Genomic DNA, 101,851 nt, shown 5'->3' on the forward strand with positions numbered 1-101,851 from the left:
ACCTGTGTGTTTACTTTTTTGTTCGTCTCCATGAATCTGTCCACATGCGTTCCCAGAACACAAACATCCGGTTATAACGAAGGAGGAGTAACCAGAGGCTCATCTGTAATGACAAGCGCAGGAGGCAGCCTGTGGATCCCCGAGGTCTGAGGTCACAGTGGGCTCACGACACGCCTGGGGCAGTCCCCACCAGCTGAGAAGACAGAACTGAAACCACGGGAGCGCCACGGCCACTTGAGCGAGCATCTCTCACAGTCTTCATGAAGCTTGTCCACGCGGCGTCTCACTTGCCAGACGCGGGGCAGGCAGGCTTCACCCTCCCCTCGCACGCACAGACCCAGGCTCAGAGGCCTTTCCTGGGAGTGAAGATCCCCGGGCAGCAGGGGGGTGGGAATCGGGGTGCACACTTGCCCTCAGTTGGTGGGGGGACGCCCAGGAGGCCCATTGCCAGCCTAGGATGTGCACAAGTTTCAAAGAAGTTACCAAACTAGTTAAAAGACAAATATTTTAATCCAGTTTTCCCATTTTATACTAAAATCATTAATACAGGTCACAAATTGCATTTATTCTAGAAAGCAGTCAGAGTGTGTCCATCTCTGTATAGATCTTAGTAATAAATTTTATTTGGACAAGAGAACTTGTGCACAACAGTCCAAGAGCATGATTACAGACTGCGGCCCTCCCCGGGGGCACGGGAGTATACAGTATGTGAGACAAGTTGCACCTCAGAGCCGATCATGATCAAGTTAAAAACACCTGACATACAGAATAGGTGCTAATAAATTTCCTCCGGGTCATGACCAGCATGAAGAAACCAGGACACAGACGCTCGGCAGACTCTATGAGTATGCACAGCAATATGCTGCATTTAAGAGTCACAATCAGCTCCACGTAGTGTTAGCATTGAGCCCTCAGGAGAAATCCAAAAAATATCTCCTCCCTGTTTATGCACGGCTAAACTAGTCACACTTCGGGCTGGACAGGGCGGCGGCCACAGCCTCCGCAGGGCCCTGCCCTCGTGGACATGGCGAGGCCTGGTGCTGGCAGTCTCGGCCCAGCCCGGCTGGCGGTCTCCGCCTTCTGGCTGCGCTTCCGTCTCGCGGTGGTGAGATCAACCAGAGGGAAGCAAAGGGGCCTCGGCGTCGCATCCCTTCCGAGGAGAACGCTGGGCGATTCAAGTTTCATTCAGTCAGGAAGACGGAAGGATTTAAGGCTTCGGTGACGATTATAATCCTCTGAGAAAAGTGTTTTCCCTTCAAGTCAAGACGAGACAACCGCGTTGACTATACTTTCTCTTGACTCTGAGAATCCCTGGAATCAGTGTAGGCAACTTGCACCTGCAGCCGAGTGTCGCGGGAGGACGGGCCCCGAGGCTGTCCCCGGCCACACGTGGGCGCCAGCGGGACCTCAGTTCCCCGGGAGTGGGAGGCCCCCGGGACCATGCCAACTAGTAGGTGGAGGAGGCTGTGCTCAGGGCGTCTTCGGAGATCCTGGTGCTGGCCGGGTGGGTGCTGGCAAAGTACTTGACGTCACTGTCGCGGTCCATCTGCAGAGCCATGATGGTCTGCTCTACGGCCTCCTGGTGGCAGCTCGCGGAGGTCAGGAAGTGCTCTGGAAACAGGAAATGCAGACAACTGGAGTTAGCTTTGCTGGATGACAGTGATCCAGACTGACTCACGTTCAGTTATATTCACCCGAATATAAGAGAATAAAAAATTTACCTTGTTTTCGTAACAGACTAAATCTTGTGCTATCTAATGGCAGCAATGCTAACAAACATATTAAAACTGGTGCTTGTTACAGCCACTACTTGCCTTAGATAGAGGAAAAACTTTTCCAAATACAAACCATCCACACAAAGAGAACCAGAGTCTTGTGCGACCATTCACAGTGATGAATTACAAAGGAGGAATGGGGAGCAATGTACAGGCCCCTGCCTTCTATTACAAAGTTTGTCTACACAAACCTCTACCTGTCCCCGCTCAGGAATACACAGGTTCAAGGGACATTTATCAGGCGTTTGGGGTGGGGGGGGTGCAACTACAATAAACCCAATGGCCTGAGTCTCGAGGGAGGAGCTTATCATCTGCAGCAAAGCAGACACTAAGGAAGTGCACATCCCCTGCCTCACACACACGCTTCCCGCCCCGACGGCAAGATGGACAGCAGGTGGGTGCTGAAGGCATGGTCCTCGCTGGATACCCAACTGGCCACACTACTGAGTTCAAAGTATGAAGACAGGGTCATGTGGAACAGGAGGGTGAAAATTCAGTGTCCCTCTCCTCGCCCCTGACGCTGTGTCACTTTCCCACGACCCCAGGCCTCCCGCTCAGGCCGCCGGCCCACCTTTCTCCAGCAGAGTCTGTCTCAGCGTCTTCGCGAGCAGCACGCGCACGTTGGGAACCCTGTCGTTTGCCAAGGTGAGCAGGTGGGGCATCAGGTGCACGGCGAACTGGTCCATGGGCAGGCAGTCGTCCTCGATGACGGTCTGGGGACAGAGACCTGCGTCAACTGCTGGCTCTATCGACCAGGCCGGAATGCCAGATGGAGAAGCCCTTCAGAAACCTCTAAAGTGCCTCAGGGTCCCGCGACTACCTTTACACCAATATCCTGGGCACTCAGGAACTTGACGTGACGCCTGGGAGGCCCTGGGAGATGCAGAAAGGAGACCTGGCCGCAGAGGCCTGGCGACACGTTCATCTTCAGAGACCCCGGGACTCCAGGCACCAACGGCCGCTACTGGGAGCTCGGGGGACGGGTGGGGGGCGGGGTGCCCAGATAGCAAAGCCCTGCCCTCAGGGACAGGGCAGGAGTGAAGGGGGCCCTCACCTGGCAGACGAAGACGAAAGCCTGCCGCCCGGACCACCGCGGGCAGCGGCCGAAGCTCTCCACCAGCTCCTGGATGAGGTCTGCCCCGAAGGTGGGCGGTGCCGCCTGATGCAGCTTGCGCACCATCTCGCTGACCTGGGGGGGACACGCAGGTGAGCCACGCCGCTGCCCGATCTCACCGACGCCGCTGCTCCAGGGCCCTAAGGATGTGACCACCTACCAGCTTGTAGGAGATCCAGCGTACGGAGGACACCTTGTCTGCACAGAGGTTTAGGGCGATGGGGCGCAGGTAGTCGTACACGTCCCGGGGGCTGTACAGCTCCAGGAGCAAGATGAGCTGTCTGCAGAGTGATGAGAGAGACAGAAACGCAGTCACAACCCCTCAGCCAGCACGACAGCTGGAGACGGCTGCTTTCCAGCAGCACGCGCCATCCTGGTCAAGCCTGAGAGTGGAACGCACGGCGGGTCAGGTGCAGAGTCAGGTGAGCAATAAAGTGACGAGATGCCCCATCCAAAGGCACGCAGACCTGGGGAGAGCTGCCCTGCAGACCCTGTCCCAGCCTGGCAAAGTAGAGGAGGCTGTGCCCTCAGGAGCAGAAGCCTCGAGCTCCCACTCCATGGAAAGGCAGCAAAGCCTGTCAGCGCCCCCGCCTGGAAGCTGGCCCAGAAGGCCAGGCGGAGCTTCCTGAGCCTAGATGCCTTGCTGATGCCAAGCAAGAGTCTTGTCCTGCTGGAGAGGGGTGGGGAGCACTGCCCAGACAGAGCACAGATCCGGGCAGAGACACGGCCCCAGCGAGGGTGGGGGCTCCGGGGGGCCCAACACACAGGTCTCCCCAGGGGGCAGAGGGCCTCCCTTTGCGCCGCACTGGGCAGCCTCCACCACGTAGGTGGCAATCCCAGCCCAGGGCTGGGAGGGCTCTGGGCAGAGGAGGCCCCCAGCCCCCACCCTCAGCAAAAAGCAACGGCAGCCCACGCTGTGTCAGAGTGCCGCGGGCACGAAGGTTACATGGCGACACTGCCTGACGCGGCGCCCGCAGCCTGGACAGACACCCCGCGTCCACACCAGCGCCAGAGGAAGAGGCCGGGCAGGACAGCGCCCGGGGCAGTGACCCTGGGACGTGCGGAAATAAATGCCCCAACCCCACAGCCAGGCAAAGGTGTCTTCTGGAAATGCAGGTGATGCCCAGCATCCAGAATATTTAATAAAGGCCTCTGACAATTCAACTGCCCAACTGAAAAACAGGCAATGGACTTGAACGAACATCTCTCCAGAGAACAGGTACACGCGGCCAACAGCACGTGAGAAGGTGACCATCACTGATCACTGAGGAAACGCACACCCGGACCGATGGTGCTACTCTACACCAGCTGTGATACCGGCTACGGCTGAAAAAAGGGGGCGGCGTGGGGAAACGCCCCCCTAACCCGGGCACACCCATCGCTGGCGGGGATGCATGAGCCGGCAGCCATTGTGGAAACAGCCATGCAGTTCCTCGATCACATGAACACACAATCACTGGATGATCCAGCACGTCCTCACAAAACTGAAACCACCACCTCTCCACGGGTGTTCACAGCAGCACTGTTCACGCCAGCTAAAAGGCAGAACCCACCCAGGGGAAGGGACTGAAAGGTGGTGTGTTCACGAGAGCGGTGCACACTCGTCACAAGGAAGGTCGTTCCAACAGCTGCCCCGCGATGAGCGTGACGGCGCGCTGTGTGAAGGGGCCACACACGCGCCTGCGGCTCACACGGCGCCCCCAGGAGGAGACGCTCACAAACGCGGACACGGCGGGCCGACGGGCCGCGGGCGGGTGGCCGGGGCGTCCTTCTCGGATGAGGAGATGCTCTAAGCGGGACGGCGGGGACACTGCACCAGCGGCAAAGGTGCTTGTGTGTATTTTATCACAATTTTAAAAAACGAAGGTGACATAGTCTTGAAAAAAAAAATCTGTGAGAACTCACTGCCAGCCAGACCCACATCATAAGCCGCGTGAAAGGAGCTGGACGCCAGACAGAAACAAGGATTCACGCGGTGACGAGGAAGTAAACCCAGGACAGGCAGAGGGGAAGCAACACCCCTCACCCCCGCAAACACCCCGAAGGTCGCTCCGTCTTGAGGACTCACTCGGCCAGCTCGGCTCGGAAGCGCCAGTTTCTACTGTTGTCAGTCACCAAGAACTCCTGAAGCTGATACAGATACTCTCTTCTTTTGTCGATGTGCAGAAGCTGAAGAAACAAAATGAGAACATTCACGAGGACAAGGCAAAGACATGGTTTCCTTCACCCGCTGCTGAACGACTGTAAACCACACGTCCTTCTGGAGGAGGACAGATGTTGTCTGAAGTGTAGGCTTAAGTCCACTTCCCCTGATAACCCCACCCACCTTCAGGAGTCCTCCTCTTCCTCAGTCTTTGCTTCCTGGGTCAGGGCATGACCTCCTTTGACCTCTGCTGCGCCCTCCCCCCCACCCCCCCAACCCCAGGCAAAGTGTTACAGGAACACCCTAGGGCCACCCGAGGCGGCAACCATGCTCCTGCTCACACATCTGTGCCCAGTGGACAGCACTGTAATGGCACACAGTAGGTGCTCATAAACACTTGAGTGAAAAAAATTAATTTATCCCAATAACTGTTCTCTAAATATTTGAAAACAGCTTTATAGTCAATGAGGGGGCAACCTCTAAAAGTTGATGTGTCTATTAGTTGCTCAGTTGTGTCCGACTCTTTGTGAACCCATGGACTGTAGCCCGCCAGGCTCCTCTGTTCATGGGATTCTCCAGGCAAGAATATTGGAGTGGGTTGTCATGCCCTCCTCTAGGGGATCTTCCTGACCCAGGGATCAAACCTGGGTCTCCTGCATTGCAGGCAGATTCTTTACCATCTGAGCCACTAAGGAAGCCCCCAAAGTTGATATAAACAGAAGCAAATAAACTTAGCTGTACATCAAACAGACATGAGTCACAAAGAAAGAGTCTAAGTTTAAAATCAGTATTCTGACTCTCTAGCTTCATGGAATACATTCTAACGACAATGTGCTGAAGAAGTCCTGACCATTATGTGGCTGGTTTCATGTTGGACGACTTATTGGAGCAATTCTGAAACTTTTTCATTTGCTCAATTAAATTAGCAAATGACTTAATATGGTAATGATGCTAAAAAACAGAGCTTTTACCACAAGAAAAGAAAAAGTGTGAAGAAAGCAGAGGAAATGGTATTGGATTGGAAGTGAAGACACCATATAAACTAAATGCCTTTTCAAACCACCTCCCCAAGCTCTTGTCCCCTGAGAACTGAGCTCCAGACACCCAGGCTCCCCAGAAAGGACCAGGGCTGCCGGGGAGATGGGAGAAGCCGGGCCTGAGAGTGAGACGTGCCTGGAAATGAGGGCAGAAAGGACACAGGAGGTGGCTTCAAGGGCTCTCAGATGCCAAATTTACGCTTAAAACAACAGAAATGGATTACATTACACAGAATAAAAAGGTAATTCTGGAGTCCATACTATTAATTAAAAAAAACCCAACTTCCAAAAGGGCAGAGGAAGAGAAGGAAAAGGTTATTTTTACAGGAGATACTAGTAAGTACAGAGTTACAAAAATAGAAAATCAGTATTTTACAATTCACACAGTCACAAGTGATTCAGGGGGGAGCTGGGTACAGACGCACGAGTGCAGAAGCAGCGGGGAGAGATGCTCAGAGTCTGAATGCACTGCCCACCGAGGAGGCACCGACCCATGACCAGGAGTCTGGACTCAGCACCACCGGGGCCCCAGAAGCCCACACCGTGTTACCCCTGAGAGGAGACCCGGGACCCATGCAGAGAGGCTGTGCCCCTGCACGCACCACCTGTGGAACTGAATCTGACTAGGTGACAGTGCTCAGACATTTCAAATTGGGGACATTCGGCAAGACCACCGGCCTGGCCTCTTCAAACAGGCCCAGGCCACTGAAGGTGGGAGTCAGTGAGGCTGGTCTAGATCTAAGGGACTGAAAAGGCACTTCAGTTCAACGTGTGATCCCCACTAGGTTCTGAGTCGAGGGGACAATTCGGGACAGTCTGAGAAACTATGATTATAATTCTCTTGCACCTCAGACTTACAACTACGGTAGCTGCTTAGGACTAAACCATTTATGGTCAGCGCTGCTCCTACTGGAGACCAGGGTTCACATCAGAGGGTGAGGACAAGGGGACCTCTCAGAGTTCCCATACACCACAGAAGGCTGAACATCTATGGGATTTTCTGTGTTCAGTTCAGTAATGTTTGAGAAAAAAATGTACAAACGTTTGTAACCATGATCTAACATCATTTCCAAATGAAATTCAGCGTGATGGTTAAAATAAAACACTAAAGTGACAGCAGCAAAACTGATCAGAGTGGGACTGTTTTCTAAGTCACCTTTTGCCATCAAACTCATGGCTGCATTTCTCACGGAACACATGGGAACCTATCATGTGTGGCAGTGTGGAGTCAAAACTCTAAATTGACAGTGGAAGTCTAGTATCTTAATGTAAAAGAACTTAAAAGTTACCTTCAGAAAGTCGTGCAAGTGCTTCAGGACACCTATCCTGACTTCATCGAGGTCTTTTAAAAATCCATTAAAAATTGGGACCAGGTCTGCAGCTGTGAGCTGGTCTCCCAGGATGACTGCGAGCTCATGGATGGAGAAAGCTAACGTTCTTCGAACCTTCCACTGCAGGAATGAAGACAAGGGCGTCAGTGAGTGGAACACAAAGTCCTGGTGCTTTAACGTCTGGACAGTACACGGATGCTAATGTATATCTGAACAATGTTCTTTACCTCAAGTGAAATCAAAATAAAACAGTAATAATAGATACCCAGTTTAAAATGCTATCAAAAACTGGCAGAATAATGTCAAGTCCCTCGGAGTAGGTATCATTCCCCCCTTCGCTCAGGAAGGAAAACAGTGCTTGTGAGCATGGTGGAGCCGCCTGCGTGCCTTTGGAGCACTGGGGGCCCGACTTCCTGGTGTCCCCGTCCCCCTCCTGACTCCACATGGTCTACCCTGGATTAAAAACCACCTCAAAACGTATTCTTAAAGAACTGGCCATTAGAAATATACAAGATTGGGGAAATATCTTGAAGGCAGCCCTGGAAAAGAACTACTTAACAGGAATGCCCTGCTTTTGTAGGAAACTTTATGTCAAAAACTTCCTCGTGTGGCCTTAATTTAAAAATTCACTTTGTTATTTAGCTTGAAACTTTAGTTGCTGAGAAGCTGTTTAGGACAAGGGATTAATCCCCATTCCCAAACACCAGGATCTCTTCCTGAGACAGAATGCTGTGCCCACAGTGATTGACGTGCGCCCCACGGAGGAGGACGGGGTGCTCGGAGGAGCCCCTCCCCACCTTGGTCAGAGCTGTCCCGTCACTGCCACCACAGCCACAAGAGGCCGGGGAACAAAGGTGGGGAACTGCTCAGTCAGGGTCACCGGCTGTGTGGAGGAAGCATTTCTGATACTGTTTTTGGGGGAAAGGAGGCCCACTTTCTCAAGAACTAATCTGCACATACATTTCAGACAACAGCACCAGCACCTCTGTGAGTTAGGGGCATCGGCAGTTCAAATGGGAGGCAGATTCTAGCAGTTTGGTCCAAAAGAAGGCATGATGTGCGAGTGGAGGGAGGAGCCTGGCCCGCAGGGAGACCCTCTGCGCACCGCCCCCGCCCCGGCCCCCAGGTTTGCCCGGCGGCCCCACACCTGCATGTCCGAGGCCAGCGTCTCGTAGGTCTCGCGCAGGCAGTGCCAGTTCTGGCGGCCGAGTGTCAGTGCCACGCCCGGCAGGCTGTAGGCACAGTGCTTGGCGATCTCGGTGTCCACGGTCTGTGCCCGTGAGGGGTCGGTCATGGACAGGTACTGGTCAAGCAGGGCCTGGGGCACCACGTCCTAAACGAGACAGGTTGAGACTTTGCAGGTTAGGCACGCTTATGTTAAATATCTGGATTTAACGCAGCATCTCATACAGTAGCAAAAAACCTGTCTCCACGTCTCTAATAACTGAAAGAGATAAGAAAACATGCGAAGGGAAATACATGTATCAGTGAATAAAAGTACCTCTAAGAGAAAGACGAGAAACAAGACCTTAAAACAGAGAACGGCTTAGACGATGATAAGAACTGTTCACTAAATTTACAAGACATCAGAAACAAGAGCAGGTGGTTCAGTGCTGGCAGAGATTACAGAGTCTGGAGTGACCCAGAGACCCAGGTGAAATGGGTCTGCTCCCGCGCCATCATCAGCCAGGATCTTAAAACTACCACCACCTCCTCCAGAGGGGAATTTTAGCAATTATCTATGGAAACTTGAAGTGTGCACACCTCTAACAACTTGTATGAATGATTTTGGGTGGTACAGCTTTGCAAGGAGCTACAAGATAAAGGCACAACTGCTGCCTTGGGTGAAAAACCAAGTGGGTGCTGGAGGAGAAAGCTGTGAAGGAAGCTTAATTCTGTACTTTGTAAACCTATTCTCTATTTTTAGAAAATAAAGTGGAAACCCATGGAAGCAATAAGACAGTCTTTATGTACTGGCTTGGAAAAAGCGTGCTTTAAAACACTGTGAATATGGACTCCATTTTTAATCAACAGAACAAACAAAAATCAAGGATGTGCCCCCTTTGGCCCAGGCACCATCATGATGCATGGGCTTCACCTGTAATGTCATAGCACACCTGCACACCCACCACAGCCCTGCCCACATGGGTGGGGGCGGAGGTGGATCTGCGTTCCCGTGCGAAGAGCTCCAAGACATGACGTTTTAAAAAGAAAAGAAAAGAAAGGTACCACCACACCCCAGGGGTCCCACTTGAAGCCTCTGCCTCAGGTCACCCTGTGGCTGACGGCACCTCATGGCGGCTCTGGCCCTGTGTTCACGTTCTCCTCTCTGAAACCCAGCTCCACCTGAGAAGCCACACAACCCAGGCATGAAGACCAGGCATGACAGCCTGGCTGTCTCTGAAAGACAAAGGTGAGCATACATGCGCTCACGTGCCCATAGACACGCTCTGAGCAAACATGAAGGAGGGCGGCTGTGGTCACCCTGGGGGGCAGGGATCATGGTGTGAGAAAGAAAAGGTCTCTGCTTGTCCTCCACTGCTTGAATCTTCTCATCAAAAATATGACACACAAGCACTCCTTTCCAAAACATCATCAGAAGGGCCAAATCTGGGGAGAAATGGGTTGAAAAGTGGAGTGAAAGTAACATGTTTGGGGTCACTGACCTGGACTTTAGCTCTCCTTTCCTCATCAGGGCTGAAACCACTGCTGGTGCCCGAGTCTGAGTCATTGTGAATGTAGTGGAGGGCAGAGTCCATGGTCTGTTGGGAGAAAAGTCACTTAGACAGCCATCCCTGCTCTTACACCATTTAAGCTGCTCACCTTTCACGACCTCCAAAAGACAGGAATGCATATAAAGTCTTCATGCTTTTCAACATTTATAAACAGATATAAGACATCCTAAAAGTTCCCCTGCCTCAAATCAAACTTGCAGAATAGGCTGCTTAAGGTTTAAAAATAAATTCCAGAAGAAATGTAATTGAAAAGCAAATTTAGAAGTAATTTTGAAAAGGCCGAAATATCTAAAATTAGCGATCAATAAAAACAGTAGAGGGTACTACAGTCAACTCTTCTACGGTATGTCGTATGCAGTTTTTCTTCTACTGTTTCTATTCCTGGCTATTTCTAATTTCACAAATATACCTTTTTTTCTTGTCATAGATGACACTGTAGCACGCAGGACACAGGCCGGGGGGCCAGCACAGCCCACACCCACTCCTGGCCTCGAGTCCCGATCTTCGCTCAACACCGTGCTCGCTGCAGGGAGAGGCTGGGCAGAGACCCAGCGACTCGTCAGAAAGACACGGGAGGAGTTCGTCACCCCGACAGAGGGCTCAGCCCCCCGCGGTGAGGGACACCCACAACTGTGCTGTGGTGGGCAGGACGGAGCAACTGCTAACTCCGAGCACCAGCCGTGAGCCTCGGGTGTCACAGAGATGGCACGCGGTGACTTTATGCAGAAGCGGGGGCACCAGGCGGCCGTGATGAGTGCCACGGCTGCCTGAGAACATGTGCCTGCCCCGTGGCACCCTCACCTCCTCACTGATCAAAGGCCCAGCGGTGTCATGGTCAAGCCGGCAGCTGGGGAGCTCATCCTGGGGGGTCCTCCGGGCGGCCTCGCCAGCCTCGTCGCCGGCATCCAGGCTGGAGGCGCGCAGGGCAGCAGCCAAGACGTCCACCTGCGCTGTGGGCCGAAGGACAGGCTGTGAGTGGGGCCGCCACGTGGGACTCCCCCTGCGCGGACGCGGTTGCGGGCTCAACGAGGTGCAGTGTTCTGGGGACACCACCCTCGAGAAGCTGGAAGAGACCGCTATTGTGGTCAATCATTAGTTTTCCAAGGGAAGAAGTAGAAAACTAATACGTTTTCATAAGATTAAAGTGTTTACCCACTACTGTGCATTATTCTGCGTTAGTATGAGAAGAGGCGCTATCTAGTCAATTTCAGGGTCAGTGAACTATGTTTCGGGGACCATGAGCGGGACTGGCTTACTTACTAAGCCACCTTAGCAGGAGAGCAGTCACACAGACCCTGCCAACATAAAACACGGGAATTACAAAGACGTCTGTGGCAGTCACATTTAAACATCTCACATCTTACTCTGGTTTATTTATATTTTCCTCTTTTTTTTTTTTTAAGTGAAATCAGTGACTTGCCCCAAACACAGGAATCCCAAACAAGCACTATCTTGCTCTCAGGAAAGCGAAACAACAGACTGCCAAGCAGCAGTGCTGAAGTCTGGCAACAGCACTGTCTACGACTCTGAGTTACATCATCTGTATAAAAGTCGCTCAAAGCGAAGATAAGCATTCTTCCTCCTCTGCCCCAAATGAGGAATTTAGCCAAAAAATAAAAACAACAAACCATTTTGTTTAGCATTATTCAAATAACAATCCACCTGGATGCTCAAAACATAAGAATTTATGAAGTTTAACTGCAAATTTATTTAGTATAAAGATAAGAAAGTGGGCTCCCGCTCTACTTAAACATGATTAAAAAGCAATCAGCATTTTATTAAGATAGCCTATTACCATGCTACAGCATTTATAAAATTTACTATAAAGTCTCCTACGAGGCACTGGCAGCAGAGACAAAGGAAATGTACAGGATGACGAACTGACTGAACACATTACACTGAGGTGTCTGATCATGAAAGCTTACTCGTGGAATGTATCCCCACTCTTCTGGGAATCTCAGCGACTATCTGTACTAATCCTTTAGTCACTTCTGCTGCCCTTTTAGAATCCTCTGAGTTCCCACAAGGAAATCATCGCAGAATTAAATGAGGCCGACTGTCCAGTCCATGCTCTGGACTGGGCAAGTGCTCTGCCCACCCCCCGCCCCACCCGGCAGACACAGCAGGGGGGTCTGCGTCCCTGACCCCTGGTGACCCCGTCACGGGAAGCCTTTCACAGAGCACGCCCCACACAGGCGGCCTGCTCCGGGGGTGCTCTGCACACGCCTGCTGGTCAGTCAGTTCTCTAACACCTAATAAACATTAATGGGAATATTGAATATGCTACTTTTAATGCTTTTTAAACAAATAAGCTAGAAGTAATCTGTGTAGTTTGCTTTTTGCAAAGAGCTACATGGACATATGAGTTTCAGGATATAACTGTGTTTCCCATCGTGAAACAGGGACTAATACTGTTTGACTTAAAATTTACAGCCTGCAATTGAGATTTTAGTAGCAATGTTATATTACGATTTAATTATTTCTCTACTTCAGTTCTTAAACCTGCTACAATTTAAATATGTCGTGCCATTCTTTCTGTCCGCAATGCTGATGTTTGATAACACATTTATCGACTGAATCAGCCAGCGTCACGTACCGAGCACCCTGTATGGGCCAGGTGCTCTTCCAGGCAGAGACCATAAAGTGACAACAGACGCTAAAGCCCAACAAAGACAACGGCTGACTTCACCTCCACTGATGAAATTTCTCAAGTTTAAATGTAGCTAGACTTCACCTCCACTGATGAAATTTCTCAAGTTTAAATGTAGCTAGATTTCAGGACACTGAAGGTATGGCTCTGCCTGCTTTAAAAGCAGGGATGTGCTAACATTGAGCAAACTGACAGTTTACAAAGTTTAGCTTCTGCCACAAACAGAGAGAGAGAAGGCCACAGAAGTTCTGGAGACTTGCAGTTTGGGGATTTCTCAAAACTGCTTTCTGCTTTAAGGTAACATTCCAGATTGCCCTGATGGTTAGTGCAGTCAGGATCCCTGATGATGCTCTGATGTCACCGGTGTCAGGTGCCCACGCTCAGACCATACACCACCCCCGGCACCCACCCCGGAGTGGGGCAGCCTGAGTCCTCTCCCCACACTCCTGTTTCACCATGTCAGAGCAGCCTGTTATTTTTACACGTCACACACAGCGACCTGCAAGGCTGCCGTTAACAAAGGCAGAACACAGGTGACGCATGTGTAACCCACTGGAACAAGGGCCGAACTGACACATGAAGATGCCAGTGGGACCCTCGCCAATGAGCACCACATCCTGCTCCATAGGAAGACGGGCATCTCATCCCCACTAACAGGTCAGTCCTTCCTACACAGTCCTCCTTCCATAAAACAAAGCACTATCTGCTCATAGGAAGGTACTGAGACCCAGGGCAGACGAGCGGAGGCAGGACTCAAGGTTTACACTGTAGACCAGTGAGTGCGTGTGAACACATCAGAGTGATCCGTGAACCAGCACACTGGAACCTGCTACACTCAGAACAGTGACAAACTCATCTAAAATTTACTTCCTAAAATGCAGACCAATCATACTCAAGATAAGAATGCATGATGACAATGGTTGATAGCAATTTTTAAAAGGTAATCTTTCTGGCAGAAAGAAAATCAGAGAGCGACATTTCATCAGAACAAAGAACCAACTCCCTCCCATACCTTTCACGTCGGGGTCGTCAATGTGCGGCTCCAGGTTTTCTATCATCTCCTCCAGCTCCTTCCTGGTGGCCATGGTGATGCTGGTAGAGCTGGAGGCGGGCACTTCGGGCTCCACGTCCAGCCTCTGTGGGCCAGGCTCGCTCCCGGAGCCCTGCTCCAGCTCCACGTCCAGGTCTATCTCGGGGAGAGGAGTCCTCCAGAAGTGGAAGGAGTTGTACAGCTCCTGGTCCAGGGGAGCTGAGTCCTGTGCACCGGTGCCCGCCTCTGGCCGGGACGCTAACCTGCAGGCGCAGGGCTCCTGCTCCTCTTCGCTGCCAGCCGCGTCTGGGGGAGGCTCCAGGGACAACGGGGGAGGCTCCGGGGACAACCGGCGAGGTGAGGAGCTCTCCGCGGGAGCGCCCAGTTCACCGGGAGCCTGCCTCGGGCTCTCCGCACCGTCTGCCAGCGCGTCTTCCAGGTGGACGCTGCAATCACCCACAGTGGGCCTGGTCTCTACGTCCTCTGGAGCGTCTTCACCCCTGGTCCTTTCATTGCTTCGTTTGGGAAAGAGAGTGAAAGTATCAAGATAATTCCTGAAGAAAACCAATAAAAGATACTACTTAAAGCATTTAGAGTTAAAATTAAAGATTTTTATTTAAAAAATATTAACTTTAAATATTAAACATTAAAGATTACAAATTATCCATACAAATTCAGTAGTTTGTGTATATCACTGATGATGCTTCTTTTTCCATCAGCTGTTCTGTGTTCAGAGATGCAAACATCAATTAAGTCTAGATATTAAACTATTAGGTATTAGTTGGAGGAGATAATATTTAAGAACTCTGTGATGATACAATACCATGCTAATTTCAATAATAAAGAAACTAAAAAGAAACAGCAGGAAAATAAATTCCCATAGGGCATTTCAAGCTAAATACATGTTTTAAATTATCTGATTTTTAGGATTATGGTATTGTCACCATGTTCCAGCGACATACTGACAAGCTGAGAATTAAAACCGCCTTGCCCACACTGAAAAGAAACAAGCCCCTCCATGCAGCATTAGTAAAGATCCTTATTTACTACCTTACAAAATACATTCAAGTCCACTTAAGTGTAAGTACAGTTAATTCTATTTCTTCTGCACTTTCAGCTCTACTCCCAGATGTTTCCCCCAAATGGAGTCATGACCTAATTGGCAGAGAGACAGTACAAGTCACTAAACCTAAAGCTCACTAGTCACTCCATCCATCACCTAGGCTAAGTTTATCCCATAAGTTTATTTGACTCAATCACATTTAACAAATGTGTACTGAGCACCCACTACGAGCCAGGAGGTGACACTGTATTGAGGATCTGTGTGTGAATGAGACTCAGGTCCTGCTCCTGAGGTTGTAATTAGAGGCAAAGAGCAACAGAGCAGGTGACCACCGGCAAAGCAGTGCGAACAGAAGCCGGTCCGTGATCACGGGAGGCGGGGCTGGGAGGAAAGGCTTCCGACGGAACAGCAGGAGTCGTGTCTGAAGAACCAGTCAGCGTCTGCGAGGCTTGAGGGGAGGTGAGCTCAGACAGACGTGCGAAGGAGGAAGCGACACAAGAGGGGCAGCACTTTCAGAAAACAGAAGCGCGAGTGTGAGGGCTCGAGAGGAGACGCTGCGGTCTGCATGGGCCGAGCTGGGACCGACATGCAATTCCAGGTGGTGACGCCCCGGGACAGTGGTCAGACCCTGAGCCAGACCAGACGGGACTCTGGAGGATGAGTGGGGGCTGGGCCTGCGTGTCCGCACGCTGGGCGTGCAGAGTAACCAAGAGTGCGGCGTTCCTCTCGTACAAAAGGGTGTGTGAGGCGCAGGGAGAAAAGTCGGAAGAGATGAAGAACTGGAGATGCAGGAGGCCGATGGAATAGCTGACAAAGCCAGGTCTTTCTCGGGAGGACAAACAGGGGCTGAGAACACAGGCGGGCAGATGAGACAGGTGACGAGACACCTCTTTCTAAGAAACATGACAGGGAGGTGAGGATGGATACAGGCCAGGTGAGGGTGGGGGAAAAGTTAAAGACGCTCCCCTGAAACACAGGCCCTTGAATATACAGAATAACAGACATTACACAGGAGGCTCTCCGGCCTGCGCCCTGGCAGGTGACGGCACCAACTACGAGATAGCTTGGCCACCGTGCGTGGTCTCGGGGGGTCACCCGCTTCCCGGATTAGGTTTTGTCTCATAGGAATGTTTACACTTTTCAGAAACGATTTTCTGGAAACACAGAATGATTATTTTACAAAGTTGTTTTAGATACAAACACTTTAAAAAGTCATCTGAAAACAGACCACAGAGTGATAGCATTTAAAATTCTGGTATTTCTCCTCCGTTCGTATAAACCATAAACTAGGCCGCATGCACACGTGAACTGTGTGAGAGCTGATTCTCACCCTGCATTCGCGCTGCAGGCTCCACGTTCATGCCCCGCTCATCAAGCGAGGGGCTGGCTGCGGTGTCCGCAGCACCCTGGAGGTCCCCATCAGTCCTCCAAACCAGTGCTCCCATGTGCAATGAACATCCTCCATGTGTGCGTGAATTACATAACGTTTTTCCAACCATCTTCTTTATTAAAGATACTTTTTCTTTTAAGAAATGATTGGGATAATTGGTAATATCTGAATTAAATCTAGACGACAGTATTGTATCTAGTTTAAGTTTTCAATTTTGGTAATGAGACTGTGGTTATGTGTTCATGTCTGTGTGTTTTGAGGAAATACACAGTGAAATATTTAAGAAAGGTATGTCATCAAAAAATCATGTCTAAAACTTATCTCAAAGAACTCAGAAAATAATAACCACCATGGTAAAATCTTAACATTTGAATAAATCTAGAAGAAGGGTTTATGGGATTCTCTGTGCTATTTTTACAGTTTTTTTGATATTATGCAAACTAAATTTTAAAAATCAAAGCAACAGGACGTTGCTTGGTAGGGGTGGGGAACAAATGACTGAAACTTCAGAGGTTTCAGTTATCTGAAGTTATCTGTTATCTGAAAAACTTAATAAATTTCCATTTAAAATTCACAAACTGAACCCAATTCAAAGCTAATTAGTTTGGAAAACTATTCCAAGGACCTGAAGCTCCTTTATCACTACCTCATCTCAGCATTAAATTTTAACATTCTCAGCAGGAAAAGCAAAGAGTCACCAGCCAAGTCACTCTATATGCTATGAAAAATTACTAATCTGTCCTGACTTCAAAATCCTGCTACGGTTTTCGAAAGAGAAAAAACACCTTCCCTCACATGAAATTCTGCAAAGTATTAAATTCTGTATGAATACCAGTTGCTTCAAACTGTCAAAAATATAAATTCTCTAAATACACTTTTTCCTGAAGCTGAGTAATAACCAGTGCACCACCAAGCTGCTGAAGATGGTCAGGATTCTGACCATCCTAACAGTCTTGCAAACACCACCATACGTGCAAACGTTGTTCAGAGAAGGGAGGAGAGGGGTTGGCACAGCAAGCAGAGCACCCAGCTCCGCAGAGGTGCCAGAGGTTCAGCCAGAAACGTGTCTTCAACAGCACCCACGTCCCCTTGGCATCTATACTGGCTGACAGTTAACATCCTTAGGGTCCAGGTGAGCTAAGACCCTGGCCTAGGAAAGTGACTGGGGAACTGCTGGTCCCCGAAGTGCATGGGCGTGCTGGGCAACAGCAGACACGGACTCCATGTGCTCACTTAATGGAGACTCAACATCAGTGAAATACTTCCAAATTTAAACCAATAACAATCAATTTTACTTACACAAAGTTAGCTTTACGCTAAACTGACAAAGGCTAGCAAAAATGATTCAGTTACTTAAGGCTTTTGGGATAAAATCCATTACTTTCTTACATTAACTCATTTGAGATTTATCACGTGCCGAGCGCATGCCAGGCCCGGTGATCGTGTGACAACACAAGATAAGCCCAGGCTACCTTGCGGGGGACCTGCAGTCTGTGGATGTCATGTGCAAGCGCAGGATGAGGAGACAGGCCCACATTGACGCTTGTTCTCCAGTGCTCAAGACACACCAGATGCAAACGCTCTGGGTTTCCTCCAAGACACTGAGGTCGTCCCGTCCAGACAGCTCTCTGTTAAATGAGGTGTGGGCAGAACAGGATGGTGTTCTAGACAGGAAGAGGGAGACCCAAAAGAAGGCAGCATGTGCAGACAGCAATGTGATATTAACAGCTGGTTTAGCTAAATGGAAGACGGGGTGCTCATTTCAGATAACGGTGCGAGTGGAAGCACCTTTCTCAACACCTTCAAAGAAGCCTGATCCAGGGTGAGTGAGAGAGAAACGTGGCATTTTATAAACTCAGAGGTTTATAATCAATACATGCTTCAAACAGTGAAAGTGAAAGTGAAGTTGCTCAGTCGTGTCCGACTCTTTGCAACCCCATGGACTGTAGCCTACCAGGCTCCTCAGTCCATGGGATTTTCCAGGCAAGAACACTGGAGTGGGTTGCCATTTCCTTCTCCAGGAGATCTTCCGGACCCAGGGATCGAAACTGGGTCTCCCACAATGTAGGCAGACACTTTACCGTCTGAGCTACCATGGAAACCAAAGAGTAGTAAGTGATATTAAATATCTCCAGGATCAGATAAAACAATACAAACGAAATAAACAGCAGTGGAAATATATTGCCAAAAACTTGCTTTGTAAGACAGCTGCTTGAGAAATCTGAATTCTAGGAAACTGAGAGGACCCTGAGAACAAGAACCAAGTCCGGTGTATCTGGCTATAGTCACTGGTTCACAGTAGGTGCTCAATTAAGTTTTGCAAAATCAACCAATCAACCAACCTTAAAAAGCAAAACTAGATTTAAGGCAGCTCAACAGGTATTTAATAAAAGTGGGCCATCCAGGCAATGGCTCTGAGATGAATAATACATGGAACTACATGATGGCTTTTACAGTATCTAACAGAACTCTTTTTGCAGCCAGGAACTGCCTCCTCCCCCCACCAATGTCATTAATACAAGTCAACAAAGTGTAAAAATACAGTTAAAGTCCAATGCTACAAAAGCACTGACCTGACACTAAGACAGACCTCATTACAATGGAAGAGGAGTTAAGGTTTGTAGCCAAAAGATAACTAACAGTCTTTAAACAGCTCTTCCAACAAGATCCTATAGAGGCAGTCCAGCAAAATCACCAGCCATGTTTGGCCACACAAATGTTTTTGTCAATAAAGTTTTATTGGAACACAGTTAAGCCCACACACCACGGACTGTCTGCAAAGGCAGAGTGAGTAGTTCTGACAGAGACTTAAAAGTATTTACTGCAGGTATTTTACGGGAAGTCTACTCACCCCTGTCCTATACGATTCTCTGTAAATTTACATTATCAATTCCTAGACTCTTTCCAGATTCATAAATAAATAAAATCTATGCAACAGTCTTTATACGATTAGTGCCACTAGCCAAAAGGTCGCTGATGTTAACAGCAAAGAGTAGAGAACCCCCACCGCCCATCATCACTGAAAAACGTCCTGCAGCAACTGTTTTCAAAGAAAGTGACCAACTTTCCTCGCTAGGAAGACAGCTTTACGGTGATTTTTCTTCCTTCACAGAGAACAGTACCTTGGGTTTGTTTGACTATTCGGCAGGACAGGAGGAGAACGGGCAAAAAGGTAAAACAAGGCAGCAGAGAAGAAAGGAAGGAGTGCCAAGTCACAACATCAACAGAGGAAATAGCACAGAACCAAGACCTACAGAAGAAAATGTCCATTAGCATTGTGACAAGGGGGAGGGGTGCCCAGGGAACTCGGCCCAGGGGCACACCTGTCAGAGCCTGTGTGTGTTTCCCGTGCACTAAGTTAGGTCTGGGCTGTTTTCCCCCAAGGATATACTAAAGTAAATCGTAAAAACTAAAACTCAATTTAAAATTAAATGCAAAAAAAAAAATTTTAAGTAAAAATGAGAGGTGTCCTCTTTAAGCTTTAAAATTTGGTTGCCTTATTGTTGTCATTCAATCTCTAAGTCATGTCTGACTCTTTTCAACCCCATGGACTGCAGCACGCCAGGCTCTTCCCTGTCCTTCACCAACTCCCGGAGTTTGTTCAAACTCATGTTCATTGAGTTGGTGATGCCATCCAACCATCTCATCCTGTGTTGTCCCCTTTTCCTCCGGCCTTCAGTCTTTCCCAGCATCGGGGTCTTTTCCAATAAGTCAGCTGTTTGCATCAGGTGGCCTAAGTACTGGAGTTTCAGCTTCAGCATCAGTTGTTTCAATGAATAGTCAGGGTTGATTTCCTTTAATATTGACTGGCTTGATCTCCTTGCTGTCCAAGGGACTCTCAAGAGTCTTCTTCAGCACCACAACTTTAAAGCATCAGTTCTTTGATGCTCAGCCTTCTTTAGGGTTCAACTCTCACATCCATACATGACTACTGGAAAAACCATAGCTCTGACTATACAGACCTTTGTCAGCAAAATGGCGGTCTCTGCTTTTTAATATGCTGTCTAGGTTTATCAAAACTTTTCTTCCAAGGAGCAAGCGTCTTTAAATTTCATGGCTGCAGTCACCACTTGCAGTGATTTTGGAGCCCAATAAAATAAAATCTGCCACTGTTTCCACTTTTTTCCCTTTTATTTGCCATGAAGTGATGAGACCAGATGCCATGATCTTAGTTTTTTGTCTTATTAAATGCTCTTAAAAGTTAATATTCCAGTTAATAAGTACACTGGTGGTGGGTGGATCAGTTGCTAAGTCATGTGATCCCATGATTGTAACCTACCAGACTCCTTGTCTATGGGATTCTCCAGGCGAGAATACTGGAGTGGGTTGCCATTTCCTTCTCCAGAGAATCTTCCTGACCGAGGAATCGAACCCAGGTCTCCTGCATTGCAGGCAGATTCTTTACGGACTGAGCTATAAGGGAAGCCCCAATAAGTACACCAACTTGGGGCTAATCATTAAAATATTTCCCCCTCAATTGACAAATAATTATTATTATGATTACTGACATAATCATTATTCTGCAGAGAGAGAATCAAAGATCCAAAAGAAAATTAGTTGACTAAAGAGGAAAATAATGGTAAGAAACTGACTTTAGAGTAACACATACTCCTAAATTAGGTTTTACTTCTTGAAAAACCAAGCCCTTTAAATTGTATAACCATTACTTTGTATATTCTTTGTGTTAACAGATGGTTTACTAGGTAAATTAATTATTAAATAAGCTTACTCAAAAACTATCGAATCTATCATGACAGCTTTCTATGTGCCTAGCACCAAGTTACATGCATCTTCATCTTCTCATTTCAATACACAATTAACCAAAGAGATGTTTAACAAATGTGTTTAAAATAAGATTCTTAAAAAATATTTACCAATTTTTATAATCAAGAGAAATAATAAACTCTCCAAAAAGAACATAATAAAAGTAGTGAAAATGAAAAAATTGCTCACAAGCAGTAGAACTTGAAAGAAAAGTTTTTAAAGATCTTACCTATTTTTGTCTTCTACTGATATATCTTCTGAGCTTTTGTTTTCTTCTTTAAAATACTGGCCCGAGCTAGACGGATTAGCGAACGTAGATATGAAAGGTCCCAGAGACTGGAAAGCTGCTTGCCGAACCTACGGAAGGAAGAAAGGACAGGAGTAGACCCTGAGTCTGTCCTCAGCTAGGAGATACAATTCTCCCTCAATAATTTTCTCCTTTTTACTTTTAAGTTTTTTAATCTTGGCTTGAATATCCAAACCATGAGGATGTGAATATAAGACCTTACAAAATATTTGCATGGAATAGAAGTTTTGTCCTGTTTAAAGAAAAACAGTTAATATAGTAGTCCATTGTCTACTCCCAGAAGTATCAGCAGTAACATACCTTAAATGAGAAATTATTTAATTATGGGATTAAAATCATATTTACTGTAAAATGCACTGTTTTACAAAAATGATAATTAAACAAAGCCCTACCCAACGTGAAGGATCACTGATCAAATTAATAAAGAGTGCTGACAGTTTAGTCCGTCGAATCTCTTGACATGTGGCACATGAAACAGCCATGAAGCACTCCGCGCAGGCCTTGCGGACGCCCCACACATTGTCCGAGCAGAGCTGGAAAAACCTGGGCAGCTGGGCGAGAGAGGCCCTGATCGTTAGATAGACACACACGGGTCTCAGTTGTTACTTTTACTTCATTTCTCTTTCCCGGCATTTAAAACATTAGCTTAACAAAATTTAGAAGACCCATTTAATATTAGCAATTAGTATCTTTAAATAACGGAGAAGGCAATGGCACCCCACTCCGGTACTCTTGCCTGGAAAATCCCATGGGCAGAGGAGCCTGGTAGGCTGCAGTCCATGGGGTCGCTAAGAGTCAGACACGACTGAGCGACTTTACTTTCACTTTTCACTTTCATGCATCAGAGAAGGAAGTGGTAACCCACTCCAGTGTTCTTGCCTGGAGAATCCCAGGGACGGCGGAGCCTGGTGGGCTGCCATCTATGGGGTCGCACAGAGTCGGACACAACTGAAGCAACTTAGCAGTAGCAAGAGCAACAGCTTAAACAAATCACACCCAGTTCTTTCCACTACTGACTGTGGAAAAGCAAAGACACTCCTGACAAGTACAGCTCAAGAGTTTGTACTTAATTTTAATGACTCTGCATAATAGGTGGTTTCCAAAACTCTTTGAGCACATTAACTTGTACATTAAGCCCTTACATCCCATGAACTAACCATTTAAAAATCACCTGCTATAAATCTAACTGGTCACTAAAATACTCTAGGGTTGCTAAAATGAAAGATTCATATGAATAAATAAGAACTGATTTTTATAGAAATGGGAGTTAAAAAGGGATTGATGGTTCTTAACACATCTGCATTTTAAACAAACTGTCCTTAAACACAACACAATACAAACACCCAGATTACGGAAACTTAAACTGTCTAAGTCATACTATCTTTCCGGAACTATATTAATACAATCTGGGGGCCACTGTATGTATTTCAAACTTCAGGTGCTGCTCTGTGACGCACTGCCTTCTCCTCGGTTCCTGTCGGCAGGCCTTACCAACATCTCCTCAGTAGCTTGCTGGCCGACGACGCTGCAAATATCTCCAAAATTGGCGGCACAGACCTGACAAAGAAAGTGTCATTGACATTTCAAAATATGATAGTGTTCTTTAAAAAAAATCTTTTAAATTCCACAAATCAATACAGTAACCACGAGAAGAATACCACCACTACCATACCTTTCGAACATGAAACATTCTGCAGTCACAGCACATCTCACAAAACCGAGGGAGGATCAAACGTTCCGTGATGTCCTTGCCAACCATGGGGGCCATTTTGCACATTATCTAAAATAAATGAGGACACAGACATACTGAATGCACCTTCAGACTAAGACTTCTGCCAATTTATTAAAAGTATGTAACTTAAGGAACTATAAAATATAACATGACGTCCTTATACATCACAAAAAATTCACCTTATTTGTCCAAGTTGAAGACAGAAAAACATATTAACTACTACCAACAGAATCAACCCAATGATTATTACAGGTACAATAAACCCAGAGAAAATCCTAAAAATTGCATTTTTACCTACAGTTTCAACCTTATTAATCATTTTGCCTAATAAAAATAAACAAAGGAAAAAACGCCTACATTTCCCCGATAAGAGAATAAATGGTGACTGCTCAAAGGAAAGACTATCCACAAGAAGGGTCTGGATGCCGTGCACCTGCACTGCTAAGAAAAGACTGTACAAGCCAGTCCTCACTGTGCAAAGTACCACTGTCTCTGAAACTCGCAAACGGGAAGACCACGTGCTTACTCTGCAAAGCCAGGGCTCCAGGAAGGCATGGACAGAGGTCTGAGATGCACAGGATTTGGATAACACCATTCCAGGCAAAGTGAGGACAGACTATTTGAAAACCAGCTCAACGCATTTGAATACCTTCCCTCCAGAGTTAGAATATAAGGAAATCTGATGGTCTGTCATCATTATATATTACGTCCATCCCCACCCCAGGCAAATACTAGGAGGAAAGGCAACTGACTGGAAAGAAAGGGGACTCTAACATATGTGCATGACCGTGTACAGACCACATCACAAGGAACTGGTACCAAGAAGCCACTGCAACAAACAAGTGAGCTTAGGATGTTTGCAGGACATAGGACAGAATGAAAAAAAAAATGTATTTCTATAAATTAGCAATGAACAAATGAAAATGTATACAAATATTCACAATAATGAAAAACAAACAAACAAACATGAAATTGAACACAATACATACATGATATATTGAAAACTACCAAACACTGAGGAGATGAGGGAAAGGCTTAAACAAATGGCGAGATCTCTGTGCCCACAGACTGTGAGGTCGGCCCATCCCTATCAGACCCACGACCCTCAGAGTGGCAGGGGGCGGGGGGCACACTGACACTCCGCATCCCCTAAAGCAGTGAGGTTTCTTGACTCCAGACTGTTTCCAGGCACCTCCAAGCCCAAGCTAACGATCCAAAGATACATAGCATCACCGATCTGGCATAATTAAATTCTTAGGAAGAATTATTCCCAAAACAGAACTACTGGGAAGACAGGGAATGCAAAACATAACAGAATAAACACAAAGCATTTGTAATAGAATCACACGTTTCTCACTAGCACTAGCCTTTTGTTATAATTACGTTTTACTATTCCTAAATCACATCAAAAATTGTAACACAGCAAGTTAAACTCTGCTCAATATAAATGAATAATTACGCCAAAATCGATTTCCTTTTTCTTGAGAAGTTTGTGAAATTAAAAAAAAAATTTATGATTTAGAACCTGACAGAGGTGATACAACACTATGAATGTACTAAATGCTTCTCAATTGTGAACTTTAACATGATTGATTTTATATTATGTGAACGTCACTTCAATAAAAATGTAATTACTGAAAACTATCTAAATTCATTATTAACTGGTACCGAGGAAATGGCAACCCACTCCAGTATTCTTGCCTGGAGAATCTCATGGATGGAGAAGCCTGGTAGGCTACAATCCACGGGGTTACAAAGAGTCAGACACGACTGAGAGACTTCACTTCAAGGCTATGAGAGTTGGACTGTGAAGAAAGCTGAGCACCAAAAAATTGAGGCTTTTGAACTGTGGTGTTGGAGAAGACTCTTGAGAGTCCCTTGGACTGCATGGAGATCCAACCAGTCCATCCTAAAGGAGATCAGTCCTGGGTGTTCATTGGAAGGACTGATGCTGAGGCGGAAACTCCAATACTTTGGCCACCTCATTCGAAGAGTTGACTCATTGGAAAAGACCCTGATGCTGGGAGAGATTGAGGGCAGGAGGAGAAGGGGACGACAAGAGGATGAGATGGCTGGATGGCATCACCGACTCGATGGACATGAGTTTGAGTAAACTCCAAGAGTTGGTGATGGACAGGGAGGCCTGGCGTGCTGCAATTCATGGGGTCGCAAAGAGTCGGACACAACTGAGTGACAGAACTGACTGAAGTATCTAAAAATAAAATGGAACTTCCAATGAAAGGCACTAGAGAGAAAATATAATTCATCCTACAAAAGATCCAGAAGCACTATTAAATTATTTCTAGTGTAATTTTTTTTCCTATCAACACAAATGCCATTGTATTAGGTTTAAATAGCAAATCCTCACTACCTAAATAATTTAAATTAATTTCCAGATGGATTGATCACTTTTCTATTATAAGAATTCTTATTTTCTGAACTGAGGAATGACAGATGTAAATGATAACATACATGTAATTCAAGCCCAACTTGCAATGTCTCTCAAGTAATCAAACTATTTGCTAACCATGTCCAAAAACCAGAAAACTCACCATATTTGACTTTATTATGTGCAAGACGACTTAATCTGTGTGTTTTTCTAGTAATCATAACTTATATCACATATTCCTCCCTGCAAAGACCATGCCGTCAAGGACGGGAGCGACAGGCAGCATCCCTCTTTTCTTACTGTGCTCTCACAGTGCCTAGAAAAGTGTGCAACAGCACTCAAGGAGCTCAAATGCGTCTTCATTCAATGCAGGTTTTTTAAAAGGATCCTAGCTAACTTTGCCATCTTACTTTTTCCTCTTGATGAGATGAATTCACAGCTGATTCAATATTTTCTTGCCATGCATCCTGGTCTCTCCGAGCCCAGCAAGGACCGTCATCCCAGGAGCTCCACATGGCACAAGCCCCCCAGGAAAGACACCTCTGCCCTTGGAAGCCTGTGTCTGCTCCAAGCCCGGCATTATGCTTCACATTCCTTGACCCGCGGCTACTCTGATACCCAGCACGTACCCACCCTACCCCATGTAACGTGGCGTCGTGTCTAAGTCACCTCCTACGATCACACACCAGTTCAACCCCCTGAACTGAAAAAGTGAGTTCTGCTTACGGCCACGGCTTCTGTCTTCACGTCGTCGTTGCTGTCAGGGGCTGTCAGCTCCACGAGGACGGGGCACACTTTGGTCTCCACATCGAAGCGCTCGATCAGCTCCTGCTCCAGCAGGGCCAGCAAAGCTGCCTGGCTCGTTTTTCTTACCTGGGAAAAACAAACACGTAAACAAGGCCCGTGCACAGTACACGAAACCCCAAGGCATGAAGTTCACAAATCTGCAGACTCCTCATCCAACCAAAGGTTCCCAACCGGCACAACCTTGCAGACAAAAACTGGTGGCTGCTCTGCAAAGACAGAACTCGGCAGACTGTCATCACAGGTCAAGGGGAACAGAAAAGCCATTCCTGGCAAAGAGGTCTCCCAGTGACAAACTTCTGGGGGCCGCCTGGAAGGCTGGCAGGGGAGCAGCAGCCACTGGCGCTGTCTGTTGCGGCACTAAGGCGATCTCCTAGACCCTGCCCCATCTTCTCTGAGGTGTCATTTTGTCATTCGGAGAAACGGAATGACCAGGTCTAAGTGGAAGGAACATTCTAAGGAGACCACCAGACAGCACACATTTCTGCAAGAACGTGGACAGAGTCGTCCTACCTGGTTATTCTGATCTGCGAGATATTGAACCACAATGGGCAGCAAATACTTTGAAAAGGCGTATGGGATTGCTGGCCGGTTTTCTTGGCAGAACAAGGCAATGTGAGGCACCTGCTCCATCAGCTCTGCCCTCACGGTCGGCTCTGTGAAAACAACAGGAAGGTGAGTGGATGCGTCCTCCCCGCACGGGGTTCTTGCCAGGTGGGCAGTCAGGAGAGCCCCAAAGAGAGCCCCCGACTCTCCTCCCGGCATCGTGAGTGCTCAGGGAACGCACTCCACTCCATGATGCTCGTCACAGTCACGGCAAGGACACCCCCTCCCGGCTTCTGTCTTCAGAGCCTGTGGTCAAACCCTGTGAGGACTGGACCTGTCCACCTGAATTCAGGTCAATTGTACACGGCATCACCCACAAACTGCTCTTGGGACAGGCTATAAGGCCTGGCTCCTAACCTGAATGCAGCTAGTGAATGCAGGGTTTATAGTCAGACTTAACTATGACGATAGAGGGTCAGCAAATGCTAAAGGAGACCGACAGATTGAAAATAACAACAACAAAAAAAAATCTGAAAAGACCCAAGTGCATATGGCAAATTTAAATGTGACAGCATTTCAAAAGGACCAACTGTCCCCTAAGTAATGGTAAGAAAGCAAGCTGGTTATATGAGGAAAAAAGGTGAGATTCCTACACTGCTCTCTATACATAAATTCTAGGTGAATCAGAGATCCAAATTTTTTTTTAAAAGATCAAAAGCACTAAAGGACAACATTTTAAGGGATTTTCCTGGTTGTCCAGTGGTTAGGGTTACGCGCTTCCACTGCCGTGGGGCACGGGTTCAATCCCTAATTGGGGAACTAAAATCCTGTAAGCTGTAGGGCAAGGTCAAAAAAGAAAGCTGAATCTTGAGGTGGGAAGCCCTTCAAGGCAAATAAACCCCCCAAAGTAGACCAGCTAAATTCACTTTACAGAGACTTCATTATAGACAACAGATGTATCTAACAGGAGTTCTGTATTTTGAACCATGTATAAAATGTATAAAACATTTTAATGACAAAGGTTCAGAGAGTCAAGGCTATGGTTTTTCCAGTGGTCATGTATGGATGTGAGAGCTGGACTATAAGGAAAGCTGATGCTTCTGAAGAAGAATTGATGCTTCTGAACTGTGGTGTTGGAGAAGACTCTTGAGTGTCCCTTGGACTGCAAGGAGATCCAACCAGTCCATCCTAAAGGAAATCAGTCCTGAATATTCATTGGAAGGACTGATGCTGAAGCTTCAATACTCCGGCCAACTGATGCGAAGAACTGAGTCATTAGAAAAGACCCTGATGCTGGGAAAGATTGAGGGCAGGAGAAGGGGACGACAGAGGATGAGATGGTTGGATGGCGTCACTGACTCAACGGACATGAGTTTGAGCAAACTCTGGGAGATGGTGATGGACAGGGAGGCCTGGCATGCTGCAGTCCATGGGGATCACAAAGAGCCAGACACGACTGAGCAACTGAACAACAACAACAACAACAAAACTTTAAAAAAAAAAACACAGGAGTCTGAGGTGGAGGAAACGTAACATTACAAATATTAAGACCAAAACTTCCTGACATCTGACAGGGAGACTAGAGCCCTCAAACTCAAGGAGGCTGCGATCGCATGGCTCTGACAACCCTCCGGCCCTGGCACTGCTCCCAGACGACTCCTAACAGTCAGAGGAGCTGCCCAGCAGGCCTTCCTGCCAACCCAGCTTCTCAAGTCAACGCTCTTTGCATTACTGTTTCAAATCACAAGCGATGTGAACTCTCAGGCCCAGCGCAGTATAAATCTTTACAATCTAGCCCTCAGGCCCCTCGCTTAAGCCTAGTTTTTCTAAACTGCAGGACTAGTAAACCCACTGCTGACCAAACGGGCCAGTGTCCTAAGCTCCCCAGACCCCTGCACCTCTCCTTTCCTCTCCCTCTGTGTCATCAAACCCAGCTCAGACGCCACCAGCTGCCTGAAGCCAGCCCCAGTCCTCCCTGTTACGGCTTATTGTTACTATGTCGGCTGCATTCACTCAACTGTTAATTTGATGACAGGAATTCTTATTCATCTTGGTAATGGCTCTAACATTCAATCTAGAACCTGGCATAGAGTATGTACTGTTTACACGTATCCAAAGTATAAATGTCAACAGAGATATTTATCAGGAACTCAACAATTTGAGATACATTTTAGAACACATACAAGAGAAGGGAATGGCTATCCACTCCAGTATTCTTGCCTGTGAAATCCCATGAACAGAGGAGCCTGGTGGGCTCCAGTCCTTGGGGTTGCAAAGGGTCGGATACGACTAAGCAACTAACATTTTCACTTTCACGTGTTAAAAAATAGTGCAGTTGGTAAACAGGCAGAAGAAATACAAATTCTGCCTTAAAAAATATCTAAGTCTCTACTAAGAAAGGAATAAATACAATGGAATGCAACAGTGCCAAAGTTTTAAGTTAAGTTGTTTATCTTTGCCAAATCAAAAATAAACTTAAATAAAAATAATAATTGATGACACTCTCCTAAAACCACTTTGGAACAAGCATATACATGAGCAATTACAAAGAACATCATATGAGATAGTAATAGAATATTAGTGAGCTTACTTTTTTTTTCTACAGGAAAATAAAACTATCTAAGGCTGATGTGAGTAGTAAACATATTCCCAAAAAAAGAGACGCTCACCAAAAAATGATCTCATTTAAAATTAAAGGATGAGAATGCTAACATGCCAGAAAGTTTGACAGAAATGGAAAAATAACACATTTCGATAAAGAGATCATGGATTTAAGAAAAAATTTTATTTCTGAATTGTTTCTAAAACCAAATATAGAAATATACTCAAAGCAATATTAGGTTAAAATGGTAAATTTTATGTATGTTTTGCCTCAGTGAAAAGTATTTTTTAAAAACGTAATAAATTGTATTCTAAGTCTCAAAACAAGTTTACCTCTTTCTTAAGCAGACTCTCCTCCTATCTGCACTTTAGAGACAAACTTCAGTTTTACCAGTGATTAACATCTTTTAAGTAAGAATGCATTTTTTGTCAAAAAAGTTTTACAGTTCACTCCGTCCCTTTTTACTTATTCAAAAAAGTTTAAAGTTTTTATTACAATAATAGTTATTACGAATGCACATGATGCAAAACAATGTTCTTAGATTCTTCTGAAAAATTTCCAAAGTCAAACTAAATGGGCCTGGTATATAAAATGTCTGGATCTTTGTAACAGGTTTTTTATTTTTTTACTCATGGGTTAGATAAATTACTTAGGAAATACTTTCAAGAAACCTCATGTTACACTTAAGTTTTTCATTAGTTTTTAGAAACTTAAATTTGATAAAAGAAACCTTCCTCTGCATAAACACACACCTGAATCGTCAGCTAATCTGCTGATTCTTTCCAGGACAGCAATGCACTCTCTCTCATCATCGCACACTTCCCTCAGCGTGTCCAGCAGACTCCGGGCCACCATCTGTCTGCACAGAAGAAGATTATACCATGGTCAGTGGCACCCAACAGCTAGTATTCAGAACTTTAAAAGTCAGAATCCATATGGATTTAAAAAGCTTTTCTTAACACATTTTATAAGTGACAATTTTCTAAGTGACAAATGCTGGTATGGATTTTATTTTAGTTAAGATGAGACTGACCATTTACCAGAATGTTTCACCATTATCTGACAAATTTCTAAGGTCACTGAAAATTTGTCTTAAGTAGCTATTAATACCTTCAATTATCATAAATAGGGGAAAAATATAATTACTTTTCATTATATAAAACGTTATCTTTACATATTTGATTAAACGAAGTTTCATATATCTATACTCAGAAGATGCTAGAAAGACTTTTCCATTTCCCAGCGAAGTCTGATCCAGGTGGTCTGGGGGCTGCAGGTGGAGAAACAGTGCAAATGGGGAGAGTGAGCACTGGTCACTGCCGTGTCCCGTGTCCCGCGCCCCTGACGGTCAGTCACCTGGTCCCCGGCAGGGACACACCGCCCCCTGCTGGAGCAATAGCAGATTCCTCAGTAGCCACCTCACATGACTTTTGCTTAATAGCAAAAAAGTAGTGGGGTTTTTTGGTTGCTTTTTGCCAAAAAGCCAAGAAAGAGTGCATTCTCTTACAGGACGGAGGAGTAACGAGTGTAAAGGCGGCCACAGCTGTGACCAGCAGTGAAGCTGGGTGACTCTCACTGCCGCGGGCACCTGCTTTAAACTGGGTACTTCTGTTAACTGAAATTCGTGCAATAAAAGACACCCTCCCGCCTCCCCCAGCGGAGAGCACATGCACATACCTGTTAAATACGTTCTCACTCGCAGCATACTTGTCCAGTCTCCCCAGCGGCGTCAGCATGTCATCTTGTGAGACAAAGTCCAGGGCTGAAGGTACAACAATCACATCAGACTCTGAGCTGCAGTCATCCACACCAACTATCAGAGACATGAGAACACTCCTCATACACTGCGCACGGAGAGGCGCCCGGGCCTCCCAGGCAGCACAGGTCAACCCGCCCTTCGCTGCGTCTAGAGGACAGCGAGCCACAGGAGAAGCCGGGTCGGAGGCCACGGATGCCAAGGGGCTTCCTCTCCTCCTCTGATGGGTGCGTGCTACCTGCCCCGAGACGCACGGGGGTCAGAGGCCGCAGATGCTCAGGCGTGTGACCACCGAACAGAGTGACCAGAAAAGAGGCATCCCCAGACCTGAGAACCCACACGTTCAACCAGGACACTGACGACGTGTAAGTAAGTGAAGTGCCAGACCCCGACAGAGTTAATTCTGCCAGGCAGTCAGGGAACTCACACTACACAGAGAGAAAAAAGACGAGAATTACAGCAGCCTTCACATCAGGAAGAACACAAGCCAGAGACAGCAGAGCGGCGTCTTTAAGGGATTGAAAGAGAAGAAGCCAGCCTACACCTCTAGACCGAGTAAACAGAAATCGCTCCGATATCTTTGAAATTCACGTCTCTTGAACATAAAGGTGAAATAAACTTTTTCTGACATACAAAAGCTGACATCACTAGCAGCAAACTTTCAAGAAATACTGGAAGTCCTTCAAGCAAAAAGAAAATTACACCAGATGGAAATCTGAGCCTACACAAAGGAATGAAGACGATCAGAAATGGTGAATATGTGGGCAAACACAAATGCCTCTTCTTATTGAGGGAAAAACAACAACAACAACATTCTTTAAAGATAATTGTTTAAGGCAAAACTATGCACTATAAAATAGAGAAAAAATACACTGTGAAGTTTATAATACGTGTGGAAGTAAAACATGACTGTGCGTACTCAGTTGCTAGATAGTGTTCAACTCTTTTGTGACCCCATGGACTGTAGCCCACCAGGTTCCTCTGTCCACAGAATTTTCCAGGCAAGAATACTGGAGTGGGTTGCCATTTCCTCCTCCAGGGGATCGTCCCGACCCAGGGGCTGAATCCATGTCTCCTGCATCTGTAGCACTGGCAGGCAGATTCTTTACCACTGAGCCACCTGGGAAGTCCAAAACATAAGATTACAACAGCACAAAGGCAGAAAAAGAGTGAGATATATTGTATACATATACATGAAGACTGACGGTAATGAGTCACAGGATCACACTAATTATAAACTCTGCGGCAGCTATTAACACCAAAAATACCCACCGGAAACATATAGTAAGTAAGCCAATAAAGGCCATTAAATGGAATCATAGAAAATACTCAGACCAAAAGAAGGCAGAAAAAGAGGATGAAAGGAAGAAAAAAATACATGGGACAAACAGGAAATAGCAATATGAGAGGAAAATCGAACCATATCAGTAATCACAGTGAGTGCACACACTCTAAACACCCCCAATTATAGGGCAGAGATTGTCAAGCTGGACTAAAAATAATACCAAACATGAAAAGAATTTCTTACATACAGAAAGATTTTACCAGGTTATTCTGATCTACGAGTTACAGCAAAGTACCTCCTGCATTATGAATCAGTTGTCAAGCCACCCAGACACTATCATTTGGCCTGTTTCCTCCTCTAGGATTGTTGGCTGCCATGACCTGGAAGGTGCCTTTATGCAGGCTCTAGAATTCTATGACTATGACCAAATTGTTTCATCAGTTGCACATTTGTCAATCTTAAAGATAAACATGAACAATGTGGGTTCTGGTCCCTAAAAAGGCAGGGGCTGATGGGAAGAGTGCCAAAACAGTGAGAGTGGGTCACGCGTGGCTGTGTTTAGGACAAGCCTGGAGCGCTCACCCTAAAAGGCAGACCCTCCACGTCTCATATTCAGACCCTGATCGTGCAGGTGTGGAGTGAGGCCCAGGACCGATCATTTTTAATAAATACCCCCAACAAGCTTAAACGCAGATTGTTGAACAGCTATATTTGAGAAACGCCGAGAGGATAACAAATCATATTCTGCCTCCACTTGTGTTTCTGTCTATCTTCACATCGTGGCTGGGCAGACGTACGGTCCCCAGCGCTGCAGCCTCCTGTCAGCACTGCTGGACGCCCCCTGCATGAACACCCTCTTCAGGGTCAGGGCTTCCTCATCAACTCCTGACTGGACTAAGTGGCTCTGCATCTCCTCTATGGAGGCAGCAAGGATCTAATTACTGTGGCTACAGACTGCATACTTAAGTCTTTACCTAGCCATCCTGCAAATGCCTGCCACAGGCGATGAGTAGGAGAAACACACAAATAATCAATAAAGCTTTCACCACTAAAAAAGAAAAATCCTACAGCATAAATGATGGTACAGTCAATAACATCCTCAGATAAAAAAGACAACGCAGAGCGTGAACAAAGTTATAGTGCTACAAGGACTGTGTATAGCTTATGCAAAGCAGTACATTAATTTTAAATAGATAATGGTGGATTAAAGATGCAAATTACAATCCTTAGGAGCCCTGGCTCAGACAGTAAAGAGTGCCTTCAATGCAGGAAACCTGGGTTTGATCCCTAGGTCAGGAAGATACCCTGGAGAAAGGAATGGCTACCCACTCCCATATTCTTGCCTGAAGAATTCCAGGGACACAGGAACTTAGTGGGCTACAGCCCACGGGGTCGCAAATGGTCAGACATAACGGCACGACTGATACTTCCAATTCCAATGTGAGACATGCAAGAAAGGATGGCCAAAAAGCCAACTGGGAACTAAAATAGAATGCTAAAAAATACTCAGTTAATAACCCCAAAGAAACTCACAAAAGGAGCAACAGAGAAAAAAAGAGATGCAGAGAAATATGCAATCAGATCAATAATTACATTACTTATAAACTGACTAAACATTATAAGTCAAAAGGTAGAGAATCACAAACTAGTAACAAGGTGACAACTACAGGTCTTACTCAACTATAGTCTATCGGAAATGTATTTTTAAAGTCCGGAAATGTATTTTTAAAGTCCAAATTTCAACCCATGGGTTGAAAAGAAAGGGATTGAGAAAAAAAGACATAAAACATGATAGCACAAGAAAGGCAGAGTGGCTATTTTATCATCAGACAAGACAGACAAGGAGCATCTCAGGAGAGGAGGAGGACCTTTCATCACCTGACCTGTGTGCTCCAAGGCTGCCCCTCCTTTCTGGATCACTTACTTGATTCTGGATTCTTGGACATTACACAGTAATAGCCCCTTACAGTGCTCACTGCTTTAAACATCCAACTTCCTCCACTGATGAAGTGAAAAAATCATGTTGGCTTTTAATGTCATTTGAAACTTTGAAATGACTGAAAAGCAATGAAAACAATGATCACTCTGAAATGTTTTTTCAAATTGTATCTATACTCCCCAAATCCCAAGGCTCCTCTTCCCCTGTAAACCCATCCTGGGTAGCTGAAAGGGGACCAACATGGAAAGCAAAAGTGAAGATGCCCTGAATGATCAACATGAGACAGAACTCCTACACTTGTGCAGCAAACCTTCATTTCTCAAAATTTAATACTTAATTATAAAACAAAAGCTTCCATGAAGAAGCTACACGATACAAGTGTCAACAAAAACTTATGTTTCTTAGTGAATTCTAACAGAATTCCTTGTGGGAAAAGAAACCTATCCTTAAGGGTTAGTGCATCTTGTCTCAAGTCAGAGTCAACAGATCCTTCTAGTTCAAATCAGACCAGAATCAAATGTGTTACAGTGTAAATAAAGAGAATACCCAGAAAACCGGGACAAGAGAAAGAAGCACTAAGACAAGGGCGTTCATCTTGTTACGTATAAAAGTGAACCCCTCCCCGTGTGTGAAACTACGGGGCCCACAGCAGACGTGGCCGTCCACTCGCCTGCGGGTCAGGAAGGCTCCGCCTGCTCTGGCCCCGCTTGGACACCGACAGAAACCCAGAACCACAGGAACCAACACCCCAACTTCCAGCTGTTTCAAATTCAAGGAAAACGACATCTCAAAACGTAAAAATGTAAAAGCTGGACCCATTTGAAATGTTAAAGATGATCAGTCCCTACATGTTTACGGTGACAGTAATGTGACAAGGACAAAGGCGCTTTAAGATTAAGACAAATCTGAGTCCAAATCTCAGGTCCGGCTCCTCGTGAACTCTGCATGTGAACTTGTGCAGGTCATTCATTAACTTGGCTGTGTTTCCTCACACAAACGTGTGTTTGTTGTCAAGATTTTCAGACACAGAAAGATAACATCTATCATGCATTTAACACAGTATCAAGCTAGGACATCAATATTCCCTCAAACCTACAATTCACGTGTTTCTGAGACAACCTCAGCATGGTTTCCCTGAGTTTTAAATGTCTTCCCCCCTCTCATTCAACCAGTAAGCAGGACGCTGTCTCCTGTTTACTGTGAGTGTCAGGCACTCAACAGAGAACAGAGACACAAAACCTAGACAGTGTGTACACACACAAGTGTCTATGCACACAGGTGTATATATGGGCATGCACAAAAACATGCTACTAAGAGTACACACACAACGTGTTCTTCACATTACACTGCCAGGTGTGCCCGGAGAGCAAGAGAAGGCCTCACAGTCCAGACAGTCCTGGGGGGACACGGGGTGCCCCACAGGACAGAGGGTGGGAGAGTGTACTCTTAGTAGCATGTTTTTGTGCATGCCCATATATACACCTGTGTGCATAGACACTTGTGTGTGTACACACTGTCTAGGTTTTGTGTCTCTGTTCTCTGTTGAGTGCCTGACACTCACAGTAAACAGGAGACAGCGTCCTGCTTACTGGTTGAATGAGAGGGGGGAAGACATTTAAAGTCAAGGAAAACCAAGTCACATCCAGACAGAGGAGAGCTTCAGCGCACAGGGCTCACACAGACGTGAGCTGGGAGGAAGAGGAGGGCCCAGACCATCCTGGCCTTCTGCATTTCAAAGGGTCACATTATTACCTTTTGCAAAATCTTCCTACCTGGCTGGAAAAACCCGCCTTTGAGATTTTCTAGGCAACAGCAGTTAAATTCAACCATTACCTCCTTTGAGCAGTGGACATACTTATTCAACTATATGAATAAGTGGTTTAAATGTGATTTTAAACGATCAATTGTTAATTAAAACCATCTTTTTCATTAGGAAAGCAGCAGAGCCCGTCATGTCTCTCCCAAGTGCAGGGTGTTCTGAGAGCACCAGAGCCTAAAGACAAAGCAAATCCCTGCTGGAAGGCTGGCGTTGGATGATTGGTTGGGGCACCATTGGCTGTTCACTGGAGTGGGCATCTTTGCCTAGCTGGGAGTCAGGAAGCTTGCTGGGGATCATCGGGTTTTTTGGCAACAGTTACAAAGGGGCTCAGCCAGCTTGAAGGTGACCTTGCTTCTGGGCTCCAATTCTGTGGCCTTGGTGCGAGGCCTCCCACCTGCGGCCTGGGGGCAGGACTCAACATCCCTCATCCAGACGGCCTCCTCTCTAGTTCTTGGATTCTCTGGGAGTATGTACTCCATCTGGAGTGTTTCCCACCTTTCTAGACCATCCTTGCTTGCTTCTTTTACAACCTGTTGTGTAGGTGGTTTCTCTCCCTCGACTCTGTCCTCATACGGACGCTATTCACACACACGCCTCTCCTCCCCTGGAGAACCTGCAGCTTCAACCGCACTCGCAATGCAGAAGACCCCAACGTTCTCCTGCTCTGATCCCCACGTCCAGGGCTGCAGATCCTTCAGGGTCTCCGCCTCCATGTCATGTGTTTTCTGAAAACCTAACTGTCCAAATTAGTCTTATAAAAAATCAGCTGCTCCTCCAGACTCTCTAATGACCATCACTTCCCCAGTAACCTGAGTTCTCAGGCATGAGGCCTGCAGGTACTTTACAAAGCACTTTTCTTGCCCCCATTACCTAATCGGTCGCTAAGAACTATGAATTTGACTTCTAAAAAGTCTTCTGTATTCCCATACCTCTCAGTTTCCAATACCCTAACCCAGAGGCTCTGACACCGTCTGCTTAGGTATCTGAACCCTGTAAGGCATGAGAGGGCTTCCCAGGTGGCACTAGTGGTGAAGAACCTGCCTGCCAATGCAGCAGACTTAAGAGACACGGGTTCGATCCCTGGGTCGGGAAGATTCCCTGGAGAAGGGAATGGTAACCCGATCCAGTATTCTTGCCTGGAGAATCCCAGGACAGAGAAGCCTGGCGGGCTGCAGTCCGTGTGGTCACAGAGAGCAGGACATGACTCAAACACCTGAGCACACAGACACGGAAGCTCTCCCGAGCAGTAAGTCAAGCGGGGAACTTTAAGGGCCATTCCAGACCTGTTTCCAGGAATGCTCCATCACAGACACGCACCGAGGGTGTGGAGCCAAGGTGTTCCCATCCACAATCTCCCACCTCCCTGAGCTCAAGACTGCACGGCCCCCAAGCAAAATCCCCCCACTCCGCAGCACGGGGACCCTCTGACACACGGACGAAGCCAGCTCCCTGAAGGCTGTAATACCTGCTTTCACAAGTCAGGTACTCGTTCCACAATCCTTTACTTTAAAAATAACTGAAGGACTGAGAGCTCATTAAAAATAATTTTCATATTTTTGACATATAAGTTGGGAGAAATTCAAGAAAATTAGTGGCACTACTAGTAAAACTCTTTCCATCCACTTATCTACATCAACAAAATTTCTCTGTGCTTACAGCTCTGAAATTAAAAAGTAAAACTTATGCTAAATACAGTCTCATTCGAGCAATAAATTATATTGACCCATGAATACATGTTATTTTTTAAAAGCTCCACCTTATTGAGACGCTTATTCAATAAAATTTTGTTCACCAAGTGTTTATTATAATTTGTAATACATTCTGGTGGATCAACTGAGTATTAATAATAATAACAAAAACAAAGTTTTAAAGATTTTTATGCCCACAGGAAATTAAAAGTTTCAATTTTTCCTTATATCTTCGGTGCCAAAAAAATGTGACAGGGTAATCAATAAAACTTTCAAGCATAAAAATATATTAAGATAAAATTTTGTTAGGGAAATAGATCAAATAACAATGGAAAATCCTCAATTTAAAGAGTTTATTCTTGTATTTTTGAAAATGGCTAATAGTGCTATATAGCTAATAAGTGCTATATTATTTAGATTCCATTTTTAACAGTGACATGACAGTTTCATTTTGAAAATACCTTTAAACTTAACAAATGTGAGTTTTCTAAATTATTTTAGAAGATATCCAGTAGTTAAGTGTGAAGACCACTGCCCTCCACCGTCACAATGGTCAACTGTCTAGTCTCCTCATTCGAACCAGGCTACCCGGCCTCCCCTCCCCTCCCCAGCCCACGCTGGGGGCTCTTCTCTGCAGGTGCGGCAAGCTCTCTCCACCTGCTCCTCGTCTGCCCTCTTCACCCTCATCGCAGCTGAAACTCACCTACTCACAAGTACCATCCAGGAAGTACGTCCTGCTCCTTCGGATAAAGATCTCTCCCCCCCATGAACTGCTCCCAGTCTTGGCGGTGCCAGCGCTTTTCTCCACCAGCAGCTGCAGTGCTTCATTTTCTTCTTTTTTCCTTTTTCCCTCCAAACCAAATACGGGTAAAATCCCAGAAGGCAAAGCCTGTTTGCTAATCTTTTTATTAACAAACAAACCCAGATAATGGAGTCTCATGCTCCTGAAGAATGCCTGTTCACTGATAACTGTTCATGAGGAGGTGGTCCAGACACCCGTGAGGGGACGAGGGTCCTTTAAGAGCACTTTACCCCACACACACACTCCCAACATCATCAGCATATCAGCTCCTCTGAGAAGCGCAGGACCAGAGAGGACTGTCTGTGTATACGCCCTAACTTTCTCCAAGCTTGATCAAAAACATCCTTCTATCCCCACACTGCCTCTAGGAAGAGCTGCTAAAACAGGAAAAAGCCAATGGGCTGTTCCCCTTCCATCTTCCCCTTGATAATGCTAAGGCCACAAGAAACTTGCCCAATTTTTTTGTTTCCCAAGTCCTTTATATCAGAAAATGGAAGATAACAAGACAAACCAGATTTAATCATTTTTATAAGAGCTACCTTAACATCTGGGGCTTTACACATTTTGACAAATAAACCAACAAAGAGAGAGGAAGGGCAAAATCTTCTGAAAAGTAGAAAGCCAGCGAGGAAACTTAACTGATTCAGGTGAGAGTCATCAACACACACTAAAGCCAAGAGGAGCGTAAGGCTTGCCTGGGAATGGAAAATCCCCTGGAGTCAAATCACTGCCCTTACTAACAACAGAAGGAAAAGGAAAGAATCTTCAAGTACCGAAAGCTGGCAGGCATCACACCTTAACCGAGAGCAGAGAACTGACATTAGGTGCCTTCTGAGACAGGCACTGGGAAAACCAGGGAATTGCTTACACAGCATCCCTGGAAAGGGAGGGACGGAGGAAACAGCAAGCAAAACCTGAATTAAGTCATGAGGAAACATAAAACCAACTTGATGCCTCAAAACTCTCTATAATGAATGATAAAGGCTGAGAACTTTTTCCGAATTAAAGAGACAAGACAACTAAACGCAGCGCAGGGGCCTGGAAGGCAAGACAGTTGCTATAACTGATATTATTGGATGACTGGTGAGATCTGACAATGAACTACATATTACATAACTGATCTGTGTCAAAGTTACTCTTTCTGAACTTGCTGTCAGAGGAGCCTGGCCTTGCTCTCAGGAGGTACAGCCTAATGATCAGGTCTGGACAACTTCATCTTAAAAGGCTCAGCAAAGAAGATTAAGTATATATTACAGTTGTGTGTCTAATTACAACTGTAGAGAGAAAAAGAGCAAATTGCCAAAATGCTAACAAAGCTGAATGGAGGTGAAGAGTTTGAAGAATTAACTATGACACCTGTGCAACTTTTGTGTAAATCTGAAAGTTCTCAAAGTAACAAGTAATTGATTTAAAAATAAATCATTTCATTATTTTACTGCAAGTTAGGTTTACGGCCTTATTTGGCTTAACAGAAAAATCATGATTTATCTCAGCAAGTGTATACTGAAGTCCTACGGTATGGTGGGCGCTCTGCAATGGGTGAAGAATAAAACGCTCCAGATGTAGATCCTTGAGCACCTGGTATATCCAGTTTCAATTTGTGACAATATACTGCTTATCAGAAATCTTTTCTTCAAATATTAAAGTTCTTAGAGATGATCTTTATTCCTAAGAATAAATCTGTCCTACAGCATATTTAATTTAACAATTGAATTTAAGCTGGAATAATGTGCTAAAATCAACCCTGAATATTAACTGGAAGGAATGATGCTAAAACTCCAATATTTTGGCCACATGATGTGAAGAGCTGACTCTCTGGAAAAGACCCTGTGGTGGGAAAGACTGAAGGCAGGAGGAGAAGGGGACAACAGAGGATGAGGTGGTTGGATGGTATCACTGACTCAATGGACATGAGTTTGTGCAAGCTCTGGGAGAAGGTGATAGACAGGCAAGCCTGGGGTGCTGCAGCCCGTGGGGTCGCAAAGAGTCGGACATGACTCAACAACAACACTGAGCTAAAGTTCAATCTATGAATATTTCAAAAAATATTTCCCTAAAGTATGCACAGCTTCCCTGGTGGCTCAGGGGGTAAAGCATCTGCCTGCAATGCAGGAGACCCGGGTTTGATCCCTGGGTCAGGAAGATTAGCTGGAGAAGGAAATGGCAATCCAGTACTCTTGCCAGGAAAATCCCATGGATGGAGAAGCCTGATAGGCTACAGTCCATAGTGTCGCAAAGAGTCGGACACGACTGAGCAAAGTATGCACATAAAATAGGCAGGGACGTGTCTACCTGGTCTCCGATTAGGTACCAAGACTTCATTGTCTGTGCAGCATCTGCGGGTCAGAGATGTGGCACTCGGAGCGCTCGCAGGTGTGGACTTGCAATACCTTATAGATGGGGTGTTTGTTCCTCCATGAGCAAACATGTCCCAATTGTGCTAACCCAATTGCTCGATTAGTGATACTTTTGTTCTGTATGTAATCCAAACGCAAAAGTCGAGCTAATTCAGGGCCAGACTGCCACCAATCCCCAGAAAGGAAGTGCTGAATCTACCTGGCGTCTTGAAGTTTATTTCCACCAAAAACTAACTTGATAGATGTAAATGTAAAAATAATTTATATCAAATCTGACTCTGAATACAACTTCCAAGCTGTGTATTGATTTCAATATAAATCCAGCCACAAGAGTTTGGTCTGGCCGCTTTGATAACCAGACACATTGGATCACACAGCACTCTTCCCACCTCTGCTCCAACGACTGGCTCCCTCACACATGAGTGGGTGAAAATACAAAGAAAAAGGGTATACTGAGCCTCCAACATTCCCATGACAGGCAGGTGCTACTCGGAAAAAAATGATTTTACCCACCAAATACTTGGAATGTGCTGTGACCTTCACATCCTCCAGAACCTTCAGGAGGGCAGATGATCTAAATCAGTGATAAATGAAGGGAAGTCACAGCTGGCAGGCAGGAAGGGCACAGTAATAAGGAGTAACACAATAATAAAGACTGTCGCGGGTACAGGAAGATGGGGGGGTGAATGGAGAGTAGCATGGAAATATATACACGAACACATGTAAAACAGATAGCCAGTGGGAACTTGCTATATGACTCAGGGAACTCAAACTGGTGCTCTGTGACAAGTCAGAGAGGTGGGATGGGGCAGGGGGTGTGAGGGAGGTTCAAGAGGGAGGGAACATATGTATACCCATGCCTGATCCACGCTGATGTGTAGGAGAAACCAACACAATATTTGAATTATCCTTACACTGAAAATAAAGAAAGAAAAAAAAAAAGAAAAAAGGCATTTGGTGATTGAAAGCAAGATACAATTGCCCTGTGACAAAGAAAAAAAAAAAAAGACTGTCGGCCAGCTCTAGATGGGACCTAACACTGTCAAGGCAGGTGACTGAGCAAATCACTTAACTGTTCAGATGAGCCTCATCAGGTGCCACTTCCATGGTTAATAATTTGCGGGGCTACACACCTCACAGGTGGAGTGTCAGCAAGGTTACAGCACAATGCCCAACACACAATATGACAATACGTGGTGATTTTAAAAAAGAACAAAATCCAGAAATTTCTCCCACTTCCCTTCTGCAGCAAGTTACAGAGCTATGTCAGTGTTATGAGGCAGCTTGGATGGGAGGGCAGTTTGGGAGAGAATGGACACATGTATGGCTGAGTCCCTTTGCTATGCACCTGAAACTATCACAACACTGTTCATCAGCTCTACTTAAAAAAAAAACAACACAAAAATTAAAGAGCTATGTTAGATGATATTTAGGAAAAGAACCTACAAGGTCTGAATTGTAGCTGAAGCTCCAATACTCTGGCCACCTGACTGAAGAGCTGACTCATTAGAAAAGACCCTGATGCTGGGAAAGATTGCAGGTAGGAGGAGAAGGGGGTGACAGAGGATGAGATGGTTGGATGGCATCATGGACTCAATGGACCTGAATCTGAGCAAACTCCAGGAGACAGTGAAGGACAGAGGAGCCTGGCGCGCTGCAGTCTGTGGGGTCGCACAGTGGGACGTGACTTATCGACTGAACGACAACAAGTCTGCCTCCACACCATCTCCATCTGCAAGAGCTTGGGTCTATACTTTTTCATGCTTGACATGAAAAGAATGAACATATAACCTGCCCTCTAGCTCCTGGTTTCTATAACCCTGGAACCAGTGGCTCAGGAGAGACACAGCGCAACTCACATCTATGTGATCCTTTGAATGATACAGCAATCCAATTTAAAACATAAAGTTTTACAATATTCTTGTTACCACTGAGGCTGACCCCAAACGGCGAAATGTGCTTATTAGCAAGATGAAAACACGCAAACAAGCAAGATGTTGCTTCTTTTAATCTGGCAGTCAGCATTTAGATGAAAGTGAATTTAATAGTTATACAGATGAGCTTTATTACAGTAGAACATGCACAGAAAATGTCTCAAGAATTTAACCACTTAAACTTTCATAAATTATCACACCTCACTACAACCTTAGATGTCATTCTGTCCGAAGATTAGAACATCAAACTTGTAAAAGATTTACAGTTAAAATAAATGACACCTGGGATGGCCTTAAAGCACTCTACTGCCTCCTCCACAAAAGCTCAGGTGTTAGAGGGTGGATAAGTGAAAGCTGAGTGGTGGGTTTATGATGGTTCATTTGCTTTTGTGTATTTTTTAAATATCCCGTTAAAAATATTAACAGTACTTACTTTTAAAAAATCAATGCAATCCATCATATTAAAAGAATAGAGAAAAAATCACAAATACAGAACAAGCATTTGAAAAAAATCCAACATTCAATTCTAATTTCAAAAAAGGTCTCAGGAGACTCAGGGGACTTTCTCAACCTGATAAAGGGCATTTGTGAAAAAAATAATACATTGAACATCAAGATTCAAAACTTCCGTTCTTCAAAACACACTATTAGGACAATGAAAGGAAAGTCAAAGAATGAGAAATGGCATTTGCAAATCGCGTATCTGAGAAAGGATCTGTGTCTGGAATATACAAAGAACTCTCAAAACTTAGGAAACAAATAACCCAATAAATAAATGAGCAAAAGATCTGAACAGACCCTTCACCAAAAAGGACAGATGTTGAAAGAGTCATGAAAACAAATGAGCATTATCAGACTTGATGGAGATGCAAATTCAAACTACAGAGAACTGCCAGCAAGGGTGCAGGGCACCTGGGTTCTCCCACACGCTGGGGTTGGAGGGAGGGGTAGGGGGAGACCGCACAGCCACTCTGGAAAATGGGCTGGCAGCTTATAAAGTTCAGCAGCCAGACCACCCGCAGGTACATACCCGAGAGAAGGAACGGGTATGTCCGCCCAGAGACTTGCTCCTGAGTGCTCAGAGCAGCGTGGCGGAGCCAGCCCAAAGCCCAGCAACACTGTAAAGACAGAAAACAGTTGAGGAAAGTAGGTACTCACTCAAGATGGTATGGATAGTGATACACGGGTAAAGGTCCACGGCTGGAGCCTGGAGTCAGCTCTGAGCTTTATGATGTCGGCTGCTTCTTACCCTTCATTCAACTGTAAGTGCAGCATGATAAATGCTCACATACTACCTACACTGGTACCAATCAGGCAGGAAAATGAGTCTGCCCCTAGGTCTGGGGAGAAGGGGGCTAAAAAGACCAACTCAGGAGGGGAGGACTGTGGGGAGGTGGCTCGGGGGCCTGTGCTCAAGTCCCTTCTTGGCTCCAGGGAGCACGGGCCTTTCCACCGCCTTCCCCAAGGTGCAGAGATGTGTAACCTGCTCTTCTCTCAAAACATTAAAGCAGCTGTATTTTCAGATTCAAGTTCAAAGCCCAACGACTTCCCAATTCAAGGGTAGGAACTGACCACCCTATCATGTAGCTGACAGCAAACATTCTCCGTCATCAGGACAGAGAAATCCAAAATTCCAAAATATAAGGCAGATGTCGTGAAGCAACAACAGTTCAATAAACAAATACAACACCTTTGTTTGGATGAGAGGAGGAAACAGGGCATGGGCAGAAGAACAAACAGAAATCCCCGAGTTCAACTGTCTGGGTTCCCCAATCCTGCAGCTACCAGCCCAAGCAGCCGACATGTGTAGTTACAGAGAACAAAGATGACTCTCCCAAGAGGATTCTTTCTTCGAGAAATTCCACAACGGGGATCATGATCCAAGGCATCATTAACTGATTCCATATACATGTGGGTGCCACTAAACCCATGTTTAAGCCCCTTTTCTAGGACACCAACTACATTATCTTCAAATAGAGACTTCTGTCCAGTCCAGTTGGTAGTAGTCGAAACATGCTACAAGTCTCATGACTCACTCTCCCAAACCCCCATTTAACAACTCTTCTAAACATTATGGTTTTCAAGGATGCCTTCCTCGGGGTTTGTGGCCCACTGGCCAGCTGCCCGGGGACACACACTCTGAACTTCCCCAGGCGGTGTGACTCCCAGGAAGCTTATCAATCCCAGTCTCCCTAAGCAGCCTTCAGCACAGAGGCTCTGAAAGGAGTGAGGCAGGGTAGTTACATCCCATCAGTCCTGGTTCTATCACTGCTTCAAACTGGAAAAACAGCATTGGGCAACAGGATTCCAAAACTTCAACAGGATAAAGTCATGCTATGGCATATTCCAGAACACAGCTCCAAGGCCCGTCCACAGCACGCTAGTCACAGCTGAGAGAAATTAACATGAAGACTAGATTAGCTGCATTACGCATGAGCCTCATTCGAATCACCCCTCCCTACCAGGTTAAATTAAACCTTAGGCAGCATGCTACATGCATCTTCAAGGGTATTATTCTAAGTACAGGTTCAGACAAACTGCCTACACTAACTGGGGCCGCTCGACGGTGCAAACTCAGGAATCTAAAGGAAAAATGGTCTTTAATACAAAAATACTCTATATTAGAATCAGGAGGTTTGGCTTAAATTCTGGCAGGTACTTAGAGGAGTTTTGTCCCCTGAGAGAATCATTTAGCCTCTATGCGTATCAGTTAACTTATTTATTAATATCAGAACACCAGAGTCTACAGGTCCTAGGAAGAACAACTCACATATGAGAGCAACTGGAAACCACTAACCTAACGTCATCTTTCTTTTAGAATAATATTCTTCGACACATTACTTGAACCAAAATTTAAATTTTAATCAAACTCCTCCAGTGAAATTATTTTTACAAACACTAACTCATCAAATCCTACTATATCTAAAGTCCCATCTCACCTATCCTAGAAATCTAGCAACTTAATTGTACACCAGAACTGCGTCTATGAAGAACTGATGACAGAAATTTAAAATCTCCTCCTCCGAGAGTCTATCTGTAACTCCACACTGGAACCCATCATCCCAGGAACATGAAGGGTTCACCCAGCTTGGAAGTCGCTCTGCTTTCTCTCTGAAATTCAAAGTGGGCCTCATCAGATGGTTAAGTATTGGAAGTATCACTTTTAAGCAAACTGAGTTTTTCAGTGGGCTATTCTCCTAAACTTAATAGTTCTGTACAAAGATGTTATTTATTTACCGCTGATAAGGAGTCTGCCTGCAATGCAGGAGACCCGGGTTCGATCCCTGGATTGGGACGATCCCCTGGAGAAAGAACTGGCAACCCACTCCAGTATTCTTGCCTGGAAAATACCATGGACAGAGGAGCCTGACTGGCCAGAGTTCATGGGGCTGGAAAGAGTTAGACACAACTAAGAGACTTCACTTCTCCTACTACAGGACCCTTTGAAGTGTACATACAAGGCACCCTTTTTCACACATCAGGGTTTTTTTTTCCTCCAAGAGTATCAGTCAAGTCCATCTCTGACCAACCCTTTCCTGTCCTACTCACATTTCTACTGATTCTACATAGAGAGTTAGAGGCTTAATATGAAACAAATCAATGAACAACCTGAGACTCTCATCTCAGGATCCGGTGATGGCCTCTTTCAAGATCTGGACCTCACCTGTGGTCTTCCCCGGGCTCCCCAGCTGCTCATTACTTGTACAACAGTACTGACTCTCTCCTGTCTTAGTCTAGGATCTGCATTTAGGAAAGGCCACCAAGAATCTGGAGCTCAAGCAGCTGACTCAGCCGTTGGTGTAGCTGAAGGGGCAAGCCCCCAGACAGCCCCCATCAGCATTGCCCAGGGCAGAAGACCTGGCCTGGAGACACAGTCCAGCCATGCAGGCAGCCCAACCCCACCTCTCCTCCACCCCAACGTCTCTGGTCCACTCCCTGTCCAGGACATGCTGAGCCTCTCCATTTCCTCCCCAGCCATCTCAACCTGGACCAAGGCCTCATGGCTAGGTTCCCCTCTCACCACCCTCCTCCCTTCACAACAGACCCTGAGGGGTCCTTTAACTGGCCATAGGTAGGTTCCAAGATGGCTTGTTCCTGAATATTCTGGATAAAGGCATCATCCGTAGAACCTGCAGCCACTAAGAAAAATAAGCAATTATTCCAACAAAGACTTCCACCAAACTAGATGCAAATAAGCTACTTCTAAGGTCGAACATTTTATCCTCAATTAAAACACACTCGACAGCACTGTAAATCAACGTACTTCAATAAAACACACACACACACAGGGAACAAACAGAATCTTAAAGAAGTTAATTGTGAGCACTAGCAGCACCTGTAAATATGTGAATTATGTGGCGTAATGTTCAACATCGGCATCCCCTCCCTGCACTTTCTTTCCGGTTTCCCTTATAACACCACCACCACATAGTGGTCACTATTTACCAGGTATTGTTCTAAGTGTTTTATGTGAATTAATTAATGAAAGGCTCTGAACAGCTCTCTAGGGCAGCTAATATTAATTACGCCTATTTACAAATGACCACATTTGGCACTGAGAAGTTCAAGTGAGTGGCAGAGTCTGCTCAAACGGAGGACTCCAAGACTAGAACTGAGCAGTCCTGCTCCTAAGCCCGGTGTGTCCACGACTGTACTGGGATGCCCAGACACCTCACTGTCACACTTACGTCATCAAAGCTGCTTGGGAACCGCTAGAGAGGCCCGGAGGGTGACTGCCCCTGGCGGCTCTACCCTCAGCCGTCTGGAGGGTCCTGAAGAAATCAGGCCGAGTTCCACATTGGTGGGCTGCCCCTTCCAGACTGTGCTCCTTAAGGGTGAAGGGGAAAACTGCAGCTCATCTCTTAGACTCTGATTGCCCGGGGCACCCAAGTGACAGTAAATGAATGAGACAGTCCTCGACACCTGCTGCAGAGGGGCGTCTTCCACCAAGAAAAAGCCTTGGACCTAAACACACGCCTGAGAAGGCCCTGCATGGGGACAGTCCTTAGTCAACTCTTCAAACCTCTCCAAAGCTAACCCCGCAGGGGCCCCAGAGCGGCAGTAACCGACACCTGAAACTTATCGGCAGGTGCGCGCGTCCAGCGGACAGCAAGCACGAAAGGAGATGGGAGAGCCGGCCTACACTACATGAGCACTGCTGCCTTCACAAAGCCTTTTACTGAGAAAAAAGAAAAAGAAAAACTAAAACGTAAACCCAGACTGCACCAAACACGAGTTTACGTATGGTTCATTCACCTTAGAAATATTTTTTTCTAAAAGCTCCTTATAAAGAGTCAATTTCCCTCACGTCACTCAGAACACCCAGTAATTTTAAAAATGAGCTTAATTTGGGCAAGGAAACCACATGAGACCACGCTAGGGATCAGCTCCCGGCACCTAGAGGAGCGACGCCCAGGTACAACCCCCGGGGGACCCCCGACGCGGTCCAGACCACCGCACTGTTCCCGGAGCCCTCACGTCCCCGTACGCCGGCCCCGCCGGAGCCGCCTCCCAGCTCCCTTCCGACCCCGGAGCAGAGCACGCGAGCGGGACGCCTCCTTCCCGACGCTCCTCCGGGAACAATGTCAAACTTTTTGTTTTTCCTGAAGCACAAGACTCCTCCGCTCGGAAACTTCACGGTCCCCAGGAAGCCAGGCGTGGAGGCGCGGGAAGGCCCGGCCGAGCCGCCAGCCTTTGCGCCGAAGAAAGGCGGTCGATGCTTGCGGGGCCGTCCCGCCCGGGCCGCCCCTTCCGCCTCCGCGGATCCGGGCCCCCCGGACCCCGCAGCCCGGACCCCGGACCCGGGCCGGCGGCCTCGGCGGGGCTCCGGGAGGCGGGCGGAGCCCCGACCCCTGCCTGCCTCGGCCCCGGCCCCGCCGACCAGCCGCCGCGCTCCCGCTTCCGCCGCCGCGGCTCCGCCCGAACGGCCGCCCCGAGCCGCCGAGGCCTGGGCTCCCCGCCGCCCGCGCCCTGCCTCCCGCCCGCCCGGCCCGCACTCACATCCGTCCGCGTCCTCCGGCAGGTCCTCCTGCAGCAGCGACAGGTCTGCGCCGAGGGAGACAAGAAAGGCCGTGAGCCCGCCGCCCGCCGCCCCGCGCCCTCGCGTCCCCGCCCGCCGCCCGCCGCGGGGCCCGTACCCGCCATCTTGCGGCGCCCCCTCCTCCGCCGTCGCCCGGGGACCCGGGGCTCCAGGGGCGGCGCGCGCGGCGGCCGGTGGACGCGCGCGGGGGGCGGTGCCGCGGGGACGCGCGGGGCGGGCTGAGGGCGGCGGGCCGGGGGCGGCTCCGGACGCCGGGCGGACCCGGCCCGCCCCGCCCGCCTGAGCGCCGCTCCGCCTCCCGCTTCGCTCGCTCCGCCCGCCGGCGCGCTCTCGGCTCGGCTGGCCCCTCGGTGAGCCGAGTCCGAGGCGCCGCTGCTGCTGCCGCCGCCGCCGCCGCCGCCGCCGGGGCCCCGCGCCGTGTGCCGGGCTCGGCCGGGCGGGGCCTCCCGTGCGCTTTGTTGGGTCACTGGCGCCGCCCGTCGGCCCGCGGGGCCCTGTCCCGGCACCTGCCCGCCCGTCTGCTCGGCCGCGCGCCGGGGCCACCTCCGGGCGTGAAGCGCCGCCTCCGCGCCGGCCGCCGGGCACGACGAACAAAGCCGCGGGGACGGCCCGGCTCCCGCGCTGGCCCCGGCCCGGCGGTGGGCGTGCGGCCCGGTAGTAGGAGGACCGACGAACCTCGCCCCCGGGCTCGTTGGGACTAAGGAAGAACGACAGGAACCGAGCACCGAGTACTGGGCGTCCCGCAGGTGCTGGGGAACGGCGCCTCGCCTTAGCTTTTGTCTGTAAATAATTTAAATAATTGTGGTAGCACTCGAGGCGCTTGGCTGAAATTTGCAGCACGCGTTCTGTTACTTCTGTCTTTCCACAAGTGCTCAGGGATGCACACAACCGCCCAGTATGGTGTGGGGGCCCAGCCCCAGTTCCCTGGCCCACTGCCCACTGGCCTCTGTCCAGGACTCAAGCCCACCTCCTGGTCCCCCAAGGCCTCCAGGATGGTCATGCCCTGAATGACCGTTACACAGGGATGTGTGTAAGTGATGCCACGTTGGGGGTCTGGCCTCCGGGGAGGAGACAGAATTCCAAATGGTCTGCACGATGATCTTAACCAAGGACATTGTATTACATTTAATGCCGTGAAAGAATCAGAGCCTCTGAAATACATAATTATGGATAATAAAATGGGTCCCATATAGCTATTCAAAATAACTTCTCTCTCAGATGTTATAGGTTGCAATATGGATTTCATCAAGTGAAGTCAAAGTCGCTCAGTCCTGACTGGACTCTTTGCAACCCTATGGACTGTAGCCTGCCAGGGTCCTCTGTCCATGGAAATCTCCAGGTCAAAATCCTGGGGTGGGTTGCTCCTTCCCTTCTCCAGGGGATCTTCCCAACCCAGGGATCAAACCCAGGTCTCCTGCATTGCAGGTGGATTCTTTACCGTCTGAGCCCCTGGGGAAGCATGTATTCCATAGTATGTGTTATTAATATTTTCTGAGAGAGAAAAACTGGAATACCATCTCTAACTCTAGGTGTGTGTCTAGTGTAACAAAATAATTTAAAAGCCAAATGGCAACCATCGTTCTCTCCTTCCTTGCGGAACACTTGTATGTGAATTCAGCTGATACTCACTCTCAATGTGACAAGGAGTTAGAAATTCACAACTGTCACTTGACTCAGTCCATGAGAGCTTTGCCCTGCTAATGGTACCTCAGTAATCCTGGGTGGAAAGAGGAGGGCAGGGCATTGGGGTCTTTCCACTAGCTGGGGGTCTCCTTGCAGCAGCACAGAATCTACAGTGCCAGCTAGGCTTTGGCCCCCAGACACACATGGAGGTGAAGGGGACCATCTAGGCGATCCACCCAGTAGAGTAAGACTTAGTGATGGTGATAAAACAGATGTTATGTTACAAATACTTTGGCTACCTGATGTGAAGAGCCGACTCATTGGAAGATACCCTGATGCTGAGAAAGACTAAGGGCAGGAGAAGGGGATGACAGAGGATGAGATGGTTGGATGGCATCACCGACTCAACAGACATGAGTTTGAGCAAACTCCAAGAGAGAGAATGAAGGACAGAGGAGCTGGTGTGCTGCAGTCTATGTCCGCAAAGAGTTGGACACGACTGAGCAAGTGAACAACAACCAAATGCTAGCCTGGGCTATATAGGTCGACTAAAACTCTGCCTTGGGTAAGCAAGGCTGCACAGTGAGTTTTATCTTACTTTCTCTGGGAAGGCAGCCAAGGAGGAGGGGCTGTGTAATTGTATCCATATTGTTCAGGAGCTGTGCATTTGATTATTGTCTTACCTGTATCCCACATTACAGCAGGTCCCTGGAGGCAGCTCAGTGTTTAGACATTTCACTGAGGACGTTCTTATTCATGGGTCAGCACAAGCATGTTTCTTACATGTGATTTTTCTCTCACTCTCTAGTCCTTGCTCAAAGATAACAGTAAATGGTTTTTACACCAGTATTTGTAAAGGGTGCTCTGCTTCCTCCTCATAGTAAATGACATTTAAAGAACAGTCATTGTTGTGCTATGGCCTTACCCCAACTGCACTTACAGTGTAGACGGTGGATGCCGAGCTGTGTGCATGGAGATCAGAGCACAACCCAGAGTCTGCGTCCTTCACCTGCTCTGCCCCTAAAATCTGCAAAACAGGGGGAATTCACATGTCACTGCTTTCGAAAGTGTTATCCAACCATGGCTACTAAGGCCTGGATTTTTTCAGAAGTCCTCCTCCAAATGATAGTGAAGACTTTTATGAGTAGCCAAGAAGCCTTGGAAATTTATAAACTTGGCTCTTGAAACAATAAGTATGTTTACTATTGCAAACATTAAGTATCATGGGAAAATATTGCTAATAAAAAACCTACCTGACATTGCTTGCTATGTCATTTATTAATTTTTGAATTGGTAATTGAACGGTTTACTTTTTCTTCAAGATGGTCCTTCTTAAAGTGGAAAGTATGTAAAAGGCAGATCTTTTAGTTATTGTTTTGAATAATAATAAATGAATCAATCTGATAATGGAGACATGCTTTTACAATAAAAATGGTTTTTAAGTAAATTTTTTAACCTTTATTTTCATTCATCTCTGTTTTTTTTTTTTAAGCCAGGTTTATTTGTTCTTCAAGAACTATTTGAAGAACAAATATTTTCCTTTTTTTTTGATTAATTTCCAATCTCTTACCCAAAGCCTCCTGTAAATATTTTGGCAAATTGTATAAAGATAAGTATTTGTGTGAAGTTTCTGTTATCTTTCTTTTCTATGCTTCTTTTAAGTCCCATTTAAGCTCTGTGTCAAGATGAAATTCCAAATTGTGAGTTCTTAGTTTTTCCTAGAGCTTTCATAGTTTGGTTTTGTTTGTCAAAGACACTGGTCTCTTTTTATTCACATTTTCTCACACCACCTTAGGAAAAGAAAGAATAAAGAAGAGAGGGAGGAAACAGCCAAAAAACTGAGCCAGAGTTCTCCCTACTCAGGCTGTGCTTTCTCCGTTTATAGGGGTCCGAGGCTGCCCTGAGATGCACAGAACTTCAGCTCTGTCCACGGTCACCAGGCCGCAGGTTCCCCAGCCTAGGTTTGTTCTGAGCAGAACAGTGCAACCTGGAACCACCACTGTAACCAAGTAGAAAGGAAAGTAAACCCTGTCTTATCCACCATGTTAAGGACTCCATTTCTTTCACCATGCTCCAGATGAATAAAACCAAAAGGATTCTGCATCAAGGAATTCTGTAGTTATTCCAGCTGAGGAACGGCACCCATCCAGTTTGTTCCACACATTTTAATTTCATTAGGAAAGCTAAGATGTGAAATAGCAAGCATTAATGGCAGTATTGGTTTTCTTTATCCCTTCTTCTCAAAATATGCAAGGCACCAGTGGCAATCATGCTCAAAGCAATGTGGAAGAGCCTGTCCTTGGTGTCTGATGGAGTATGTGCTTGAGGAAATGTTTATTATTCTGAATCTGGATGGATGAGTCACTTTGAACCAGGAAAAAATCACAAGCAAACTACATACTCAAACCCAGATAAGCTCAGTGATTAAACTGTGTCTTGATTCTAAAGTCTTTCTCATACTATGGCTGCCCTCTGGTTCTGTGATTCAGAGGAAAGAGTTTCCATTCCAATTTCACTTCTGTGTAACTCTCTGTAACAAAATTCCTCTGTTCCTGGTTGTTGGTTCCTTTATTTGATTGAAAAATAAATATACATATATTGGTACCATACAGAGAGAGAAGTGAAGTTCCTCAGTTGTGTCCCACTCTGCGACCCCATGAGCTGTAGCCTGTAAGTTTCCTCTGTTGATGGGATTTACCAGGCAAGAATGCTGGAGTAGGTTACCATTTCCTTCTCCAGAGGATCTTCCCCACGCAGGGATTGAACCCAGGTCTCCTGCATTGCAGGCAGACTCCTTACTGGCTGAGTCAGGAGGGAAGTCCACTGGTGCCATAACACAATGAAATTCATACAAAAGATAGCTACTCCATTTTTTAACTTTTTATTTTGAAATAATTACAGATTCATAGGAAGTTGCAAAAAATGTACAGGATGGTCCTGTGTACCCTTCACCCAGCTTCCCCCAATGGTAATAAGTACATCTTAAAACATTCTTGAGATGTATGTATTAGATATTATGCTAAGTGCTTTTCAGATTTAATCCTTAAAACAACTCTACGAAGTAGGTATTGATATTTACCTATTTTACATTTTAAAAATAAAAGCTCAAAGAGGTTAAAATTTTATGAAAGTCATAAAATATCAGAGTTGGAATTCAAATGTTGGGATCCTAATTCTAAATGATGCTAATAGGATCTGTATGTCATCATGTTCATGACTTTTCCATCAAATTTGTCTCTCAAGCTGGCTGAGAAAGAGAAGGAAAAGGAAAGCCTCAGGAAAGCCTCTGTCATTTCACATGTACAGTCTTGGGATCATCTTAACTCCAGTTGGGTCATCTCTCTGTACCCTGCTGATTTTGACCACTGAAACATTTTAGGAGTCACTCTTTTCCTTTGTTCTCACCTAACACCCTAAGGGATAAGCTGCTTGAAAACCATACTAGCAACTTCCTAACTAGCCTTTTATGATTTCTTCTGGCCAAGGATGCAAAAAATTATCTTTCTTATGTAATATTTTGCTTGTATCAGTTCTGGGCCTTAGTAGTGACCCTTCACCAGATGTCCCATGTTTCATTAGAGACTGTTTGGGCTTCTCTGGTGGTTCAGCTGGTAAAGAATCCTCCTGCAATGCAGGAGACCTGGGTTTGATCCCTGGGTTGGGAAGATCCCATGGAGAAGGGACCAGCTACCCACTCCAATATTCTGGCCTGGAGAATTCTGGGTCGCAAGGAGTCGGACACAACTGAGTGACTTTCACTCACCATCTTTTCACTTTTTTTTGGCCCTGCCCTTCACCTTGAAGGATCTTACTTTCCCCATCAGGGATGAAACCTGGGCCCTGTGCAGTGGTCCACATGTGTGGATGGCTGATAACAGTGGCGATCTAAGGTGGTAAGAGAAAGACAAACGCGGACCAGCAGAGCTGGGAGCAGAGTTTCCAGGTATTGGCAATATTCCATTTCTTAGACTGCATGGAGGTTGCCCGTGCATGAATGCTTTGTGATCATTTTTCATGCTATGTCTTATGATTTGGGCCGTTTTTTTCTGTATGTATGTTTTACTTTTAAAAGCTTACTAAGCACAGTGTGTGCTTAGTAAATACACTGGACTCTTCAGAATCGTACACTTAAAAACGGTGTAAAATGGTAAATTTAACGTTATATATCTTCCCCTTGCACACAATTTTAAAAAATGTTATTAAAGAATTTGTCTCTTCATGAAAAATTTGGGTCACAAAATCTAACCCAGCACCTAAAATTTTTAAATATTCTCAGTTTAAGCCGCTCGGTCGTGTCCGACTCTTTGCGACCCCAAGGACCTACCAGGCTCCTCAGTCTTTGGGATTTTCCAGGCAAGAACACTGGAGTGGATTGCCATTTCCTTCTCCGGGGGATCTTCCCGACCCAGGGATCAGACCCCGGTCTCCCGCATTGTAGACAGACGCTTTTTACCGTCTGAACTACCACGGAAGCCCGTACCGTCTTTAGGCAAAAAATAAATAAAGTGAAGGGGAGGGAGAGAAAGGAAGGAAAGGGGGAGGAGGTGGGGAAGGGGCGGGGAGGAGAAGGAAAATGAGGAAGAAGTGGGGGGGGGGGGCGAGGGCGGGGAAAGTGAAAGAGGAAGCTTTTACCTGATGTAATTTGATTATTCGTGCTACTTTTGATTTTGAAGCCGTGTTTCCCAGGCAGGTGAGAGGCACCGCGCGCCCCTAGTTTCTCCCCTCCCCTCTGGACCCTCGGCCGCCCGTTAGGATGCACAGCCCGCCGCCCGCCCCGCTCCTCCCCCACAAGCCCTTCGGGTGAGAGTCCGCGAGCCTTGAACTGGAGAGAGAAAGAGGCGCGCGCTTCTACCCAGAGGCCGGGGCTCCGCGTCCTGGGTCGGTGGATGTGGATCGGTCGCTTCACCCCCTTCCGAAGTGGCTCCCAGGTTTGCAAAGTGCAAGTGGTAACCTGCAAATGCCTTTCCCGCGGGCTACTGTGAGGGTCTCAGCAGTGAATCCCTGTAAAGTGCAGAGACCTTGTCTACACGTGGTGGGACGCACAGAGAGCCCCCGGGTCCCCTTCCGCTGCGCGCACCTGCGCGTCCCCGTCGCCGCCGTCGGGGGCACCGAGGGTACCCAGGGGAGCGCCAGGGCTTCCTTTCTGCAGATGTCAGTGCGCGTACGCAATCGGAAAGGACGCCTATCCCCCCAGTTTAACGCAGCTCGGGACGGCACAGCTCTCACTTCCATGTTTCTGCCGGTTTAGACATAAATGAAGCGTATCTTGGGGAGGTCACGGCGTTTGACTCTAGCCTTGGTGCTGTTTAACTTCAGCGGGCTTGCAGCTTGGGGTGGGGTGGGGGGTGGGCAACCCTCGCTGCTCCTACGTCATTTCCGGCATCCCCGAGACTGCGCTATTCAGTGACCACAGGTGCTCCCCCAATCGGGTGTGACGTTGTCAATAATGGGAATAACGGTGACCTGGTTTTATTACTATTATCAGAAGATGCCGTTTCAAATATAATTAAGCAGTCTAAACATGGAGGAAAATATTATATGCTTCTCTGTTGAAATTCTGTCAAAGAGCTCTTAATGCATAATACATTTATAACTGCCAGAGTCAATGCTGCAACGTTAATGAATATTGTGAAAGCTGTTATTTTATAAAGACTGTTTTAGATAGTTAATTTGAGAAAGAACATCATATACTTTTGAAGCCAACACATTTTAATAAACATTTGATTACTAATACAGGGTAGTAGTGATGATACAGCGATTCCAAACTTGTCAGTTTCGTTGGTGTCCGACTCTTTGCGACCCCATGGATCCCTGTCAGGGATCCATGCAGCAGGCCAGGCTTCCCTGTCCATCATCAACTCCAGAAGCTTGCTCAAACTCATGTCCATGGAGTCGGTGATGCCATCCAACCATCTTATCCTCTATCATCCCCTTCTCCTGCCTTCAATCTTCCCCAGCATCAGAGGTCTTTTCCAATGAGTCAGTTCTTTGCATCAGGTGGCCAAAGTATTGGAGTTTCAGCTTCAGCATCAGTCCTTCCAGTGAGTATTCAGGTCTGATTTCCTTTAGGATTGACTGGTTGGATCTCCTTGCAGTCCAAGGGACTCTCAAGAGTCTTCTCCAACACCACAGTTCAAAAGCATCAATTCTTCAGCGCTCAGCTTTCTTTATAGACCAACTCTCACATCCATACATGACTACTGGAAGTAGCTTTGATTAGACGGACCCTTTGTTGGCAAAGTAATGTCTCTGCTTTTTAATATGCTGTCTAGGTTTGTAATAGCTTTTATTTCAAGGAGCAAGCGTCTTTTCATTTCATGGCTGCATGAAATTGCTTCTTCTAATAAACTTAAAAATAGATGCTACAAGAATACTTCCAAGAATTCTTGGAAGTATTCCAACAATTCCTTATAGATTTAAGCCTATAGAAACTACACATCAAAACAAAAAGCCTATCAAAATATTTGCTATGGTGTGCCAGCTATTTTTTTTTTTTTGTAATTGAAGATATAAGATAGTTTTAAGATTTTCCTAGGTAGTCAATACCTTGAAGCAAATATGTCACTGAAAACCATTTTCCTGAAATAATTATGTTATGCACAAAGGTTGTATTCCCTACATGGCGCAGTGGTAAAGAATCTGCCTGCCATTGCGGAAGATGCAGATTCAATCCTTGGATCGGGAAGATTCCTTGGAGTGGGAAATGGCAACCCATTCCAGTATTCTTGCCTGGAGAATCCCACGACTGAGCGACTGAGCACAGGCACGCGTGCACAAAGAGTCAAGCTGTCACCAGTGCACTGGTGACGATTTAGTCTCAAATGTGCAGCAGAGTGACTGTGAAAGTGACTTTGCAGATGACGACATTGACAAGTTTTGTTTCTACACTGAAATGTCAAACTTTAAAATATAGGTTACTAAAATATTTAGGGATAAAATTATAATTCTAATTAAATTTTTTATAACATGCCATTTATTTTTGTATTTCAGAAACTCAGTCTGTGATGGTGATATTCATCTTCTGGCTTCTCTGTTGGCTCAGATATAAAGAATCTGCCTGCAATGCAGGAGACCTGGGTTCAGTCCCTGGGTTGGGAAGATCCTCTGGAGAAGGGAATGGCTACCCACTCCAGTATTATTCTTGCCTGGAGAATTCCATGAACAGAGGAGCCTGGTGGGCTGTAGTCCATGGGATTGCAATTAGTTGGACATGACTGAACAATTAACACTGGAGTGAAGTGAGAGTTCTCCTACCTTTGGTTAAATGTTGTTTTTAAGATTTGGTCATTAGGTGTTTGACCGTGACATATATTCAGGAGATTGCTCAAATGTGCATCCTGAATAAACGTGGTGTGTGTGTGCCTATTGACGTGTGTCATGTGATTATCTACAGTTTCTTAATATTTTTCAACATCTCCCAAATCAATGTGGGTTGATAAGAGACAGTAGCCTCTGATAAGATGAAAATATATGGTCTATATATTAAAGAGCTATAAGAAATGAGTTCTCTTGTTGTTGTTCTTTGTGACCCAATGGACTGCAGCACATCAGGCTTCCCTGTCCTTCACTATCTTCCAGGGTTTGTTCACACTCATGTCCATTGAATTGATGATGCTATCTAGCCTGAAGGGGCTCATCTTCTGGTGTCATATCTTTTTGCCTTCTCATACTGTTCATGTGGTTCTCATGGCAAGAATATTGGAATGGTTTGTCAGAACTCTTCCTTTGAATTACAGTAAATAAAATGCATTTTACATGTTTAGTGGGCAACAGACATAGAAGATACATGAATGACCAATAGGCACATGAAAAGATGCTCAATATCACTAATTACTAGGGGAATGCAAATCAAAGCCACAATGAGATACCACTTCACACTTACTAAGATGACTATTATTAGGAGGGAAGGGAAGGAGGAAGGAGATTGTGAGCACTGACAAGAGCATGGCGAAACTGGTGGGACCCCAATGCACTGCTGGCAAAAATGTACAATGATGCAGCTGCTGTGGGAAAAAAACGTGACGGTGTCGCAAAAAAAATTGAACATAGAATTCCCAGATAATCCAGCAATTCCGCTCCTGGGTATGTACCCACAAAGAACTGAAAGCATGGACTCAGATATTTGCACACTCACATTCATAGCTGCATCATTCATAAAAAGCCAAGTCCTTCTGGGCTTCACAAACACAACCCTTCCAACTCAGTCAAAAGTTTTCAAAAGTAAGTGTACAGACGATGTGGAAGCAAGAAGGAACTTCTTAATTTTGAATTTTAATAGTGGTCATCATTTCTGACTTACTTTCAATCTGTGCTTAATGTCTTTGGACTGACTGGTACACATTTTTGGCGTGATTCTTTTGCCTTTTATTTTACATAAACATCTCTATGGGAGCTGATTTAAGGAGAGTGAAATTCACCGAGGGCCTGGTTCTCTGTCCATTTATAGGTTTGCCTCCAGGGAAAGCTAGTTTGGCAGGATGAAGAGATTCCTTATCAGCATATTTTGGTTAATCCGTGATCACTGACCAAAGTCAAACCTGTTGTGACAAACGTCTTCAAACGGCACATCTGACATTTATCTGCAGGTCTGGCCATGCAGTGAAAGGGTTCCTGGGCTGTGTTTCCATGTCCAGTCCTCTCGTCTGCCGGCCACGCTGCTGCATTTGTCTCGTACCAGAGGACCAGCACCAGGAGGTGTGAGCGATTTCTATATCGTAGTTATTTAATTGTTTTGTTGACTAAGTTTAGTTCAGTTGCTCAGTCATGTCCAACTCTTTGTGACCCCATGGACTGCAGCAGGCCAGGCTTCCCTGTCCATCACCAATTCCAGAAGCTTGCTCAAACTCATGTGCATGGAGTCAGTGATGCCATCCAAACATTTCATCCTCTGTTGTCCCCTTCTCCTGCCTTCAATCTTTTCCAGCATCAGGAGTCTTTTGCAATGAGTCAGTCCTTTGAATCAGGTGGCCAAGTATGGGAGTTACAGCTTCAGCATTGGTCCTTCAGCCCCATTTAGTCCCTCTTTGTTAATTAAAGAGATGATTATTTAAGGACATTAGCTATTTTAACAAGTATCATATTGAGAAGAGTACACAACTGACATGCTTGGGTTTACAGGAATTCTCTCTCAGGTTAGGGAGCCCTGCTGCCTGCTGAGTGCCTTCCGTGGTTCTTTCATCAGTGGTCTTGCACTGTAGCTTTCTAAGAATTCCCTGGAGGGCTGGTCAAAGCTCAGAGCGCCTGGCCCCTCCCCAGAGTTTCTGAGTCAGTAGGTCTGTGGTGGGGCCTGAGGCCGTGCATTTCTGACACCTGCCAACGCTGCTGGTCTAGAGGCCACACTTAGAGGACCCATGATACACAGAAAGCTTGTGGTGAAAGCGTGGACTCATCTCACAAGTTTGCATTAAAAGCCATGGCTTCTTCACAGATTTTCAAACTTCCTCTTCTGAACACATACTACTGTGCAATGAAAAAGTTTGAAAGTAGGAGGGGCACCTTGAGATTTTCACAACTTCATGTCATAAGAATACATGCTTGTTTCCACAGGAGACACCTTTGAATTCAAGAAAAGGGGGAACAACAAATTGAAAGGCCCGTGAACGCTTTCAGACCTACCTCTGCAGCCCTGGGATGTGAAAGTCTGGGAGAGGCTGCAGGTCTAGATCAAAACCGAGGGTCCAAGTTCTTCTTCCCTATCTCACAGCAGGGTTTATAGCCTTATGTTAAGAACAGAAAAGTATAAACAACAAGGACCTAGTGTATTGCACGGGGGGTCTATACTCAATGTCCTATGATATACCATAATCAAAGAATATGAAAAAGAATATATATATATATTTATAATTGAAACACTTTGCTACAGTAGAAACTCACACAACTTTGTAACTCGACCATACTTCAATAAAATAGAATTTTAAAAAAGAATACAGATGAAAAATACAGCAAATGAAAGATGCTGAATTAATCCTTCTCAAAAAGCATCTTCGAAAAATAAAAAATATAAAAATAAAAAGCATCTGTACCTGTGGGAATGTTGAAGTGACATCTAGAATCTGGCCTTTCTCACCTCCCCTGCCTTGCAGGGGAGGAGCAGACAAATCTGCTTTTGCAAATTAAAGAACAATGCTATTGCTCTTTCTGGTAAGATTCATATGTGAGATATAGTGTCTGAATTGAATCAGTCAGTCATGGGGCATATTCTTAAGTCAAACGAGAAGAAAATTCCCTGGAAGATCCCCAACGTTGCTGGTCTCGTCCTGGATTAAAAGCCTTCCTTTGAGTCCTACACATCAAGGAACGGGGCTGAGCTACTTGCTGTTTAAATACCACAAGCAACCTGCTCTGGTCATATATAATCAACACAGAACATGCGAAACTTGGGCTTGAAAGAACAGCGGGGCCCTAACCCTATCTGCCACCTGTCAGCTTTGTCGTTGTTTAGTCGCCCAGTCGTGTCTGACTCTGAGACCCCATGGACTGCAGCACACCAGGCCTCTCTGTCCCACACCATCTCCCAAAGTTTGCCCAAGTTTATGTCCATTGCATCTGTGATGCCATCCAGCCATCTCATCCTCTGACCCCCTCTTCTCCTTCTGCCCTCAATCTTTCCCAGCTTCAGGGACTTGTCAGCTGTGTGACCTTAATTCACCTGTTGGTTAACTGAGAAAACATGTCATTATTAAGGACTTGTATCTGCCAGGCTCATCGTTTACAAAAGGGACTTAACAAGCTATCTTTGTGAAATAGGGATCGTGGTGCCCCTGCTCTCGGGGACTAAGTTCTGGAAACCTCCAGGGTCTCTGGATCCATGTGCTCTTCTCCCTCTGCCCCTTGAAGAGCTACCCCATGACTGTGACCTCCCGCAGAATGGCCCTCTGAACTTTAGGTGTTTGGGGAGCCCAACGAGATGCAAAGCTGTGAAAGCATCTGGGAATGGCTTCCCCGGGTACCAGACATCAACTCACAAAACCACTTGAAAGAACTTCCTGCATGAAACACACCCCAGCAGTGTTGGGCAGGGCATCCTGTCCTCTGAGGTTGGTCGCAGGCATGATTACAAACGGAAGGCCTTCCTGCAGTCCCCACAAAGCCCCTGATGAACTACCTCACACTTTGGGGGCACTCCACTGTCTACTGACTCAAACTCAGCACCCTCAGATCTAACACTTTCAGGCAGCTATTGTCCAAAGGAATTTGCAAGTGTTTTTATAGAAGGTACATATTAGTTTTCTCTCCTATGGCCTAGTTTCCCCCAATATTTGAAACAAGCAAAAATGTCTCTTGAGTTAAGCATGGAATGAACATTTTCCATCTCATGCTGACTCGGTCTTTAGAAGTGAAATTACAATTTATTTCCATAGAAAAGAAAATATTGGTAGAGGTACAATTAAGGAGGTGCTTCCCAGGTAGTGCTAGTGGTAAAGAACCTGCCTACCAATGCAGGAGACATAAGAGACACAGGTTTGATCCCTGAGTTGGGAAGATCCCCTGGGGAAGTGTATGGCAAACCACTCTAATATTCTTGAGTTTTTGCCTAGAGAATTTTGCCTAGAGAATCCCATGGACAGAGGAGCCTGGTGGCTACAGTCCCTAGGGTTGCACAGAGTCAGACACAACTGAAGCGACTTAACATACACATACAATTAAGGAGAAAGATGTGAAAGGTAAAGTCCTTAAACTCCAGAAATCCTATCTTTTTAGTAAATTCCTATGCAAATAGCAGCCAATTCAGCTGATTGGAGGGGTTTATAATAGAGCCAGATCACAAGTGTATCCCTACCTGGAGTCTGTGGATTCGAATCTGCAGCCACAAGAGCTCCTTCATCCCAGGCAGCTAGCTGTCTGTCACTGCTTCCTCTGGGAACGTCTGGGAAAAGTCTGGCTGGCAGACTAGTAGCACTTACTTTGTATTTTCATAAGTGGAGCCTCATTCATGTACTATACAAAGTGATTAGGATCTGAGTGGTCTTCAGTCCGTAGGTGACCCAGCAGAAGGTAGAAACCCTTCTGATGTGAACCTGCGTGAGCACTGGACGTGTCAGAGTCACCCAACGCCTTCACTAAGAATGTATTTCCTGGTTTCTTCACTTCCCTAAACAGAAAAGTCACTGACAAAGCTAAATGTCTCATTAGTGTGGGTAACACCTTTCTGTAGAAAAATCAGGGTTACATAATAGAACAAGAAGGTGTTTAATCTAAATATAATCAAATGTTAACATCTAACTTCCAGATTACTGGAAATACAGGGAATGAAGGAGCAGGTACCCAGCCTCTGGAGAAAGCAGAATTCTAGAAAACCGAAGATTAAATGGGGCAGCAGTTCATACCAACGGGTAAATGTCATGGTTAAGAGCAGGGAGAGGAATACTGTTCTAGATTAAAGGGGGAATTTAAAAAGTTTTTTGAGCAACCAAATGTAAGGTATGACCTCAGTTGGAGTTTGGTTTGAATAAATCAGCTGTCAAAGACAATTTGGTGCAATTGTAGAAATTTGATTAAATTTGAGCATTAATGGGTCAGAGGAGAATTATTGCTAATTAGGTTTGGTGTAATAATGCTGCTACAGTCAAGTAAGAAAAAGTTCTTTAAAAAAAGTCTTTTGGCTGCACTTCATGGCATATGGAATCTTAGTTCCCCAACCAGGGATTGAATCCATGTCCCCTGCATTGAAAGTATGGAGTCTTAACCACTGGGCTGCTGGGGAAGTCCCCCAAAGTCCTTATTTTTCAGAAGTACATTCTAGGTATCTGAAAGTGAATTACACATCTATAAAAAAAAGAAAACTTTCCAACAAAAGAAAAGAAAAAGGTGTAGCAAGCGCATTGAGTTGCTGTTTTCAGTCACCCAGTCGTGTCCGACTGTGACCCCATGAACTGCAGCATGGACCCCATAGACTGGCTTCCCTGTCCCTCACCATCTTCCAAGGCTTGCCCAAGTTCACTTCCATTGCATCAGTGATGCTGTCCAGCCATCTCATCCTCTGACGCCCTCTTCTTCTTCTGCCCTCAATCTTTCCCAGCATCAGGGACTTTTCCAATGATTCAGCTGTTCGCATCATGTGACCAAAACATATTGAATATTAATTGTTAAATCTAAGTAATGAGTAGATTGCATTATATTCTTCTCTGCACTTTTCTGATGTTTGAAAATTTCTCCAAAAGTTAAAAACATACTAGATTTCATATTTTGTTTAGTTTCCTAGCTTTCTGATGTGTTAGCCATATGAGCCTATACAAGTTATTTAAATTCTCTGAGGCTCTGTTCCCTCATTAGAAAATTGGTAATAAAGAGAAATTTAAAGTTGCGTGAAGATTTAATCATACGTGTGTAAAAACACTCCGTAAATGGGCAAAGCTCACAAATTGTGCTCTTTCTTTCTTATGCACTTGGCTTTTTAAAGTCTTGAAATAAACTCCAGATTGCATAGGACTCAGCATCTCTCAAAGTGATGCAGGTTCTCGCATTAACCAGGGTTCTCTAGAGAAAGAGAACCAATAGGATATATTTATATCTATAATTCATCGATTGATCAATCTACCTATCTAGTCCTCTATCTATTTACCCATTCATCCATCCATCTCTCTATCCTTCTACCTATCTATAGAGACCAAGAGAGACCAAAAGAGAAACAAATAGAGAGACAGAGGGAGAGAGATTTTACGGAATTGGCTGCTATGAAGGCCAGCAAGCTCACATCTGCAGGGCTAGCAGGCTAGCGACCTGAGGAGGAGATGGTCCTGCAGATGGAAGGCCATGACTTGCAGGATCCCCTCGTCTCTGCAAGACCTCAGGTTTTGTTCTGAAAAGGCCTTTGACTAGTTGGATGAGCCCCAACCACATTTTGGAGAGTCATTTATGCTATTCCATCTACTGATTTAAACATCAACCTTGTCTAAAAAATACCTCCACAGCAACATCTACAGTAATATTTGAGTAAATATCTGGGTACCGGGGCCTAACTAGGTTGACACATAAAATTAACCACTGCCATATTTCAAAAACAATTTATTAAAGAGATAGCTAGTGTTTTGCTCTGTACAATTCTGTGCTGCTGCTGCTGCTAAGTCACTTCAGTAGTGTCTGACTCTGTGCAACCCCATAGACGGCAGCCCACCAGGCTCCCCTGTCCCTGGATTCTCCAGGCAAGAATACTGGAGTGGGTTGCCATTTCCTTCTCCAATGCATGAAAGTGAAAAGTGAAAGTGAAGTCGCTCAGTCGTGTCCAACTCTTAGCGACCCCATGGACTGCAGCCTACCAGGCTCCTCCATCCATGGGATTTTCCAGGCAAGAGTACTGGAGTGGGATGCCATTGCCTTCTCCCAGCAGTTGCCTAAAATTGGCCTACTGTTGTCATTCAATGTCGTACCTTTCCAACTGGCAAGAAATATTTAGGGGTTAAAAAAATACACCTAAATTTAATTGGCACTTTTCCTGTAACTTCCCTTGTGGCTCAGCTGGTAAAGAGTCTGCTTGCAATGTGGGACACCTGGGTTCGATCCCTGGGTTGAAAAGATCCGCTGGAGAAGGGAAAGGCTATCTACTCCAATATTCTGGCCTGGAGAATTCCATGGACTGTATAGTTGATGGGGTGGCAAAGAGTTGGACATGACTGAGCAACTTTCACTTTCACTTCCTGTAACTTCTTATCTAAAATTTATCCTTAAACAGAATATAGTCATTTCCTTGTTTTCCAGGATGAGAATGTAAGACCCATGAGAACAAGGGTCCTTCTATCCCCACACTGTTGTAACCATGGTTACTGTAGCCTTGGTAACAAGGGCTGTGCCTGACAGAGGAAGTGCTCTCCACAGACTATATTGAAGGAATCCATGATGAGAGGACCAAGCAGGTATCAGAAGGGCAGTTAGTAAAGTGTGATCAGGATATTACATGGATAACTTCTAGGATCAAATTTGGCTGCAGTCCACATGCATAGAAGAAATTCCATTTCAGTTTAACCTGAAACATTTTACTGCTTGCCCAGACATTTGGAGACCAGGGTTACTGAAGTAGCAGTTGTTAAGTAAAATATGAAGATCCTGTTCAAGTATGTTCTGCATGGAATCTTTCACATGGATGGAATGACATGCCAATTATTTACGTAATCTAATTATCTTCAGTGAGAATTCTCAGAGCCAGCCCTTGAACTTTCTAGTGGGCAACTGTAGAGGGTGTGGAGCTGACTTTCCCAAAATAGCTCCCTGTCATCTCAGGGCATAGAATTCCTGAAGGGCCACCATTTGGGGCATATTCCTTAAATCTTGAGAGAATTTAACTTTCTAGCATGCTCAATCAAGATGCAAATGCTTCACTAGGATAATATGTGAAAACTGTCAGGTTAGTCCTTCAGCAGGGATCAACTCAGTCTATTAATTGACTCAGCAATTAGTAGATGTCTCACATTTTTTTCCTTAGTGACGATTTTCTCAGTTTTGACAATTCAGAAATATCCATAATCAATTCTGCCATTGTAGCTGTTGAGTTGTGTTGTTCTTCTCTCAGTTGTGTCCGACTCTTTGTGACCCCATGGACTCTAGCCCACCAGGCTCCTCTGTCCATGGGATTTGCCAGGCAAGAATACTGGAATGGGTTGCCACTTCCTTCTCCAGGGGATCTTCCTGAGCCAGCGATCAAACCCACGCCTCCTGTGTCTCCTGGGTTGGCAAGTTGATTCCTTACCATCTGAGCCACCAGGGAAGCCTCTTGTAACCGTAGAGGAATCGAATTCCATGGAAGCCACAGAGTTTGCGTTTAGTGTCTCTCTTTCCCTTTACACGATTAGTTAGATGCACATTAGAAATAGTCTAATTGTTTCCACCTTCATGAAGAGGAAGGGCAGTGTTCCGGGCTCCCGCTCAGGGAGGGGTCAGGCCTGTGGAATGCCGTCAGATGACTGTCTGCTGACGTGTCTGCGGTGGTTGCCAGGGTGTCGCCCATATGTTTATACACTTATATAAAAATGACCTAAGGGATGAAGAATGAGCAGCAGCACTTCAGCATTTGGAATCATTTCCATAAACCTATTAGATTTCTTTCATCAGTCTTTCCAAAGTCAAAAACCATACGTTGTACAGAAAACAAGACCAAGAAAAATTTCTATAAATTCACAGTTGTACTGTTGACCTCTCATAGAATGTTATCATGTGAGCAGATATGACACTAGGAAGTATCATTTCAAATATGTGTCATTTTAAAAATAAATAAGCCCCAAGCCTGTAGGAAAAATTTAATGTTTCCCAATTGGATATGAAGGTCTATTATGAATGTCTCCATCTCATAATATCCATCATTTAAGTTACAACCTCAAGCTGATATACAAGTTGCATTTTGAGTAGAGAAACTCCTCTTTGGTTCCCTTTCATGGACAAAACTTTACCATATTACACTAGTTTTCAAAATTACTCAAGATATAAATGGTTTACCAGTCATATTCTCTGAGAAGAGAATTTCATGCCCTATTTCTATATTTTGGTAACAGAGACATTAGAAGTTGATAGAAAGAGCATCTTATCTCTGCTGCAACCACCAGCAGCATAACGTCACGTTTTCTAGGACAGCTCCTGATTGCACAGCTCCTGGAGTGGTGATGAAAATTAAGTGGAACAAAGTGTCCAAGTTCTCAGCCAAAGGTCTTGCATATTTCACTCTCCACGTCTCTGTTTCTCTTGCTTATCCTTAAGGGATCTGAAATTCATATATGGAAGATCTGAAAATGCCTGTATAGATGGGAATCTCTAGGAAGCAGGCAAAATCTGCTACTACAGGTCATGTACTTTTCATGTGTTTGTATTTTATATTAAATCTATCAAAACATTTTCTATGAAGAGACTGAAATCCTTTCTCTTCTTCCAAGAAGGCCAATCTCTTCCAAAAAAGTATCTACCCAGTATTGTCACATTAATGTCACATTTGTATGTATTGCTGCCCTTTTGTCAAGGTAAAGAACACATCACATGCTACAAGTTCAAAGGTGCATCTGCAAAGCAAATGTGCCTGTAATCAGTATGACCAACATTATTTGTAGGCAGAAACAGAACCCTCTTGTCCCCTACGCTGATACTCAGTTGTTTGGGGGAAATGATGACTTTTAGACATCTAATAAATCACTCGCAGAATTATGTATCCATAAGTCGACAAGTCAGCACACTTCTCTTTAAAAATTTAAAACCATCTTCGAGTAGCAGGACAGACTTCCCTGTTAATTACTACTGATACTCACACAAAGCCACATGAATGGAAGGAAAATCTTCCACCTTTTGCAGCCCCTTCTCACACTTTCTTTTATACTAAATGTTTGCTGTGGCTCTGTTCTGATGGATGTATGTGTGTGTGTGCGCTCAGTCAGTTAGTCATGTCCAACTCTTTGTGACCCCATGGACGTGTAGCCCATGAGGGTCCTCTGTCCTTGGAATTTTCCAGGCAAGAATACTGGAGCAGGTTGCCATTTCTTACTCCAGGGGATCTTCCTGACCCAGGGATTGACCCAATGCATCTCCTGCATTGGCAGGCAGATTCTTTATCACTGGTCCACTTGGGAAGTCCATCTGACAGATGTATAATCTCTTAAAAATGTATTCTGTGCTTTCTAACTGTTCATTTCACGGAATAAAGGTTTGAAACCTTACTGGATGACATGGTGTTGCCTCTCATTATAAAGATTCTGAGTTATCAGCTTCCTTTCTCCACAAATGACCGTTGTCCCCTACTGACCAGCCCTCAACCCCTGCTTTCAGAATTCAGGCCCAACAGTGTCAGAACTGTACTTGTTGGTAGTCACCTGGGTAACTTCAAAATGTCCATCTTTTAGAATGCCCCCAAAATGTAAGGTCCCAATATGAGATTCTCTTAAATAACAGATAAAAACAAAATTAGGCAAGATACCACCATCTCAATTTCTGTAAAATAAAACCCAGACACTATCAAAAATGATAGACTGGCACCAAAACCAAATCATTCATGTCAAAAGGAGAGAATACTGACTCTGGCCCCTTTAGAACAGGTGCTGCTATGCGGCATTCACAGTTGTCTTTCCTGGTTTGTCCTCTGTTATATTTTTCCTTTGACCTTATGCCTCTTCATCTTGTTTAGAGTCTGCTTGATCATAGTTCTCTGCACAACTGTATCCGTGTTTGCTGAAGACTTTGCGAAAGTTCACTGGGCATGGGCACCAAGGACAAGTGAGTTGCTAAGAATCTCTCATTTATTCCCTCTGGCCAGGAGAACATAAATGCTTGGTAGCAAGTGTGCTCCAGGGAAGTCCAGGCAGTGCAGAAGGTCATGAAGTGGCCATGTGTAGCTGTCCCGTGAAATCTCAAAGTGTAGGGCAAGTAATAGGGATGAGTGACGTGGTTGCTCTAACTGTGTCTCATCAGAAAGTCAAATGTAAATTGACTCAGAATTGGCAATGAGCAGAAAGTGGGCTGGAGAAGCTGAGGGGGCTGCTGGAAATGAGGGGGACATCCCCACAGTCCCCAAGCCCCCTCCTAGCTCCCACAAAAGGTGACTTGCATGAATGCAAAGGAAAGAAATGTACTTGGGGCTGTCCACCACTTATTGACACCCTGGAGCCAGCCAAGATCCTTCCTGGCTACACTCAGTAAAGAAATCCCCAAGGCTGGGTATCATAGGCTGTGCAATCCCACTGTGGACTGTGGATAAGAGCAAAGAGAAAATCATTTACTGAGCATCTTCTGTGATCCAGGCCCAGTGCTCAATGTGTGGTGTTCACAATAATACTGTGTGGAAATGCCAGCTCCAAGGAGAGAAAGTTGATGAGAAAGTTGAACCTTAGAGAGAGTAAGTAGCCTGCCCAATTTTGTAGCATTGGTAAGAGTCAGCAGGAAGGGTCCCTCCCATGGGTCACCAATTGTGGTTCTGGTGATACTGTTCAATACAGTCTGAACTGGGTAGTTGTTTTTCTAGCTGTTGTTCTTAACAACGTATGGAATGTCTCTCTTCTTCAACAAGTGCCATTTCATTTCAGACCACTTTGAGAGTGAATGTGCTGGCAGCGGCTTACAGACACAGTGGTGCAGCCCTGTGATGGTGAGGCCTGTGGGGCTGTATCTCGGCTTTATAACTATTCCTGAACACACCTGTCCTTGTGCAAACTGTACTAGGAGGGGCCTCAGGCCAGAACACCCTGTGATATCTAAGGTTGTTAACAAGGCAGGGAAAGGAAGTTAATTCCGCCAACTCCCCACCAGGCCTGTGGGGATAAAAACTCCAGGGATCCACCCGCTGCAAGAAGTACAATTGGTACAAAAGTACTGCTTCCCTATAAGCAAAGTTTCTGATCTAAGACCAGGACATAGAGCAGCATAAGTGCTCTTTTGCTTTTCAGTTTCCTTATATTTTATTTTATTTTATTTTTTCACTCTTGTTTTTGTTTTGAAAGTTAAAGAAGTTACTCTTTTAATACTACTCAGCCATAAAAAAGAACGAAATAATGCCATTTACAGCAACATGGATACAATTAGAGATGATCAAACTAAGTGAAGTAAGTTAGAAAGTGAAAGACAAATACCACATGATATCACTTATATATGGAATCTAAAATTTGTGTCAACAAATGAACTTATCCATGAAACAGAAAGAGACTCACAGACATAGAGAACAGACTGGTGGTGGCCAAGTCGGGGAGGGAGGGTGGGGGAGGGATGGATTGGGAGTTTGGGATTAGCAGATGCAAACTATTACATACAGGATGGATGAACAACAAGGTCCTATTGTGTAGCACAGGGAACTGTATTCAATATCTAAGATAAATCATAATGGAAAAAGAATATGGAAAAGAATATATATATATATGTAAAATTGAATCATTTTGCTATACAGCAGAAATTAAGACAACATTGTATATAATTTATATTTCAATTTTAAAAAATTTACTAGAACCACGCACAGAAAAGAAGAAAAAAAAATTACTTCTTTATTTTCAGCAGTTCAAGGTGTCTCAGAGCAACCTTGCTCCTGATAGTGAAGATGTTTAAGAGAATGGGGACATTCTTGGTCCTGCTGGTCAGTCTCAAGTCTCTGGCAGCTCATTTTTCCTGCCAGAGAGTGGATGGCCACTTCATCAAGGCACCTTAGAGTAGGTGCGATTCCACAGACTCTAAGTTACCTCTGCCTGAAGCGTAATCATTCAGACAACCAATATTCACTAAGCCCTTGCTCTGCACAGGCCCCAGTATTCGACACTGTGGAGGATGCAAAAATCCAGGGTCAAGATCCCTTCCTAAAGAAGCTTAGGGATTTCACTGGTTATTGAGTGGCTAAGACTCTGTGCTCCCAATGCAGGGGGCCCAGGTTCGATTCCTCATCAGAGCATTAGATCCCACATGAAGAAACTAAGATGCAACATGGCCAAATTAATTAATTTTTATATATGTATAAGAAGCTTAACTTCTTTTGGGGAGAGGAAGTAAATAAAACAAAAGCCTTCATAGGGCATGTGTGTGCTTAGTCGCTCAGTCCTGTCCAACTCTTTGCGACCCCCATGGACTGCAGCCCACCACGCTCCTCTGTCCATGGGGATTCTCCAGGCAAGAATGTTGGAGTTGGTTGCCATGCCCTCCTCCAGGGGATCTTCCCAACCCAAGGATCAAACCCAGGTGTCCCACATTGCAGGTGGATTCTTTACTCACTGAGCCACCAGGGAAGCCCAAGAATACTGGAGTATATCCTATCCTTTCTCCAGGGGATCATCCTGACCCAGGAATTGAACTGGGGTCTCCGGCATTGCAGGAGGATTCTTTACCAGCTGAGCCATCAGGGAAGCCCCTTCATAGGACATATATCATAAAATTAACTCCTAGAAAGAAAAGTGGTTAGAAGTTCAGAAGAGAGATGGACCCCTGACAAATTTCATTCACTAGATCACAAATTCATTCAGTCACTATGCCAACGAGGATTTATGGACTTGTATTTACACGCTGAGGGAATTTCAAGATGAATAAGAAAAGGCCCTTCCCACTGGACTTGCAGTGAAGTAGGCAAGCTGAGTCATGTTCCCAAATAACTATAATTCAAATGAGAAGGTATTATAGTAAGTGCCGCAAGAGACGTGGTGATAAACATGTTGGAATTTCAGATCGCAAGGGGACGGGAGCTTGGAGCCAGTCCAGGGAGCCTCACAAAGCAGATACTCAGGCTGAGCCCTGCAGCAGGGGAGGGTCTGCACACGTGCACGTGGTTAAAATCACTTCCAGCAGTGGTGCCCAGATAGCGTCATCTTACGTTGGCCATTGGTATTTGGAACATATTTTGTATGGGAACGATATTCTGTCTGGTCTTGGTTTCCCCGGCCTGTCCTCAAAGCTCATTTGATTCACAGTGTACGTGAGAAATATTGTCAACATATTCTTTCAACTACACATAGATACTATGTCAGGATTCCTATGGGAAAATTCCAGCTATGCAAATATCTGAAGCCAGGCACACACGTCCTGCTCTCCCACTGTGGGGTCCCCTTTCAACATCGCCCCCAGACCCCTCAGGCCTCCAGCCAACAAAGGAGGACCACAAAGGTGTCTGGGAGGTTTGCAAGGAAGGTTCCTGGTCATGGGGCCTGGAACTCCCAGTGTTTCTGTTTAAGAAAAATAACTTAGAAATCACTGAATTTTTCCAATTTTATGAAAACATAAGTCTGTGTGGACATTTCAAAAGGGCCCCTCCCGGGACCTGGGGAGTCCTGGCAATGAGAGCCCATGAATTCAAAGCTTCATTAACTTTCTGCAAAATTGAACCCTGAGATTTGAAAAGCTTAGAGGTGAGGACTCTGTTTACTCTCTATGCATCACCAAATTGTGGTGAAGTGCTCTGTACTGGGGGGAAAGGGACCGGGGTTCCAGCAGCCACCTCCCCTTGCTGGCCATGAAGTAGAGGGCAAAGGTGGTGAGGGAAGGAAGGTGGGGGAGGCCTGGGGTCATCCATCAGAGCATGGGTGTGGGAGCCAGACCTACCAGGGCTGGTATTCTGGGGTGTTTTAGAGTCAACCCTGGCAGGTGGCTCTACCTTTTTGATCCTGAGGTTCATTTGTAACGGGGGAATTGTCATTGTTATGTGTAATGGTGCCAACTTCAGAGGAAGGTTTCAGTGAAACGTTTAAAGTACCTAGCTCAGGTTGTCCAGCAGTTAGGACTCGGCGCTTTCTATCAGCCTTACTAGGGCTGATAGTGAGGGTTCAATACCTGGTCGGGAAACTAAGATACCAGAAGCCACGTGGCACAGCCAAAAAAAAAAGAAGTATTAAAAATAAATGAAATACCCAATCAATGCCTGGCTCTCCACAAGTGTTCAACCACATGGAGGGACGAGTGGTCTGGAAATTATGATGCTATCTATTTCAAATAACTTTGCAAAAACCCACTTTACTGCTGGTAGCTCTAGTTCACTTGCTTCTACTCTGGAATGAAGAAGGGACTGCAAGAGATGTGGCCAGACCTGGCTGGACTCCAGAACCTCCTGGAGACGAGGGACACACTCACGAGTCCTTTGTGAATGGTAAGACCAGAACACCTGGCAATCTGCGTTGATCAGAGCCTGGCTGTCAGAGGTGCTCCCCAGATGTCCCAGCCGATGGCCGATTACAGCGCTTCCAAAGTGAAGGAAAGCCAGACAGCTGGGAGGGACCGGAGAAGCAGGCTGGGTGAGGGGGCTGAAACACAGGCGCTAGGGTATTTTTATTTAAAACTGGTCAGGTAGAGCCCTCACCTTTTACAGACAACGCTGAAATATTTAGAGATGAAGTGATAGGTCCTCTGCGACTTGCTTCCCCAGTGGGGAAATAGTTGAGAGTGCAGATAAATGGGCCATGTCTTTTCTTTTGTATAGGTCTGACATGTGTCATAGTAAAAAGATTAGAAGTGACCAGATAAATAAAATCACTTATGCTATAACTGGGCAAACGTCCGCATGTGTCCTGCACTGTACCCTCCCCTCTCCCCCGTCCTGCCATCGAGGTTCACCTGATAAATATCCTCCTGCGTGTCTTGCCCAGCCCAGCCTCTGTGTCCCCGGAATGGAACAGGCTCTTCCCCACCATGGGGGGTGGGGGGTGGGTTTGTGTGAGAGGCATTGTGGTGGAGGTGGGTGGTCCCCACTGGGTGCTGCGAGTCTGCTGTCTTCATTTTCCTCCTCGCCTGACCCAGCCTCGAGTTCAGGTCACCTGTGTGCTCTGCTTCCTGGGCCCAACACCTGCTCGGCCAGCGCCCTCCGTGAGATCTCCAGGAACCATGCATGTCGACCATCCTGACTTCTCTCTTGTATTTGGAACCTGGTGCTTGAGCTCAACCCAGTTTCATTCCTTTGGCTTCTTTCCCCATTTTTCTCTCAGTTTGGGCCCCTCACCCTATCTCTGTGATCAGCTGGTGCTCTCAACTCAGAGTGACAACAAAAGATGGAATAATTGCCTTTATTCAACCCAATAGAATGTACATTTCATTTCCCAGGATTTTTATTAAGGAATTTTAAATTGACTATTTATGTTGCTTTAGATGGATCAGTTTCAGCCACCCTAATGAAATCACTATAGCAAACCTCTGAAGCATTAGAATACATGCCATCTACTCATTTCCTACTACTGCTGGTACAAGTTGCCACATCAATGGCTTCAAAAACATGCATTTCTTCTCTCACAGTTCTGGAGGCCAGAAGCCTGAGGTGGGTCTTCCTGAGTCAGAATTGAGGTGGCAGCAGGGGCGTGCTGGTCCAGAGGCTCTGGGGGAATCTGTTTCCTGATCTGCCCAGCTCTTAGGGCCTCCTGCGCTTGCTGGCTCTTGGCCCCTTCCTCCATGGTCAAAGCTGGCAGGGCAGCACTTTCTCTGACTCTGACCCTTTTACCTTCCTCTTCCCCTCCAAATGACTCCTGGGCTTACATTGGGCCCAGTTGCAAAATCCAGAATACCCTCTTTAAGGCCAGCTGATTAGTCACCTTAGTTCCATCTGTAACATTCATTCTCCCCTTGCCTCAAAACCCAAGATAGACACAGCTTCCAAGGATTACTGTGTGGAAGTCTTTGGAGGGAGGGTGCCTTATTCAGCCTACAACACACCACTGTTGTTATTTAGTTGTTAAGTTGTATCTGACTTTTTGAAATCCCGTGGACTAGAGCCCACCAGGCTTCTCTGTCCATGGGATTTCCCAGGGAAGAATACTGGAGTCTGTTGCTATTTCCTTCTCCAGGGGATCTTGCTGATCCAGGAATCGAACTTGTCTCCTGTGCTGCAGGCTGGAAGCCCAATAAAAACTGTACAGATGACCAAGGTACTGTTCAGTTACATTTGTCCAAACAAACCAGTGATTGGACTTTCCTGGTGGTCCAGCGATTAAGAATCTGCCTTCCAATGGTAATTGAATGTCTCACGTCCTACACCATCTATCTCCACCTCAGCCTTTCCAGGCTTCCAGAAAGGGCACCCAGTGATTTTGTGTGAACTCCTGATCTTACAAAACGGCCTCTTGGGTGACAGTACCTGGCCTGCACCCGTCATCTATTGCTGTCTCATCACCATCCTGCTCTCCTTACAGCCCCAGGGCCCCAGTGAAGCTGCACTAGGGCACAACCTCAGAAACCTACAGTCCTGCGCCATGCTGGGTGCAGGAGACCCTCTGGCAGAGAAGAGAATCCTGAAGCTGGAGCGGAACCAGCTTCTGTTTTTCCAGCTTGTTTCACAGATGAGGAAAACAAGGCCTCAGGATGCTAGGTGACTTTAGAAAGACGTATAGAAAGTGGTGCTGGGGTTCAGAACCAGAAGTAGATCTTGAGGGATAAACAGAGCCTACCTCAGTTTCTTCCCAAATCACCACTCAGCACATCTGTAATTCTTTTAGAGGAATACTTGCTTTAGATTCACAGACATACAGAACAGATCTGTGGTTGCCAAGGGGCAGGTGAGGGGTGGGGAGGGATGGATTGGGAGGTTGGGATTAGCTGATGCAAGCTCTTACATATAGGATGGGTAAACAACAAGGTCCTACTGTATAGCACAGGGAACTGTATTCAATGTGATAAACCACAGTGGAAAAGAATATATTTTTAAAAAAGATGTATATATAGGTATAACTGAATCACTGTATATACATATAGGAGAAATTAACACAATATGGCAAATCAACTGTACTTCAATTTAAGAAAAGAGAATACTTGTTTTTAACAAGAAAGTCAATGTCACTTACAAGTTATGAAACTAGAGCCCCATGATAGTAGAAGAATGAAAGTCCTTTGTTCCAAAAGAGATAAGATGTGGGAACACACTGAGGAAAAGTAACAGTGAAGAGAACAGTTGAGCCTGAATTCAGAATAAGCTCCTTTTACACGCTCAGGCCAAGCCTAGAGAGGTGGCACCTTCTCTTAGGAGTTGTCCCAGATGTGAGAGTGAGTCCAAAAGGGGTGTAGCCCTCCCCCCAAGGCAGTGGAAGCATGAGGCCGACTGCACCCAGCCCTGGTAGTCCAGCCTGCTGGCCCACGGGAGCAGGAACACAGGCTGCTCGCGCCCTGCCCATGCCCTTGCTTGTACTGTCTATACTCTCTGATTCATTCACTCATCCATTGGTTCTCAGTAGGGGTGTCTGCGCTGAGAGCCAGCGCAGCACGGATATGAGAGAAAGAAAAGGTGAAGAGTTTCCCGGAGCCCAGCGTCACAGAATTAAACTTTCATACCCCTGAGCCCTGCCACACCCTATAGAGGTAACACGGCCTCGGAAATACCGCAGTTGGAGGTGTCTAAGCACTCAGAAGGTCCTCCCATGGGAAAAGTGCAGAAACAGGGCAGCGCTTGGCCAGGAGCCCGAGAGAGGCCACGGGTATAGCCTGGTCAGAGGTAGGCACCGTGGTCAGGTCTTCAGAGCAAAGCGAGCATCCATCATGCTGCCCGGGGCCAGCTCCTTTACCTCGAAAACAATTGTCATTGCTCAATGGGCCACATGCAGTCAGTTCATGTCTGTCTTTCTAGTGAGTGGATTCTCTTACTTCTCAGGGGAGCAATCAATGCATATATATTGATGCCTGGGAGGAGTGTGGAGGGTGCCTGTGTGTGTGCTAAGTTGCTTCAGTCGTGTCCGACTCTGTGTGACCCTATGGACTGTAGCCCACCAGATTCCTCTGTCCACGGATTCTTCAGGCAAGAATACTGGAGTGAGTGGCCTTGCCCTCCCCTAGGGGATCTTCCAGGTCCAGGAATTGAACTTGTGTCTCTTACATCTCCTGGAGTAGCAGATGGGTTCTTTACCACTATCACCACCTGGGAAACCCCCAGTGGAGGGTGGTTCCTTATTTAACAATTCCACTTGTAAATAAACCGAGATCTTAATAAAAGGAAAATAGTGATATACTTTCTCTGTGTCGCTATTGAAGGGACAGTTGATATTACAACCCTTCTCTCTCTACCTTGTGTATTTTTAACTGTGAGGCATTCTCCTCGTTGGGGCCTGGCAGTTTAATTCAACAGTCTTCTGTCAGTTGGTTCCCCATAATCAGACATCTGAGTAAGTCTGCAAAGAGAAATGTCTCCTGCATGGAGGATATTGAAATGATTTCTTTGTCTTAAGTGTGTAGAAGTGATGTTTAGTCAAACAGTGAGTCGTTTTGTTAAATAATGCAAAATGAATTCTGACAAATACGTGTCAGATTAAAAAAAGATGTAGGTGATTTAATTCAATTTTGCATCATTTAACTTTGCTATTCTAATTCATCGCCACATAGAATGAGCTTTCATGAGAGGGGCTGATTTATCACCATTGCTTTTCTTCCTATTTTCTTTCCTTTTTTATAATACTCCTGAAATAGGACTGGAGAGTTATTTTTAAAAATGGCTCTTTGTGCTTGCCAGATCAATAGCAAAATCATTTAGAATTTTAAATAAAGTACATTTGAGGGTCCTTAAAAACCTCACCATGGAGACCAGAGAGTGAGCGGTTACCATGGAGATGTGTGTGAGTCCACAATGCCACAGAGTTATGATCGCCCACAGTCAGACATGACTGTGAATCGGAAATCGCATGTAAAGCATTTTCAGTTCCTCACTGCAAGCCTGGTGACAAATAAAATGAATATGAAGCAGACTTTAGTACCCTAGAAGTGTGCTCACCCCTGGGATAGGAAGAGGGAATCTTGGCACCCCGACTTCACCCAAATTCCTGACTCAGTTTGGAGAGGAGGCTGAGCAATCATGTCTTAAACAAGCTTCTCCGGAGACTTTGAGAACCAGCCCAGCATGAGAATCTCACAAACCAGAGTTTCTGGGCAGTTAGTCATCAGGTACGGGTTGGCTGTGGTTAAACAGAGTTTTTGCTGATCTTTCAGGGATTTACTTTGATGTTAAAAGCTAAATGCAGCAAATTAAAATTTGTAAAAACCTAGCTCTTTCTTAAGTATTGATATCCAATTCACATACGTTACTGTCTTTACTAATTTGACACATTTTAGCCATCATTTTCAGAGAAGCTTTTACAATTTAAATTTCCTTTGTTATGATGGTAGTAAACTTGATTTTTAAAAATATACCTAAAACTTTAATGCAACAAAACTGTCTCAAGTTCTTAAATAGCTAATTAAAATGTTAAACAGATAATCTCTTCAGTATTCTAATAGTGTAAAAGCACAGTGAGATTTCAGCCAAATTATCACAAAGAAAAGTTATATATTTGAAATCTGAATCACTATGCTAACTTCTCTGACTCTAATAACCAAATTATTAAACACTTCGAAAATGTATGAAATGCAAATCCTCAGATTCTGTAACACAAAAATACATTTATTAGACTCTCTGGGTTTAATCTTCTTAAACATTTTTAGACTTAATGAAGGGCAGGGCAACCCACTCCAGTATTCTTGCCTGGAGAATTCCAGGGACAGAGAAGCCTGGTGGGCTAGAGTCTATAGGGTCCAAAGAGTCGGACGTGACTGAGCCAATAACACTTTCACTTTCTAAATCTTCTCAAGGAGAACATTTCCTCCTTGCTTACGAAGGAGAGGTTCTGGAAGGGACGTTGATGGAAAGATTGTGCTAAATGTGAGTTTTCACCACCACGTACGTGCTGGGGTTCAGCGTTTTCACCTGGAGCTCTCAGACGGCAGGTGTGACAATCACCACTGCTGGAGATGGTGACACGCTGTGGGTCATCACCTACTAGTGCGGCTGCATGTCTCAGCTGCTGACCTGGGCATCAGAGGGTAGGATGTGGGGTGTGACATGGCCTGTAACATGGTCTTCCTGCTGAATCCTGCCTGGGGACTGAGATGGGGGAAGTATGAAAAGGGGAGGAAGGGAACTGGACACTAGAGGTCTCACCCAGTCAGTGGATCTTCTAGGAGCAGATAATCCATGGGGTTTCCCTGTAGGGAGAATGGCAGATAGTTTTCAAATAACGGGGTCTGAGAAGTAGGTCACCACCTGGATTTGGAGGAAGAGGCTCATAGTCTACATGCCCACCTAGTGGTAATCTGTACTAGTTAGTACGAAGACTAGGCTGCTGTAACAAAGAGCCCTCTATTGGCTGGTTCACTGAACAGCCCTGTGGAAAATGCGCCAGACTGACGGGGAAACTGTGCTCCTCACAATGGTTCTGTGACCTAGGTACCTACGTGCTGTTGCTTCATTGTCCCCCAGGGCTTCCTAACCTGGGGTTCTCAGACCCCCAAAGAGTCCATGGATAGAGTTCAGAGGCTCCATAAACTTGGCTTGGGAAAAAAATTGCATCTCTATATTAACATTTCCTTCAATTATGAACATAGGAAACAAACCTTGGTACTATTAGCCATACTACTTGTGAATTCATCTCCTATATGCATAATAGATATTTTATATAGGTTTCAGTTGTCTTGATAATTTATATTCATCATTACCTTGAAATTATGGACATGAATTTGAGCAAACTTCAGGAGATGGTGAAGGACAGAGGAGCCTGGACTGCTGCAGTCCACGGGGCTGCAGAGACGGACACGATCTATCGAATGAACCACAACAACAACACTAGTAATGATTAAAACTGCTGCTACTTATTATTAGATAGCTCACTAAAGTGTATATATTACTATATCACAGATTAGTCTTTAAAACATAGATAACTTTTTAACTATATTTCAAAACAATTTATTTATATTTCAATAATTTTATTTTCTACTTACATGTGAAATCTACTTTTTCACTGAGTTACAACATATACACAGTGTCTTAAATACACACAAGTGCTAAGTGTCTGGCTAGCTGAAATTATACATTTTATTGGTATCAAAATGTAGAACTTCATCACCAAAGAACGTTTCCCTTTGGTTTTTCCCAGTTTTCTTTTGGTGACGCTCTTGTAGAAGTAACTATTATTCAGACTACTGTTACCACTAATTAGTGTTACTTGTTCTTGACATTTAAATGAAATCATATAGTATGTGCACTTTTTTTTAAAGGACAATTTTTTAGAACAGTTTTAGGTTTACAAGAAAACTGAGAGAAAGTCACAGAGAACCACAGACCCCCTGTTCCCGCATGCATAGCCTCCACCTTTATCAGCACCACTCTCCAGAAAGTTCCTTCTTTTTTAAACCAACACGGGGGTTTTCCAGGTGGCTCAGCAGTAAAGACTCTACCTCCCAGTGCAGGAGACACAGGAGACCTGGGTTCAATCCCTGGATCAGGAAGATTCCCTGGAGTAGGAAATGGCAATCCATTCCAGTACTTTTGTCTGGAGAATTCTATGGACAGAGGAGCCCAGTGGGCTTCAGTCCGTGGGCTGGCAAATAGTCAGACATGATTGAGCACGCACACACGCAGGAGCCTACATGAACACGTCATAATCACCCTAAGTGCAGAGTTTACCTTAGTGTTCACTCTTGGTGTTGTACATTCTGTGAATTTGGACAAATGTATAAGGATATATCTACCATTATAGTCTTGACTGCCCTAAGAATCCTCTGTGCTCTGCCTTTTTCTCTCTCCCTCTGTCATCTGAATATTTTTTTATTAAGATATAACTGACATATCATATTAGCTTCAGGTGTACAAGGTAATGATTTGATATTTATTTGTGTTGTGAAATAATCACCACGATACATATAATTAACATCTGGACACTTTAGTGTTGGCTTCCTTCACACAACATAATGTCTGTGGGGTTCATCCATGCTTTTGTCTATGTCAGCAATCCACTCCCTTTTCTACTGTGTAGTATTTCATTTTATGAATAGAAACAATTTCTCTGTTCTTCTGTTGGTGGACATATGAGTTTTTTCTTGTTTTTGACTGTTAGACGTAGAGCTATATCTAAATGTTTTTTAGATTATTGGACATAAAGCTATGTCGAATAGTCAAAAACATTCTTATATATATCTTTGCCAACATAGGGACTCATTTCTCTTGGGTGGGATTGCTGGGTCGCAAGGTGATCACATGTGTGGTTGTTGTAGATTCTGCTGAACTATTTTTCAAACTGGTTGAATGAGATTATGTTCTCATTAGGAAGCAATGTTTAAGTGTTCTAGTTGCTCCACATTCTCACAGGATTATCAGTGTTTCAAACTTCAGTCACTCTGCCTGCCTGATAAGTCGCGTCTGTTGTGGCCTGCTCTTTACAACCCCATGGACTGTTGCCCACCAGGCTCTTCTGTCCATGGGATTCTCCAGGTAAAAATACTGGAGTGGGTTGCCATTCCCTTCTCCAGGGGATCTTCCTAACCCAAGGATCGAACCTGGGTCTCCTGAATTGCAGACAGATTCTTTACTGTCTGAGCCACCAGGGAAGCCCATTCAGTCAATGTTTTATTGTATATTTTATTTCATGCACTTAAACCTGTCTTTCTGAGAAGGGATCCACAGGTATGACCAGACTCTCAGATGGTTTCATGGCATGAAGGGTTTCAAATGCGTGGTGAAAGCTAGGCGATTTGATTTTCTAACTCGAGGGAAGGGCAAGAAGCAGAAGTTCAGGCTAAGCAACTTCCTTTCGACAACGAGGAGGAAGTTGCTCATGACTTTGTCCCTTAGTCACTTGGTCACTCCCAGCCTCAGCAGTGTCTGGGAAACAGAGCCTCTGGTGGAGCAACCCAATGCTGGGGCTAAGCTCTACTAATATGGAGGACGGGTGTGTGGCAAAGTTAGCAATATGGTGCTCAGTCATGTCCATCTCTAAGACTTCCTGGACTGTAGCCCACCAGGCTTCTCTGTCCAAGGAATTCTCCAGGCAAGAATACTGGAGTGGGTTGCCATTTCCTACTCCAGGGGATCTTCCTGATCCAGGGATTGAACCTGAGTCTCCTGCACTGGCAGGCAGATACTTTACCACTGAGCCAAATATGGAAGAAGAGATGATCAATTATTGGCAGTCTCCCCCAGGATTGACAGTCCTGGTGATTCTTCTGTGGAGTGGACTTTCAGCGTAAATGGACCGGCACCCGGGGTGGGGACACCTAGCTGCCCTATCCTACTTTTCAGGGACACATTGGGGTTTGGGGCACTGGTTTCAGGCCCTCATGCTGAGCTTGCCCCCAGGCAAACAGGTAGGGGGATGAGGTCCATGAGGCCCTCCAGTGGTGGATGTAGAAGACATGCTATTTCAGATGTGTCAGTGAGTGAGAGCCTGACCCAAGGGGGAGTGAAGCAACTTCTTTGGAGAGAACGCTGAGGGTGTTGGTGTGATGGTGGCTTGAATCACGCCTTCCTCAACTATAGGACCTACCTGACACTTCACTCTTCAATAGGATTGCCAAAAATATGCTGAAACTTTCCCAGGAAGTTGTCACAGTGTTTCAACCAAGGTCTCTTGGGTCATCCCTGAGTGTGGCTTTTACCCACTAGCCGACTGATTACAGCAGCCCCTGAAGGACATCTGTGGGCCTTGGGGTTGGCTGCCCTGTTTATTCACTCTACACAGGACAGCAGCTACAGAGGAGAACAGAGAATGAGGCGGGAACAAGTACCAACGTGTCCATTGAGGAGATGCACAGACAGCATCCAAATGAGGTGGCTGGATGACTCAGGAGTTAGGGAAGGGTACTCCAGCCTGGCTCCTCCCAGTGCCAAAGTGCTGGATGGGCCTCTGCCAGGTAACTTGAGGTCAGAGCAGAACCAACCGTCTTTCTACATAGTGAACTCACACGCGTCAGCGCTGGTTGACATGGAGATTTGAGTCCATATGGCAACCAAAGAAGACAATGATAGGATGAATTCTTACAGTGATATGTGTGTGTGTGTGTTGTGTATATATAGTGTGTGTACCAGGAAATAAGCAAAGAGAAGCAAAAAGTCAAACTATCCGGGATGTGGAGAGCCATGACAAATCCCTTGCACCCCTTCCCTATCTCGTCTTGGGCTCCTGTGTGTGTGTGTGTGTGTGTGTGTGTGTGTGTGTGTGTGTATGTGTGTGTGTGAGTCACTCAGTCATGTCCACACTTTGTGACCCCATGGACTATAGCCCGCCAGGCTTCTCTGTCCATGGAATTCTCCAGGCAAGAATACTGGAGTATCAGGTTGCCATTCCCTCCTCCAGGGTATCTTCCTGACCCAGGGTATCCTCCTGACCCAGGGATCGAACCTGGGTCTCCTGAATTGCAGGCAGATTATTTGCCAAATGAGCCAACAAGGAATATCTTCCCCCATTTGGCTGGCAGCAGACTCAGGTAGAGATGAGAAGAGTTTTGATTTACAACTCCAGGAGGGGGCTGGGAAAATTTATAAGATGCCAGAGAAGGTTTGGGATCTGCTAACATCTGGTGTGGGTAGACAGTGCTGCTAAAAAATGGGGGAGGCAGGAATTTTGAGAGAAGGAAAGGAATTAAAAAGATGAATGGCATTGAGGGAGGAAAAAGTGGTGCTTGGGAAACAGTGTGTGTTTACCTGATGAACATCTATTAGAAGAGTCTGGACAGAGAGCCTGGGTTTCCAGCAAGACACAAAGGGACACATTAACGAGGATAGGCCTCCAAGCGCTGCACTGTGGGGGTTTGCGTGTGGCTGGAGTCGTGTGTGATGTCTGTGAAGGCATTGGACGTCCATCCGCCCACTGCCCCAGCCTGGGAACACCGGCGATGTGGTCTGTAGGCCACACAGGTGTGCACGGTTTTTAAGGGGGCTTTGTGGAGAGCCATACTCTCTGACTATTACGGCTCCTCAATGAGTTACAGGGGTGTTTAGATGGCACTTAAGCTTTGAACCTGTGAATTCCATCCAGACCTGTCCAGAAATTCTACTTTGGGGAAAGTTATAAATAGCATTCTCATGAACTCTTATGATGAAAAAACACACAAGTGAAAACATACCCACAGGCTAAGGCTGAGCAGACAGACCTGAATAAAAAGTTCTTGGTTGGCACGAAATACACTGGGATCTTTTGAACCAAAGCTCACGCCTGCTTGGCAGAACATGAATGCTGAGTGTGTACCAAATAGGCATATTATCCACACTTGGCAGCAGACAAACCAAGTGTGCTTCCTGGACAACACAGTTCTGATCTTAACACTCTTCTTTCCTCGTTTATAATATCTGGTTTAATGAAGAAGGGTAATGGGGAATATTTTCTTGGTAATTTGACAATAAACATAGACATCTGTATTGAATATAAAGTTCCATTTGTTGGAACTCTGCTTAAGGTTATGTGCCAGCCTGGATGGGAGGGGGATTTGTGGGAGAATGGATACACGTTTGTGGATGGCTGAGTCCCTTCACTGTTCTCCTGAAACTATCACAACACTGTTAATCGGCCATACCCCAATACAAAATGTTTTTGGTGTTAAAAAAAATTAAATTAAATTTAAAAATGGCCCCCAAGTATAAAAAAGTAAAATAAAGTTCCATTTTGTGTTGGGGGTGGAGTGACTAGTTCGTTGACGTGTGGGTGAAGTTTCTTGTGGGTGAAGCTCAGGATTGAGGACCAACCTTTTTCTTAAATGTAGTCAGGCTCTGCGCTGTGCTGAGCAGGGGCAGAAGGGGGAGGTTTGCCAAAACTCTTCATGGACTAGGCTTGAAAACTCAGGCACAGGGAGGAAATTGTTGATAGCGTCGGAAATCCTTCTCAAGGGTTTTTTCATCAGCAGGCTCCTTACAGCTGCAGAATATGGTGAGACACAGCCTCCATTTAAAATATAACAGAGGGGAGTATGGGGTTTTTGACCATGAGCCGCCTGTTCTCCTTACTCAGCCTTGCAATAAACCTTTCTCTGCTCAAATATATATATATATATATATATATATATATATATATACACATACATATACATACATATATGTATGTGTATAATATATATATGCATAGGACTTCCCAGGTGGCGCTAGTGGAAAAGAATCTGATTGTCAATGCAAGAGATCCAAGAGATGCAGTTTTGATCCCTGGGTTGGGAAAATCCCCTGAAGTAGGAAATGGCAACCCATTCCAATACTCTTGCATGGAAAATTCCATGGACAGAGGAGCCTGGTGGGCTACATTCCAAGGAGTCGCAAAGAGTCAGACATGACTAAGCATCTGAGCACATACATGTATGTGTGTGTGTGTGTGTGTGTGTGTGTGTGTAAATCAGAGGCTTGAGACTTCCCTGGTGGTCCACTGGCTAAGATTCCAAGCTAGTGATGCAGGGGTCAAGGTTCGACCTCTGGTCAGGGAACTAGATCCCACATACCACACCTAAGAGTTCACCTGCATGCTGCAACAAAGATTGAAGATTCTGCATGTGGCAACTAAAACCTGGTGAAGCCAAATAAATAAATATTACAAAAAAATTAAGTTGGGACATAAAGGGAAAGGCATTTTTCCTGCCTCGCTGATGGGTTGTGTCTCAAAATAAATAACAGTTGATGGAGAAGGATCAGAGCTAATGATTGTGGGGGAAAGACAGAATATAAAGTCACTATGCATGTCTTCTAATAAAGCAATAATAGATGTAGGCAAAGAAGAATGACCTCTGAAGCCAGCAGATGCACAACAGATGGGGAACATTCTGCTGGATGGTCTGGCTGGCCACACCTGAACCACTGATCAATCTTGATGTGACTAAAAGTGAGACAACCAGACCTGAGTGCTCTTCTTCTTGAGACACAGTAGGAAATGCACAGCCCCACCTTTCATGTATTATTGCTCCCAACCAAACTGAACCTGAATATCAACAAACTTTTGGATCTAAGCACCCATTTACAGGAAATATTGAACTATAAAGAAAGCTGAGCGCCGAAGAATTGATGCTTTTGAACTGTGGTGTTGGATAAGACTTTTGAGAGTCCCTTGGACTGCAAGGAGATCCAACCAGTCCACCCTAAAGGAAATCAGTCCTGAATATTCATTGGAAGGGCTGATGCTAAAGCTGAAACTCCAATACTTTGGCCACCTGATGAGAAGAGCTGACTCATTTGAAAAGATCCTGGTGCTGGTAAAGATTGCAGGCAGGAGGAGAAGGGGACGACAGAGGGTGAGATGGTTGGATGGCATCACCAACTCAATGGACATGAGTTTGGGTAGGCTCTGGGAGTTGGTGTTGGACAGGGAGTCCTGGCGTGCTGCAGCTCATGGGGTCACAAAGAGTCATACATGACTGAGCAACTGAACTGAACTGAACTAAATGGGGTGTAGTAAATGAACAACAAGGATTCAATCAACCAAAACTACATTGTGGGAAATTCTATAAGAAAACTGTCCCAGTATCTTCAACGAATAAATGGCACCAATAAAAAGGAGAATAAAGGAAATTGTTAAAGACTAAAGGAGCCTTGAGACTTGCCAATCAAATGCACTGTCTGGACCTAGTCTGAATCCTGATTTGAACAAACTGTGACAAGACATTTGTAAGACAATTGGGGAAATTTAAATGCTGACTCTGTATTTGATAATATTAAAGAATCTTCTTTTTAAAAAAATGAAAAGATAATAAACATATTATGGTTCCTATGCAATATTGTTCTTTATAGCATTGGACTTGACTTCCATCACCAGTCACATCCACAAATGGGCGTTGTTTTCGCTTTGGCTCTGTCTCTTCATTCTTTCTGCTGTTATTTCTCCACTCCTCTCCAGTAGCATATTGGGCACCTACCAACCTGTGGAGTTCATCAATCAGTGTCATCTATTTTTGCCTTTTCATACTCTTCATGGGGTTCTCAAGGCAAAAATACAGAAGTGGTTTGCCATTCCCTTCTCCAGTGGATCAAGTTTTATCAGAACTCTCCACCATGACCCGTCCATCTTGGGTGGCCCTACACAGCATGGCTCATAGTTTCATTGAGTTAGACAAGGCTGTGGTCCATGTGATCAGTTTGATTAGTTTTCTGTGCCTGTGGTTTTCATTCTGTCTGCCCTCTGACTGATAAGGATAAGAAGCTTATGGAAGCTTTCTGATGGGAGAGACTGACTGTGGGGGAAACTGGGTCTTGTTCTGATGGGCGAGGCCATGCTCAGTAAATCTGTAATCCAATTTTCTGCTGATGGATGGGGCTGTGTTCCCTCCCTGTTCTTAGGTCCATGAATCTTGTCCTAGGTCCCTGAATCGGTCCTAGGTCCTAGGACCTCCCTGTTGTTAGGTCCATGTATCTGGTCCATGCTGTTAGGTCCATGAACCTGGAATGTTAGGTCCATGAATCAAGGTAAACTGGAAGTGATCAAACAGGAGATGGCAAGAGTGAACATTGACATTTTAGGAATCAGTGAATTAAAATGGAGTGGAATGGGTGAATTTAATTCAGATGACCATTATAGCTACTACTGTGGGCAAGAATCTCTTAGAAGAAATGGAGTAGCCCTCATAGTCAACAAAAGAGTCTGAAATGCAGTACTTGGGTGCAATCTCAAAAACAAGAGAATGATCTCTGTTTGCTTCCAAGGCAAACCATTCAATATCACAGTAATCCAAGTCTATGCTCCGACCAATAATGTTGAAGAAGCTGAAGTTGAACGATTCTGTGAAGACTTACAAGACCTTCTAGAATTGACACCCAAAAATGATATCCTTTTCATTAGAGGGGACAGGAATGCAAAAGTAGGAAGTCAAGAGATACCTGGAGTAACAGGCAAATTTGACCTTGGAGTACAGAATGAAGCAGGGCAAAGGCTAATAGAGTTTTGCCAAGAGAGCTCACTGGTCATAGCAAACACCCTCTTCCAACAATTCAAGAGAAGACTCTACACATGAACATCATCAGATGGTCTATACTGAAATCAGATTGATTACATTCTTTGCAGCCAACGATGGAGAAGCTCTATACAGTCAGCAAAAACAAGACTGGGAGATGACTGTGGCTCAGATCATGAACTCCTTATTGCAAAATTCAGACTTAAATTGAAGCAAGTAGGTAAAATCACTAGACCATTCAGGTATGACCTAAGTCAAATACCTTACGATTATACAGTGGAAGTGACAAACAGATTCAAGGGATGAACTCTGATGAACAGAGTGCCTGAAGAACTCTGGATGGAGATTTGTGACATTGTACAGGAGACAGTGATCGAGATCATCCCCAAGAAAAAGAAATGCACAAAGGGAAAATGGTTGTCTGAAGAGACCTTACAAATAGCTGAGAAAAGAAGAGAAGATTAAGGCAAAGGAGAAAAGAAAAGATATAACCATTTGAATGTAGTGTTCCAAAGAACAGCACGGAGAGATGAGAAAGGCTTCCTCAGTGATCAATGCAAAAAAATAGAAGAAAACAATCAAATGGGAAAGACCAGCGATCTCTTCAAGAAAATTAGTGATACCAAGGGAACATTTCATGCAAAGATGGGCAAAAAAAAGGACAGAAATGGTATGGACCTAACAGAAGCAGAAGATATTAAAAAGAGGTGGCAAGAATACGCAAAAGAACTATACAAAAAAGATCTTAATGATCCAGATAACCATGATGGTGTGATCACTCACATTGAACCAGATATCTTGGAATGCAAAGTCAAGAGGGCCTTAGGAAGCATCACTATGAACAAAGCTAGTGGAGGTGATGGAATTTCAGTTTAGCTATTTGAAATCCTAAAAGATGATGCTGTGAAGGCGCTGCACTCAATATGCCAGAAAATTTGGAAAACTCAGCAGTGGCCACAGGACTGGAAAAGGTCAGTTTTCATTCCAACTTCAAAGAAAGGCAATGCCAAAGGATGTTCAAACTACCGCACGGCTGTTCTCATCTCACATGTTAGCAAAGAAATGCTCAAAATTCTCCAAGCCAGGCTTCAACAATGCATGAACTGTGAACTTCCAGATGTTTAAGCTTGTTTTAGAAAAGGCAGAGGGACCAGAGATCAAATTGTCAACATCCATTGGATCATCAAAAAAGCAAGAGAGTTCTAGAAAAACATCTACTTCTGCTTTACTGACTATGCCAAAGCCTTTAACTGTGTGGATCACAACAAATTGTGGGAAATTCTTCAAGAGATGGGAATACCAGACCACCTAACCTGCCTCCTGAGAAATTTGTATGCAGGTCAAGAAGCAACAGTCAGAACTGGACATGGAAGAACAGACTGGTTCCAAATAGGGAAAGGAGTAAGTCGAGGTTGTATATTGTCACCCTGCTTATTTAACTTATATGCAGAGTATATCATATGAAATGTTGGGCTGGGTGAAGCACAAGTTGGGATCAAGATTGCTGGGAAAAATATCAATAACTTCAGATATGCAGATGACACCAGCCTTATGGCAGAAAGTGAAGAAGAACTAAAAGGCCTCTTGATGAAAGTAAAAGAGAAGATTGAAAAATTTGGCTTAAAACTCAACATTCAGAAAACTAATATCATGGCATCTGGTTCCATCACTTCATGGCAAATAGATGGGGAAACAATGGAAACAGTGACAGACTTTATTTTCTTGGGTTCCAAAATCACTGCAGATGGTGACTGCAGTCATGGAATTAAAAGATGGCTTGCTCCTTGGAAGAAAAGCTATGACCAACCTAGACAGCATATTAAAAAGCAGAGACATTACTTTGTCAACAAAGGTCCATCTAGTCAAAGCTATGGTTTTCCCAGTAGTCATGTATGGATATGAGAATTGGAGTATAAAGAAAGCTGAGCACCGAAGAATTGATGCTTTTGAACTGTGGTGTTGGAGAAGACTCTTGAGTGTCCCTTGGACTGCAAGGAGGTGAAACAAGTCCATCCTGAAGGAAATCAGTCCTGAATATTCATTGGAAGAACTGATGCTGAAGCTGAAGCTTGCCACCTGATGTGAAGAACTGAGTCGTTAGAAAAGATGCTGATGCTGCTAAAGATTGCAGGCAGAAGGAGAAGGGGATAACAGAGGATGAGATGGTTGGATGGCATCACTGACTCAATGGACATGAGTTTGAGTAAACTCCAGGAGTTGGTGAAGGACAGGGAAGCCTGGCATGCTGCAGTCCATGGGGTCGCAAAGAGTTAGACATGACTGAGTGACTGAACTGAACTGAACTGACATTATGGTTATGTTGAGAAGCAAGAAGAAGATGAAGAAGAAGAATTTTTATCTCTTAAGAATATGTCCAAATTATTTCTGGTGCATTGTTATGTTTTCTGGAGTGACTATAAAATAGTTGAGTTGGGGAAGATGCCCGGGAGGCATGTAGATTAAATAAGACTCTTCAGGGACGGGGGCACAGGTTTGATCCCTGGTTTGGATCCACAAAATTAAGATCCACAAGTCACGTGTCATGGCCAAAAAGTTGTTCAATTATTTATAATTATTAAAGCCGGGTGACAGGAAGTCATTTTATTCTGGATATAAAATCAACTTTTGTGGACTTTCAAATATTTTCATGGCAAAAAAGACATTGGGAAAACTGAGTAATATACCTCACATCCTATTCTCAGATAAATAAGCCTCAGTTATAAAAACTGAAACAAAAAGTACTGAAAGAAGTCATGGAAGGATTGTTTTCATGGTCTCAACATGTGTCAGGGTTTTCTAAGAATGATCGGCTTTCTGTTGGAGTTTTCCTGTGACTGTGTTCCATTTGTCCATGTTTTATTAATGCTTTGACCCTATTACAAATGACATCTCATGGTTTACTCTTCTGTGCTGTTTTGTCAGGTTTTCATATTAGGGTCAGGATACCTTCCTGCAACAAATTGTGATGTTTTCCTTCTTTTCCAAGGCTTGGGATTAAAGTTATTTTTCTAGAGATAGTTTTCCAAAAACTTGTTTACTTTTTCCCCAGTGGTATCCAGTGATCCGTTGAGTGTTTTTTCCCCTTTCTCTTTTAGCATCAAGGTTAACTAATGAGTTTTTATATATTCATGTTTCAATCTTTTCTTCTAATTGGTTCTTGTGTCCTGAGACATTGACCTTGAAGTCTCTGATGTCATCCTTACTTTCTAAAATAAGATCTTTGAGGCTCATCTTGTATTTTTACTGCTCTGGACCTGTATATAGCCATTTTTCCGTGAAACCCTGGTTCCTTTTAGTGGGAAATGGGCTTTAGAGACCACGCAGTGGATGCCAGGTACACTCATGTTACTGTGTTGTTGTTTCTTCAGGCCTTTTTAGCTTAGAGCTAGGAAAAGAATATTAATTTTTTAAAAAGAAAAATACATCATGGGTTCATACTTATCTTTCAATTTAAATTAAATATCTCAAGGACTTAACTTTTTGATTTTATATTTGTATCTTTTCCCTCTCATGTTGAATAGTTTGGATCCTAATAAAATTAGCACAATTAATTTATATAGATATATACATATGCATATTGTGTGCATGTGTATAGTGGTTGCTTAGTAATACATCACTTTTATGGCTGAAAGTGAAGAACTAAGAGCCTATTGATGAAAGTGAAAGAGGAGAGTGAAAAGTTGGCTTAACGCTCAACATTCAGAAAACTAAGATTATGGCATCCCGTCCCATCTCTTCATGGAGAATAGACAGGGAAACAGTGGAAACAGTGGCTGACTTTATTTTTTTGGGCTCCAAAATCTCTGCAGATGGTGATTGCAGCCATGAAATTAAAAGATGCTTACTCTTTGGAAGGAAAGTTATGACCAACCTAGACAGCATATTAAAAAGCAGAGACATTACTTTGTCAACAAAGGTCTGTCTAGTCAAGGCTATGGTTTTTCCAGTGGTCATGTATGGATGTGAGAGTTGGACTATAAAGAAAGCTGAGCACTGAAGAACTGATGCTTTTGAACTGTGGTGTTGGATAAGCCTCTTGAGAGTCCCTTGGACTGCAAGGAGATCCAACCAGTCCATCCTAGGGGAGATCAGTCCTGGGTGTTCATTGGAAGGACTGAGGTTGAAGCTGAAACTCCAATACTTTGGCCACCTGATGCGAAGAACTGAGTAATTATAAAAGACCCTGATGCTGGGAAAGATTGAGGGCAGGAGGAGAAGGAGATGACAGAGGATGAGATGGTTGGATGGCATCACCGACTCAATGGACATGGGTTTGGGTAAACTCTGGGAGTTGGTGATGGACAGGGAGGCCTGGTGTGCTGCGGTTCATGGGGTTGCAAAGAGTCGGACATGACTGAGTGACTGAACTGAACTGAACTGACTAATACGTTGACTTGGCTAAACAGAACTATGTTTTCCAGAATTCTCTTCATAAGAGATTTCTGCTTGGGGTCAGCATGAGAGAACTTTGTGAGAGTTTCTGAGGCAGCTGCGTTCACCCTGAAAGCCAGTGTAGGCTGTCGGAGCTCCAGGACATCTTGTGGGTCTGCCAGTCATCTGTTGGGGAGGGTAGCATCTCAGTGCAGAGTCCTCCTCTCCTGGAGGATCCTGTTTTTCGGCTTCTCCAAATTCTGGGCCAGATGTGAGAAGAGAGTAGGGGGAAGATGGCTCCTGTCTCAAATGCATCTTTCCTTCTGTCTGTGGCCCTATGACTTCAGGCTTAATGAAGGTGCAGAATCAGGAGCCAGATGAGACTGGTTGGCCAGATTCCCAGCTGTGCAAGTTCAGAGCTTTGTATAGAGTCTTTCACTCTATGTCATTTCTAGGGGTTCTCGTTCTTCCATTGATTTCTGACTGGTACATATATGTACACACATCATATATATGTATGTATACATGACTCTCTCTCTATATATATATATACACACACACACGTGCATATGTGTATTTATGCATATAGATAACAATATAGTTTAATCTTTCTTTGTGATTGTTTCTGTAGCAAATATTATGTATTGGATAAAACATCTCTGCTCCATGACTTGAAATACCATTTGTTTCTTACAATAAATTTTCACATTTCTTTGAATCTGGTCTGGACATCATGATATTCCAGCCCACCGAGGTCTCTATTCATGTGTCAGTTCTACACAGTTTTAATTGCTGTAGGTTTCTTTATATATATATATATGTATATACACACACACATATATATATTCTGTTTCTTTACTATTATATTTATTTATTTTAAATTTTTATTTTTTTTGGCCACTCTTTGGGTGTGTGGAATCCTAGTTAACTGACCAGAGATTGAACCCAGGCCCCGTGCAGTGGAATTGCAGAATCTTAACCAGTGGACCACCAGGGAAGTCCCTGCTGTAGGTTTCTAATATTTTTTAATATCTAACATGTCCCCTCCTCATATTATTTTTTTAAATTTCACATTTCTCCTAGTCATTATTGCTTATCCTTCCTATGAAATTTAGAATCAGTTAGTTAACTTTTAAATAATCCTGCTAATATTTTAATTGGCTATATCTGTTTTGATTATTTTTGTTTTCTTAGAAAATTATTCCACACACATTAAAATTGTTTTTCACACAAATCTCCCATGTTAACTGTGGTTAGAGTCCCTTATTCTTTCCTAATGAAATGATGTTGAATCACTGCTTCTTCTTTGGTGTACATCTGTCCACAAATTCTTTCTTTCAAAGTTTTGGGTTTGTCTATCAAATGTATCATCTTACATCTTAATTTGTTCCTTTCTGCTTTTGACTTTATGATTTTTTCCCTTTGCCTTCCTTAGAGAAAAAGAAACTAGAAGGAAAAGTGATTGTGTATGAAAAATATCTGTTTTCAGTATAAAGGGGAAGTGTTTTTTCCATTCCTTCACTGAATAACATTTAATGCTAGCTATGTTCCGAGTTAGATACTAGACAAGAAGAAAACAAAAGTACCCTTTTTCTAGGGAATAGAAATCACTTCAGCATATAAATACTATCAGATTCACAGGAAAGCTTTTCTGGAAATTCTAAACCTGAACCGGCATTCTCTGGCTCTGTTTATCATCACCTGGATGGCTTCCCCAGGTAGGTCCTCTCTATCTTTAATGGAATAACAGAGTACTTAGAATTGAAGTTACTAATTTACATACATTGGCCTGAAAGGCCTGGGTCATTGCTCTTGCTCTCTCAGTGGCTTCTTCAGATTTGCACCACCTCTGAAGCCGTGCCCTTATGCGCTAAGAGGCCTTACAGTCAAAAGGCCATTAGTTTTCTAGCAAACAAGATAAGGCGAGTAGACACTAACAATAGGAACATCTCAGCCAAATGGCACACTCTTGCCTCTGTGTACACCCTGTTTTGGCATATACTTCCTCAAACAATTCAACCATTTCTCTTATGTGTAGCCAATGGATATCAACCAGAAATAAAACTCCCTACCAGAGAAGTTTTTAAGGCAGTAAAAGATGTTCCTTTCATCTCTCAGTTTCCATAGCGCAGGAGGCACCTTTTCACAGCTTCACGTGAGCACGGTGGACGTACAAGGGCCTGTTCGTTTAGAGTCACCACCAACAAAGGTTAGAGGTTAGAAACCGCCTAGAGGTTGGTCCAAGCCCTTTGCAAACGCAGAGCCAGTGGACCGTCTGAGGACGCGAGCTCAGGGAAGAGGTCCAGTCCCGGGTCGCTCGGCCGCTGCTCTTCCCACAGTCTCTCAGTCCTCCTCTGCAAGACCAGGGCTATCAGAGCGCCTGTAGACACTGTGAGTACTAAGGGTTAACACACACAAAACGCTTAGTACAGTGACTGGTGTAGCACAGCTAGTAAGTGTAGGCTCAAATTTTGAAAACATAACAGACACCTGCATACCTGGAATCTTCAGCACTCCAAAGGTCATGGTGTCCCCAGGTTCCTAGGATTAGATGGGAAAGAATATAGAGCAGTCTTGGATTACAGAATTTTAGGTACTTTTTACTTCAAAGAACAATAAATGTATCATTTGTTCTTTTCCTTTTTTAAAATTTATTTTTAATTGGAGGATATTTATTTTACAATATTGTGTTGATTTCTGCCATACATCATCATGAATCAGTCATAGGGATGCATATGTCCCCTCCTTCCTGAACCTCCCGCCCACCTCCCACCCCATCTCATCTCTCTAGGCAGTCACAGAACACTGGATTTGAGCTCTCTATGTCATGCAGTAAATTTCCACTATCTAATTTTACATATGGTAGTTTATATATTTCAGATTTCTGAAACCAGTGGGTGGCTGCAGCATTTCCACCCAAGCAATGTTTACAGGTAGCAGTTGACTGAAATCAGAGAGTATCTCGTAGTTAATCCACAGTTGTTACTTAGCTATCATATCTCTTAGCACATCATGAAAATGGCATAGGTTTAATTTTTACAGTATTTTATAGTAATTATATTTCAATATAATATTGAGAAAAGGTTCAATTTTTCCATGCAAAAAATATCATGCTGTGGATTCATCACTGGGGAGATGCTGTGAAGATGACAGGGCACTGTGAGCCCACCTCAGCTCCTGTCTATTTCCTCCACTGACCTTAGTTCCCGGACCAGGGATTGAACTCAGGCCTTCAGCAGTAATGAGACGGAGCAGGACCATATGGTCCTTGCCCTGCCACAAGCCCCCCCATGTCCTCTGCCTGCCTTTTGCCTGTGGAAAACTTTAGTCAAAGAATAAGTTTAATCAGAGAAGTGAGAAATGCTGAAACAAAGGAAAACAGCCTAAGGAGACTAATCATAATGTAGTCATTAAGCATAGTCAAGGACCTTTAGTCCTTTCTCAAGGGCTAAAGATGATATTCTGAGCCATATCCTGTGAGCTGTCTTATAGATACCAAAGCACCAGGTGGAGAAGTTACATACATGATGACCGGACTGTACCCAGGACTTGAGCTGCCACAATTCTGAGAATTGGCCACAAAGAAATGGGAATAAGTGCACCCCGGAACTGAAGATTAACTGTACCTAAAATAACCAAGATAATGCTAGTCAGACCACTGATGACCAATTTGAAGATGACTGTTAGAGATGACTACTGTTGCTGCATGTAACCACCCCTATTTTGTCTATAAAAACTCTCACCCCGTTTGTCAGGGGGGAGTCGGCCTTGGGACAGATGTCCGCCATCCTCCCCCGCCAGTTGCCCGCATCTGAAATAAAGCAAACTTTCCTTTCCACCAACCTGACCTGTTTACTGGCTTTTGAGGGGCAAGCAGCTGGACTCGCCCACACATACCTTTCGGTAACAGTAAGAGTGCCAAATTCTACCCATTGGACTGCCAGGGGATCCCCTGTGCTTTCTCTTAAAACAATTCGATGCAGCAAACTTATTCTAAACCAAAGCTTTAAGTAAATTACTCCCTGGTCCATTATTTTTTCTTCTCATAACATTTGGTCAATGAGAGAATTTCAGTGTCAAAGTGATAGGTTTTTTACCTGAGGGACCTACAGTGACCTTTCAGTATCCATCTGGCAGAGAGCACCTGAAAGCCCCCGATTGGACCACGGATCAGAGGCATTTCTTCTTTAATGGTAACAGATAAGGCCAAGGTGTAATGAAAATACTTGGGGAAAATGGGTTCCATCTGAAAACAGGACTGTTGGATGCCAGAAAAGGAGGGAGGTCCTCTCCTGACGCTATGGGAAGTGGAAGATTGGCCTGGGGGGACTGGAAGTCACTTTCAGCTCCCAATTTCTGCTCTTTGAACTGCCTACCCAGCATGGCTGGGTAGCTGCTGCTTTTCAGCGTGCTGCTGCTTGAAAAGCCTCTTTTTCCACTTGAATGGAACTCCGAAAGAGATTTCAATGGATGCATAGCCTGATCGAACGTGGCCTGTACCTCTATGTTTGCATTGGATGAATAACTCAATTCAGTAATTCATATCTGGGTGGGAAGGGGTGGAGTGGGCAGCAGACTTGGCATATACACCCCCAAATAGAAAATCGTCTGCTGTGTCTCCCAGGAACTCTATGCACATAATACTTCTGTGCTGTCCACACTACTTCGATTCAGACACCCTGATCACGAAATGTGTGGGGTGTTCTTCCCATACCAAGAAATTGGGCCTCTGATATGAAGAACCGACTTTTGGAAAAGACCCTGATACTGGGAAAGATTAAAGTCAGGAGGAGAAGGGGACACCAGAGGATGAGATGGTTGGATGGCATCACCGACTCAATGGACACGAGTTTGAGCAAACTCCAGGAGATGGTGAAGGACAGGGAAGCCTGGCGTGCTGCAGTCCATGGGGTCTCAAAAAGTCGGACACAACTGAGCGACTGAACAACAGCAGCAACAAACTGATGTCCCGCAGTTTACTCAACTCTGATGCTTATGCACCAGTAGAGAGCACTAGATTCCGGAGGTGAAGGGTTCACAAGGCTGTCTCCATGTCCGATGACAATCTCAAGTCCAGGAGGTCGCCTGTGCTTCCAACCGACTGGTTACAAATCAGAGGTTCCACCTCCCCTCCTCAGGTTTGGTTCTCTCCTTAGGAAGCTCTCCCTTGCCTGGTACTCGGTCCTATGAGCTCCCCACCCTGTTCTCCATAAGCCAGGGAGCCCACCAGGCATTGCCTGTGTTCCCTGCTCTGCACCACATCCTGGAAGCTCTCGGTTTCCATGGGATGGGGCAATCATAGCGCTCACCTCACTTCTTTCTCATCTCTCAGGGGCTCACTGTTCTTTGTTGCCTATATCCAGGGTCTTAAAATATTTTTATTTTTAAACCAGTTTCATTTTCTGGGGAGGTGGTGTTTCAGGCAGGTACATAAATCTGGTTCCTGTTACTTTATCTTGGCCAGGAGCAGAAATCTACAACTCCCTTGTTAATTTCTATATTCCTTTCTGAATCCAGCAAGTGAAACCCTATTAGATCTACATGCTACTAAGAAAATAAAAAAGCATACAGAGTAAGGTTCTTTTATGTATAAACAAGAAAAGCATCTGGACACACACATTTTTAAAGACATTAAAAATTAAATGCAATGACTTCACTGATGGTCCAGTGGCTAAAACTCCACGCTCCTAATGTAATAGCCCTGCGTTTGATCCCTGATAAGGGAACTAGATCTCATATACTGCAAGTAAAGATCCCACATATTGCAGCTAAGACCTGACACAGCCAAGGAAACAAAGTTTTTTAAAAAATTCCTATAAAAAATATCAAATGCAAATAGCTTCTCTGGATAAATTCTAACCTCTAGTAGTAGGTTGTTCTTTGTGGAAATATCTCCAAAGTCAACGACAGAAAAAGGATATAGTGATCACTTAGAACATTCAAGAAAAACATACAAAACTGCCTCAGATTTCCTCTTCATTGTGGTGTGATCTTTCTCTCTGGTTCTCTTTCCTTTCCTCTGTCTAAAATTGCAGTATCTGAAACTAGCTTTGCAGTAAAAAGGAAGACTCATTGAATTGTTTATGTTAGTAGCTGAAAATTTGGTTTACTTTAAAAGGAACTCTTTACATAAAATAATAATATGAAAAAATAACATAATCAGTATTTCAAACGTTCCTATTTCAAAACCCAAACAAACGCCTTTGAAAACTCTACTTTCCTAGTTCTGTTTTTTACCAGACATGGAAAACATTGAAACCAAACCAATCCCTCAGAAATGTGTTCCTAACCACAACTCCATGTAGGCAGACAAACAGAATTGATGTCAGTTCCTGGAAAAGTCAGACTCGGGAGCCACATTAACTATTTCACCTCCTCTGCTCGTCATTCCTGGTCTGCTCCTATTCAGAGAGAGTGACGGCCAGACAGATGTATTCCTTCTCTTCCTGCCTCTGTTCTGGTTGTGCTTCTGGGTTCTGGAACATCTGCCCTGGATTTCTAGGGTGCCTTTTGCTGGCCCCTGGCTCCTTTGTAAGAAACCACCACACTCTGTTCCAAAGTGTGCATGTTCCCTAAGTAGATTTAGTAGTGTCTGACTGTTTGCGACCCCATGGGCTGTAACCTTCCAGACTTCTCCATGCATGGAATTCTCCAGGCAAGAATACTGGAGTGGGTTGCCGTTCCCTTCTCCAGGGGATCTTCCTGACCCAGAAAACAAACTGACATCTCTTCTGTCTCCTGCACTGACAGGCAGGTTCTTTATCACTAGCACCACCTGGGAAGCCCCTTCCAAAGTGTACCATTTTGCATTCCCACCAGCAGTGAAGGAGGGTTCCTGTTGTCCTACATCCTCATCAGCATTTGTTTTGATATTGTTTTGAATTTCAGCTGTTCTGATAGGTGTGCAGTGGTATCTTGTTTTAATTTGCAATTTCCCTGTAATATACAACATTGAGAATCTTTTCATATGTCTGTTTGTCATCTGTGTATCTTATTTGGTGAAGTGTCTGTTCAGGTCTTTTACTCATTTTTAAATTGGGTTGTTCATTTTTTTTTTTTTTTTTTTTTTTTACTCTTGGATGTTAAGAATTCTTTGTACATTCCACACTTGTTTTTGTTCACCATCGTGTATTAGTGCCTACTGAGTGATTGAAGAAGTGAAAGCAAAATGGCAGATAATTCAAGCTGTGGCTAAAGATTAGTTATTGAAATAAAAAGTGTAAGAGTGAGTTTAGAAGAGAATATTAGGACCAAGACTGTGAGGATTTCTCTCATTTAAATGCTGGATAGAAGAAACTCTCCAAATGGATGTTTGGAACATAAAGCAACTCGACCTCATTAACCATTAGAAATGCAAATTATAACCACGATGAAATAGTATGACACACCCACCAGAATGGTTGCAATTCTTGGAAAGGATGGAATTACCAAGTCTGAACATCTGGAATGCTCATACTCTGAGGGAACTGTAAATTCATACAAACAAGTTGGAAAACCAGTGGCATCAATTAGAGCTGAATGTAGGGGGGTGGGAGGAGGTTCAAGAGGGAGGAAATATATGTATACTTACAACTGATTCATGTTGTTGTACATTGGAAACTAACACAACATTGTAAAGCAATTATACTCCAATTAAAAGTAAATTAAAATTGTATTTAAGTATTTAAAATATATGATTAAAAATAACAAATATTTAATACTGGGTAGGAAAAAAGCTGAATGTATTTACATTTTATCACCTAGCAATTCCATGATTAGTTATATAGCCAACGGACTGATATATAGAACTTCATGATTCTATTTATAAAACATCCAAAACCAGGAAAAATGAATTTCTTGCATTAAAAGCCAGGATAGTCATTATTTCTAGAGGAAGGTACTAACTTGCAGGGGGACGGTCAAGGTGAGGATGAGTCTAAACTGTTGGCATTTCCTGATCTGGGAGTTGGTTTTGTGAGTGTGTTCAGTTCATGATGATTCATCAAGCTATTCACTTTACCGTTTGTGAGCTTGTGTTTATACAATAATTAAAAATGTATTTAAAAAGAAAAATTTGGAATCCTCCAAAAGGAAGTCACAATGCTTTTTTCCATCCCCTCAGTGCCTGAAAAACTGTGAATCTATGAGCCATTATAAGAGTAAAGGAATTTGTTTGTAAAAACTTGTCAACCGTTTTTAGTCTTGATGCTTCAACTTAGAACTAATACTATTATCAAGAAGAGACTTACTTGATTGTCATGGAATGATAAAAATAATTGGGAAGTTGTCTAGGATATTTTGGAGAAGGAAATGACACCCCAATCCAGTATTCTTGCCTGCAGAATTCCATGGACAGAGGAGCCTGGCAGGTTATATATAGTCCATGGGGTCACAAAGAGTCAGACACGACTGAATGACTATCACTAGAATATTTAATGGGTCAGGAGAGAAAACACGTGGGCCTCCAAATTGCATTATGCTATCGGTTCTTATCAACATAAACTTCTTTAGCCAAGACAATTGTAACACATAAATGAAATGATTTATTGCCGGGATGCTTGCTCTTGGTGTTTGTAAATCCACTGTTGATGAATAGCAGAGTCACGAGGAGCTCTCAGCTGAGCTTTAGGAAATTGCTGAGAAATGCTGTGACAATTTCCACCTCTGAAACTGGTTGAGCATGGAAGATTGTCCACAGGGCTGGGTGGATTCTCAGCTCTCCCACTTCCTGGAGAGAGGTGATTGTTAGTGCCTTGAATTGAGGTGACTGGGGTGAAACAATCAAATTCTAGCAAAACAAAAGTATGCCAGAATTCTGACCAGAAGAAATGGTTTGTGTCCTCATCCTGACACTGGCTATGTGACTGTGGGTCCTCTCTGCACCCTGGGGTCCTCATCTATAACCCAGGGGTGATTCTCCAGCTCCCTGGGTGGGATGATGGCCTTACCGATGTGAAAGCATTTAGCATGTGGTGTTCGATAAACATCCTCCTTGTTCCTTTCATAACTGAGAAATGAGGGGGGAAAACACGTGTTGTACAGACATAGAGAAGAGACTTGTGGTTGCCAAGAGGGAGGGGATGTGGGAGTGAAGGACGGGGAGTTTGGGATAGCAGATGCAAACTGGTATATATAGAATGAATAAATAGCAAGGTTCTACTGTATAGCATGGGGAACTATAGTCAATATACTGTGGTTAAACTGTAAAGGAAAGAATATTTAAAAAAGAATATCTATATGTGTACAGCTGTGAAAAGAGAAGCAAAAAGGAATGGAGAAAAGGAGAGATATACCCATCTGAATGCAGAGTTCCAAAGAATAGCAAGGAGAGAAAAGAAAGCCTTCCTCAGAGATCAATGCAAAGAAATAGAGGAAAACAATAGAATGGGAAAGACTAGAGATCTCTTCAAAAAAGTAGAGATACCAAGGGAACATTTTAGGCAAAGATGGGCACAATTAAAGACAGAAATGGTATGGATCTAACAGAAGCAGAAGATATTAAGATGAGGTGGCAAGAATATACAGAAGAACTATACAAAAAAGATCTTAGTGACTAAGATAATCATGATGGTGTGATCACTCACCTAGAGCCAGACATCCTGGAGTGTGAAGTCAAGTGGGCCTTAGGAAGCATCACTACAAACAAAGCTAGTGGAGGTGATAGAATTTCAGTTGAGCTATTTCAAATCCTAAACGATGATGCTATGAAAGGGCTGCACTCAATATGCCAGAAAATTTGGAAAACTCAGCAGTGGCCACAGGATTGGAAAAGGTCAGTTTTCATTCCAACTCCAAAGAAGAAAGGCAATGC

At 44.8% G+C, this 101,851-nt stretch overlaps 1 protein-coding gene across 9 annotated transcripts; it reads right to left on the reverse strand.

Annotated features, from left to right (window-relative positions):
• Positions 1–491: 491 nt before the first annotated feature.
• On the reverse strand, positions 492–49,235 carry PPP4R1 (protein phosphatase 4 regulatory subunit 1). 9 transcript variants are annotated; one of them, XM_065932578.1, is made up of 20 exons: positions 49,130–49,235; positions 48,993–49,037; positions 31,090–31,174; positions 30,165–30,271; positions 26,778–26,920; positions 26,187–26,333; positions 23,012–23,119; positions 22,831–22,896; positions 21,732–21,890; positions 21,262–21,389; positions 13,798–14,369; positions 10,937–11,085; positions 10,067–10,162; positions 8,548–8,733; positions 7,359–7,520; positions 4,958–5,058; positions 3,050–3,170; positions 2,830–2,964; positions 2,347–2,488; positions 492–1,611 (listed from the first exon to the last, which is right to left on the reverse strand). In XM_065932578.1, the coding sequence occupies exons 1-20, from the start codon at positions 49,134–49,136 to the stop codon at positions 1,448–1,450; spliced, it is 2,823 nt and encodes a 940-aa protein (XP_065788650.1). In that variant the 5' UTR covers positions 49,137–49,235; the 3' UTR covers positions 492–1,447. The 9 variants fall into 9 exon arrangements, with proteins under 9 accessions (XP_065788650.1, XP_065788649.1, XP_065788655.1 ...); XM_065932577.1 differs by having other exon boundaries at positions 31,090–31,225; XM_065932583.1 differs by lacking the exons at positions 48,993–49,037; positions 49,130–49,235 and adding an exon at positions 48,453–48,561 and having other exon boundaries at positions 31,090–31,225.
• Between the last annotated feature and the right edge of the window lie 52,616 nt (positions 49,236–101,851).

Source organism: Muntiacus reevesi, chromosome 4 (genome assembly GCF_963930625.1).
Source record: "Muntiacus reevesi chromosome 4, mMunRee1.1, whole genome shotgun sequence".
NCBI classification, from domain to species: Eukaryota; Metazoa; Chordata; class Mammalia; order Artiodactyla; family Cervidae; genus Muntiacus; species Muntiacus reevesi.

What these genes read in the sequence shown, in the direction of transcription:
- PPP4R1 (XM_065932575.1), bottom strand. Translation starts at nt 32,249, where the DNA reads ATGCAGGAGACATGGATTCAGCCCCTGGGTCGGGACGATCCCCTGGAG. An exon ending in GGCCTTTGATCAGTGAGGAG is followed by an intron (nt 10,163 to 10,936) that starts GTGAGGGTGCCA and finishes TTCTCCCAACAG; the next exon opens with ACCATGGACTCTGCCCTCCA. An exon ending in AAAGGAGAGCTAAAGTCCAG is followed by an intron (nt 8,734 to 10,066) that starts GTCAGTGACCCC and finishes TGTCTCGTTTAG; the next exon opens with GACGTGGTGCCCCAGGCCCT.